The following is a 144,179-nucleotide window of genomic DNA, read 5'->3' as shown; positions in this document are numbered from 1 at the left end:
TGAACTTGTGTATGCCAAATTACAAATGAGCTAAAACTTATTGTAAGAAAACTCTAATATTGGTAGACAATACTTATGATTAGATTATAATTTGCATATATATGCTTATAACATATCTTCTTGAACTTCACTTGCCCCTTGAATTTTCCATTTGTTTTACGATAGTTTGTAGTACTTAAATTGACTATTGTATCCAACCCCTTACATATACCTCTAGAAAAATATTATTAGATTTTCAATTTCAATCACTTATGTATTGGGTACTAGCATGCCATATGGTTAGTAAACGTTCTCTACAAATAGATGTCTCAAGAGTCCTAATCATTGTCTTTTTTTGTATAAATCTTTAAATCTTACTGAGCCTATCTACTAATGGTGTTATGACAATGATTCGAAATATGGAGTCCAATAATAAAATCTATATACATACTTTTCCACTTGCCATTAGAAATCTCTAAGGGATGCAAAAGTATATCTGCCTTTAGTCACTCAACTTTATTAACTTGAAACTTTTGGAATAAGGAAAACAATATATTACTAAACATTATGTTACCATAATGCTCTCCTTATGCATTATGTCTAGTAAGCATGTCAACTTACATATACATAGGTCTTTTCTTATACTTGAATGACTTGTGCTAGGATTATTATAAAAGCATAGAGATTTGGCACCATGTGTCTGAGTTCTTTACTACACATGCCAATCCTTTTAAAGCAAGTACCCATCATAGATCCTAAAATTCTTCCATCAATTGACCTCATTAGTTATAAGAGAGGATCCATATGCAAAATATATAGCTTCTACATAGCTTGGTGAGGGTTTTTTCTTTAAAAAAATTCCAGACCATTTCATAAGACTATTCATACTCATATTTACCTATATCACTTATTTACTCTTTCATTGGGCTATGTAGACATTCTAATATATCACTTATTTACTCTTTCATTCGGTTATGTATGCCACAATTCAAGTAGGACATTAGATGGACACCTAATTATTGAAGAGTATTGATGAAATTAGCTAGTTGCCTCTGATCTACTTACCTCATGTTCCTCCCATATCAATCATACACTCACTGTTCCAACCTTGAAAGCAACAAATGCAAGATCAAGTATCAGATATAGTGAACCTACCAACTCGACTCCTTTTTTGAAGTAAAAAAAATTATTTATTTATAGCCACACAAACCATGCAATGATCCATGAGTTGTAGCTCTACATCCTTGCAATGGCCTTTTACTCACCTAGAGAGAGAGGAGGGAATGGAGAAGGTGAGAAGAAGAATATTAAAAAGGAAACTTCACACAAATGTTGCTCGCTATCTATCAACTCACTCCTTACACACTCTCTCTATTGTCCTTCTCACCATAAGTGGATAAGGAAAGAGAAATAAGAATGGGTGAGAGCTTCACTACTCCACTCCCTTGCCCTTATACTCTCACCCTCTTTCTATCTTTCAAAACATAAATAAGAAAAATGAATAAGTAGAAGTGTAGAGACTCAATTTTCCACACATATGAATAGATTGATCCATTTAGCTACATCCTTTTAATACAAAAATTATGGTTTCTACCCCTTTTGGGCATCCTATCCACCCCATGGGTTTATGTTCGGTCTTTGATGTATCACATACTTCTACTCACGTTTTTTAACTAGGCTAAGGTGAAAAGTTGAATATGCAACTTATTCCAACCCTCACATGCTTTGCATATTGATGATTCTATATGAAATAATAAAATTTGGATGGAAGTGGGACAAACTCTCAGAATTGGTACAATGATATCCTAGAATTGTAAGGGCCCAAGGAGAAATTTAACAAACATAAAAAATGAATATGTGTCCAATTATCATTCTCTGTACTTTATATTTGAGCTTTCTTCCATTGTATTTAGATATTTTTTTTAACTTTTTAGCATTGACATTATCCCTGTCCTAGAGAAGTGTCAACACCATGGCACTGACATTTGAGGTAGAAAGTTTTGGGTTGCGCTAAAGACATGAGATACTAGGAGAGTTTGATGATGAGGTTTTCCTCTTGGAGGAGTGGGAATTGTCATTGAAACTGAGACAAGCATTGCAATCAAGTGGGCTTGATGTTGTGGTATTATGGAGAGAAATTGTTTTTATCACATTTGGTAATGAAGGGGTACCTTACTAGTTGCCATGGAGATTTGTTGAAAGAGTAAAGGTGCTAGTAAATTTTGTAGATGAATTCTCCTTGACGAGTCTTTAGCGTGATCTAAAACATATTACTTTCTTCATGATAAGGCTATTTCGAACAACAAGTTGAACATGATCTTCTCTTAGAGTTATCACTTTGGCAATGATACCATATGAGAGTGTACAATGGAATAGGATCATGAATAGTGAGAGAGAAGGGAAGAGAAACATTGCAATGAAAGAAGATAATGAAAGACTTATGCTAGAAGGCATCATTGGAGATAGAGAACATTTCTTGAAAGTTTATATGTATTGAAGTTTGTACCAAAAAAGACTCATGCTAAAACGAAATATTGAAGATACAAGAGAATTCTTGAAAGTTGAAGTATGTTGAAACCTATAAAAGATAATTCTTGAATGTTGAGTGTGTTGAAACTTGAAAATAATGGCAGTCAACTATAGAAGCAATATAAATAGCCAAAAAGGAGAATGAAACTAGTTCATGAGTGCTACCAATAATGCCCAAAAATATTGGCAGATTATATATTTTTAATGAAATAATGCAATGACCATAAAAAATTTACATTGCTATAAAGTGATGTTGATCACCCTTGTGTAGTATGAACTAACACTGTAGCCATTGAAAAAGAAATGTAGAGGGTTGGAAACTCTCAACTACCAATTTGAACACACCTTAAACTAACTGAGAAATAAATGCATACTGTAGAAAGAGTTGCCTTATCCTTCAAACAACATCATAGACTCAATGGTGGCAATGAAATCATTCTTTTGCTTATCCTCCAAGAGTTGAAAGAGCTTCTTAGTGGGAGGTTCTACATACATTACACCCTATCCTTTAGGTTAAACTTGAGCTCTTATAATTGCATCAACGTCTCGATCTTTGATTTAACTCTTGCAACTTGCAAAGTAGAATGCTATCCCCAATGATCAATATATTCTTGGGATAGCATTCTAGAGTTTTATCTCTTCTATCTATTGGGATAGCATTCTATATATTCTCTTGGGATTTTAATTTTCTTTCTTATCTGAGAGCAATATCTCTTATCTGAGAAAATTAAAATCCCCATATGATCAATATCTCTTATCTGAGACCCACCTTTAGTAGCCTTGCCCCCTTCAAGTTGACTCCATATATTCTTGGGATTTTAATTTTCTTTCTTATCTGAGAGGAAAGAGGTAGTCAACTTGAAGGGGGCAAGGCTACTAAAGGTGGGTCTAAGTATATTTGTTGGAATGTCATCAAAAGTGCGACATGGTCAGAATCAATTATAGCAGATAGTACATCCAATGAGAGTTTAGAAAAAAATAGTTGCCCTTGATTGAAGCATCTAATGAGAGTTTTGAAGAAAATTAGTTGCCCTTGCTAGAAGCATCCAATGAGAGCTTGGAACAAAACTAGGTGCCCTTGCTAGAAGCATAGATGAAAACTATGTCTTATAAGTATGAGCCTTGGATATGTAGGAAGCTATAGAAGAATCTTCTCAAAATGAACGTAAATGAAAGCAAGATTGGACTAAAGCACTTATAGAAAGGAAGTATAAGACAATTCATTAAAACGTTAAGCCAATTGTTGTACTGTTACCCCATGGTAGTGATAAGATGTCTGAGATAGTGTGAAAGTAGTTGAGTTTAAGATATTTGAGGGGTGTTGGGCATAATTTTACTATTCAATCAGTAAGATTTGAAGTTTGGATGTGATGGGATTCTCTTGCAAGTGAAAGATACTTTTTTTAATACATATCATCAAAGCATGGAAATGATTTTGCATTTCTAAGACTGATTACTATGCCTTATGCATACTTGCCTAAGTTGATGGAGTTATTAAATGAAAAGATCAAGATGAGATTTTGAGAGCCATCATTACCTCTATATTCAAATCATTATTATTTTTTATCTAATAAAAATGGTGCATTGGTACGTTCACGACATGCAACCAACTAGAAAAGTAACAATCAAAAATGTTGGAGCTGGTCCTATAGTAGAAGAATTTGCAAAAGCATTTTCTATAAGGGCTACTCATGGGATTTGCATTCAGGTTATGATCAATCTCAATTTGGCAATGGAAACTAGAGATATCACCACTATGAAGATGCCCTTCGGATTGGTGTGCATGTAAACCCTTCCAATGGGGGCCAAATTTTGTGTTGGCCACATGATGAATGCAATGAATAAGGCTTTGCAAGACTATATCCTACAACTTTCCATGCCACTTCTTCATGATGGGGACAAAAATGAGGAGTTGGATACAAATGGTTTCAAGTTGTTTGTTGCCAATCATATTGCTTATTGTGAACATATTTTGATGGGACTAGAGGAAGTACACTTAACTCTGTCAGGTCAAATATTTATATTTGGTGTTGAAGAGGTTTTGATTGTAGATCACATGTGTGGACCCTATGGTAGAAAGCCTTCACTAATAAATATTGATGGTATTGATAGGCTGCATGAGACATGCTCTAACGTGCTAAAATTTAGGAGGTTTTTAGGTGCATGTGTTTTTTATCTCATATGGATTCCTCACTAAACTGGCTATGAAGAAGTTGAAAAGATTTTTAAATTCTAACCAACATTAAAGAATACAAATTGGTTGCATGGAAGTATGAGTATCCTTGCAACTTACACAAAGCCTCATTAAAATTGGGTGGGTAGTTGGACAAGATGATGATGAGGGTAATAGGTATGCTCTGAGTTTAATGACGACCCTCCCACGGCCATAAAAATCAAACAACCAGGGTTGCAAGGCACCAAATTATATGGCTGAGGCTTGGCCTCTAACCATGAAATCTGCAAAATATGCCCTCTTGCCATGAGAACTTACACGTGATCACAATAAGAATCACCATCATCCTCACCCTCTTTATCATTCTCAACCTTCATGAGATAAGAAAAGACAGGAAAGCACCTGAGAGGGAAAAGAATTCTCCAAGAAAGCGTGATGAGAAGAGAGAATGAAAGAAGGTGGAAGAAACACCTAAATGTGTCGTGCCCGCTCCCAACCAACTCCTCCAAAAACTTTTTTTTCCCTCTATTATTTAATATTTCATACTACAATTTTGAACTAAGGTCTAAGAGACCTTATTCATTTGCAAAAGAAAAATCTCCTAGCTTCTTCCAAACTTTAAAAACACATCCACAAGGTCATGACTTTATAGATTCAAGCCATGCCTTTCCAACGATTTTAAAATGGATTTTGAACAGAAATTACATTATTGAATTTTTATAATCTTGAGATTTTGCCAATGAAGCTCCCAAAATGTGTCTATTTGTTGCACAAATTGTGGGTTAACAATTTGGCACAAAGGTATTGAATGACAAGCAGAGAATATACCCACAAGTGAAGAGAGAGCTTATGGGTGTTGTAATAGCCTTGAAATGTGATAAAGAATACTTTGTGGGCACTCATGTGGTTATTGAGATAGATCACTTACCCTTATCGGGAAATAATTACCGATTGTGCTACACTAGATATTTCTATGTTGCAATTGATAGCATATATTAAGTCATTAAACGTGGAATTATATGATATTGCAAAAAGGGATAATCTTTGCAAACATGTTATCAAGTTCATGGTTTGAGGATGAAGAGGGAGATGAGTTTTTTGTAAAAAATGTTTGTCTTATAGTACGGGATAAATTGACAACTATGGTAATTGCAAATATAGATATCATAAATGCTAGTAGAGCTATCATAAAAGTAGGGCTAGTAGTAAATATAACAAGTAAAATAGGTAGACTCATAAGGAGTGTTGCAATAGTAGTGAATTCAACAACAAAAAAAGTGTGTATGTTATGTCTTAGTCATGGAAATGTTTTTGAAGGATTGATATGCAAATGACTAACTAAAAATAGTATAGTATCTCAACAAGTTGTCGAAGAAAGATGAATGGATTCAAAAGGAAAGGCATGTCAGTTCTTCTTAAAAGATGGATATGTCTCAAAGCATGTGAATTAAGAAAAGGGGGCTACATTGAGAGTCATCAGTGATAGAGCTACTCAATTGTACTAGTAATGCAATAGTTTCACGAGAGTCCGTGAGATGGCCATAGAGGTGTGTCGAGGACATTTGAGAAAATCAAGGAAAGGTATTGGTGTTAGAGTATGTACAAGGAAATGTCACACTTTGTGGAAACTTTTAGCACTTGTTAGGTATATTCTGTCACAAACCATAGAGATGGATGACTTTCAACTTATCCTTTTTCCATGCACTATAAGAAGGTAGTTAACTTAGTGCGTATTCCTACAGCTCTATTGCAAATGAGATATGTTGTACTTGCACAATAAGACTTGAAAAATCAAGTGGAGGAAAGAGCTCTAAGAACTTAGAATACATAGGTTATTCGCAATTTTTTCTTGATGAGTAGGTATTTGGCTAATATGGATGTGTTGGCAACATTATAGTTGATAGAAGAGAATCAGATACAAATGCTTGTGAGTTCTTCTCGTGGTTGGAGATAAAATTGGAATTTCCTTTAGCATACAACCTAGAGGGAAATAGAAAGAGCAAGAGGTGACACTCACCTATCATTAAGGCACTAGCAAAATCATGTGGCCACAATATTACCATATGCATTATGGTCTAACAGGGTGACATGTAGTGCAATGATACGTTTTATGCATGTTGAGTTGATGCATGTTCAAAGTCCAATTATGTTGATTGAGAAGGTGGCCTATATCAATACCTATCAATATATCTAGAGCATCTTAAATGCTATCCATTTTGGCTTAGCTATATTAGCATCAAAAAACAACTAAAACAAGAGTCCCTAGCACCTTATCTTAAAACTAATAATCCCTCTAGAAGAGGCCCTTATGACCTTCTTTGGCTCACTACAGCCGCAATAAGTTTCTCATATGGCCATTCCCCAAGGAGAAGAGTATGATCGTGTGAATCAGAACTAGGAACTGGTGGTATGGGAGTACTGGGAGAATCAAAGCCGACCATTTGAATTCATCTTCACCTTCCTTCGAACACTAGACAGAGTATTATCTCCAAAGATGGTGAAGAACTTGATAAAGCTCTCTGTGAGGTGGCTAGGGAAGAGATGGTTAGAGGAGAGAATTAAACATCCCATAAGGTCACAACATGAGCCTGTAGATTATTTAAAAAGACAAGGTGGTGGAGGTACCCAAGAAAGTGGAGGGGTGTAAAGCACAACTTCAGTGGCACAAAAACATATTGGACTCTAACTTAGATACCTAGATGGCAACTCATATCACAACCACTGTACCTCACGTAGGTCATGTAGGTCACGTACACTATACCTAGAGACCATCCTAGCCCCTCCCCTGCTTAAAAACTTAGGGCACATCAAGGACATTACATTTTGGTAGACCTGTCTCCCTAAGTTACACGTAGCACCTCCCCTTATACAAATGGGATTCTCAAGATTTAGGCTTGGTGCGTGCGTATGATTGGACCCATCTCCCAGTTCCACCATCATTTGCACAGTGCAATACTACACGATAAGATAGATACACCCTTCTAGGAAGTGCACTTGTTCTTCCTTTTAAGAACATTGTGTAGTAGATCGACAAGCCAATAATTGTGAAGGCCTTCTTCAATCACACCAATCTATCTCTGACATCAACAACCTTAAAACCTACTTCATAGAGCATCTCTTACATGAGCAATCTTCCCAAAGGCTCCATGAGCTATTCCACACCAACCCTCAATATTTTCAGCTGTACCATCAAGTGCCATGGGATTGGCACTCAGCTAGGAGAGGGATAATATTAACCCTCGGAAGACCAAGATGGAAAATCCAAAAAAAAAAACGAACGCGAAAGATAGTCCTAAGGCAAGAGAAAGATGAAGGACAATGGTGTGCTAAGGAAAACCTAAAGACACAAGCGCAATAAAGATTCTAAATGGCACATAAAAATAAGCACACCTTAATATTTTTGCAAAAGTAGCACCAAGTGCATTGTATTTTATTTTATAAAAGAACACCTGGCTCTCTCTTCTGCAAGTTGTAAAGAATGAGAGGCGTGGCCGGTTAAGGCCATGCTAATAGAAAAGATTAGGACCAAAAGTGCAGAAATGGACAAAGGCCGAGAACCAAAAAAGGGATGGTTGCCCAAGAAAGAGATAAGGCATGTATAAAAGTCAAAAAGTGAATGAAGAAGCTTGTTCTTGATTTGTGGCCAAACTTGTTATCTTCTTATTTCTTGCTGCATGCTTCATTCTTGTATATGAGAGAGTGTGTGTGAGAGGTAGACAGAGAGAGAGAGAGAGTGTGTGTGTGTGTGTGCGAGTGATGGAGCGTGGAGAAGCTATTCTTATCCTCTCTTCATCTTCTCCTTCTTCTCTTCTTCTTTCTTGAGCATATGGCTATGGAGCTTGAAGCTTGGAGCTTGGAGATGGAGCTTGCTTAAAAGAGCATCTTGGATCATGGAGCTACTAGTATATTTGTAAGAGGAGGCAACTCAATCGGCTAAGCTCACTACATTTGTGTATGGTGGAGTGCACATGGCTATGTGAGAGGTAGACATAGCTCTTGGCTTGAAATGCTTGAAGCAATAACTTGTCCATGGGTCTTGGCAATGTGCTCAGGAGAGAGCAATGACAACAAGGAAAGCTACAAGTGATCAAAGTCAAGTCACCATTTAAGATGGTCAAATGGGACCTTATAGTGCCATTTCTGGAAGCAAAAGCAAGAAACAAATACATCATTATCTTAACATATTACTTAACTAGGTGGTGTGAGACATAAGCAATACCCGACGGCTCCATGGATACCATAGAAAATTTATTATTGTAGAAGATCATCTTACAACATTGATGTCCCAAAGTCATCCTATCAAATCAAGGGCAACAATTAAAAAGTAAAGTGATGCAAATATGATTAAAAAGTACAAGCATAAAACAAGCCTTCTCCTCCCCCTACCACCCACAAACTAATGGATTAATACAACGGTTGAAGAAAACCGTTACATGGATACTAGCAATGTTCATAGATACATTACACTAAGCTTCAGATGAAGCACTTCAATTTTTCACACATTCCTATAGAATGTCTCTTCAACCTTCCACCATAGTTAGCTCTTTTTTGGCAGAGACCCGATTCTCCTCGAGATATGGCAACAATGAATCTACACCCTAAGTACTCAGATGCAATACAATGGCATGTAAAGTTATTAGAGACACAACCCATGCTGAGAGCTACAATATATAAATAGCTTCAATAAACACAGAACATGCAGAAGAAAAGATATGATCAACATCATCAAAATAAAGAGTATAAGAAATAAGTGAGCATATAATATCCTATGAGAAGAATAAGGCTATCTGAATGATTTCAGTAAGGTGTATTGGACCTTATTATATTGAAGAAAGGAGATCACTATATATATACATACAAGGAAAAAACTATAAAAAAAGAAACAACTAATATGCCAAAATTGGGATGAATCTCTTCAATTTTTCACACATGCACATCAAAAGTATCTTCATCCTTCCACTAGATTTAGCCCTTTTTAAGATCTTTTTTGGTAGAGACCCAATTCTCCTTGAAATATGGCCACAATGAATCTACACCCTCAACACTCGAACACAATAGAATGGTATATAAAGCTATTGGAGACACAATCAATGCTGAGAGAATATATAAAAATCTTCAACAAGCACAAAACATGCAAAAAAAAGCTATGATCAACATCATCAATATAAAGAGTGTACAAAAGAAGTGAGCATATACTACCCTTTGAGAAAACCAACACTACAAGGATATAGGGACATAGTGACGGGCAGTTGCAATGCATATTAGCGGTATCAGTATTTGTGTCACTATTTGCATAACAAATGCAATGTAAATAGCAATGGTACTCAAAGAAAAAAAAAGGTGAAACCCGAGCATAGCATTTTGCTACAAAGAGTGACAGAGAGAGAAAATGAGATCATGCCTTTGGGAGGGAGAGGGAGAGAAAGAGAGAGAAGGAGAGCTTCCCACCACTGCTGCCATCACCATTTGCAAAGAGAAGGAGGAAGTGCATGAAGGAAGAAGAGGGGCCGTCACAAAGAGGAGACGAAGAATCCATCCTCGGGCCTTTACAGTGAGTACATTGACCCCTCTTGGTTTATTCTTGTTCTTTCTCCTTTTCTTTTGTTTGTTTTTGTTGAGAATGAGGTGTATTGATAGTAAAAGAGAGGAAATGAGAGAGAGAGAGAGAAGAAGAAAGGAAAATGAAGAGAGAGAGAGAGAGAGAGAGAGAGAGAGAGAGAGAGAGAGAGAGAGAGAGAGAGAGAGAGGGGAGGGAGGGAGGGAGAGAGGAGAATGAGTGAGAAAACACAAGGGGTGGAGAGACACAAAAAGAGTGTTTGTCGTGAAGAGGAGACGAAAAATCCATCCTTGTCTTGGTTTGTTCTTGTTCTTTCTTCTTTTTTTTGTTTGTTTTGTTTTTAGAATGAGGTGCATTGAGGGAGAATGAGAGAAAATGACAGACGGAGAAGAAGAAAGAAAGAGAGAGAGAGAGAGAGAGAGAGAGAGAGAGAGAGAGAGAGAGGTTTGTATAATTTAGGGATATAGATTTATAGATTTATCTATTAGTTAGTTAGTTTACTTTAAATTGTTTAGATTACTGATCATGATTAAGAGAAAGAGAGAGACTGAGAGGCTTGTGTTGTTTAAATTGCTATCTATTTGAATAATTGATTAGTAAGTTAGTAGATTTGTTTATAATTAGTAAGTTTAGATTTATAGATTTCTAACCATGATTTCTAGTTGATTTAAAGAGGTAGTGTGTGTGAGGGAGAGAGGAGAATGAGTGAGAAAACATGAGGGGTGATAGATTTATCTATTAGTTAGTTAGTTAGTTTAGTTAGATACTTTGCTTTAAATTGTTTAGATTATTGATCAATGATTGAGAGAGAGAGAGAGAGAGAGAGGTTTGTATTTTTTAAATTGTCATCTATTTAAATAATTGATTAGTAACTTAGTAGATTTGTTTACAATTAGTAAGTTTAGATTTATATATTTCTAGCAATTATTTCTGGTTGATTTAAAGAGAGAGAGAGAGAGAGAGGTCATGATGTTCTAGCCATAATTTAATGAGGGAGTGGAGAGAAACAAAGAGAAGGGCAACAAAGAGAGAGAGAGAGAGAGAGAGAGAGAGAGAGAGAGAAAGAAAGAGAATGGGGAGAGAATATAAAAGGAAGAGTGCAAAGAAAGGGGGAGAAAACCAAGACTTTAGTTGACGTTACTTTTATTGAGTTACAAGAGAAGAAATCCCTTCTCAAACAAATTAATAAAGAAAAAGAGAATAGGAACAAAAACCAATTGTTTGTCGTAACGTAGACTAAATGGAAAGCGATGATGGTCGTGATGTTCAAGATCACAAGCCGTATCTTAATCAGTGTGTCGTGTGTCCTTGCTCTCAATGCAAGCTAGCAATTAGACGAAAGTGTCACTTGTCTAAGGAACATGTACAACGCTTTGGCGAGTTTAAATCAGAGATAATTGATCAAGCGATCTTATAATTTGAGCAAATGGTAAGAAAAATAAGTATCAATCATGCCTTATATTATTTTCAATATCATATACAAAAACATTACACGTAGTAATAATATTGATACATGGAGGTGACATCTCATCCCAAGGAAGAATGCACCTATTGCGACCAGTTAGAAGAGTTTGTGGGCATGTGATGGATGGAATGCCTAAACCAATCCACCACTTGGAAGGAACGACCTAATCTATACCATCAATACCACAAGAGACAGATAACCTTTCAGACTCTTCTACAATCTTGGAGCTTGAGATGGAGGCAATGATCAATGCATTGATACCCATGGATACCAAGACATTTGATTCGCTAAGAGAGGAAGCATCCATACTAATATATGATGGGTACTGAGTATCTCACCTGAAGATGCTGCTTACACTCCTAAGTGTGCAAGTAAATACGAGTGGAGCGATGCAAGTGTGACCAAGTTGTTTAGGTACCTTCTACATACGATTCGTTGATTTCTTTTTGGCACCATTATAAAAACAAATTGTGATTTTTTAGAGTGTTTTATGATTTCCTTTTAGGTTTCTAAAGTATCATATATTACCACTTAAAAATACCATGCATGAGTCTCCTGATGATGTGCGACATGTTTTACGAAAGCTTGGCATGGACTACAATAGCATCCATGCATGTGTCAACAATTGCGTGTTGTTTCAAGAAGAGTACGAGACACTGGAGACATGTCCAAAGTGTGGCGCTCATAGTTGCAAGGAAAAACCATCCCTTAGAAAGTTCTTAGACACTTTCTACTTATCCCCTGTATATGTCACATGTTTTATACATTGAGGATGGTTTGCTTGACAACATGGCATTCACAGAATAAATCCACAGATGGATTCCAATGAATATCAGTGGATTCACATGCATGGAGCCACATTGACTCTGCCTTTCTAGGCTTTGTTGAGAGCCAACGAATCTTCAGGTTTGTCTTAGTATGGATGGCGTGAACCCATTCGCTAACTTCTTATAGTGTGTGGCATGTAGTCCTTGTTAGTTACAACATCCAATCATGGCTTTCTACAAAGAAAGGACACCTGATCCTTAGCTTGCTCATTCTTGGTTGCTACAAAGTCAAGTATATAGACATCTATCTCTATCTTAAGATTTTGTGGCAAGAGGGGGTCACCATGGAAGACATGAGCAAGTACGATAGTGCCAATATACGAGCCATTCTCATGTGGACTATGTATGACTTTTTGGGATTTGGAAAATGCTCAAGTAAGTAGGCTTCTGTTCTTCTTGGTCATATCTATCATAGCTTGTTCAAGTTCGTGTTCACTAAATAGAGCTGTTGAGATAGGTCCAGTTACCTCAGGTTATCATGCATGTCCATTGTGTGGGCCACAGTTATAGAGTGCCAAAGCTCATGAATCATGAAGAAGATAGTATATCAAGGACACGCCTCTTTCTTGTCGGAGGATCATGAACCGAGGAAAGTTTTTCTTTGATGATCTCCAACACGAATGAATGCCCAAAGCTGGTATGAGTTGAAAATGGTCCACATGGAGTTGCATAAAAAAGAAATGCAATAGTTCTTATTTTTCTACGAGTTGTCGTATTGGACCCACTTACAGATCAACCGCTTGTTGGATCCCATGCATATTTTTAAGAATCTGGGCAGTTTACTATGGGACCACATCACAAAAAAGAGAGATACTATAGAGGCACCAATGGATTTGAAGGAGGTAGGCAAGATGGAGGCGCTTTGGCCACAATCGAGGCCATAATTGAGTGTTGATGGTATCTTGAAACCACCTCTTGCTCCTTGAGTTTTATCCACTAAAGAAGACTGCATTGTGAAGCAAATTATCAGTCTATCCGAACTTGCAGGGGTTTGATGCGTTCTCTCAGATCCGCTTTTTCTAAAGAAGACCAACTATCAAGGCTAAAATCCCATGATTGGCAAAAGATATGTCAAGTTTGTACTATGAATGGATTGTAAGTGGCCTACATATTTTGCTCTTTGGAGTCTAGTTGATGTTCATAATGCTTCTTCATTTCTGGTAGTTTATACTACCGATCACAATCACAAGATGCCTCACTCCAGAAATATGTGTGGTGATTTACAGGTTGTCAAATTTAGTCTTGGATCCCTACATGAAAACCCTAAAAGGCTTTGTGCGATAACGAGCTCACTTAGAAGCTTGGTTGGTGTTTGAGGCATTAGTGCATATTTCACAGTGGCTACCAATGGTGGATTCAGACAATAGTATGCTATGGTCGCCGCTGAAGGACGATGATAGACTAACCAAAGATGTGGTACAAAAAAGGATGGATGTTGCAATGGAGGAGAAAGTGACTAATTTTTGTATATTACACCATGCATCCATAGAGACATGGCTCACTAGGTAGAGCAAGCTAGGAAAGATCAAGAAGAAGTGCAATCAAAATTTTGATGTAGTACACACCATCGACCACATGTTTTATAAGCTATCATATCTAGATTTTATATGTGACAACTAATCTAACTATTTCAATGTACAGTACAAAATATTTAGTGCAGTGGTTCAAAGTGGTACTAGAAGGAGCTAGGGCAACGATTCAGTGAGGTCCATCTGGATTTCTCAAAATAGATTCCAAAAAAATATGGACAGATCCGCGCAACAGGTTTATCTTGGTGACCCATTGTGAACAGATGCATGAACTATTTTTTTAAATTTTGTTATGACATGGTATATGTCAAGAATGTTGAATCTCTCTTGTATGTAATTTTGAATAAGTAATTTTCTATCCAAACTCCTGACAACCTCGATCAGAAGTGAATCATTTTTGTATGTTACATTATGCATCCATGGAGAAGTGGCTCACTAGGTACAAGCACGGCAGAAGAGAGTGGGAGAAGGGAGTGTGATTAGAATTCCAATGTAGTACAGACCATTGACTAGTTTGATATCGTGAGGGCATGGAGGAGATGATGTGGTTTATGTCTATTCAATGGTTGTAGGAAGCTTTGATCATGACTTCTCGTGAAGGGGTAGAGACCTCTACCGAGGAGTGGAAATTCTCAAGGGGATGTAGTCCAAATGTGACCGCATGCTTTATTTGCAATTGTATCTAGATTTTATGTGCAACAACTAATCAAATTATTTTAGTATACAATACGAAATCTACATCATGGCGTGGTCACACAGGTGACATTTTTTAGTTAAGCACATCGACAAAATGTGCTCCACAACAGATCGTTGTGTCATGGCAAAGTTGGAGCAAGAGAGTCAACAATGGACCATAGATCTACATATAGTAGTAGATGAGATGGAGTATTTTGGCAACTTGCAAAGTGATTTATATTCATGATTTAAAGTAATATTGGAAGGATCTGGGGCAACTGTTCAATGAGGTTCATCAGGATTTCTAGAGGTAGATTCCAATAAAAGATGGAAGGATCTACATGACATGTTTGTCTTATCAAGGCATTGTAAATAGGTGCATGAACTATTTTATTAATTTTCATGACACAAAATAGTTACAAATGTTGATTCTTTCTTATACCTGGTGATATTGAATACGTAATCTTCTATCGAAATCTGTGATAACCTCGATGGTGGTGTATTGTGATGTCAACATCTCAAAGTGCATGAGTATATGATGAAAACAATGCCCCCACTGTGAATGAGGAGAGTATGTAGGTAGACGGGTCGATGTTGAGGAGGGTGGAGAGCAAAGAGGGCTCGAAGCGTGCAAAAGAGACAAGCACCGGTAACATAGACAAAAAGACAAGAGGCTATGAATTTTTTGAGAATGAAGTGCACTCCCCTTTCTATGGTGCCCTATCTATAGACCTTTTAGTGTATGCAGAGGTATACCAAGAGCTTAACATGAAGCCATAGATAGGGTCATATTTGCATCCGTTCACTCAGTTAGTTGATAATTTGCTTTGAAGGATACTTTAGTATATGTGTTTCTCACTTTAGAGATATAGGAGACTAGGAATTGTCACGAACATCATCAAGTCATTCTATAAGGTCTAATTTAGCACATTGCAATGCTTCGATCTCGAGTAGGTGAGGTCCATGCTCTAGACTGACCCCATATGGAGGAAGTGACTTTGGGAGGTGTTAAAGAGATGCAGATGTTGTAAGCTCATAGTCGGTTCTAGAGAGGGTCGCTACTTCTCACTCTCATATCAATTCTAGAGAGGGTAGCTCAAGTTGGTATTATAGAGGCACTGATGTAGTGTCTCTGTGTCATCAGTCTAGTGGACACTTGTCACCTCTAGGATTTGTCATACTTATAGGGATATCTACTTCCATGACCCCAAGTTTTGCTCAGTCGTCCATATGATGCATCCCTATGGTTTCTACTCGAAGAGATACTATCCCCATAAGTACACTGAATATATAGGAATCTCCTAATTCTACCCAAGAGCATGGTCACAGTGGGAGAGGCCACACTTTGGATATACCCTAGCAAGATACGAATACCCTGTAGATGATAAGACATGCATTGTAATCATGATTGATAAGGGGAGAAGAATGATATTTCACATGAGAGAGTTGTGTCAACAAGTATTTAGGCACAATATTTTGGTACCTACAACAACAAAGAGGTTTTGACTAGTTGGATGATAGAGTGTATATGTGCATATATGTTACGTAGACAATTAGATGCACATAAGGCAATGAAGAGTGGTACCGCAAATCCCGAGTGGCTAGATGTAGAGGATTGGCGGAGACTTAGGGAGGATGCCATAGAATCTCTAGGACTATGGCGGCAGTAGTAGCAGGAGAAGTAGTGATTGAGGGCACAATTTGTGGTAGGGGTCGTACATTATCTAAGGAGAGTGGCAGCCACATGACTTATTTGGAGGACTTTGTAAGTTTTCTTTTGGTTCTTCTCACTTTCTTATTTGGAATATCATTTGTACTAATAACCTTATTTTTAACAATGCTATTCTATTTTCTTTGCATCACTCTATCGCAATCCACTATCCCACAAGTTTGGAGACTCGATATGGAGAGAGACACGATGTCACTACACTTATTGATAGATTGTATACACACAGCTGAGTAAGTCAATTGTCTTTCTTGTCTATAGTCATTAGTTTTTGGTGATGCATTATGTATCGTGGCCTGATGTCAGTTTGTTTATTTTGCAAAGTCCACTTAATGCTCCTTTGCATCGAGATGAGGTTTTGAGGTGAGGATTTGTAGCACGCGCTTGGATTCACAGAGCACAAATCATCTTCTTTTTTGGTCATGTGATCCATGGAGGCATCTTCCATGTAGCATTCCTTAAATATATTTATCATCCTTTGTATAAAATTGCACTTTGCGATATTTACAAATAAATTTTCATGTTTGTTTTGAACTCTCATCTCCACGGTTTCATGTAATTTTTTGAGTTGTCATCACCAATCTTGTACTTATTTTATGAGTTATTAGTGTTGTGATTTTAAGTAGTTTTTACATCTGTCTTTATGAAGATTCAATATTCAACATGTAATTGCTTTGCAAAATATTGTTCAGCACATGGTACTGTGGGTAGCAGGCACCACCAAATTTTTTTCCCTTTGTAACCATCGCTAATTTATTGCACATGTCACTATCTTAGTTGGTATGTGTGTTGCAAGCGTAAATATCTGTGACACAGATATCGATGCAAATGGTGGCACTATTAGCAACTATTAGTGAATTTGTAGAGATGCCTATACCGACACTTTTATCGATGACATGAGTAATTTTTTGAATGAATATTTGCATCGCTTTGAATATCGATATATGTCTTGTATCTTGTAGTGAATTTAGCTTTACAATAGATAGTAGTATTTATAGTAGGGACTGAAATATCCAAAGTAAACATGCTGACAACTCTTCTTTCTTTTGCAAACAACTTACACTTATTATTAAAGTCCTCAATAAAATAGCCCTTTGCATTACATATGGCACATGTAAAATATTTGTCAAATATTTTTTCTTTACCATCATGTAAGGATAATGAAATTTTTTCTAATACGTGAAACGAGATTATGTGGACCATTACCTATGTCTACATAGTTTATACTTTCATAAATCCTACATCTTTCCAAACCATTCAACATTGCACCCAAATCAATATAAAATATATCATCACATACTTAGAGGGTACAACCTATAGAACATTAAGAAACCATATGACTTCAAAAGAAAGGGTCTCTTATTTAGTAAATTTTATAGTATTATATTTATAAAATATAATTAAAAATTAAAGAAAATTCGTAAGTTTAGTAATGTAAAAATAATCATATTATGGCCTTATAGCACTACAAGGATATAGGGACATATCGATAGGGGCAGTTGTGATGCATATTTGCGGCATCATGATTTGCATCGCAAACGCAAATAGCGATGATACTCAGAGAAAAAAAAAGTGGGCGAAACCCGAGCATGGCATTTTGCTACAAACAGTGAAAGAGAGAGCGAAAGAGATCATGCCTTTGGGAGGGAGAGGGAGAGAAAGAGAAAGAGAGGGAAGGAGAGGTTCTTGCCGCCGCCGCCGTCACCGTCGCCGTTGTTGTCATTTGGAAAGAAGAGGAGGAAGCACACGAAGGAAGAAGAGGGGCCGTTGTGAAGAGGAGATAAAGAATCCATCCGCTAGTATGCTACTACTTTCAATCAGGAAATCACAATAGTCAGAGCTTATGGCCATGACAACGCCCCTTGTAGAACATGTCCTTAGCAATTCACATGCAGAAAAGGTGTCACAACTAACATCCTTGATACCTCCAACACTTTTGAAGCACCTAAAGCCTAGGCCCGAGAAGAAATCTCTCAAAGATTTTGTGAAGGAGATGGCGCATTTGACCAATGAACATAGAAATGAAGTGCATGATGAAACTTGACCGCAAGCTAACAGCCATCACACGTGCGTATGTCCATGTAGACATTGGAAGGCCAATACTAGAGCACACAAAGCTCATAGCCAAATGCTGGGTAGGTTGCCACAATTACTGGATACGTGTGTCACACTCCAATACAATCCTAAGTTCTACAATTGATTTTTATCCTCATGAACTGACATGGATTCATAAACATGTACATAAATAAATAATGAGTTTCGTGACTATGTATAGATAATACCAAAAAAGAAAAGCTAGCACACACAAAAGAAATGATAATCAAGCTCATGTGATATGCATCGAATTCAACACTATAACGTGTTCGTTTGTCCGATTGCGGGACACATCTTAGCAGCCCATCGAGAGGAGGGTCTAGAAGGCTCCGCCGAGCACTCGCAGGGAATGACACAGCGTTTGTGATCTAGGTCTTCCCGAGTCTACCCCGAGCGGAAGAGTCTAGCCGTTCCCACTTGGGATCGACCTGAGGTCAGGGTTCCTTTTCTACCGGCAAGTCTCTAGGTCCTAATTGTCTTATCATCTCATCATTTGAGAAAAGTTCTCGGCTAACCGAGACCACCCTTCCGTAGGAGGGACCCGAGTCACATCCGCCACACTTTCCTCAGTTTGCTTTAGTTATCCAATTACCTAACACATTACGTTTTGATATGCAAAATTAGCTCCCTTAATTAAAACCAATTAATCACAGTTTCCTTCACATAACTTAGGCACTGACACAAAAACAATGTCAAGCAAGTTTCTTTTTTTTTTCAAGCATCTGTTATTTATTTATCATAATTTTGGATTACATCCGACCTCATGCCCAAAGGCCATTCCAGCAATCTATAAGATCGCTGTTCTAAGTTTTGCCTGTAGACTACTACACGAGCCTTGAGATTCCATCTCAAGTCACGTCAGTCTCTTGTATAGGATTTGGAGGCAAGGGATTTACAGCCAGAGCCTCCCCTGGCACCCGAGCATCCTCCCACTCCAAGCAGTACCCACGGAGAGACCTTTTGCAGTGGGTTAGGTCCATATACCCAGCGCAGCTAACAACCCCCTTGAAAAGGGCCAGACAGAAAGTCGGAGGTAACTGTTCATGCCTCTCCCTCCAGGCTTTCAACTTGAAGCATTAAAGTGTTTTCGTTGGATTAGTTTCTTGAGTAGAGAAATCAAATACTGTATCTAAGTACAAGCACGAACATTTCAGAGGTCGTTTGTGCGACCCACTGCTAAGATGTGACTCCTTTTTCCCAAATGCCCAGCACCCGAACTTGGGTCTTTCCGCGACTTGGCAAAATCCCAATAATTTCAACAAGAGCAAATGATCTTGGTAAGTTGACTTATACTTTCTTAGGGTATCCTAGTCCTTAACTGAAGCACTAGTAGGTCAGTCAAGGCAATTGGGCATGCCTTATTCGCAACCCAACCAAGGATCTTATAATTTCTAATTCCAGCCACTCAGTTAACACACATGGAAACACTTGATTTTTAAATTTTCAAGATGTGGTTTAGATGCTTGCGATCCTTCCGATTCTGTTAGTGCAGTTCTATGCAGGAGTTCCCAACCATCATGCCCATTGTGCGTTTGGTATAGTTGTCCCTAAACAACTTTTATCTCCCTTTATTCTTGGCAATGAGTACTTATTTCCAATGCACCGGATCACATGTGACTTGCATCTATGGAAGTCTAGGGTTTAATTTTCCAATGATATGAGTGTAACTTATGAACATAAGTTAGCATTTCATGTGTTTCTTTTAACCATGATCGCGAAACGAGAATTCCAAAGGACTAGTCATGCACTGAACTGGTTAAAAAGCTATCATTTTATGTGAAAAAAAATGATAACCCTGCCATTTTATGTGTGTAGAAGTTATCATTTCATGTGAGGTAAGGTGATGACCTATTTTAGACGAGTAAAACTTATGCGAGTTCAACCCTACCGTTGCATGCAACTTAGTATAAATGAAACCTTATGCACGACATTATCCCATCCACAAGAACTAAGTGCTAAATGAAAATTTTTAATGCTTGGAACCTGGGCTTGATTCGTGGTGTTGCATTGGTTGTTCCGCTCGTTCCTCCAGCATTTCCGGTGGCTTGAGCACCTATGCTTCCCACGACTTTCTTTTTGGGAGCCATTCCCTCACGGAGATTGGGTAGTCCGGACCTTAACGGCTTCCGTTAGACACGATCGGTTTGGAAGATCACTGGCTATGGTTCATTTCCAAGAGAATGGTTTGGGTATCTCCCTCCTCTTATCCTTCCCCTACCACTTCTCACTTCTCACCTCTCTTTTTATACCTCTTCTTCCTCTTCCTCTACCTCACTCCTTTCCCAGCAAAAAGGAGGACTACGCTGCCCATCTGCTGCACAACCCCCCGTCATCTGCACGCCATTTCCCCCCCACCAAAACTCCAAGTGTCACCACCCTCCTACAGTCTCCCAAATGTGGGCTTCCTCCCCCCCCGGTGTGACAATCTGTGTCAGAGGCAGAAAGCTGCCGACGACCCACTCTGCCACCTAATCATCCCTCCCCACGTGGTTTTGGCGCAGGCCATTCAGAGGCCTTTGGTCCTGGTCAAACCCCTTGGCCGACTGGCATCGCGGGTCCTTTTCTCAGGCCCTTTAAAAGAGAAAAATTTAATTAAAATGGCCACCTTGTTGGACCATTAAGGTAAATAGTGGAGGGAGGGGATCAGAAAGAGAAAGAGAAGAAGGAGGAGGTAAAAAGAAGAGTAAGAGAAGGGAGAAGGGAAGAGAGAAGAGAAAGAAGGGAAGAGGGAGTGAAGAAGAAAAGGAGTAAGAGGAGAGAAGGGAGGAGAAAAAAAAAAGATAAAGAAGGTGAGATAGAGAAGGGAAGAGGGAGAGAAGAAGGAGGAGGTAAAAAGAAGAGTAAGAGAAGGGAGGAGAGAGAGAGAAGAGAAAGAAGGGAAGAGGGAGTGAAGAAGAAAAGGAGTAAGAAGAGAGAAGGGAAGAGGAAGAAAAGGAGTAAGAGATAAAAAGGGAGGAGAGAGAGAGAAGAGAAAGAAGGGAAGAGGGAGAGAAGAAGGAGGTAGAGGAGTAAGAAGGAGGGAGAGAGAGAAGAGAGGGAGGAGTGAAGGAGAAGAGTGAAGAAGAAGGAGGGAGGAAAAGAAGGTAGAGGAAGAGGGAAGTAGAGGGAGAGTAGTAGAAGGGAAGGAGTAGGAGAGAGATTGAGGAAGAGCAAGGAAAAAGGAGAGAAGAAGGAGGGAGAAGTAAATCACATTGATGTCAAGTTAAATCCATGTTCTCTTCAGAATGATGTGAAGTGGTAGAAGGTCATGGTTTTGGAAGCCAAATAGACATAGCTATGCAAATCTTACACCCTTATGCTTCTTACCTTTCAAAAAATCCTATTGAATTGGCCCAAGTTTAGTTTTTTAACTAGTAGATCTTATTACTATGTTAATTGGTGAGTAGATTTTATCTATAGAATGTTACGATAGTAAGCTCAACATGTAGAGACGTTGATAATAGATTGCTTTGTTAGACAAGTATGTACGTCTACAATTAGAATGTTGGTGATGATTATGATCATCACATAGCCAATGACTTATTGCTTATTATATTTGGTTTGTTACACCTATCTATAGCTAACATAGGTAAAGTGTCTATTGATTAGTATAGTCAATTATCAATTCTTTAACTTAGTAGGCCACTTTTCTTTATATTGTATCTTAACATTTTTGCTTTCATCTCTCTTATTGTATTCTTGAGTTAGCTTTCCCTTGTGTGTATTGTATGTGTTCAATGCAATAGCTCAAGAAAGTGCCTCACCACATGATTCTGATATGGTATCAAAGTAGCACCATTGAGAGAGATTAGTTTTGAAGGTTAAAGTGAATAAGAAGAAGAAGGGATTCATGCAAGCAAGCAATCTCAGATAGCTATAAGATTTTGTGTGCAAGCAAAATGGCATATATTCTATAAGATGAACCCTTTAGGGTGTTTCCACTGTGCTTTTAGCTAGAGGAGACAAATTTGGGTCTCCACAAGATTACAAATAGTAGTTTTAGGACATATAGTAAATTTGGCTATATTGGCCATTTCCAAGTGTACAAGTTACATATTTCAAATTTATGAGTTCTAAGGTGTTTATAAAGAAAAAGACACAAGGATCATTTACAAAGAGGTTGTAGATTATCTTACTAATATATTATTTTGGTTGTAGGTTCAAAAAACCCTGAAGCTATAGAGGGCTTCCTGAACCTACAACCTTTTCCAAATCTCCCTTTTTAAATGAAACCACCTTCCCTCCCCTTTCTCTCACGTGTAATCTCTCCTTTTCTGTTCCCCCTCCCCTTTTTAATTAAAAGCCCCTCCTTCTCTCTCAAATTAAAACCCCCTCCCCTCTCTCATGTATAATCTCTCTCTTTCTTTTCCCCCTTCCCTTTTTAATTAAATTCCTCTTCTCTCCCCCCTCTCTCTCATGTGTAGGGCCTAGGTTCTCTCTCTCTCTCTTTCTCTCTCTCTCTCAACTAGGTTGAATTTTTAAATTTAAACTTTATTTTTAATTTTTTTTAATTTAAAGAAGGAGAGAGAGAGAGAGAGAGAGAGAAGATGAAGAAGAAGGATAAAAGAAGAAAAAGAAGAAAGAGAAAAAGATGGAGAGGGGGGAAAGAGGAAGAGAATAGTCTTTTTTAAATTAAACATTTTTCTTCCTCCCCCTCCCCCCTCCCCCTCTCTCTCATGTGTAGGGCCTAGTTTCTCTCTCTCTCTCTCTCTCTCTCTCTCTCTCTTTTAATTAAATCAAACTTCTTTTTAAATCAAAAGTTTCTTTCTCTCTCTCTCTCTCTCTGTGTTTGATTAAAGTTTTTAATGTAAACTTTTCTTTTCATTAAACTTTTTTGGACAGTTTTTCACACACTTTGAGAGGGAGATAGAAGAAGAAGAAGGAATAGGATAAAAAGAAGAAGAAGAAGAAAGAGAAAAAAATGGAGAGAGGGAGGGAAAGAGAAAATAGAATAGTTTTCTTTAAATTAAACCTGTTTTGATATAGTTTCTGACTTAGAGAGAGAGACATAGAGGAAATATATAATTTGAAAGAGAGAAAATAGGGGGAGAGAAAGGAAAAGAGAGGAAATAGAAAAAGAGAGAGAGAGAGAGAGAAACTTGAAAGAGAAAGAGAGAGGAAAATAAAGTAAGGAGAGAGAGAGTGTGTGATACAAAGAGAGCAAAACAAAAAGAAGGGGAGTGAGAGGGAGTGAGAGGGGGAACATAGAGAAAGAGAATTCTAGAGAGAGAAAATATAAAATTTAATAGAGAGAGAGAAAAAGAAAAAAGAAAAAGAGGAGGGAGAAGAAAAGGGGGAGAGAGACAAAGAGAAGAAAAGTAAGGAGAGAAGAAAAGGAGAGAGAAAAGAAGAAGAGGAAGAGATAATTTAAATAGAGGGAGAGAGAGAGTTATAGAGAGCAAAGATCAAATTTAAAAGAAAGAGAAACGAAATTTTTTTAAAGAGAGAATGAAGACAAAGAATAAGAGAAAAAAATAAAAAAAGAGGAGAGAGAGAGAGAGAGAAGGAAAAGAGAGGAGAGAGAGGAAAGAGAGAGAAGAAAAGCAGGGAGAGAGAGAGAAAGAGAAGAAGAAGAAAGAGAAAACGAGGAAGAGAGATGGAGAAAAAGAGGAAAGAAAAATTTGTTTCTTAAATTTAAATATTTTTTGAGAGAGGAGAAGGGAGAGAGGAGAGAGGGGGAAAGAGAGAGAGAGAGAGAGAGAATATAAAATTTAAAAGAGAGAGAGAGAATTTAAAAAAAATTAGGAGAAAGGGAGGAGAAGAAAAAGGGGTAGAGAGAGAGACAGAGAGAGAATAAAAGATGAGAGAGAGAGGAGAAGAAGAGAGAGAATATGAACATAAAAATAGATAATTATATATAGAAAAAAGATAAAATTTACATACTTCAAGAGAGAGTGAGGGGGAAAAGATAGTGAAAGAAGAAGAAGAAGAAGAGAGAGAGAGAGAGAGAGGGAACATTGAGAGATGAAATATAAAATTTAAAGAGAGAGAGAGAGAAGGAAAAATAGAGGAGAGAGAGAGAAGAAGAAGAACATTGAATATAAACAAAGAGAGAGAGAGAGAATAATAGAGAGAAAAAATAAAATTTAAAAGAGAGAGAGAATAAAAATTTTAAAAAGAGAACGAAGAGAGAGAAGAAAAAAGGAAAAAAGAGAAGAGGGAGAGAGAAGGAAAAGGGGAGAGAGGGGGGAGAATAAAAGGAGGGAGAGAAAGAAAGAGAGATAGAGAAAGAGAGAGAGGAAACGCAAGGAGAGGAAAAAAGGAGAGATAAAGAGAGAAAGAACCAAGAGAGGAGAAAAAAAAACTAAAATAGAAGGTAGAGAGAGAGAGAGAGAGAGAGAAAGAGAGAATTAGACACAGGGAATTGGGGGGGAGAAGAGAGAGAGAAAGAGATGGTGAAGAAAAAAATTAGAAACAAAGAGGGAAAAGAGGATAAATGGATTGTTGAGCAAAGTTACCATGTAATAGCAGGGAAACTTCCATAAGCAGATAAATGAACTCACAAATAGGCCATTAAAAATAGCATAGTTTAGGATGTGGACCTGTTGGATTGTCCCATAGGAAGGCTAGATCTTGACATCCATGCAGGGTGAATCTTCTCTCTCCAAATCTTGGGTTTTTTATGAAAAATAAGGATAGTGGGGGATTTAAAAAAAGGGAGAATGAATAGTACACAAAATTTGAGTTTCTCTCACCTCGTATTTCCCCTATTTGTTTGGAGAATTTTAAATTTTGGTTTTCTCCCTCTCATGAAATCAGTTTGACCCAAAAGTTTGAGCAACACACCACTTTCCCTCTCTTCTCTATAATGGTGAATTTTCGTCTCCATTAAAGCTCCTTGGTGAGAGTATTTAGGGTTTTGAGCATTCTACTTACCTTTGCACTTTCTTCTCCATGCAACTCTAGATTTTGGGCAAAACACAGATGCCCATCTCTCTTTGCATTTTCTCTTGTTTGCTATTTTTTCAATAGGGTTTGATATCGTTTCTTACTGTTATTGTTGTTTTATTGTAGAGGTTTTTATTGGCAAGAGGCACGTGTGCTCATCCCTCCTCTCTCTCTCTCTCTCTCTCTCTCTCTCTCCTTTCTTTCCCTCCCTCTCTATGTATTGTTTCTCTTTTTGATGTTGGTTCTAATTGTTGTTTTCTTGCAGAGTTTATTTGGAGCAAGAGGCAAAGGTGTTAATCTCTGTCTCGATTTGGTTTTTTTTTTGCTGTTATCTTTTCAATACAACATGATGTTAGTTCTAACCCTTGTTGTTGTTTTATTGCATAGATCATTTTGGGTAACATTGCATAAGTACTCATCTCACTCTCCCTCTCTCTTTATCTCTCTATGTTTCCTCTTTTCTATTGTCTTTTCAGTATACCTTCATATAAATACTAACTTTTGCTATTGTCTTTTGTAGAGATCAATTTGGGCAAGATTTGATAGATGCTCATTTCTTTCTCTCTCCTGCGTACTCACACACTTTCTCTTTCTTCCTCTCTACATTTTTCCTCTTCTACTATCTTTACAGTAGGGTGTGATGCTAGTTCTAACTTAAGGATCAATTTTTGTTGCAGCACCTAACACAAGGTAGAGCAGAGATTTTGTAGCTCAATTTACGGATAAATCTGCCATATTTTGTGGTTCCAAAATTTATTCATTTAATTAGTGATTTTTATGTTTGATGGGGTTTATATTTTCTTTTTTCCATCATTTGCAAGAGGTTTTGATCAGCAACGATTCAATCTTATCTTCAATAGATCAGCTTTTGGGTAAATTGGCTTTATTTTGTGTGGCTTCTATTCATGCAATGATCTAGATATTTATTGTTAAAAGGGATTCATGCATGTATTTTTTTGTACATGTAGGTATTGTACAAGGTTTAGGTGAGGCACATAATTATCAATCGACTATTTTGATGTGGTAAGTGATTCATTTGTGTTGCATGATATGGATCTATTGGAAGTCGATGGTTCAAAAATCCTATGCTTCATTGGTCCTCTGTGTCCATTCGGATCTCCATGCCAATTGGCAATGATCCATGAAACTCTTGTATCATATCATCCATATAACCCACAATGTGTTGAGTCATAGAATATCTCAGGTGTCAATCCAATGTGCCTATTTAGATTTGCATGCCATGTGGCTGCTATCCTTATAATAACTACTCTATGATGCCCATGATTCATACAATGGGTTGAGTCAAATCACACTCCTATTCATTATAATGAAATTTATTTTGGCAAAATTCTCTAAGTATTCTTGCATTATTCTTTCCATTATATCTCATGTAAATGGTACGATTAAAGTGATGCCTTGAAATTGAATTTATACTTTGTGTCGATGTATATATCCAAAAGCATTTTGATATCAAAGTTTGTGTCTGTTTACAAAAGTTTAAACATCTCATAATGCCATGTTGATTTGTATGGCATATTGGTGATTACAAGACAGACTTAAAATGCTTATTATTTAGGGTTTAATACACACTTCTTTATATCTAATGCCTAGGTTATAATGCCTAAGAGAAGAATAAGAATTCTCTCGGTAGAAGTACATAACAGAAAATATTAAGAAGGGAATTGGATCACTAATACATATCATTGCTTATCTTGAGTACATATGCGTCCAAGTATGAAGAGAGCTTTGAGGGTGAAATAATTTGGAATTGCAGATGTATCAAAGCAGTGGAAGGGTAAAATTTTAGCTCTCAAACAAAGGAATATCGATTCTCACCTTGTAAGAGAGGTGTTTGTACAACATGTATTCATGCAAAAACAAATACATATTGTGTCCACTGTGCCCTTTCAATGAAACATTGCAAACAATATGTATTTGCAACTCATTGAGAATGAAAAATTTCATGATATCTATGTAACTACTTGTCTCATATTTACAGAAGTATACCCTTTGGATTGCTGTGAGTGGAAAAATGTTGAGAGTTTCATAGGTTCTTTTAAGTCTTACCACCTCAAAATTGGTAGATTGCTCTTTGAGGGGCATATAGCTAAGCAGCTCATAGAGGATCTTGCTTTTCTCTATGACTCCAAGCACATTTTTCCTAAGGCGGGTCAAAACTATGGAACCCTTGAGTCTATGCTCATATCGAATCTCAATAGCATAGAATGGCCATTGTGTGGTAGTGACATTTTGCACATGTGTAGCACCAAAATTTCAGCAGACATATTGAACTCTATAAAGTCAAGCACCGGCTCAAAGAATGTACATCTAAGTTAGTTTATAACAATTACAATTTTTGGCATATACATTTAAGGAATGTAAAGGTTTGAGATGTACCAAAAGTAGGTACGTCATAAAAAGTGTATTGAAGGATTATGCAACAAGGATTCTCAGCAAAACTTGGACATAAAACATGACTCACAGTCCTGACATAGTGGAGTATCGAGTCACAACAAGGAACATGGCTTCTAGGTAAAAAATTTCTCTCTTAGTTGACTATTATCTTACTTTGGGATGGATCGCAGCTAACTTTCCTTTCCAATTACAAGTACTTTGTCACACGATAGACTTTATGCCTAGTGTTCAAGTATCATAGATGGAGGATGCTCAAGGGTAAATGGTTGTGCCTTGATCAAGACATGCGTGAAAGTGCAGCTATGGATGTTACTGACATTGAGATAGCCATAGATCTTAAGAAGGTTCTTGAAGAACAGATCTTAAACAGTAGGGTGGAATTCACCTTGGGAGAGGTGCTTGGCATCGCCAAGGGATAATTTCATGATGAGATCATTGACATAATTAAGAGGAAGTGTCAGTTTCTTTGTGATATCACTAGTGCATTTCTACAATTTGAAGAGGAAACTGGTTTGTTGGGTATTGGGGCTCAATATGAGCATGAAGTAAGTACTAGATTATCTATGCACGATGCTACTAATCAGTGAATAGCATGTGGAAAAGAGAAGAAAGTAGCTGAAAATGCATTGTCTTGTAGCAATATGCATGGTGGAGTAAGACAGATGCAACAATATGGGAAAGAGACTCTAGGATTTATTCTTTGAAGTCACTACACAAGAAATCATTGGGCCAAGGCTACCACTAAAATGGTAGTGAAAATAGGGGAACGTGAAACTCATTGTGTTGCTTTACTTGACCTTGAGTCTGAGATAAATGTCATTGAGCATAGATTGTATGAAAATGGTGCATGACCTGTGGACAGGGATCATGGTTGGCATACGAGGGCTGCAAATAATTTTTCGAGGGAGCTCTATGCTACATGTCCTAATGTAAAAGTGACACTTGGTGATGTACAAGATGAGCAACACTTCTTTGTGCAAGATAATTCCTCATATGGAGTGATTTTGGGACAGCCCTATATTACAGGAGTGCATATGATATTCACAAAATGTACTCGCCTCTTGATGGAATGAAGCATGTATTTACTATTGGTTATTCTCATTTTACAGCAAATAGTTCATGTTGGTTTAAGCCCTATGGAAGCTATGTTAAAGGCTGATTGCATATCTATGAAATGGGCTACTAAAGAACTAAAAGCATTGGAACTATTAGCTGAAAATGAAGGCATTTCAGACATCTTTTATGGGCTGAATATTAATGACACTATGGCTGAAATTTCAGCAACTATACATGCAAAAAATAAGGCTGAAAACAGAGAGTTGTCAGTATGTTCTTTGAACATGTATAATGTTATAGCATTGTTTACTCAACAGGAAGGAATAAAATGGGTTGAAGCACTTGTGGAGACAAAGTATAAGATAGTTGACAAAAAGGTGAAACCAATTGCTTTGCCACGTCCACTAGAAAGTGAGGGTCTCTATGAAAAAGTGTTAAGGTAGCAAAGCTTACAAGGTCCTAAAGATATAGGTCATCAGTTTATATCTGAAATATTACATGAATTGAAAGTTGATTTAGAAGGGTTTCTTTTGCCTCTTCTGAAAGAGACTGTTTTATGCGGATGTTGGCTAGGCATGGAAAGGCATTTGCATTTCAAACAACTAAAATAGGTTGTGTGGATCTTAATGTTGTCTCTCCTATGGTAATATTTTTACTGTGCCACATGTACCATGGAACTTGAGGCCTATTCCAGTGCCTAAAGCTTACTTGCGAAAGCTGATGGATTTGCTAAATGAAAAGATTTTTATGAAGATCTTGGAGCCCTCTTCAGTCTCATACTCAAATCGTTGGTTTAATATGCCAAAAAAGAATGGGGCTTTGAGATTTATTCAAGACATGCAACAAGTCAACAAAGTGACCATAAGAAATGTGGGTGCAAGTCTTGTGGTTGATGAATTTGCAAAGGCTTTTGCAGGCATAGTGATCTATTCTTTGGGTGATCTTTACTCGGGATATGCTTAGTTTCAGCTTGAAGAGCAGGGATATCACAACCATGAGGAGTCCTTTGGGGTTAGTTCAGATGTGTACTCTCCCGTAGGGTGCAACAAACTCAGTGGCACACATGACAAATGCTATGAATAGGGTACTCACAGATTTCATACCACAATTGATAATCCCCTTCTTGGATAATGTTCCAATCAAAGGGTGTGGATGAAAAGAATGAAGTGATGGATGCTCATGGATGCAGACAGTTTGTTGCAGACCATATTGTGGATTGTGAGAGGATTTTGACGAATCTAGAAGAGGTGCATTTAACTCTTTTTGGACAAAAGTTTGTATTTGGAGCTGAAGAGGTTTTGATTGTTAGGCATATGTGTGGGCCCTATGAGTGAAGACCATCACCAAAAAAAAAAGATGGGATTGATAGAATGCAAGATGTATGCACGAATGTATCAGAGGTGCATAGATTCTTGGGTGTATGTGTGTTCTATTTGATATGGATTCCTCACTTTGCACATATAGCTGATGCTCTATATTAGCTCTTGAGGAAAGGACAAAGGTTTGACTATGAAAGGAAGAATCAAAAAGCAATGAAGAAATTAAAAGAGCTCTTAAAATCTGCTTCTACAATGAGAAAGGCTGACTATTCACATGGAAAGCCTATCATTATTATTGTTGATACAATCGAGATTGGATAGGAAATTGGGCAAGACGATGATGAATGGCAAAGATATGCAATTCGCTTCGGTGCTAAAGTATTGATTCAACGACACAGAAGGTATCCATAGGTAAAAAGAGAATTATGAGAAATTGTGACAACCCTTAAATGTGATAAGGAGTATTTTATGGATACTTGTGTAGTCATTGAGAGTGATTTTTTGCTAGTATTGGGTATGATTACTATTTGTGCTACCCCGGACATTGCTATGCTTCGGTGGATTACATACATCAAATCTTTGAACCCTGACTTTCAGCATATTGCAAGAAGAGATAACCCAATGCAGACATGTTATCTCGAGCATGCTATGAGAATGAAGATGGGATGATGGATGAGGAGGAAGAATATGACTTTCTTGTAATTGAAAATGATGTTGTAAGAGTGAATTTAGCAAAGCAAGGTGTTGCTACAGCATCAATAGAAGCTTGGACAACAAAGAGAAGATACTTTACATGTTTTCCATCTTGTGTAGAAGTGTTTCTAGGAGACGAATATGCAAGAGAGTGGCTGAGAATCAGTCAATACCTCAATACATTAACAAAGAGAGATGAATGGTCAGATGAGGAGTTTAAGAAGATCAAGAGGAAAGACTATGGGTTTTTCTTAAAAGTTAGATACTTTTGGAAACATGCTAAAAAGAAATAGGGTATGCCATTGTGAGTTTTGGGTGATAGAGCTTCACAAGTGAATGTTATGCAAGAATTTCATGAAAGCTTTTGGGCTAGTCATAGAGGTGTTTGGGGTACTTTTGCAAAGATTAACGAAAGATATTGGTGGTAGGGTGTGTATAAGGATGTTGCTCACATTGTGGAAACATGTATGACATATCAAATGTATTCATCTGTAAGACATTGGGATGGATTGTAGCCAACATATCCATTGTCTCTTCATTTTAAGTGCGTAGTGGATTTAGTCACGATACCTACAGGTCTTTGGAAAATGAGATATCTTGTGCTTTCCTGTGAAGACTTGACTAATCAAGTGGAAGGGAGATCTCTACGTACTATGACAACAAATGCTGTGTGTAATTTTCTCTTAGAAGAGATCTTTTGTCAGTATGGCTATGTGGGAAAAATTACTGCAGATAGGGGTGAGCTAGATGCAGATGAAGCTCATGATTTATTTGCACGGTTGGAGATAAACCTTGCTTAACTTCAGCCTATAACCCTGAAGGAAACGGAAAAAGTAAAAGGGGTCATCCACCTATTGTGAAGGCATTGGCAAAAGCATGTGGAGAGAAGGTAAAAGAGTGGCCAGGATTGCTCCCTTATGCCTTGTGGCCTGACAGAACAACTCATGGTGATGTTACAGGATATATGCCTGCAGAATTGATGTATGGTCAAAAACCTATCATGTTGATAGAAGAGATGTCAGTCACATGGAGTGTGCTACCTTAGGAGGAGGAGTTCAATCGAGAGAAGTTGTTGGCCTTACGCATTAAACAGTTGGAAATAAAGTCAGAAGACATAAAGGTAGCAGTTGCAAAATTAAGGGCAACAATGATATAGAGCAAGAAACGGTTTGACAAAAAACATAGACTAAGACCAAGAACCATACAAGATGGGGACTCAGTATTGGTTTATGATAGTAGTTTAGACAACCAGCATAGTGCCATGCGTAAATTTTACAAAATATGTTTTGGACCCTCTGTGGTAAGATAGATATTTGATAATGCTACTTATGCAATAAATGAGCTGGATGGGACACCCATAAAACTTCGGGTAGCAAAAAAAGAATCAAATTATTCAAGAGGAGGGAATCTAATGCCTATGAGTTACCAGAATTGGAAGAAAATAGTGACCATGATAAAGGGGCTAGCCAAGAAGATATGAAAGATGAAGAAGCAAAGAATATGGTTGCAGAGGATGGGGAGGACTCAGAATCAGGTGACAACTAGGATTTTGGTACATATCGGAGGATATACAGATTTAGAGGAGGTGGATGTCATGCCACTACGCAGACACGGTATGAAAAACTCTGGAGTGCATCATCATTTGACTTTCTTATTAATGTAGAGAGTCAATGTGATCTGAGTCATTAGTGCTAGTGCCCGTGGTATGGATTATCCAAAAATACTAGATTTTTGGATAATTCTATCCTATTTTTGATATTATTTATTGTAAAAATAAGAAAAAGTTAGAAAAGCTTCTAGATTAGTTTGGCATGCAAAAAGCAAGTTACTTTTTCAGCTAGTTATTAGATTTTTCATAGAAAACATAGATGGGCAAAATCATGTGCATCGCGATCGCTATTGACAGGCTGAAACTCCACTTTGAACTAGAAGAAGAAGAAGAAGTGATCTGGGAGATCATTGACCAGATGTCAAGTGTCCCGAGATTTTACCCCCCTTTCAAAGCCAATGGAGCCATCAGATTTGGGTTCCAAGAAACAGAGAGGAAGTTGTTATTTTGATCCACATTTTTTGTCTATGAGGGAGCTCGAGGAGATCTAATACCTAGAGATTGCTTCTAAGTAGTACCAAACAAAGGATTTCTGGTTCTCTCAATACATATTGATCTGATTCATTGTGCTTTATCTTTATTATGTTTACCTCTTGTGTATTTTTTTCCTTCTCTTTCATCTCATATCTCTACTTCCTTCTATCTCTGATCCCCGGTGGATACGACCTATCGACAAAAACCCCTCTGACAACACGCACTCGTTCGATGGTTAAGAGTCCTTTTCATTTGGAAAAAAATGACTGTAGAACCCTGGTCTGGACTCTAGCATCTAGAGACACTTTCCTAGCTCTTGCCCACCTAATGAGTGCACATGTGAAGTTTTCTCACATTCCAATTCAACTTAGTATTTTAAAAACTATCCCATACCAAAATTATGGATGGATTGATAATCAAGCAATCAATATCATAACGACTACTGGCCCTTAGAAACTTTGCATCAGATAGACTATACAAAGGCATCAGGAGTAAAGTCTGCAACAACAAATGGCAAATTTTTGCATGTTTTTCTTGTTAGAATTGACAGTGCTAGCAAAAACTGTAAGAGTTGAAAATACAGTGAACATGCACAGTCAAATTTGAGAGCGAAGGACAAGAGTAAAAATTTAATTCATATTTTAAGGGTACGTACAATAGTTTTGCATTGGCACACTATCATATGTCCAATATATGAGGAGAGCACTATGCTAAAAAAGATAACATTACAAACTGTGTTCATTCCATTGGAACAAATGCATCCTTCACTGCTTGAAGATTTCTTACAATTTGGAAGTCCTTGGGAGTTATAGTGATGCGCTTCACATGTATTATACAATGCTAAGCATCAGTCATCAAGTCAACTATAAAGGCCTCTACAGCATAATGTAAAGCATGAAGACATTCTTTTGTGAAGCGATCAGCTCTATCCTAACCTGATCGCGATAAGGTCTACCCTAACCTTGTGCCAAAAACCACCTCTTGATTTTTTTGCGGTAGAGGTCTTGTACAATCTCGCGAACAAATCTTGAGAAGCTCGCCTTTGGAATGATGAGATCAAAAGAGCGTTGATACCTCCTGATTTCTCTCAAGGCCGTTGTATCTGACTTCCCCTTGTATTTCGTGTGGGGATGTTGAGGAGGATATGGGGCTTTGAGTGGAAGTTTATTTGCAACTACCTTAGGCCTAGTGATCTTTATTACACAAGAGATGTGAGAACTCAATAAATAAGATAGAAAGTGAAACCCTCTTTTATATAACCCTAAATTGTAAGACTCCTTCACATAGTTGCACACTCTCTCTTTCTCTCTTAAACTATGAATTGCATTTACATTGAACACATTGTTCATCTTACTATCTTAGCTCTCTTCAGATCCATTTGCTGCCTTGTTGAAACCTTGTTTCTAACCACTTGTCATGGTTTTCTTTGGCACTTGAGGCTTCATAACACACTCTTTTAGTGACATGATGTGATTCCATCATATTTGCACGTGATTCATCAGCACTTTCATTTGCTCTCTTTTGTGAGCATTTATCTTTATCCACTACTATAATCCTATACCACCAAGATAACAATTGGATCATTGGATTGCTACCATTCACCCCTCCACCATGATCGATTTTTCTTTGGTATACACCACACACACTATCCAATGTGAGTTTTCCATCCCTTGTGTGGACCAAACTTCGATACTTTTCTTTTCTCTAGAGTATGGCCCATGTGCCTGAAGGATATGCTACAAAGACACATATCACATATGAGTAAAACTATGCTCAATAGTTTATACAATTCATACAATTTTAAAATATTAACTTAGTACACACCATGTAATGTGTGATAGAGCTTTTGCCCCACGCTTCAACCATGTTTTTGTAGAAGCTATGCATATCATCGATAAATTCTTGCTTATCTTCATCGTTAAACACCATCTTGCAAAGTAAGGGAGCCAATCTGTTAAGACTTGTCCAAACCTTAGCTTTGGCCAACCTTGTTTTTCCTCCATTACTTTGATCAGGAACTGCAAAAATGTAACTTTTTCCACCCATCGTAGTCCTACGGCCTGCAAACCATGACATTCCCTTTCTCATTGATGGGTATTGACATAAACTTCCTAACCTTTGCTCCTCCAAAGCAAGACTTTTTTGACAAGTCACAAGATTTTCCTGATCTCTTCTCATCTTTTTCAATTGTCACTTGATGCTGGTGTAGCCCAATTTCTGATAGCACTCGCTCCACATTGCTACACATTGCAATGGCTTCTTTTTATTATTATAACCAAAGAATATGCATTCATATACAAGTTTCTCCATGATTCTGAAAAAAGTATGCAATGAACAAATGTGAATACGATCCAATGGAACATTGAAGATGGGCTTCCAAGTGGGATCTTGTTTATTGCATGTCGATTCTTCTTTCCGTCCTTTCCTTCCACCCTCTCTGTCAAGCAATATAGACATGGATTCTTTGTATTTACACCATTGGAGATTACACACATGCCATTTAAAGTTTTCAAGTCTCCTGCAAGATGCCATTCAACTAAGTATTGACCATAACCTTCAATCGAGAGCATCTGACCATGTTCATGATGATCAATGATGCTTGGAATGCTTGTGTGCATTAAAAAAAACTACAGCACCTCAAATGTTTCCTTAGGAATCTCAAATGTAGTGAGCCACCACACATGGTGCTCTGATTGAACACTATAGTTCCCTAGGTTGTTCTTGTAGAATTGCAAAGCTCTACTCATCAAAGTTACACTAACTCTTTCAAGATTTACTCCTTTGATGACCTTACTTTCATCCAATTTTAGAACAAACTGCAATTTACCATTACATTCCTCAATAGACATATTGTAGTACATTACCATTGCGGACTGCACCTTGTACAAATCTAAATAGTAATTGTTGAGTTCGGTGAATTTCACCTCATATGCATTTTTTTTCCCAACTGTTAGTGTTTCCACGCATTGAACATGTATGGAATCTCCTATCACTTCCAAAACCTTTGTATTAAGTTGCCATAAGGCCTCTATTAACATTGAAGGTTGAGGAAGAGGCATGATTCTATTTCTCTTCAACACACGACCAAACTCAGCCTTCACACCTTTGAATATCTTTGAGTAAGTTGATGTGCTAATACCTTCCTTGTCACAAATGGATTGTGCATCCATAGTTGAGAACTCATCTAACACATCTTTTAATGTGCACTCAATCACCTTTTCCTTCAGAGCCTTAGACTTAGGATTGCTCAAAGCATTTTCCAATGTACTTTCCTTTAGCTATATACTTATACATGATCCAACCTCACCCTCCCCTAAGTTCTCATTCTGAGCTACCTTACGTGCTTTGATACATCGTTTCCACTGGCCGCTATTTACAATTAACTCATTGATTGGCTTCCTCTTTCGTTTGTGCTCCTGTGTTAGCTTGATGTTGATCTTTCTCAGGTCATCCAATTGTGCCTTTGCTTTCTCATATGAGGATGGATAGCTTCCTACATTGAAATAATTTGATTGTTTTGTTGAATTATAGTGTCATTCAATTGTACCACTTGTCCTCTAAGCTGTTGTATATGAAGCATTACAGATGTCTTAGTTGCTATTGATACAATGCCTAATGATAATGATTTGGTTTCAGCTACTTTGGGTGGCTTTAATAATTAGAAGGCTCAAGAATCTTTTTGTTACTTCTGCATATATATGGAAGCTATTTCTAGATTTTGGCGAGTTACTCTTTCTCATGACTATTAAAGAGATCAGAATGAAAGGTGAATCATTTGAAAGAAGTGGTGACTAGGTCCAAGATTTTATTCAAGTTCATCAAGGGGACATGGTAGATCCTCTTCAAGAGATCTTGATATGAGTCATGCGGGTGATAATTAACGAAACTGGTTAAAATCAACATTTTGATTATATGAAAATTTTGGGACATTGTATTAACTCTCGAGGTAGATACACAAGGAGCTTTTAATCATTTCCTACATAGGAAAAAAAAGGAAACTCCCTATCAATTCCCTAGTTAAAATTACATGTGTACTTTTAACTAGGAAATTGATAGATTTTTTTTTCTTTCCTATGTAGTAAGATTTTCCAATGTGGAAAATTTTTCCTATGTTTCCCTACATATGAAAATTTCCCTACATATGGTAATTTTCCTATATAATAAATTTCTTATGTAATTGTAAATTTCCTCTAACTTGAAAATATTACATTTTTCTTAGTTTGCACATTCCTACTTATATGAATTTCTAAGTAGGAAATTAGATAGAAATTTTTTAATTAGAAAATTATATAGAGATTATTTAGTTAACTTTAAATAGGATATAATACATATCAAATATATTAGATCAAATTTTTTCACTATATAGGCTTTTTTTTCATATAGCAAGAAAAAGTTTCTAAATAGATAATATTTCTCTTATAGAATTTCTCTCTTATGTCGTGAAAATGCTTGTATATAATTAATTTTATTAACCTGCTACACAGTCACGAAGCGAGAGCAAAAGCAAGAGCACAACAATCAGAGAGAGTTTAGACAGGTAGAAGTGAGTGTGAGCAAGCACAAATTGGGTGAGCAATCAACTTGGATAAGTTGGTGCAAACAAGAGGGTGGATTTTCATGGCACCTTTGCACCTATAGCTTGAATGGCTACCATTAGAGATATTATTGTCTTAGCCAGCCATAGGAGTTCGCCAGTTTATTAGTTTTATGTGAAGTTTGCTTTCCTTAATGAAGATTTGTAGGAGGAGATCTATGTTGAGCAACCTCCTAGATTTTCCTCATCCAATGGCAAGGTGTACAAATTGAATTACAGCCTCAAATAGGCTCCATGTGGTTGGAGTGAGACGATAGACTTGTTTCCCTAAGGGAAGTTAGGATATTGGCATTCCTCTTCTAATTCCTAATTGTATGTCCACACCTCAGCTAGAGGACACGCATTGTATGTGCTTTATATAATTGATCTCATCTTGATAAGTGAACATGCCCAAAAGGTCAAGCAAACAAAGGAGGCATTATTCACTGGGCAAATCTGATAGTCATTGGGCAAGTGGCAGTGCGACGTCACAAATCACAAATTTTCTACTTTATGTGTAGTCAACTATTTTCAATAGCTACTTGCTAGACCTGGTAATTTTATTAGGCTATTTTAAGCTATTTAACGGTAGCCTTTGCCAATTCAAACCGATATATCTATCTTCTTCAGTTCAGCATTCATCAAGGCTCTACAACATAGTAGAATATTGTCATCAAGTTCAAATGACTTTCCATAGTAAGAAGAACTATTGCATTCTGGAACATACTCAAGGACTATAACAAATCACTCACATCAAGGCTCTACAACATAGTAGAATGCTGCCATCAAGATTTATGGCCTCCCTTCCAACATACTCAATGACCCTCCAATCCCTCAGCCGTTATAGCCTTCCCACACTTCAAAACATCCCATAAGGAAAAACTAGTGTTAAGACCCAAACTCGTTTAATGCATTTTACACACAACTTACAAGCAAACCCTTAAGAGTACTTTTAATTTATCCTAGCATTACTTAAGAGTTATAAAATATGTGTCAAAGAGGCACCTGAAATAGTTCTGAGACAAGAATTCCATCTTTGTAAGAGAAGCTTCCTTGGTTTTGAAATGTCTCAATAAAGTTCTCAACTAACTGCTCTATTTTGCACAAAGGTTAAATTACTCAAGCCCCGAAAGTCATTCTTCTTTATTCTCAGAGTTCTATCTATTGCATCAAAATTCTATAAAAATAGCTTGCTACTACCGAAACTCTCTCCTCCCACCCCAATCCAAATTTTTTAAAAAGCTATTTAAGTACTCACTTTTGAATGAAATTTACCCCGCCTTTCAAAGCAGTTCCAAAGGCCTACCATGCTCCTATTTCCAAGTTCTCCACTGATGAGTCAATCACTTTCAACCCTTGCAGCAAAAGCAAACTAACCATCAAGTCAACTTCAAACTAATTAGAAGTGAATGGAACTTACATAGCACAAAATGAAAAGTATACATTTCCAAAAGAAAAATCTTGATCACCTCCTTCGAGATTTTCCAATGCAGCTTTTCGCAGCTCATCTTGGGGAGATTTTGATCTTGTGATTTCTACAGGTTCCTCAACAACCTTATCTTCTACGATGCTATCTTTTGTATCAAGCTTGAGTATCTTTTGTATTTTCCAATGCTATCTTCTACAAATCTCTTGGCAGCATACATGGATTGTTTTGAAAACATAGAAAAAGGAATTCCGCTTCGTAAGTAGGGCTTCTCTCCAAAGGCAAGCTTTAAGAAGCTCCCAATTATTGAGTCCATACTTCTGATAGGTAAGAGATGCAGGGTGGCTTCTTAATTTGTCAAATGGCACAGATAACTCTTGTTAAACAAGGGGACCCACATGATAAGAGTTGAAAGCATCTAAGAACTTTTTCGCAGTGATAAACCTATAAGGTTTAGCTTTGTCAGCCCAATATTATTCATGATCCTTCATGGATGTAACCTATAAGGCACGGAATCTATGGTGAGTTCTTTGGTTTTGTCATCCCACACTAACATGTACATATAAAGAGCAAAAACACAAAGAAAATGTAATCTATAAGTGAGCTATGAAGGAAAGTAACAAAGACGTTACATCTTGTACAAAATCAGGAGTGCTTTTTCTTTCAAGAAACTTGAAACCCATATCCTCAAAGAAGTTCAAAACTAAGTCTCGAGGTCCTTGGTAGACAATGTAACCTTCCGAAAGTAGAACCACATCATCAAAAAGCTCATAAGTCTCTAGGGCAGGCTGCAAAAGCGATACCATCATTGTGCCATCAAGCAAGTGCACTGACTGGCACAAGCATTTCACAATTTGGTAATTGGTGGAGCTATCAAGTCCCATAAATATTTCATCCATGAACAAGGCTCCGGTAGGACCTACCATCATTTCACCTACAACATTGCTTACTGTCAAGATCATAAAGTATGAGCCACAACCTCTTTTTTCAAGCTTCAACTACCAACATGGCCAAGCACAAGATTGAACAGGCAAGGGCCCTGGAACATTTTGCTATAAGCCAGTGTGTACGTTGCCCCACGCAAGAAATGAAGCTCTGTTCAAAGTAACATAGCGGTTGTTGCCCTCTGCTTCTGTCCTCTAGATATTCTTGCAATATCTCATTCCCGACGAAGGTATCAGCACAAATATCGAGTCCCAGAATCTATTGGCATGAATCCAAACACAACACATGCATTCATAGTCAGAACCATAAGCATTCACACTATCATCCTTTAGAGCATTGAAAAGGGAAAGATACCATACCTTTAAGACATAATCTATGACAATACTAGTTTCTTGACCTTCCATGGCAACTGCCTGCAGATTTTTCAATATACCTCAGCAGGTAAATTATGAATGTTATACAATTATACCATGCCACACTCTCCAACGTCACAATACATAAATGTGTCAACATAGTAGAACAATCTTGGGCAAGTAATAATCACCTTCATAAAAATATCTAGGTGAGGATCTGGTTTGATTCGTGCTTCTTTTTCTCTTTTGAGAAGCTCTACCAGCATATCTATTCATAAGTAGTTTATAAACTCTCTCTTGTGTGCTTTGATGGTCACTCCTTATTCTAGAGAAGTTCACCATGCAAAGCTGTAATAATGAGTGAAATAAAAGGTCCTAGGCATGCTTACCATGTTGTGTACCTACACCCTTATAATGACCACTAAAATCAAGTGTCTCATAAATAGTCATTTCATTGAAATGGTTATCTGTCTGACTAATGTATGTTGTTGTTCTTTGAGGAACAAATTCAAAAAAAGTATGACCATTGTAGGTTACTTTTCTAAAAGCCTATACTCATATAAACACTTTGGTGTAAGGATGCAATATTTATGCAAAAAATTAGTATTTGAACTTGCTACTAGTTATCAAGGTGAATGCAAATATATTTAAGCTTTGTGTTAGTCCCTTCCATTCTTCTATCTTTCATGATCAGAGGTTTGATCATTAAACTAAGCTTTGAGTCCATAGTTGAGCTTTCCAGCAAGAATGTGGAGCAAAGTAGTCTTCCCTAATCTTGGGGGTCCAAGTAGCAATGTCATCCTGCTCAATGAATTCGAACATAAGTTACTAGGCCTTGGATTTAATAACAATCTTGATAAGGTATAAGATGATGTTCAAGCATTGGAGACACCAATCTCCTCTTTCTATATGTATAACATGGAGGTCTTTGGAAAGTAATATCTATAAACTTGATAAGCAATAACATCAAGATATGAGATCCAATTTACATTATGTGTGGCAAGATAGGAGCATGTGTTTGTATCTATTAGGTCATGGAATCCAAATGGTGCTGGTTGAGGAAAAGTTGCAGCAAATGCAAGATACTCAAGCATGAAAATCCACACATACCATCACTGCATGCAAAAGAAACATGCAAATTAGAAATGGCTAAACCATGGCCTTGTCAAACCTACAACAAGTAGCTGAAACTATTGTGGGCTTCTATAGATAGACAACCACAAAGAGGTCCTCACTTGCATCAGAGGATACCTTAAGATTAACCCATTTTTCAATGCAAGTCCACAATGTAGAAGGCATAGTATTCTTGTTGCACATCATATGTATCAACCACAATCCTCAATTCACTAATCATACAAAATTAGCAGCAGAATTGAGAATAGTGCCATACATAAAAAGTTGGTTAAAGCTTTCTTGGGCATGCATGTGCAAGTCAAGGCATAAACCAGTTTGACATCTCCATCTTGTGAATCTTCTGAAGATGTTACTGCCACAAAAGAATTTTCACGTAGACTACCAAGAAGAACATTTCTCCCATCTAGGACCAGGCCTGAGCCTATTTCAGATTGTTGCTATCCTACATTTGACCCAATAGTCCAATGTTTGAAGTGATTAGCACCTGTTGTAACAAAAAAACTTCCATCTAAATCCCACTTATTGGCATGGATGTAGTTGTTGCTCTCACTTTGGCTATCAATGCTGCAGACTTGAGATCCCAGAGGTAAACTAAACCATCATGCAAAGATCCAACTGAAACAATATGTTTTCATGGGCACAAAAGGCAACATAAAATTCAGCTGGAGTTTCCATATTCATTCCTATTCATGCATATGCTGATGCTAATATTCCAAAAACATAATGCACTACAAACTTTGGACTCCCAAAAATATAAAAGCCTACTACTACTATTGATATGGAGGTTTTCCAACCAAGCCAAAGCTCTACCTCACTGTTAGGAGAGAATTGCACACATGAAACTTCATATTTTTGCGATTTCAGCTCAGCTAGGCAAGACCCATCGGTCACATCCCAAATAAGAACAGTTGGTTGATGCCGAGACGACTGACTGAAACAACAAAAAAACACCCAGCTTAGTGCCAAGAAAACTCGAGCCCTATAGCTCTCTTCATAAGGACTTTTCAACTGATTGTTGGAGGACTGGAATTGAAATCATTTTGCAGATGATATATACCTCTCTAGCAGCAATAAGTTTGCTTCCGTGAGGTGAATAAGCAACACATGCAAATTCTTTTGGAGTCCTTGCAACCATCAAAAACTTTGTCTGACAATTTGTGTTCACATTGTAAATGACTACAACACACCGTGGAACATATGCAACATCACCCATTGCAAAGTCGCAAGCCAACCCAGTTACATTGCTAGTTGTGAGCTGAATAACATTTTCCAGTTGAAGCTGCAAATCAAAAAGGCATCATTGATATAAAAGACTTAGTAAAATCATTTTAGCAAGAAAAACACAAGCATATGCCAGTTCTTTGTGTATGCTAGCTAATTTATGATAAATATAACATCACCATTGAAATATGCAAGCTTATCTGCACACTAATGCATATCAAGTGCTTCATGTTTGTTTAGCTTCTTTCATGCGATGTATACATGCATGCTTATGTGCCAAGCATTCTTGCATTCCTTAATTTTCCAAATTTTGTCTGTACATGAATTCAAATGTGTACATATGCCTAATTAGAATAACAATAATGGTGATTGATGCTACCTTTTCAAAGGATTCGGGGGGGCGGGGAGCTTTGCACTTGAGAAGCCTCATGCTGTGGGATGAGGAGTCTGTGTGGAAACTGTTGTGATTGGAAAGGAGATTATGTCATAGCAATTCAAAAAAGAAAAAAACAAGCCTTTCTTCTGGCAGTTGCAAAACTGATTTCAAGGAAAGATGGAGGAGGCCTGCTCACCGTCGGTGCAAGAGGTCATCAATTGCAGTGATAGTACTCAGAGTCTACGCAGCAGGACAAAAAAAGTGTAGTAACTGGCAGCAGCAGTGGCATTGCCCTACCTTATCAAAGGAAAAATGGCACAATTCAAGACAAAAACGGTGCAATAAGAGTACTCGGGTCCTCTTCTTTAGACTTCAGACATAGTAATCCATAGGTAAACCTTATATTAATAATAATCCAATAAATTTACATTGGTTGAACTCTTACCTTCCCATCTTAATCCTAAGAATATTGATTTAAACCTAAAATTTACTTATATTTTTTATAACTTCCAATAGACTATTAAATTTATATGTTTATATCATATAGGTTTTGTTTTTTCATGTTCTTAATGTTTAGCTGAGTATATCACCATAAACTAAAGTTCTTGAATATTCTTATTATGAACTATGTGATAATACATTTTCTTGGCCTATCAAGCTAGTATGAGCAAAATAATTCATCCTAGATTAACTCATCATGCATAATCATTCGTGTATTATAGCTCAAATTCAAGTCATGATTGCTAAAGCTCGATGATCTTGTACTACTCCAAGTTAGGATTTTAGAAATGTAGACTATAAAAATCCAAATGCTAAGCTTGTTTTTAGATGTTATGGACACTTCAAACTCATTAAGAAAATCAATGACAATGACTTTAAACTTTACCTACATTCACATTGGAATATTCACAATACTTTTCACATTAGTCTTCTTCGACCATTTGGAAGCACTTTACTTGTTCTCCCTATTTAATGATCAACCACCTTTGTTAAAAAAAGAACATAAAATTTTAGAATCAAAGCTATCATAAATACTGACCAAATGACCATTAGGGTTGGTAGTGCACTTATCCTATTTTATTATCTACACCTCAAATCGTTGGGTAACTAAGAGAAAACTACCCCTTGATCATTGTAGCAAATTCTCTAAGGTGCAATGAAAAAAAGATGAGAAGCTACTACAAAGGATTTTGTGGAGCTTTGGACCAAGTAGTAGGTGGAATTCAATTTCTAGAAGGTGATAACCACAATAAGGAATTGTGGAGGATTAGGGCTATAGAAATCCAAGGAGAAATTAAGTGAAAGGCCAAAAGGTTGATCTTCAAATTGCTTTACAAGCTCAGTGAGGAAAACCATGGGCTATCATGATTAAACACATGTAAGAGAAGGCAGAGATATATGTGAAAAATGGACATCACTTACCCATAAGGCAAAGTCACATGGGGAAAAGTGGACAAAACTTACATGGGTGAAAATGGACAACACTTAGGAGGATAGTGCTTGCGAATGGGAACATGTAGCTCCCAATATCTATCGTGAGAAGTGCTCATTGACCAATGGAAATAAGTTGTGTCCAAGGTTCAATGAAATTTTGGAAAGCAGAGTCATACGAGAGGCAAAATGTTTCTACAAAGTGTCTGGATGTTTCCCCAACCTGATGCTATGAACATACCCCCCCCCCCACACCTAGGACCTCAAAATGGCAACAAGGGAATAGTGAGATGGTAGGACCTCAATTGTGATACATAAAATGCAAGATACTCACATGAATTCTCAAGGTTTTATCATGTAAGAAATCTATGTGGTGATACCCTATTGAAAGGTTACCAAAGATTTTTGCAATGCTACTTTCTTTAGCTACAAAAGGGTTGAAATAAAGGACTATTGCATTATATCATATCAATAATCATTGAATGCAAGCCACAACTAGACAGAAAGTGTACATCAAATAGGAGAGCATCCTTAGAGGAGAATTTGAAGAAATAGATATGATAAAATCCATTTCTTTAATGTGTAAACTACAAGGTGCAGTTGCGAAAAGACTCCATATCATATCTCTATATGATGAGCATGCCAAAAATGTCAAATAAATTGGTCAAACATGTATCAAGAAGATATGCCATTTTCATTTGAGTGATTCTGCCTATGCTTGATGATCCATTAGGGCTTTTCTTCATAGATCATTTTCATCCTCTAACTTTGCCCCTTCTATGCCATGAAGCAAGTTAGGAGATCGATATAGGATTTTTTAAAATGCAACATATGGGGCTTTTTACATCTCTTAGATCATCATCATCCTTAAGTTTTCCTCTTCTATGTCATGAACCAAACAAGTATATACATGCAAGGAGGTCAAAGCATGACATACATACACACATGGAATATTTAACTATGTTATCATCAAGTGTGATACTTATAATAGAAGATACTCATGTGATTTCTCATGTTAAAATAGAGGATAGTGCTTGCAAATGGGAATATTTGCTAGCACCCCTAGAATAACCTCAAAATGGCCATAATGTGCCCTTGCCACCAAAGTCACCAAAGAAGATTCATCATCACCATACAACCAACATCTCAAAAGAGCCTCCAAAAAGCTTGTTGGAATAGTTACTCCCACACTAAACACCATCTTCTAACAAGCATCAATGTCAATATAGCGCCTCCATTAGGGGCTCCTTCCAAAGGTCTGTATGTATCTCCTATGCTATCCTAGCAACTTGCAAGGAATCAAAGGCCTTCCCCTTATGTGTTGATTGCTTGACCCACAGAGAGAGAGAGAGAGAGAGAGAGAGAGAGAGAGAGAGAGAGAGAGAGAGAGAGAGAGAGAGAGAGAGAGAGAGAGAGAGAGAGAGAGAGAGAGAGAGAGAGAGAGAGAGAGAGAGAGAGAATCTTTCTAGATTGCCTTCATTACATTGAAATATTGTCCTATGTTAACATCAAGTGTGATACATAAAATGCAAGATACTCACATGAATTCTCAAGGTTTTATCATGTAAGAAACCTATGTGGTGATACCCTATTGAATTGGACACACAAAATCACAGAGAATATGAGATTTGACATGGAAACTAGTAATTGAGGGGGGTGATTAGTACCTTCCCATGAAATATTTCACATTCATCTTGAGGAATGCTTTTTGATTAGTGATTCTCAAGTGTAAATTTTTTTCATTCAATTTCATATAGTCAACTTAATTTCCCACTTAATGTTCTTGGTTGATTGGTGCTTCTCAAGTATATATTTGTTGTAGTTTATTTCATGAAGTCAAGTGAATATTCTTAGGGATTATTGTGAGTCTAGTCATTGCTACGATCAATAGCTCAAGGCTTGAATCTTCTTTGACATTATGTGGCCTTCCAAATGCTACTATGGAATGGTCTTCTTAGAGATTTGAGAAACTATTGGACATTGATGAGCTACCACATGTGGGAAGTTGTTTTCTTATCCCACACTTCATAATTGTTGAATCTTCTTTGTGTTATCTTCAAGGAAAATGTAGTATATGTGTGAGGCTTGAGTATTCATGGTTGTAGAATCAATCTCTTGTTACTATAGAATTTATTAAGTATCAAGAGGGGGTGCTAGAAATGTCCATACCACTCTATAAAGTGCACTGTGGTTTTGCTCATTAGGGTCCTCAATATTGTTTATACTTTACCTTGTGTTAGTACCAATTAAGTGCATGATCTTGTGACATTCTAAGCACACACTATCTTTCTCAAGAGAAGAGCTTATTAACTAAGGAAGATAGTGGTGTAGCTCTCTCTAAACCCAAGTAAGCATGAACATTGCCCTTTCCAATAAATTTGTTCTTAGGGATGATTTGTGACTCTAGTCATTGCTATGATCAATATTAGCTTGAGGCTTGAATCTTCTTTGACATTATGTGGCCTTCCAAATGCAACGACTATTGATTTCATGAAGTCAAGTGCATGTTCTTAGGAATGATTTATAAGCCTCATCATTACTATGATCAATAGCTCAAGTTTTCTTTAACATTATGTATTGGCCTTCGAAATGCTACAACTATTGATTTCATGAAGTCTACTTCATGTTCTTAGGAATGATTTGTGAGTATAGTCATTGCTATGATCAATAGCTTGAGGCTTGAGCCTTCTTTGACATTATGTGGCCCTCCAAATACTACAACTATTGAATGGTCTTCATGTTCTCAGGGATGATTTGTGAGTCTAGCCATTGCTATGATCAATAGGTCGAGGGGCTTAAATCTTCTTTGACATTATGTAGCCTTCTAAATGCTACAACTATTGAATGGTCTTCTTGAAGCTTTGAGAACTATTGGACATTAATGATCTACCACATGTGGGAATTTTTTTTCTTATCCCATGCTTCATAATTGTTGAATGTTCTTTGTGTTGTCTTCGAGGCACATCTAGTCTATGTGTAAGACTTGAGTATTCATGGTTGTAGCTAGCATTTATTAAGTATCAAGAGGTGGTGTTAGAAAATTCCATGCCACTCTAAAAAGTGTATTGTGTTTTTGCTCATTAGGGTCCTAATCTATATTATTTATACTTTACCTTGTGTTGATACCGACTAAGTGCATGATCTTGTGATATTGTAAGAACACACTATCTTCTTCAAGAGCAAAGCTTATTAATGAAGGAAGATAGTGGAGTATGTCTTAAACCAACTAAGCATAAACAATGCCTTTCCAATAGATTTTTATTTGACCCATTGTGGAATCTCCTTCTTAGAGGGTATTTGACCATGAGAAACATGAAAAAAAATAGCCATAGCTTGAAATACTCAAGATTTGCTAGGTGTCGTTGTGAGAATTGATTCATCACCTAAATTCTCTATTTGATTGAATGATTTGGGCTTCAAAGTAGATATATTTTTTTATTAATGAAAATCTTAAATTGGCCTATTAATTATTAGAAGGATATCAAACTTTCGAAAACTTGTACAATTTCTAGAAATTAGCAATGTATCTTTGTATCTAACTTTTTTGTGGTACCCCTTAACACATATGCATTAAGTTTTGATATCTATCACATTTTCTATTATAAAACTTTTAACCTGAACTATCCTTTATCATAGGTAAGATGGGCAATGTGTCCTTAAACTCTAATGTGATTTGGGATAATCAAAGTAAGTGCAACAAACTTATGTATGCGAGAAAATGAAAAAACCCTAACCTAACTAAGATGGAATACTACTTAATTTTGAAATTCTTCGGTAGCCATTTCTCTTTATTCTAGAATGGTAGAGAGCTTGAGGTAGCATATGATTTTTTTTCAATAAAATCGGCTCCTTAGTGTTGGCTTTTTTCTTGCATTCCCTTAATTTTGTAGCCCTTTCTTGCATAAAATTCGGCTTAAAGATCAAATAAATCTACTTTTAGTAATCATTCTCAATCTTCTGAGTTGTAAGAAATTTGTCATCCCCTTTGTAAGGCTAAAAATCTCATTGTATAGAATAGATGTATTATTAAAAAAAGAAAACAAAATTAAATTAAATAAAGAACATAGGATCACCACATTGCACCTAAGGGTTCTTAAAATAGGTACACCTTTGCTTGTGGTCTTGGTCCGTCGGCTCTATCCCTAATCCCCTAGTCCTTTTATTCATGTTGCCCATGCACACTCACTGCACATAAAGAGAAGAACATATCTAAGAAGTATGCATTGTCTATGAACTTGTCACCTTTGGTCACTTGCACATTTTCTTCCTTATATCACATCAATGCCCGCGACAAAGCAAGGTAGAAAAAGCACTATAAGAAAAGGTCATTCAACTAATGAAGACTTATTCTCAAGCCATTCAACTATGATGCATCTTATGCAGCTTATAATGACATCTTCAAAATCTCCTTCAAGTATAATTTCAGCCAATCACAATACTTTTTCAATCTCTTCATCAATAACACAGCTACAAGGAACCAGAACGACTATCTTCCAACTAGGTAATACTGAAGTATTCATGTGCACTCGTGTAATATTAGTACCATAATTTATGCATGGTTTGGGTCCTCAAGTGTAGGATAGCACTTCAAGTTTTCTTGGAGTTTCACCCATCTTCCAAACTAACAAATATTTCATGTACACAATAATAAGTCTAGCATTTCCCTTTAGGGAGAGAGTGTACAAGAGGTTTTCACTTGGAGGTACTAAAGATTCTAAGGATCAGCACACAATTAGTTATTCTTCAAGATCTTCCATTCTAAGGATCACCATCTAAGCTTCATAGTGGAAGTGCATGGGTAGAGAGAGCTATCTTTGTCTTAATTCATTTGAAATTAAAGAGGCTTATGTTCTTCTCATATTTGCTATATATTCTCTACTCCTTGCTTAGATTTTGTACACTGCACTATGTAATTTCTACATACTATCAAAGCCCAAGGAGCTTTGAGGAGTGAAGAGTACATGAGAGGCAAGGGCGTCAAGATAAAATAGGAGAAATATTGTTTGCTACATCAGGTAGCAATACTCATGTATTAGGTGGTGGTGCTACTGTACTAACAATTCAAACACCGAGGAATCATGCACTAACCTTTAGTGAGGGCAAGCTAGATGGTACAAACTACACTTTGTGAAAGTTTAAAGTTACAACTATCTTTGATTCTTATGAGCTTTTAGAGATGGTGTTGGGGACTAATTTAGAACCATAACCCACCCTAGACCCATCAAAATTTGAGTGCTATGATTTCTCCAAATCTAGATCTTTTATGAGCATGGAAATGAATGAATACAACTGCATTATGCACCTTAGTTACAAGCTATTGTGATAGTGTTTTGACCTTGATTCAAGCCTTCAAAGGCCTGGAACTTAGTGAGAAATCAATATAAAATGCAAAATCAAACAAGGTTTGAGAGCTTTGAGAATCAACTAGCACTAGAGAAGTTTATTGAAGGAGAGACAACTCAAGAATTTATCACTCAAATCAAGAATCTATGTAATCAAATGGTTGGCATTGGGATATAAAAGATTAATGAAGAGCTAGCTTAGAGGTGTCTTAGAATTCATTTGCCAAAGTTTAATGGATTGGTAATTGCCCTAAACACTTAAGTGAGACTCAAGCTTTGACACTTGAGGAAATTTGCACACTACTAATGGAGGAGGAGTTGCAACTTAAAGCTCAAGAAGATATCGATAGTGGAGATATTGCATTCTTTGCTAATGCAAGAGGAAAAGGTGGTTCCTCTACCAATGGTAACAAAAAGAAGAAAGGTGGTAAGAAAAAGTTTCAAGGATAGTACTTATGTTGTAAGTAAGAACATGAAATTACTGAGTGTCTCATTAAGAAGGAAGATGAAAGAATGGTATGTTGAAGACTAAACGAAAGGAGTTAGCCAATATGGATGAAGTAGGGTTGGAGATATTCATTGTGACCATTGAGGAAGTATGTTCATTAGGACAAGAAATATCTACTATTGACTCATGGATATTGGATTAGCATAAGAGATTTGGTCACATTAGTTTTGTAGTGTTAAAGGAGATACATAAGCAAGGTATGGATGTTCACCTACCTATAGTGTTAAAGATTTATATGATGGGCAAGCAACAGAGCAATGCATTTCCAAAAGAAAGCAAGAATAGAATGAAGGCTTCTCTAGAGTTGGTGCATGTTGACTTGTGTAGTAAAATGCCTACACAAGACTTGGGAGGATATTCTTATTTTATGTTGATTGTGGACCACTAAAATAGGAAGATGTGGGCGTATCTCCATTGTGATAAGATCACTCAAGCTTTTGGTAAGTTTAAAGAATGGCAAAAACTTGCTGAGAATGAAATAGAGCAAAATGTGAAGAAATTTAAAATAGACGGTGATGGTGAGTTCCACTCAAAGGAGTTTGAGGAATTTTTTAAGATCAAAGGGATTAAGTATCAATTGATGACACCTTATACACCTCATTAGTCTGACATTGTTGAATGCAAAAATCACACCATTGTGGAAATGGCAAGATGCATGCTTAAGAGCAAGGGATTGCTTAATTGGTTTTGGGCAGAAGCTATTCATACTACAATCTACATTCTCAATTAGAGTTACACAAAGTCTCATAAGAGAAAAAGTTCTCATGAGGCCTATTCTAGTAAGAAACAATTTGTCTCACACTTTAGAGCTTTTGGACGTGAATGTTATGTACATGTTTCAAAGGATAAGAGAAACAAGTTAAAATAAAAAAGCACACAATATATATTTTTGGGTTATAGTGATGAGAAAATGGTATACAAATTGTATGACTAAGAGGCAAAGAATATCATAGTGAGCTATGATGTGGTAATCAGAGCACCTACACACAGTGGAGAAGGAGAATATAAGTTCTTCCACTTTATTATCCAATGAAAAAGTAGTCCATTGTGAACCTATTTCAAGAGCTATCCATATCCTCAAGGAGGAGGAAGCACCATCTTTCAATGACGAGGAAAAAGTTCACCAATCCTATGCCTCACACTATTGAGGAAAAGGGAGATGGACCAAGGAGGTCTCTGAGAATACAAGAGTCAAAAAGGGATTTTGCTCACATAGTTAATATGGTTTTGATGACTCTAATTATAAGAGAAGTAAAGGATCCAATAGACTTGGAAGAAGCATTTGTTGATCTAGCATGGAGAGTAAGTATGTAAACCAAGTATGAGAGTTTAATGTAGACGATACTTGGGAGTTAACATGCCAAAAAAGAGGAAGATTATTGGCACTAAGTGGGTCTAGAAGGTCAAGTATAAGAGTGATGGGATTTTAGAAAAGTACAAAGCCAAATTAGTTGCATAGGGATTTTCACAAGTTGAAGGATTTGATTTTCCATAATCATTTGATTCAACTACCAGAATGAACACTATTCCCATAATACTTGTAATGGCCACTCATTTGAAGTAGCCAGCTTACCAAATAGACATTAAATTAGCACTCTTGAATGAATATATCAAGGAGGAGGTGTATGTGGCTTAGCCACTAAAATTTGAGGTCCCCCATTCTCAAAAAAAAATCTATAAGCTGAAGAAGGCATTGTATGGGCTGAAACAAGTCCCTAGAGCATGATACTAGTTGGATATATTTCTTTTTAGACTTGAATTTCAAAAGATGTGCCCTAGATGCTGACTTACATGTTTACAAGGATGATGAAAAGTATATAGTGATTATCCAATATGTGAACGACCTTCTCATTAAAGGTGACTATGAAGATATGATCTATCACACTCAAAAAGCTTTGAGCTCTGAGTTAGAAATGATAGACTTGGGCTTGTTACGCTATTGTTTGGGATTGAAGTTTGTTGGCAAGAGCCTGATAAAATCTTTATCTCTCAAAAGAAGTATGCATGGGAGATCTTAAAAGCCTTTGGGATGACCGAGTGTAAGGAGATAGATACACCTATGGAGGTCAATGTGAAGTTATCCATTGAGGATACAACAATACGAGTAGATATTGGGATGTACATGAGGTTGATTGGTAACCTCATCTATTTGTGAACACTAAGCTAAATATTGGTTTTACTATTGGTGTTTTGAGAGGTTTCTCAAACAGACCATGAGAAAGTTGTTGGAAAGTTGGGATGTAGGTGCTTAGATACTTGAAGGGAACTCTTGACTATGATATTACATACAACTCTAAAAGTGGTCTTATGGGAAACTATGACTCAAATTGGGCAAGTGATAGGGATTCCAAGAAATTAGTTTATGGATATTGTTTCTCTTCAGGTTCAAGGATCTTCTCTTGGATTAGTAAGAAGAAATCAACTATGGAATTATCTTCTATTGAAGTAAAGTACAAGGCCTCTTGTTTTGTTGCATGTAAAGCAGTATGGTTAAGGGGAGGATCCTATGGCATATGGGAGTAAAGGATGAAGATTTAACAATGCTAAGAGATGTGACAATTAGAGTTGCATCAACATTGCCAAAAATCTAGTTTTCATGCATGCACCAAACACATTGGGATCTAATATCACTATGTGCACTACTTGATCAAAGATAGAATAGTAAAGCTACTCTATTGTCCAAGGGAGAATAATGGTATAGATGTCTTCACCAAAGCTCTAACAAGGGATCTTTTTTGAGTTCATCTTCAATGATTTTGCATTGGTCTCAGGATTTAGTTTGGACACATTAATGTGGGTGTTAGATATAATCAATACCCCATCTTCGTAAGGTTCCATAGGTGATTTATGGTGCTTGAAGTTGTAAGGCTCCCATTATGAGAAGAAGCCATGTGTGAGCCTATGTATATCTTAGATGAGGTCTATGTGACTGGATGGAAAAAAGGTGACCTTTGTGGATCTAGCCTTTGGATTTGATAGAGTAGTTCTGCTTGTAGCAACTTGAGTCACAAAACCTCGAGTTGTAGGGGTGTGGGAGTTATTATTAAGGATCTCTATTTTGGGGTCGGAGAGTTGTAGAAGCAGCCATTAGGCTAGCCCACTTGATGAGGTTCTGGGAGCAACGTCCTTAGCCCGAAGATAAAGGAAATATTCCCTTGAATAATTCCTGGCATACTAGGAAAGGTTAATAATATGATTGGATAGGCTGAGTAAACTACCTTCCTAGGTTATAGAAACTATACAATTATATAGCCAAAGGGAATATACTATGCCTAGAACCATTGCAAGTGTAACCTAGAAGTAATTCTAGATACTAATAGTAATTAAAGGTTAAACACGACCAAGAGTAAGTAAGTGATTAGCCAAACAAGCCTAACAACATGACACTAAAATTGTATAGGGAGAAGAAAATCAATCAGGCAAGTTAAGATAAAGGTGAGCACTCAATGGTGCTTAGGGTTACCAACAAGGATATGACAAACCAAATTAATCATTTGTAATAAAAAAGAAAGCCTAATTGTACACAAAAAATCATGATTTCACTAGGATGTGTTGCTAAGAAAAGAACTTTTTTGATCCTTAAACTAATAATTGTGAATTTTTCTCAAGGTATTAATAGTCATCTCAATGGTGTGTAGTTTAAATCATTAGATACCTTGACTTATAGCTAGTTAAGTGCTTGATATTACCTTAAATTATATAGAAAGCTTCCATATATGGAAAAGAATATTGCAAGAAGACCTCTAGATTAGCATGGAAATCACTTGAGGTTGATCACTTGGTAAGATTGACATCTTTTTATCAAGTGGATTACCTTGCTCATTAACCGAGTACCTTACTTGCCTAGCGATATTATAGCTCACGGAGAGAGAACATGTAAATCATGGAATTATAATAATCACGATATTTTACAAAAAATCACCATGAGAATATGGTGATTTTTATTTTATTTTATTCATTCTAAACTTTATCTATTTTCCACATGATTTGTGACTTCTCACATGAGTATACGCATGTGATATTGGTTACATTATGTTGGGTAGATAGATAAAAGGATACTAATATATTTTGTGTCGTGGTGAACAAATTATCAAACATAGTTATGCTTAATAAATATTTTGGAAAGCATTTTTTAATGCATGGAAATTATACACTTCATAGTGTGAAAATTAAATTTTTGTAGGCATTTAGTAGTACAAGAACTTTCCATGCACACGTGTAATTGATTTATTTTGGATGTATTTATTATGAATGTGTAAAAATGTTAAAATATTTTTTATGGATGTAAATATATTAGAATAGGTTTGATTTATTTTGTCAAAGAAATTTTGCAAGAAAAGGAAAAGCAAAAACATAAAAAGATGTCCCCAATGTATTTGGAGCATAACAGATTAATAGAATTTATAAATACATACATGGGGAAGTGGATATACAAAATCTATAATAGAAATGCGCTTTCCAAAATATTTATGCTACATAATCCATCTAATAATTTGCTCACCATAACACAAATTATTAGTATCCTTTTGTCTATCTATTAGGCATAATGTGACCAATATCACATGTGTGCAATGTGCAAGAAGTCATTGATCATGAGGGATCTATACATAATTAGGGTGATCTAGATGTGTTCAAATGCATGGATCTAGAGCATGGCTATGCTGGATGGAACATAAAGACAATGTTCATGATGTCATAGATTAGAGAAACCAAATATTACTCAAGGGAATTAGGTTCCAAAATGGAGTCTTGGACTCATAAACACAATCTTGAGTATGACACTGACTATGATTAAAAGGACAAAGTACAATAGTATTCCATTATTGAATGATACGAAAGTACATCACTTTATAGGCTCATGATAGTTCCCTTTTTATCCAATGTGCATATGGGATTCAGGACATCTCTTATTGGAGCATACATCATTTGCCATTTCTCAACACCCCCCCTCAAATGATAAGGGGTTCCTACACTTGCTAGCTTTTGCCTCCCCTATATGATGACATGGCTCGAGAGACTAGCTCAATATAGGCGGCCTAGCCAAGTTAAAGCTTGAAACCTTACATCTTTGGCAAGGGTTTTGCATTACAAAGAAAATCCACTAAGGGAAAGAAAATCCACTAAGGGAAAGAAAATCCACTATGGAAAAACATAAGATTCACTATGGGAAATATAATTTCTTCAAGCAATTTGTCAAGGTTGTTGTCGATGGCGGAAGCATATTCTTTTTCTTCTTTATTCATGAACTGATTTCTGATTATGGTTACCATTTTGCACCCGTTGTGCTCTTTTAAGGTGGAAACATTCATTGGTTATATAGCCAATCTTACCACAATAATGATATGTCATCCAATCTTTGTTGTCAGAGTTGAATCCTTGGACTCTTCCTTTAGGTCCAATAGCTCCTTGGTATATAAGAGGTTTTCCCTAGATGATGGGACACCATATTTTACTTTCTTGTTCTTCTTTTGTTCTCCTCATCAAGAAGAGAGTGCTCAATATATTTCTATGAAAAATTAGGTACATTGCTGAGAGTAGAGACAACATTTTCATAAGGATCTTGGTTTACACTAGCAAAGAGTACAACAATGGCTTCATCTTCATTTATTGTTTTCTTCAAAGTGGCAAGTTGAGTTTTTAGACTTTTGAATTTGTTAATATGCATAGTCATTGAAGTGTTGTCTTTTATGTCAAGCTTATAGAACTGCATTAACAACTTGACCTTAGAGTTTTTGGCTTGACTTCCAAAGATCCTATGAAGCTCATCCCAAGCCTTTTTAGCATCTCTGATGCCAGAGATAATATGGTGCAATACATCGTTAGACAATCCCCAGGCAATAATTCCTAGAGCTTTATTGTTCATCTTTTTTTATGCTTTTGTCTTGAGCTGGACTTCTTCAATGAACCTGTCTTCATCATCTTCCTTCTTGCTATTTTCATCTCTTGCATCATCCTCAAATAGATTCCAAAGATCCTTTCTCATGAGATGGTACATTGTCTTTTATTTCCAGGCATGAGAGCCTTCACCATTGAATTCGGCTATTTGCTCAAGTTCAAACATTTTGAAGGAGGTCTTACCGCGAGTATACTGAGGCAGTGTCTATCCTTTTACAATGAGATTGTGGCTTACAAGGGATTTAGTCAATCGGGCATTCCACATTAAAAATCTTCATGTTTGGCATGAGCATCAGATGAGTGAGATCAGACCAACAATGAGTTAATTCTTGAATGTGCCAAAAAAACACAAGTGATGGCAGTGTCAAAGCCCACTATGTAGTATCAAAAGATACTAGCTTGATTCTTGATGTTGTTGTTGCTTGATGTTTGCTTCCTCTTGTTGATTGGGAGTGATGCTTTTTTGGAAGCTGTGTAAGAACTCAAATTAGAGTGGCATAGACTTCAGTGAGTTGGAATGAAGTTAAAAACTGAAGTGGGAGAAGGACTTGAGCTTGGTGTTGGATACTTGGTCTTGAGGTCTTCAAATATTTCAATCTCCCCTCCTTGCTACACTACAAGATATAGGCCTTATACCGATGTTAAAAGTGACGAAAATATAAATAAAGAAAATTTTCCATGTCATCTCAAAAAGTGTCGTTATTGGCGAGGACATAGAACAGTCGGTATTAGCATTGTTATCAGTGTCACTATTTGTGTCGATATTACGCAAATAACGACGCTGATAACGACACTTTGCAAATTTGCTAATAATGACTCGTGCAGGTAAATTTGCGACGCTAATAGCGACAATACTAAGAAAAAAAAATTGTGGTAGGACAGCAGTGCATTATGTGCTTTATTTGGGCCATACAAAATAGTTTTTGCACTGTGTACAATGCTCGTGTAAATAAAGACAAAGTGTACTTAAATTATAACACTAATACATGAAATAAATACATGATTGCATAATAAAAGCGACTGGTACAATCATGGCAAGATATCACTACTACATAGAATATGTCTATACAGATCACGTGACTAGAAAAGAAGGGTGTGTGAGCTCCAAGGATCCAAGGGCGAGCTATAGATCATCGCCATCCGAAAGCTCGTCCCACCGCAAAGGAGCATCGAATGGACTCTGCAAAAAAAGAAACAACTACACATTAGTCCACCATACAATAATGCATTCTAATTAAACATGGTAACTACGGACAAGAAAGATGAGTAACTTAAAGGGCTGCTGCGTCCATACAATCGGTCAATCAATGCAGTGAGGCCGTGCCTCTCTACATATCGAGTCTCAAGGCCGGTCAGATCGTGATTTGTAATGGAGTGTTGCAAAGGAAATAAAATACTAATAGTTAGAAACACGATTGTCAGTACAAAGGATATTGCAAAAAAATAAGCAAGCAAAACAAAAGAAAAACTTACAAAGTCCTCTAGATATGTCTTGTGGTCCTCCCAAGATGATGGACCACTTCGGCCTCTAGTCATGCCCTCGGTGCCTCACGTTGTTGTCTCGAACGTCTTGGAGAATCTGTAGCCTCCTCCCTCAATCGGTGCCAGTCGTCCGCATCTAGCCACTCAGGCTTTGCAACCCCACTCTTGAGTGCCTTGCATGCATCCGATCGTCTGTGTGACATATATGCACACATGCACTGCATCATCCAACCCATAGAAAACCTATCTATTGCAGCTAGTACTGGAAACTCCTCATACAAGGATGCTACTATGTAGTCCTTGCTCCCCTCTGGTTTTTTTTTTTCAATGATCCAAGACGTTGTGCCGAAAAACTTGTTGATACAACTCTCTCATGCGAGCCATCACCCTCCTCCCCTTATCATTCATGATGATAGCTCCTGACCTATCATCTACAAGGTAGACATACCCCTCTGGTGTATGCCTAAGATGGGTCCTTTCCCACCTACCAGCACGCTCCTGGACATATCCAGGAGACCCTTGTACATCTCGTGTACCGACCGAGGTAGTATCTATTGGAATAGCATCCATAGGGGTGCCACTTGTGGACGGCTGAGCAAAAGCCGGAGTGATTGGAGTAGGCATCTCCATAGGTGTGACAAATTCTGGAGGTGATGCAAATCTAGCAAAACGATGAGATGGAGACACCACATCCGTGCCTCCATAGCAACCACCTGAGCCACGCTCTCTGGAACCGCCAGGAGAGCGAGGAGTAGCACCTGTATCCCGAGCCGACCTCAAGCTCACTGCATCCGTATCTCTACAGCATCCCCCTGATCCTAAAGGACTCCCCTTGTCTGGCCCAAGTCTGAGGCATTGACCTCGTCTACTCAAAACTGAAGCATTTGATTGCACCGAAGTAGATCTAATAAAGCGGCCTGACGAGGTTCAATAGACAGCTCCTGGTCCGCCATGTCTCTGAATATCGCCATCTAATCTAGAGATATGCACGTGAAGATATCTTGCAACTCCTCATTGCTCATCCCTCGACTCATCCTGATGATCTAAGTATCCACAAAGGTCACTTGCACATATAAAAAATAATGTTAGTATAATCAATTTAAATCATTCAAAGCACGATAATATAAATCTTTAAAAAATTATCTTACTTAAAATGCATATCTTATATATCCTTATAAGCGATTAGTCAACGAATTGAGTAAGTGGATGCTCCAAGTATGAAGTATCCTATGGTCCCATGTAAATCTCCTGACACAACTCGGCATAAACTAGAAGGTCGATAGACATGTCACCACAAAAGGATGAGTCCACCTTGTTCTCAAAGAATTCTTGGACTCTTGTATTTCCATCATTGTTACCCAATGTTGGCTCCTCTACATGCTCCAAGCTTTTGGTGGTCTCCACCCCTTGCAATATCGACCCCTCTATTTGTATATTGTCCTCATCTATGCTCCGAACATCGATTTGATTATATACTCTCACACTTCGGGGAGCTGAAGGTATAACATACCACCATTGAGGTTGTCGATGGTTTGGATAGAAGATTACTTGTTCACAAACACGTACAAGAGAGATTTAACTATTGTGACATGTATAACAAAAAAATGAGTTCATGCACCTATTCACAATGGGCTGGCAAAGGTGTCACGCAAATCTGTCCATTTTTTTTCAGAATCTATTTCAAAAAATCCTGATGGACCTCGTCGAACTGTTACTCTAGCTCCTTCAAGTACCACTGTGAACCATTGCACATCGAATAGTATCATGGAGAAGCTACGGTAATCCACTGTAACAATACTTTTCAAGTTCCCAAAATACTCCATCTCATCTATAACCGTGTTTGGATTCGTTGCTTGTTCGTTGGCTCTCTTGCTCGAATCTTGCCATGATACAACAGTCTGTTGTGGAGTGCATTTTATCAATACACTCCACACGAAAATACCGTCCGTGCAACCATGTTACACTATATATTTTGTATTGTACATTGAAATACTCAATTAGTTGTCACATATAAAATATAGATACAACAAACCCTAAACATGTCATCACCTTTGGACTACATCCCCTCGAGAATTCCTACTCCTTGGTTGAGACCTCCGCCCCTTCGCGAGATGCTGCGGTCAAAGCTCCATGTAACCATCGCGTTGACATAAACTACGGCATCTTTTCCATGCCCTCGGGATATTGAATTGGCCGATGGCACGTACTACGTCAAAATTCAGATCGCACTTCCTCTCGATCTTGCCTAGCTTGCTGGTACCTCGCAAGCCACGTCTCCATAGAGGCATGGTGCAACATACGAAATTCAGATCGCACTTCCTCTCGATCTTGCCTAGCTTGCTGGTACCTCGCAAGCCACGTCTCCATAGAGGCATGGTGCAACATACAAAAGTGAATTCAATAGAGGATGTCTTAATCTCCTTCTGTGAGATCCATTGCACTAATGTCGACAACCTATAAATGGCCCCGCGTATTTCTAGAGTAAGGCATCCTCCGATCGCAATCGGTAGTACAAACTGCCACAAATGAGAAATCATTATGAACAATGACTACACTCCAAATGGCAAAATACGCAGGCCACTTACAATCCATTCGTAGTACAAACCTGACATATCTTATGACAATCATGGGATTTTAGCCCTGATAATTGGTCATCTTTAGAAAACCCAAACCTGAGAGAACGCATCATACTCGTCGGAGTGCGGATAGACTTGACTATTTGCTTCATAATGTGCTATTCTTTAGTGGACAAAACCTAAGTAGGGCGAGGTAGCTATACGTGACCATCAGCAGTCAACCGCGGCCAAAGCGCCTTCATCTTTCCTACCTCCTTCAAATCCATTCGTGCCCCTATAGTGTCTCTCTTTCCTGTGATGTGGTCCCATAGCAAGCTGCCCACGTTCTTGAAAATATGCATGGGATCCAACAAGTGGTTGATCTGTAAGTGGGTCCAATATGGGAACTCATAGAAAACTAAGAACTGTTGCATTCCATTTGGATGTGACTCCAAGTGGACCATTTTCAGCTCGTACCAGCTTTGGGCATTCATACGTATTGGAGGTCATCCAAGAAAACCTTCCCTGAGTTCATGACCCTCTGGCAAGAAAGTGGTGTATCCTTGATATACTATCTTCTTCATGGTTCATGACCTCTCGGGAGTTTAATTGTGGCCTGTACAACGGACATGTATGATAACCTGAGGTAACCAGACCTATCCCAACACCTTTATCCAATGAATACAAACTTGAATGAGCTTGATAGATATGATGCCAGGAGGTATATTTCACGGTGGATTCCGTGCCACGGTGGATTCCGTGAGGTTTTACGGTGGATTCCGTAAACTTTGATGACTGGGGCTCATACACAAAGTGGATTCTTTGTGCGAGAAGTTGATGGGGACGCCTGTCCTTTTTTGGCGTTTCATTAATTTAGTGTGTACGTGGGTGATTCCATAGCGAGTGATTCTGCAAAATACATATTAAATTAATAAATGTTTATGAGTTTAGAGTGCGCACTCGTAATAAATTAAGGTTAGGATTTATTTCTAACCAGTTGATTTATTTATGTAGCTGAAGACTGCTAGGTATTCACTTTTGTCGGTTTAATTGTATTGTTTTACTAACGATTGTGAATGCTTCAATTGATGTGTAGAGATAGCAGCAGTGGCGGAGGAAAGCATTGGAGTCTAGCAATATTCAATCTATGGATTATATTTTGATAGGCACCACGTCTATATTTTGTCATGTCTATTGAGGCATCGATTATTTATTATTATTTTGTATGCGCCTATGCGCACGGATATGTTATTTCTATTTGGACATTGTGTTGGGCGTGCCAGACTCTTTGGGCATCGTCCATTAGCTTTATTTCTATTTTTGTAAAAGCAAACTCGAAAGCTAAAAGCTTGATATATTTTTGTAAATTGGGCTATTATTGAGCATGAAGAAGAAATATACGTAAAATACATGCTTTGTGAAGCGCTCACACAAGGCATGGGGGGAGATTGAACCCAATTGGTCTTTTGCTCTTGTCGTTCATGCTTTTTACCTTGTAACTTGTGCAAAAAGTAGAGTTCATTGTTCTTGGGGACCTTCCGGGATTCACTACATGAGCATACAGCAACCGATCTGTGCACCAGTGGTATCAGAGCGAAGCTGAGATCAAGAGCTTCCAATCGCTACCCATCTCGTGCGAAGGCGGAGCTCCTTGAACGATCGGGCTCTACGGTCAATCTCGTCGCGAACCGTCGATACAGGTAGACTTCTGGCGATCAAGAACCCCTGTTTCTGTCACATTAGATCGCGAAGGACCGGGATGTACAAGCGGAGGACCACTCCTTCATCTCCATCATCAAGTCGTGGGCAAACAGTGAGAAAACTCCATATCTCATATTTTCAAAAGTTTAATACTAAAGCTTATAAGCTTTAAAGAAGCTTAATAGCTTCATAATTTGTCATCGAGGTCTCAGAGGGGCCTCCGATTTTTTCGCGCAGCGAAAAAAAGGCCCCCTCCCACAAATTCACCGTTTTCTGCCATAGCCCCCTCCCCACTAAGCTTAAGCAACTAAGCTTAATCAAACTAAGCTTACTCCTGCAAGTCATCTCTGGTCAACAACTCCAGGTCCCACACCAAAGAAATCAAGTTCTGCAAGTAATCTGTGATCAAGTTCTGCAAGTTCATTAAGTCGGCTAAGTTCTGCAAGTCTGCAACTCTGCAAGTCACATAAGTGTGCAACTCTGCAAGTCAGACTAGTCAACTGGAGTCAGAACTGATTTGTGCTCAAAACTCCTAGAAGGACTGTTCCTGCGCAGAAACTTCGAACTGCAAAGTTGTTCGTTGGAAGGTATTCTACCCATATGCAGGTTTGCTGAAGCATTTTCAGCATACGAAGAAGGAAAAAATCGCAGATTTTCTAAAGATTGAGAAAGAAATACCCAAAAACACATAAGCCTTGTAACCCCAAACTTGAGCTACGCTCATCTCGCTAACCTGATTTTGAGTGAGAAAGGTCTTTTTGAGTTTTTTCAGGATGACAGAACCACATATGGATGATCTTATGGCTGAAGATGACCTACCTGAGCCTACGATGGAGCAAAAGTTGAACTTAATCATGATGCAATTGGAAGAAGAACGAAGGGCTAGGCAAGCATTGCAAGCGCAATTGGCAAAATTACAAAGAGCGTCTACCGACAAAGAAGAACCTCAAGCTAAAGATCTGATTCGACGTACCATCGACGCCATTCTTGAAGCTCAAACCATTCACAAGGAATCAAAGATAAGTAAACGAAGTTTCAAATTTCGTACTTTCAATGGAATATGAGAAGGAAAAACTATTCTAGCATTTATTAGTCAGTTTGATGACTATTTCCATGAGGAAATCTATGCAGAAAAAGATAAAATCAAGTGTGTTACTAACCATTTGGTAGACAGAGCATCACTTTGGTAGACTGTAGTACGCAAGAGCATAGAATGTCCTGCTACTTGGGAAGATTTCAAGAAGAAGTTCATGCAGAATTTCCTTCCATCGCAATTTCATGAGAAAGCTATTAAGCAATGGGATCTTCTCCAGCAACGGGATCGTGAGCCTATTCCTCAGTATACAGAGCATTTTTGGAATGCACTCCTCCAGCTACGCATGCTTGAATACCAACCCGGAAAAGAAAATGTAGTGGCTGATGCATTGAGTAGAAGACCTGCAATTCATAATATTTATGTCATATCTTTTGATTCTTTAATTGCTATGAAAGATACATATCACCAGGATATTACTTTTCATTCTGATTGGAATAAATTAGTTCAAAATAAATTCATTCCTACTGATTCATTATCATATAATGATGGATTTATGTTTTATGAAAAGAGACTGTGTGTTACCATTCCATTCCGATCTTTTGTTTTGAATGAAATTCATTGTCCCCCATATCAAGGTCATAGAGGTATCATATCTACCTTACGTATGTTAACTGAAGATTTTTATTGGCCGCATATGGATGCTGATCATGTATCTAACTTTGTTTCTGAATGTTTGATTTGTCAAAGAGTTAAGAGACATCATGGTAAACAATATGGATTACTTATGCCTTTGTCTATTCCATCTAAACCTTGGGAACAAATTTCTATGGATTTCATTACTGGTTTACCAAATACTAAATCTAACAATGATATGATTTGGACAGTTGTAGATAGATTTAGTAAACAAGTATATTTAGTTCCATGTAAGAAAACTTTAACAGCATCACAAGCAGCACAATTGTTTTTTAAAACTGTTTTTACTAACCATGGATTGCCAAAAGTTATTATTTTAGATCGTGATTCTAGATTTTATAACAACTTTTGGATTACTCTATTTGCTAACCTAGGCACAAAGATTGATTTCTCATCTGCATTTCATCCAGAAACTAATGGACAAATAGAAGCCACTAACAGCACCATTCTAGATCTTTTACGTGCATATACTATTTCTAAACCTCAGACATGGGACACTCATTTGCATTTATTACAGTTTGCATATAACAATACACCACACACATCTACAAAGAAAGCACCGTTTGAAGTCATTTATGGATATAGATTATCTACACCTGTTGCATCTTTGTCTAATAGAATTCAGAGTGCTGATGATATTGCTAGTATGCATAACAGTATATTTGATGAAGTTAAAGATATGATTGCTAAAGCCCAACAATCATATACCAAACAAGCCAACAAGAAAAGACAAGCTATGAATTTCAAAGTTGATGATTATGTTTGGCTGAGAATAGAAAAACGTAGACTGAAAAGTGTAGATAGACATCCAGTTGTCAAATTAGCTCTCAGATTCTATGGACCATTTAGAATCATTCATAAAATTAATGATAATGCATTCAAGTTAGAATTACCATTTCATTGAAAAATTCACAACAAATTTCACATTAGTTTATTGAGACCATTTAGAGGCCAATTACCGGTACGCCCTGTTTATGAAAACCCACCTTTACTAGAGGAAGAGACTGAAATACTTGAACCAGAAGCTATTATAGACACTAACTTTATGACCACTAGAACTCGCCGAAGGTATTCTAGATATCTAGTTAAATTTAAGAACCATCCTGTAGAGGAAGCACAATGGATGCACGCTAGAGACTTAAATGCTTTCCCCACTCTGTTAGCTCCACATTGAGCTAATAGCAATTGAGGTCAATTGCTATCCCACCCCATGGGTATGATGCCAGGAGGCATATTTCATGGTGGATTCCGTGCCACGGTGGATTCCGTGAGGTTTTACGGTGGATTCCGTAAACTTTGATGACCGGGGCTCATACACAAAGTGGATTCTTTGTGTGAGAAGTTGATGGGGACGCCTGTCCATTTCGGGCATTTCATTAATTTAGTGTGTACGTGGGTGATTCCATAGCGAGTGATTCCGCAAAATACATATTAAATTAATAAACGTTTATGAGTTTAGAGTGCGCACTCGTAATAAATTAAGGTTATGATTTATTTCTAAGTAGTTGATTTATTTATGTAGCTGAAGACTGCTAGGTATTCACTTTTGTCGGTTTAATTGTATTATTTTACTAACGATTGTGAATGCTTCAGTTGATGTGTAGAGATAGCAGCAGTGGCGGAGGAAAGCATTGGAGTCTAGCGAGTATTCGATCTATGGATTATATTTTGATAGGCGCCACGCCTATATTTTGTCATGTCTATTGAGGCATCAATTATTTATTATTATTTTGTATGCGCCTATATGCACGGATATGTTATTTCTATTTGGACATTGTGTTGGGCGTGCCAGACTCTTTGGGCACCGTCCATTAGCTTTATTTCTATTTTTGTAAAAGCAAACTCAAAAGCTAAAAGCTTGATATATTTTTATAAATTGGGCTATTATTGAGCATGAAGAAGAAATATACATAAAATACATGCTTTGTGAAGTGCTCACACAAGGCATGGGGGGAGATTGAACCCAATTGGTCTTTTGCTCTTGTCATTCATGCTTTTTACCTTGTAACTTGTGCAAAAAGTAGAGTTCATTGTTCTTGGAGACCTTCCGGGATTCATTATGTGAGCATACAGCGACCGATCTGCGCACCAAGATATTACCAACAAGAATGGAAGCCTATTTACCTAAGCACTCTCGAAATCCCAGAAAGTCATGCATCGTCCATATGAGAATGGCTCGAATATTGGCAGACCGTCGACCATTGTGCTTGCTCATATCTTGCAAGGTGACCCCCTCCTCCCAAAAAATCTTAAGCTCATCGACTAATGGACAAAGATACATGTCCATATTTTTTACTTTATAGCGGTCGGGGATGAGTAAGCTAAGGATGAGATATCCTTTCTTCATAGAAAGCCATGGAGGGATATTGTAGTTGACAAGGACTATAGGCCACACATTGTAAGAAGTTGAACACATACCGAATGGGTTCACGCCATCCATTGCAAGACTGAGCCGAAGATTTCTTGTCTCTCAGGCAAAGCCTAGGAAGGTAGAGTCAATGTACTTCCATGCGCATGAATTTACTGATATTCGTTGAACTTCATCTGTGGACCTATTCTGTGCATGCCACGTTTTCAAGCTCACCGTGTCGGACATACAAAATATGTGGTTTATGCGGGGGATAAGTAGAAAATGTCTGAGAATTTTTTGAGGGATGGTTTGCCCTTGCAAGTCCTGTCGATACCTATGAGAATCACACTTTGGACATGTCTCCATAGTCTCGTATTCTCCTCGAAACAATATGCAATTGTTGATACATGCATGGATGTTGTTGTACTCCATGTCAAGCTTTCATAAAACATGTCGTGCATCATCACGAGACTTAGGTATGGTATTTACAAGTGGTAATATATGATACTTCAGTAACCTTAAAAAAATCATAAAACACCTTTAAAAAGCATAAATATTTTTAATGATAGTGCCGAAAAGAAATCAATGAAATGTACGTACAAGTACCTGATCAACTCGGTCACACTCGCATCGCTCCACCCGTATTTTTCTTGCATACTTAGGAAAGCAAGCAAAATCTTCAGAAAAGATACCCGGTACCCATCATATAATGGTATGGATGCTTCCTCTCTAAGCGGATTAGAAGTCTCTATATCCATGGGAATCAATGCATCGATCATTGCCTCCATCTCAGGCTCCAAGATTGTAGATAAGTCTCAAAGACTGTCTGTCTCCTCTGGTATTGACAGTATAGATTGGGTAGTACCTTCCAAGTGGTGGATTGGCTCAGGCACTCCATCCATCGCACGCCCACAAACTCTTCTAATTGGCCACAAAGGGTGCACTCCTCCTTGGGACGAGACGTCACCTCCCTGGATAGAAAATTTGCCAGCCACACTCAATCTTTTTATATATGGTATTCAATTAGCTTGCGAGTACAATGAATGATTGATATTAACTTTTCTTACCATTTGTTGAAAATTTTAGATCGCGTGATCAATGATCTCAGATTGAAACTCGCTGAAGCGTCGTACGTGTTCTATAAATAATCAATATTTTCTTCTAATTGCCAGCTTACATTGAGAGCAAGGACATGGGACACGCTGATTAAGATAGGCCTCACGATCTTGAACATCAAGACCTTCATCGTTTTCCACTTTGTGTACGTTACAACAAACAATTTGTTTTTATTATCATTCTTTTTTTCTTTCTTAAATTGTTTGAGAAGGGATTTCTTCTCTTGTAACTCAGCAAAAATTAACGTATGTAAAGTCTCCACCCACCCACCCATAAATTAACGTATGTTGGAGTGTTTCCCGCCTCGTGGTGTTGCACCAGACCTCGCCACCACTCTCTCTTTGTTTTTTATCCATTTATTATCTTCTCTCCTTCCATTTCTCTCTCTTTTTCTCTTTCTTTATTATGTTGTATGTTTATTCCCTCTCTCTTGTTCCTTCTTCCTTTTTCTCTTCCTCCCCGTCTCTCATTTTCTTTAACAAAACATAACATATATCTCTCTCATCTACTACTACTACTACTACTACTACTACTACTACTACTACTACTACTACTACTACTACCACCACCACCACCACCACCACCACCACCACCACCACCACCACCACCACCACCACCACCACCACCATCACCACCACCACTACCACTACCACTACCACTACTACTACTACTACTACTACAACAACAACAACAACAACAACAACTACTACTACTACAAAAAAAAAAAAAAACTACTATTACTACCACTACTATAACAACAACAAAAAATATGAAAACTAGACAACAATAAACAAGAAAACAAAAAAAACTATTACTACTACAACAACAACAACAACAACAACAAACAAGAAAACCACTACTACTACTACAACCATGACTACGATGACTATGACTACAATCATGACGACTACGACTATGACTATGACCACGACCACGACTATGACCACGACCACGACCACGACTACGACCACAACCATGACTACCACTACCACTACCACTACCACTATAATAAACAAGAAAAGAATAAAAAACTACTACTACCACTACTACAACAACAACACCAAATAAAAAAACTAGACAAAAATAAATAAAAAATAAAAAAAACTATTACAAGTGCTACAACAACAATAACAACAAACAAGAAAATCACCACTACTACTACAACCACGACTACGACGACTACGACTACGACCACGACTATGACTCTACGACTATGACCACAACCATGACTATGACTACGACAACAACTATGACTACGACTACGACTACGACTACTAATAATAAACAAGAAAGGAAGAAAAAAATAAACAACAACAACAACTACTACTACTACTACTACAATAACAATAAACAAGAAAAGAAGAAAAAACTACTACTACTACTACTACTACTACAATCAAAAACAAGAAAAGTAAACAACAATAAACAAGAAAAGAAAAAAAACTACTACTATTACTACAACAATAACAAAGAAGAAAACAACAACCTCTCCCTCCTTCTCTTTCCCTCTCCCTCCCCCTCTCTTTCTCTCTTTCCCTATTATGTTTAATGTTTTCTCCCTCTCTCTCTCTCATTCTTTCTTTCCTTTTCTCTCTTCCTCTCCCTCTCTCACCCTCTCCATCTCTTTCTCTCTTTCCCTATTATATTTAATGTTTTTCTCTTATCTCCTCTCCCTCTCTCATTTCCTTTTCTCTCTTCCTATCCCTCTCTCATTTCCTCTCCCTCCCTCTCCCTCTCTCTCTCTCTCTCTTTCTCTCTTTCCCTATTATGTTTAATGTTTTTTCTCTCTTCCTCTCCCTCTCTCTTTCCCTATTATGTTTAATGTTGTCCTCTCTTTTCTCTCCTTCCCTCTCCCTCTCCTCTCTTATTTCCTCTCCCTCCCTCTCCCTCTCCCTCTGTTTCTCTCTTTCCCTATTATGTTTAATGTTTCCCTCTCTTTCTCTCTCTCATTTTCTCTCCCTCCCTCTCCCTCTTCCTCTCCCTCTCTCATTTCCTCTTCCTCCCTCTCCCTCTCCCTCTCCCTCTCCCTCTCCCTCTTCCTCTCCCTCTCTCATTTCCTCTTCCTCCCTCTCCCTCTCCCTCTCCCTCTCTTTCTCTCTCATTTTCTCTCCCTCTCTCAATACACATGAATTTTCACAAAAACAAATAAAAGGTAAATAGAAAACACAAAAACAAAGCAAGAAAGAACAATGCACTCACCATAAAGGCTTGAAGAAGGGTTTGGTGGCTCCTCTTCGCCCTTCGTACACTTCTTCCTCTTCTTCGCGAATGGTGGCAGTGGCGGTGAGAAGCTTTCCTTCTCCCTCTTTCTCTCTTTCTCTCCCTCTCCCTCTCAAATACAAGATGTTTGCTCTCTCTTTCACTCTCCCTTTCGCTCTCTCTTTCGTGTATGCATGCAAAATAACACGCTTGGGTTTCGGCCCACATTTTTTTTGTTTGAGTACCATCACTATTTGCGTTGCTATTGCGACACTAATAGCGACGCAAATAGCGACACTGCTATTTTGCGTCGCAAAGCACCGTCGCTATATCTCCATATCCTTCTAGTGCTAGTTTGATGGGCAAATGTTGCTAGAGACTGATTAAATCAATGAATCAGAGTGGTAGTAGGCTTGGTTTAAGTGGAAGGAGAGAGAAAATGAAGAAAAAATGAGTTTAAAGTGAAATGGCTATGGACGCCCTTTAGGGTTTGCACATAGGGACATGGTTTTTTCCTGATTGCAGCTCATATAAGTGATCATTTGGGAAACCCTTTGAGTTTGAGAGAGCTTAGTTGCAAAGCTTTAGTTGCCCCATGATAATCATCAACATCGTGGACTGTATGTGTGGCACAGATTGTATGAACAGGCGTTGGCGTAGATTAGGGAGTGACTCCAAATTTGCATAATGCTAGAGCTACAAATCGCCAATATCAGCATTTGAAGTGCCAAGAGAAAGCACCCTCAGCGGAGGGAGATATCTTCAAAAGAATTTGTGATGAGATATGGCTTCTGTGAAGAGATCCAAGAGCTCAAAGGAGACAAGGTGCATGCTGGCTATGGCAGACTTAAAGATAAATTGAAGATAGAAGTGGAAGATGAGATGTTGAGCAAGTATATTGATCTGACCATAGATGGAGAGGAACCAGAGGAGTAGAGAGAAGAGCTAAGTTGAACTTAGCCATGCTCACTATGGCTCTGATATCATATTGAAATGCATGGATCTAGAGCATGGCTATGGTGGATGGAACATAAAGACAATGTTCATGATGTCATAGATTAGAGAAACCAATTGTTACTCAAGTGAATTGGGTTCCAAGATGGAAGCTTAGACTCATAAACACAATCTTGAGTATGACACTAACTATGAATTAAAGGACAAAGTACAATAGTATTCCATTATTGAATGATAAGAAGGTACATCACTTTATAGGCTCGTGATGGTTCCCTTTTTCTCCACTCTACATATGGGATTCAGGACATCTCTTCCTGGAGCATACATCATTTATCATTTCTCAACAAGATAATCATGCCAATGATGTTTCAATGGAAGTTGTCAATGTGAAGAGGAATCAAATTCTAGTATTATGGCGACTAAGAGAGCACTTGTATACTAAGAGATTTGTGTTGACCATATCAAGGCTATTTTTACTTAGTTATATGATTCTTTAGTGGATGATGATATGTGGCTTTTAGCCATAGATAAGAGGGTTGATTGTATATTTAGGGCTTTAAAATGCTTCATTAGTTGATATATTTGTAGAAAGGGATCACATAGTAGTTCTAGCCAATGTCTTTAAGGAGATACATGAAAGAATGTGAGATTGGGGTGGTGATATTTTTTTAGAGATTAAGGAGAGAGAGACTTCAAATATGCATCATGTAGATGGCCCACCAATGTTTGAATGATGTCATTGTTGATAAGTGTTTGGAGTTTGCCTTCTAGCATGTGAGTTACATTGAGGAGATTGGAGATGATGTTGATATAGTTCTTAGGGTGGGGTTACATGGATATGCATGTAGTGAGAGTCCTTGTATTCAATCTCAAAAGTGTTAAATGGATTTAAGTGATACTCATGATGTACCTATAGTAGAGATGAAATAAGAAGTAGAAAACATAGTAAAAAGAGCTAAGAAGAGGCTTTTGGGTATGGCTTTGAAATTAGAAGGAGAAGATAACTTAAAATAATAAAAGAATTTATTGTTAAAATATGCTTGGGAGGAAGAAGATGAGCTAGTAGCTATACAATTGACAAAGAACTAGCTATGGAGAAGATAGACGTGCCTAGTATTCTAGGAAGACCTAGGTTTCCATCACTATTACAACAATCAGTGATACAACATGATATCCTAAGGAATGAAGAGCTAGGAGTTAGTCATAATGTCTATATTTTAATTGATGATCCTTATGAAAACAAATGTGGTGTTGAGAGGTGAGGTATTTTAAGAGAGTTATTTAGGATTAATAAAGTAATACAATTTTTTGTTATGGATAAGAAGAGAAAGGATGGAGGTAAGAGGGGTCTTTGGGGTTAGGAAGGTCTTTAGTTGTACATAGTGTAAGTAGTACAAATATTGTAAATTTTTGTTGAATATTTGCATTAGATGGGCCTTGCATTACATAGTCCCTAATAGGGATAAGTAGACCTTAAAAAGAAAATTGGTGTTTTCCACATTGAAAAGATTTTAAAAAGTATGAGGATTGTGTAGGACTCTATGGGATGTGAGAGGGATTCATGAACTTCACATTAAACGTGAGTGTATGTGAGAGTGCAATGCAATTTGTTTTCCTTTTTTGAATGAGGGGCGAGGTCATGAGAACTAAAGGACTAAAAGATAATCAATGAACCTTTTCTGTATGCACATATGCATGAAACACTAACACTAGAGCAACCTAGCCACTAAGTTATTTATGCATTTATATTTCCTTCCTATGCATTGAGTGATTGAACTGCACAATATATTCCATCAAGTTTCCCTTTCTTTAAGAGAATTTAAGAATGAGCACTAAGTACATCAAAGGAATTGGAAATTTTTTCTAGGAGCACAAAGGTCGTAAAGGAGCCTCTCGGGTGGCCAATAGTACAAGGAAATGGTCATCATCTTCACCCAATGAGACACATGAGGATATTGGGAGGAGTATAACTTCTTTCTCCAATCCGTTGAGAGGTCTCCAATCCGTTGAGAGGTGAGGATGTGAAGGGATACCTTATTTATGTTGGGGGTCCTATGTGTTTTTTCAAGGAGGAGGATAGGAGTGGCTGCTGTAGACTCCTTCATTCCGATGTTTCCTGTATAAGCATCTTCAAGGACTCGAGAAATTTGATCTGCACCTGCAACGAAGAACGATTCCTTATCTCTTCTTTTATTTTGCGTCAAGTGAAGAGTGCTATTATGGTGTTGTGCGTCGTAAGGTGAGAGAATTGCAATAAGCGTCACTAGCTGTCTGATGTTTGTCTTGAAAGTGCAACAAGTGTATTGGCCCTATCAAGAGTAAAAGAGCCGAATCGGCTTGTTGAGAGGGATAGTTAAGCCTCTGTTGCAATAGTGCCTGGGCTATTGACTGAAGAAGCCTTGCGAGCACACAAATTTCATGAGCACGACATGGCTCCGATTCTCCTTGGCTACTAACAGCTCTTCAAAGTTTCTCCTCTCCATATCGCTTCTTCTTCCTCCTACCAACTAATTCTAAGGGATATCATCTTACCACCGTTGTGAACAAAACAAAGATTACTCTTGTTAGTGTGAGCTCATGAGTTATTTTGAAGGGAACATGTTTTGAGTTATTGTCCATAAAAGATCCTTATCCTTGTAAACTGGAAACTACAATGTCCTTTTACATTCCATGACAATATGAAATGATCTAGTGCTCTCCTTTTATGTTCAGTTTACAAATTCCTCTAAAGGAGTGTCAAATCCTTCATTTTACCTTAACAATCCTAAAAGACATTGTTATCTTAATTGACTTTCAATAAATATATTTCTTTATACTCCTTGTAGTCCTTCTATCTTGCTTGATTTATTATCCTCTATGGATTTGTGGCACAATGCAATTGCCCTTTGACATCACCAGTGCACCCAACATGAAAGCCACATCTTGATTGTCATCAAGATGGGAGAACAGCCTCGATCAGTCAATTTACCAGATTCCAAAGCTAAGTTGAAGTAGCTTCTATGGACATTTAATGCATGCATGCAATAGCAACAATAACACCATCAATAATAGATGCTACAAGAGATGCAACTTCAAGCCAATGTGCAGTATGAGGTTGTAGCTACCAAGGCTATGGAAGTGATTGAAAATCAGACGAAACTCTTTGAAAGTCACAATGTCTCAAGTTATGTTAAACTTTATGAATTGAAAATGGAGTTCTTTGGTGTACCAGTGCATATGATGAGCCACTATTTCATGCGATTGGTGACTTCTTCCCTAAAGCCACGCATCAATGAGATTTATGCTCTGAGTCCACCTTGGCCTACCTTCAAAAAATCATTGAAGGAAGAGTACTTTCTAGAAGATATTGGGATGGATGTAAGATGCAATTTCCATGAGTGGATATACAAGTAAAATAAGGGCTTGGTGGTGATATATAAAAGTTTGAGTCAAGGTTTAATGAGATGCATATTGCAGGACAAGTGGCCTTAGATCCTAAGAAGGTGGAATTATTCTTACAAGTTGCAGATCCAACACTTCAAGCATAATAAGGGGAGTTCTTGAAAGACAGATTGCAACCTATGGGTCTTAAGACGACTGAATTTGGTAGGATGCAAAGGAGGCAATCACTACTTTGGTGAAGTAATAGATGTGGAATTTCAGACTATAGAATGGTATGGTTTCTCTTATGATTCCTCCTATTTCTTCAATTTCTACCATTCGCACTATGCCTCTTGCCTCTATACCTACACCTATCATGCCTATTTTTGCTCCTATACTACACCCATCTCTATACCTATGTATATGCCCATGCCTATACCTATACCTATACTAGTGCCATGGTATGGATGAGGTAATTAAAGATTTAAGAGATCTAAAGCTTGATGTTTCCAAAAGTGTAGGGCTATCTCCTATGCCTGAAAGAGTAGGTCCTTCATAGGTGCCTCCTAGAAGGGAATATGTTAGGAGATTTTTTTGGTGTGATAGTCTTGAACTTCATTGCAAGGATTATGCTTTTTTCAAAGATTTCAAGAGAAAAAACTCGGTATTTTGGGAGCCTAAAAATATAATTTGCTTAATAGATATAGGTATGCTTGTGACTCTTGGATGTAGATGAGGCTAGAGAAATTTTCTCTAGACATGGCATTAAATTGGCTTTGACTTCAGCATATTATCCAAAAGCTACTGGGAAAAGCAAGCTAGGTCATCCACCTATAGTGAAGACATTGGCCAAAGCTTATGGTAGAATGATTAAGGATTCACCAAGGATGTTGCCCTACCCTCTTTGGATGGACCACACTAATCATAGTATTACCATTGGATATATGCCTATGACTCTTGGATGTAGATGGGGCTAGATAATTTTCTCTATACATGGCATTAAATTGGCTTTGACTTCAACATACAAACTAGAAGCTATTGGGAAAAGTGAGCTAGGTCATCCACCTATAGTGAAGGCATTAGCAAAAGTTTATGGTGGAAAGATCAGGGATTGGCCAAGGATATTGCCCTATGCTCTTTGGGCACAGATCACACTAATCATAGTAATACCACTAGATATATGCCTACGGAATTTGATTACAGGCATAGGCTATGGCCTAGGGCAATGGAAGAGGGAGATTGGGTATTGGTTTATGATAGTAGTATAGAAGATTAGCATAGCATTGTTCGGAAGATAGTGAAAAGGTGGTTTGGGTCTTATGTGGTAAAACATGCATATGGAAATGCTACTTATGAATTGATTGAGCTTGATGGGAGAGTCTTGAGGGTACCTATTGTGGGCAAGAGAATTAAAATCTTTAGGAGAAGAGATGAAGATACATATGTAGTGGGAAGTCTAGGGGAGGGTGGTTGTAGGGCTAGATAAATTGAAGAAGAGATAGTGGATGACATAGATGAGGATGTTGATACTTTGGATGCAAAGCATGAAGAGCTTGAGCTAATGATATAGCTCGTATGAGATGAGAATGGATAGATGTGGCCCATTTGAGTAATAATCACATGTAGAGGTGGTAGATGTCATGATATAACATATTCACTCTCAAAAAACCTAGAAAGAAGGATATGTTGAGATGGCAAGCTCAACATGTGTAGACGTTGATGATGGATCACCTAGCTAGATAAGTTCGCACGTCTATACTTAGTATGTCAATGGTCATTATGATCCTTGTATGGCCATTGACTTATCACTTATTATATTTAGTTTGTTGTACCTATCTATAGTTGGCACAATTGTAGCATTAGTCGATTACTATAGTGTGTAAAAGAAGAAGAAGAAGAAACTAGCAAGAAAACGTTTTAGCCTCCATCTCTCTTCTTGTATTCTTGAGTGAGCTAACTCTTGTGTGTATGATGTGTGGTTTGCACATTAGCTCAAATAAGTCCCCCTACCATGTGATTCATGACATGGTATGAGAGTGGCACCACTAAGAGAGGCTAGTTTTGAAGGCTGAAGTGAAAGAGAGGAAGCAAGGATTCAAGTGAGCAACCAACAAGTAAGAAACTCTCTCCTTCTTCCACTCTCTCTTAGATAGTGCATGTGGAGGCATCGAAAGTAGCGCTAAGAAAAAATCTCATTTTGTTGGGAGATTTGGTGTGTGCAAAAATCTAAGGCCATTTCAAGCCCCCTTTTTAGAGCCACAAGGTTACAGATAGCAGTTTCAGGGTATGCTACGATTTCAATTGTATTGACCAAAATTAGATGCATAGGTTATAGATTTCAAATCTATAAGTCTAAAGGTATTTGCAAAAAATAAAATGCAAGTTTCATCTATAAACAGGTTGCAGATTACTATACTATTGAATAGTCAATGAAAAAGGTTACTTTTGGTATATTAATGTGCACTTGCTATTTCATATCAAATTTATGATAATGCAGAGAATAGTAAAAACCCCATCGTTGAGAAGCTACACCCATCATATAAGCTCTATCTGATGAACTTCCTTTTTGGAAAATGCATTTACAAGTTTTTTTCAAGCGAAGAAAATGAGCTAGAACTGAGTAATCCTACAACTATAGATGAATTAAATATGTGGAAAGAATGGAATACAAAGGAAAAGGTGATATATTGGTTATATCTAGTCATTGACAATATTATGTATGGGTATATAAAAAACGTAGAAACTTCACATGAAGCCTATACAATCTTTGAAAATATATTTTCAGTAAATACAAAGACATGGAAGATTTAACTCAAGTAAGAGTTGAGTACTTTAAAGAAAAGGAAGATCTCTATAAACGAGTATGTTTTAAAAGTGAGAAACATTGTAGATGCCTTAGCAGCTATTGATGCAATGTTTGATTATGATGATTTGATTTCATCTACTTTGGGTGGCCTTAATAATGAGAAGGCCTAGAAATCATTTTTCACTTCTGCATATGTATAAAAGCTATATCTAGTTTTTTATGAGTTGGTCTCTCTCATGATTACCAGGAGATCAATATGTAGGGTTAGTCATCTAAAAGAAGTGGTGAATAGCTCCAAGCATTTTACTCAAGTTCATATGGGAACATGGTAAATCCTCTTCAAGAGACGGTGGTATGGAACATGCTAATGATAACGAGCAAAACAGGTTAAATCAACAATTTGGTGAAATGCAGGTTTTAGGAGGCTATAAAAACTTTAAAGACAGGGGGAGCTCTAGAGGAAGAGATGGATGGGAGAACAAAGGTTTTGAAAATTCTAATATTGTTTTTCATTATTATGATAAAAATGGTCATATTGCAATCCATTGTTATGTTAAGAAGGATGATATCTACAGTGGTAAAATATAGTATGCATCGTCTTTACGACAGAATAAAGAGAAAAATTAATGAGTGTTTATTATGCAGAATATGATTAATGCTATTATAGAAAAGAGAACACATGATTATGTATGGTATGTTTTTTCAGGTGCATCTAATCGTATGATTAGTCATATTGAATGGTTTGGAGAGATGCAGAATATACAAAATCTAGGTTATATGTAAATGAGTGATGATTCATGCCACTCAACATTAGAAAGGTTTCCTTGTCCATGGATGATGGCTACATAAAGTGTCTGGCATCAAATGTATTGCATGCACTATCAATCACAAAGAATTTAGTGTCTATTGCCCAATTGGTATAGCAAGGGTTATGAGGGTTGATTTAACACTACAAGATATAGGCCTTATACTGACGTTAAAAGCAACGAAAATGTAAATAAAGAAATTTACCCCTGTTGTCGCAAAAAGCGTTGTTATTGGCAACACTATAGAACAGTCTGTATTAGTGTGGTTATCAGCGTCACTATTTGTGTCGGTATCCACACAAATAACGACACTAATAACGACGCTCTGCGATGCTAATAATAACGCATGCAAGTAATTTTGAGATGCTAATAGCAACGGTAACATGGAAAAAAAAATTGTGGCAGGGCAGCAAGCTGCCCTATCACATATAGCACTGTGTGCTTTATTTGGGCCATACAAAATAGTTTCTGCACTATATACAATGCTCCTGTAAACAAAAACAAAGTGTACTTAAATCATAACACTGATACATGAAATAAATATATGATCACATAATGAAAGCGACTGGTACAATCATGGCAAGATATCCCTACTACATAGAAAATGTCTACACAGTTTAGGCGACCAAAAAAGAAGGGTGTGTGAGCTCTAGGGATCCAAGGGTGAGCTATATATCCTCGCCATCCGAAAGCTCGTCTTGCCACAAAGGAGCATCGAATGGACTCTCCAAAAAAAGAAACAGCTACATATCAGTCCATCATACAATAATGCATTCTAATTAAACATGGTAACGACGAACAAGAAAAATGAGTGACTTACAGGGCCGTCGCATCTATACAATCGGTCGATCAATGCAGTGAGACCGTCCCTCTCTGCATGTCGAGTCTCAAGGCCGGTCGGATCACGATTTGTAATGAAGTGCTGCAAAGAAAACAAAATACTAACTACTAGAAACATGATGGTCAGTACAAAAGATATTACAAAAGAATAAGCAAGCAAAACAAAAGAAAAACTTACAAAGTTTTCCAGATATGTCCTGTGGCCGCCACTCCCAAGATGATGGACCACTCCGGCCTCTAGTCGTGCCCTCGTTGCCTCACGCTGCTGACTCCAATGTCTTGGAGAATCTAGAGCCTCCTCCCTGAGTCGACACCAGTCGTTCGGGTCTAGCCACTTGGGCTTTGCAGCCCGTCTCTTGAGTGCCTTGCATGTGTCCGATCGTCTGTGTGACATAAATGCATGCATGCAGTCCATTATCCAGCCCGTAGAAAATCTATCTGTTGTGGCTGAAATCGGAAACTCCTCATGCAAGGATGCTACTATGTAGTCCTTGCTCTCCTTCGGTATGTTTTTCCAATGATCTAAGACGTTGTGCCGAAAAACTTGTTGGAACAACTCTCTCATGCGAGCTATCACCCTCCTCCCCTCATCATTCATGATGATGGCTCCTGACCTATCATCAACAAGATAGGCATATCCCTTTGGGGTATGCCTAAGATGGGTCCTCTCCCACCTGCGACCATGCTCATGGACATATCCAAGAGACCACTGTACATCTAATGTACCGACCTGGATAGTTTCTATCAGTGTAGCACCCATAGGCATGCCACTTGTAGACGGTTGACCAAAAGCCAGAGTGACTAGAGTAGACATCCCCATAGGTGTGACAAATCCTGGAGGTGATGCAACTCGAGCAAAACGACGAGACGGAGACATCGCGTCCGTGCCTCCACAGCAATCATCTAAGTCACGCTCCCTGGAACCGCCACGAGAGCAAGGAGTAGCACCTGTATCCCATGCCAACCACAGGCTCACTGCCTTCGTATCTCTACAGCATCCCCTTGACCTTGAAGCACTCCCTCCCTCTGGCCTAAGTCTGGAGTGCCGACCTCATTTGCTCGAAGCTGAAGCATCTGATCGCGCCGAAGTAGATCTAATAGAGTGACATGACGATGTCCAAGACAGCTCTTGGTCTGCCATGTCTCTGAATCTCGCCATCTGATCAGGAGACGTGCGCATAAAGATATCTTGCAACTCCTCTTTGCTCATCCCTTGACTCATCTTGATGATCTAAGTATCTAAAAAGGTTACCTACACAGACAAAAAATGATGTTAGCATAATCAATTCAAATCATACAAAGCACAGTAATATAAATTCTAAAAAAATAATCTCACTTAAAATGAATATCTTATGTACCCTTATAAGCGATTAGTCAACGAATTGAGTAAGTGGATGCTCCAAGTATGAAGTATCCTATGGTCCCATGTCAATCTCTTGACACAACTCCGCATACACGGGAAGGTCAATAGACATGTCACCACAAAAGGATGAGTCCACCTCATTCTCAAAGAATTCTTGGACTCCTGTATTTCCATCATTGTTATCCAATGCTGGCTCCTCTACATGCTCCAATCTTTTGATGGCCTTCACCCCTTGCAATATCAACCCCTCTATTTGCATATTGTCCTCATCTATGCTCGGCACATCACTTTGACAATATACTCTCGCACTTCAGGGAGCTAAAGGTATAACATACCACCATCGAGGTTGTTGGGGTTTTGGATAGAAGATTACATGTTCACAAACACGTAAAAGAGAGATTAAACTATTGTGACATGTACCATGCCGTAATACAATTAACAAACAAATGAGTTCATGCACTTGTTCACAATGGGCCGGAAACACAAAGGTGTCATGCGAATCCATCTTTTTTTTTAAAATCTATTTCGAGTAATCTAGATGGACCTCGTCGAACTGTTGCTTCCAGCTCCTTCAAGTACCACTTTGAACCACTGCACATCAAATAGTATCATGGAGAAGCTACGGCAATCCACCATAACAATACTTTGCAAGTTTCCAAAATACTCGATCTCATCTATAACCCTGTTTGGATCCGTTGCTTGTCGTCATCTCTCTTGCTCGAACCTTTCTATGATACCATAATCCATTATGGAGCACTTTTTGTCAATATGCTCCACACGAAAATGCCATCTGTGCGACCACGCTGCACTATATATTTTGTATTGTACATTGAAACACTCAAATTAGTTGTCGCATATAAAATATAGATATGACAAATCCTAAACACGTCATCACCTTTGGACTACATCCCCTCGAGAATTCGCACTCCTCGATTGTAACCTCTGTCCCTTCGCGAGACGCTGCAGTCAAAGCTCCATGCAACCATCACGTTCACATTAACCGCGGCATCTCCTCCATGCCCTTGGGATATCGAATCGGTCGATGGCACGTACTACATCAAAATTTAGATCGCACTTCCTCTCGATCTTGCCTGGCTTGCTGGTAGCAAGCCACAACTCCATATAGGCATGGTGCAACATACAAAAGTAATTCACATTCCCCTCCGTTGTAGCATCCATTATTTTTTCTACCCCATTTCCAACCACCACATCTCCGGTCTATCTATCATCGTCCTTCAGTGTGACCGTAGCATTTTGTTGTTTGGATCCACCATTGGTAGCCATTGTGAAATATGCACTAGCGCCTTAGACACCAACCAACCTTCAACCATGCTACCTTCTGACCGAGCTCGTTGTCGCACAAAGCCTTTCAGGGTTTTCATGAAGTGCTTCAAGAAGAACATCCATCGCGTATGGACAGGTCCAACAATCTCCATGCATAAGAAGGTGGATTTGTATCGTGAGCATGTTGGTAGGTAGGTATTTCTCAAAGACACAGACCATCTCCATTACTCCCCATCTCAGAATTCAATAGAGGACGTATTAATCTCCTTATGTGAGATCCATTGCACTAAATTTGACAACCTGTAAATGGCCCTGCGTATTTCTAGAGTAAGGCATCCTACGATCGCAATCCGTGGTACAAACTGCTACAAATGAGAAAGCCTTATGAACAATGGCCACACTCCAAATAGCAAAATGCACACGCCAATTACAATCCATTCATAGTACAAACATAACATATCTTATGCCAGTCATGGGATTTTAGACCTGATAATTGGTCATCTTTAGAAAATGCAGACCTGAGAGAACGCATCATACCCATCGGAGTGCGGATAGACTTGACTATTTGCTTCACAATGCACTCTTCTTTAGTGAACAAAACCCAAGGAGCGCGAGATAGCTACACACAACCATCAGCGATACCTGTGAGCACCACACTTTTGACATGTCTCCATAGTCTCGTGTTCTCCTCGAAACAGTATGCAATCGTTGATACATGCATGGATGCTATTGTAATCCATGCCAAGCTTTCGTAAAACATGTCGTACATCATCACGAGACTCAGGCATGGTATTTGCAGACGGTAATATATGATATTTCAATAACTTGAAAAAAATCATAAAGCACCTTGAAAAAGCACAAATGTTTTTAATGATAGTGCCGAAAAGAAATCAACTGAACGTACGTACAAGGTACCTGAACAACTCGGTCACACTCACATCGCTCCACTCGTATTTCGCTTGCACACTTAGGAGTACAAGCAATGCCTTCAGGTGAGATACTCGGAACCTATCATATAATGGTATGGATGCTTCCTTTCTAAGCGGATCAGAAGTCTCGACATGCATGGGAATCAATGCATCGATCATTGCCTCCATCTCAGGCTCCAAGATTGTAGGTAGGTCTGGAAGGCTGCCTGTCTCCTCTGGTATTGATGTTATAGATTAGGTAGTACCTTCCAAGTGGTGAATTGGCTCAGGCACTCCATCCATCGCATGCCCACAAACTCTTCTAATTAGCCACAAAGGGTACACTCCTCCTTGGGATGAGACATCACCTCCCTGGATAGAAAATTTTCCAGCCACACCCAATCTTCTTGTATATGGTATTCAATTAGCTTGCGAGTACAATGCATGATTGATATTAAATTTTCTTACGGTTTGCTGAAAATCCAAGATCGCCTCATCAATGTTCTCAGATTGAAACTCGCCGAAGCGTCATATGTGTTCTATAGACAATTGATGTTTTCGTCTAATTGCCAACTTGTATTGAGAGCAAGGACATGGGACACGCTGATTAAGATACGCCTCGCGATCTTGAACAACAAGACCTTCATCATTTTTCATTTTGTCTACGTTACGACAAACAATTTTTTTTTATTATCATTCTTTTTTTCTTTATTAAATTGTTTGAGAAGGGATTTCTTCTCTTGTAACGAGGCAAAAATTAATGTATGTAAAGTCTCCACCCACCCACCCACAAAGTAATGTATATATGTTGGAGTGTTTTCCGTCTTGTGGTGTTGCACCGGACCTCACCACCACTCTCTTTGTTTTTTATCCATTCATTATCTTCTCTCCTTCCATCTCTCTCTTTTTTTCTCTTTCTTTATTATGATGTATGTTTATTCCCTCTCTCTCGTTCCTTCTTCTTTTTTATCTTCCTCCCCCTCTCTCATTTTCTTTAACGATTATGACCATGATCACGACCATGACCATAACCACGACCACGACCACGACCATGACCACGACTACGACTATGACCATGACTATGACCACGACCACGACTATGACTACGACCATGACCACGACCACGACCACGACCACGACTACAACTACGACCACGACCATGACCACGACCATGATTATAACCACGACCACGATCACGACTACGACTATGACTACGATGACGACCATGATGACCATGACCATGACCATGACCACGACCACGACCACGACCACGACCACGACCACGACCACGACTACCACTACCACTACCACTACCACTACCACTACTAGTATAATAAACAAGAAAATAAGAAAAAACAACAATCATGACCACAACCATGACTATCACTACCACTACGACTACGATTATGACTACCACTACCACTACCATGACTACGACTATGACTACGACTATGATGATGACCACGACCACGATCATGACCACGATTACGATCACGATCACGACTACGACTATAACTACGACGACGATGATGATGACCACGGCCATGACTACGACTATGGCCACAACCACGACCACGACCACGACCACCACTACCACTACCATAAATAAGAAAAGAAGAAAAAACAACGACCATGACCACAACCACCACTACCACTACCACTATAATAAACAAGAAAAGAAGAAAAAAAACGACGACAACAACAACAACTACTACTACTACTACAATAATAAACAAGAAAAGAAGAAAAAACTACTACTACTACAAAGAAAAAACTAGAAAACTAAACAACAATAAACAAGAAAAGAAAAAAAAAACTACTACTACTACAACAAACAACAACAATTAATTTCCTTTTCTCTCTTCCTCTTCCTCTCTCATTTCCTCTCCCTCCCTCACCCTCTCCCTCTCTTTCTCTCTTTCCCTATCAGGTTTACTGTTTTTTCTCTCTTTTTCTATCTCCTCTCCCTCTCTCATTTTTTCTCTCTCCTCTCTCTTTCTCATTTTCTTTTCTCTCTTTCTCTCCCTCTCTCATTTTCTCTCCCTCCCTCACCCTCTCCCTCTCTTTCTCTCTTTCCCTATCAAGTTTAATGTTTTTCTCTCTTTTTCTCTCTCCTCTCTCTCATTGTTTTTCTCTCTCCTCTCTATCTCTCATTTCATTTTCTCTCTTTCTCTCCCTCTCTTGTTTCCTCTCCCTCCCTCACCCTCTCCCTCTCTTTCTCTCTTTCCCTATCAGGTTTAATGTTTTTTCTCTCTTTTTCTCTCTCCTCTCCCTCTCTCATTTCCTTTTCTCTCGTTCTCTCCCTCTATCATTTTATCTCCCTCCCTCACCTTCTCCCTCTCTTTCTCTCTTTCCCTATTATGTTTAATTTTTCTTCTCTCTCATCTCCCTCTCTCATTTCCTTTTCTCTCTTCCTCTCCCTCCCTCACCCTCACCCTCTCTTTCTCTCTTTCCCTATCAGGTTTAATGTTTTTTCTCTCTTTTTCTCTCTCCTCTCCCTCTCTCATTTGCTTTTCTCTCTTCCTCTCCCTCTCTCATTTCCTCCCTCTCCCTCTCCCTCTCCCTCTCTTTCTCTCTTTCCCTATTATGTTTAATGTTTTTTCTCTCTTCCTGTCTCTCTCTCTCTTTTCCTATTATGTTGAATGTTTCCCTCTCTTTCCTCTCCCTCCCTCTCCCTCTCTTTCTCCCTTTCCCTATTATGTTTATTGTTTTTTCTCTCTTCCTCTCCCTCTCACTCCCCCTCTCTTTCTCTCTCCCTCCCTCTCTCTCTCCCTCTCTTTCTCTATTTCCCTATTATGTTTAATGTTTCCCTCACCCTCCCTCTCCCTCTCTCATTTCCTCTCTCTCCCCCCTCTTTCTCTCTCCCTCCCTCTCCCTCTCCCTCTCTTTTTCTCTTTCCCTATTATGTTTAATGTTTCCCTCTCTCCCTCCCTCTCCCTCTCCCTCTCTCATTTCCTATCCCTCCCCCTCTCCCTCTCCCTCCCATTTCCTCCCTCTCCCTCTCCCTCTCTCATTTCCTGTCCCTCCCTCTCCCTCTCCCTCTCTTTCTCTCTCATTTCCTCTCCCTCTCCCTCTCTCATTTCCTCTCCCTCTCTTTCTCTCTCATTTCCTCTCCCTCTCCCTCTCTCATTTCCTCTCCCTCTATTTCTCTCTCATTTCCTCTCCCTCTCTCAATACACACGAATTATACCAAAAACAAGTAAGAGAGAGAGAGAGAAAACACAAAATCAAAGCAAGAATGAACAATGCACTCACCATAAAGACTCGAAGAAGGGTTTGGTGGCTCCTCTTCGTGACGGTGGCTCCTCTTTACCCTCTATACACCTCCTCGTCTTCTTCGCAAATGGAAGCGGCGGCGGTAGTGAGAAGCCTTCTTTCTCTCTTTCTCTTTCTCTCAAATGTAAGATGTTTGCTCTCTCTCTCTCTCTCGCTCTCCCTTTCGCTCTCTCTTTCATGAATGCATGTAAAATAACGTGCTCGGGTTTCGGCCCGCATTTTTTTCGTTTGAGTACCGTCGCTATTTGTGTCACTAATAGCGATGCAAATAGCAACGCCGCTATTTCTTGTCTCAAATGGCCGTTGCTATACCCTCATATCCTTGTAGTGTAATCTAAAAGATTATTTTATAGAAGATTTTATTAATAAGTGTAGATCACAAAGGAAAGTAGAGTTGGTTGCATATTCACTTTAGATATTGGAATTCCTTCTATGAATATTACTATGTATGCTAAAGAAAAATGAGTGGTTATAAATAATAAAATATGGCACAAACGTATTGGACACATAAATGTGCAAAGGAAGGCTGAAATTAATGAAATCCAAAGTGTTGGTTAGATAGGATTGCCTGCTTTTAGAGTTGTAGAATTTTATAAAGTATGTGAAGGATGCTAGTTTGGTAAGCATGCATGACAACCTTTTTTATATGACAAAGATGTGAGTAGAAATATACTTGATGTTGTGTATATAGATGTTTGGGGACGTACACAGAACATATCCCTTGGTGGCGGCAAATACTTTGTCATGCTTATTGATGATTGTTTGAGAAAGCTAGGGTATATTTCATGAAGGTAAAGAGTGATGTATTTGAATACTTCAAAACTTTCAAGGCTATTGCTTAAACAAAAAGAGGCTTGAAAGTTAAGTGCTTGAGGTTGGATGGAGGGAGATAGTACCTCTCTAATGAGTTTAGTGACTTCTTGAGTTCTCATCGGATAAAAACACAGTTTACTTGTAGTTATATCCCACAACAAAATGGAATTGTAAAAAGGAAAAGAATACATATTGTAGAAGTTGCACAAGCATTGATGGTTGAAAAGAATATGCTAAAATATGTTTGGACTAAAACTCTTCAGAACGTTATCTATATTATGAATAGAACTTCCATAGCTGTAGTTCATGGAATGACTAGTGAGTAGTAGCTAGATTTATTTAGGTCAGTTGTCATGTCCATTAGGTAGCATCGTATTAGAACTAGAGGGCCACATTTCTCACAAAAATACAACATCCTTGTACTATTACTTGATGAACAAGCTAGTATTGTTGACTTGTAAAGAAGCGTATGGTTCATGAAGGCAATCGTTATTTTCATAAACGGTGAGATTGATTGATATAGTGGGATGTTTTGAAAGAAACAGATCCTTTTGTATCCATGTCACTTGAAAACCATCTCTATTAACTTTAGTATATGCATTAGCATATGTGTCGGTATGAGTGTCATAGTGATACTTATAAGAACACATATACCAAGATAGGTATAAAAGCTAATGGATGGTTACATAGTTTTTTTTTTGTGACATGGCATGCAACCCTGTCACTCCTCTAGCTAGATGGGTTGAATATTGTTCAAAAATTCATTTACAAATGGAATATACATCATGAATCACCAAGAAGAAATCCATTTATTGAATTTGCAAAAAAGTATAATGACAAGATTACATTCCATGGTATTAGCTACATTGAATGATACTAAGGAGGAACAAGAATAGGGAAGACTATCTATAAAATTTGCTAAATGCAAGCCGCATATAAAGGAGAAATGTATCTAGAGAAATATGGATACAATCTATGGAAAGATCATGTATCGAGTATAAGGTAAAAGAGGGAGTGGTGCTCCAAAAATCCAAGCTTTATCACCATATCTCTAATAGCTCACCTCAATGCAATGGATCATCAAAAGGAGTTTGTAATATAAACAAATATCAATCCAAAGTCCACAATGCATCACAAAAACTAAAAACTAGAAACATGGAAGAGACATGACTTAATGATTGAGTTTTGCATCAAAGAAACAAAGTATTATTATTAGAATTAGTTTATTACTAAAAGAAACATATAAAATAAGAAAGTGAACATAATTAATAGAGAGCTTAAAAAGTCCTCCAAGTAGGTCATGTGGTTGCTACTCCCAAGTAGGTCATGTGGTTGCCACTCCTAAGGGGTGAATGACTCCCACCTCTAGCCCTACCCTCACCGCCTCTCATTGCTACCACCATCACCCTAGAGAGTTTGCAACCTTCTCCCTGTGTCCTTCAATCCTCCTTGCCTAGTCACTTGAGATTTGGTACGCTATTCTTTGTTTCCCTTTGAGCATCCAAGCATTTGTGTGGGACATGTAAATGTGCATCAGCTCTGTCATTTATCTAGTGGAGAACCTATCAATCAATGTGGGTAGTGAAAACTCATGCAAGGATGCTAATATGTAGTCATTGCTAGCATCTGGGATTTTGTTCCAATGATCTAATATGTTGTTCCTAAAAACAAGTTGTCACAACTCATGTATGCATGTAAGAATTCTCTTTCCTCATCGTTTATATATACATCACCAATTTTCTTCTCCATTAATTATATGCATTGTGGTGGAATGTATCTAAGGTGTGTCCTCTCCCACTTGTAAACATGCTCCTAGGTATAACTACAAGATCCCTTTATATCTGGTGTACCTATAGGGGTGGTGTCAAGTTTGTGGGAGAGAAGGAAGGAGTCTCACTTGTAGCTTTCTTGCTTGCACAATGGGGGAATACACACAGAGGTGGGGGCTGAAAACTATTTTCCTCTTCTTAGTTGTGTATGCCAAAAGAACTCTCTTACAAAGAAATAGAAGAACCCTATATATGGGTCTCAAACCAAACTCAACTAACTAAGGTGGCATACTAACTGAGCCACGAACTAGAGTAGATAAGGATAGCTATCATGTCGCTATTATTCATGGGCGATGTACCAACCGCGTCTGCAACTGACAAGTCGGTGACATAAATGCACAACGGTCACCCTGGCGTATCACGAGTGGAGCTTGATATCTCAACACTCCCCCTCGAGCTTAATCCCAATTCCTGCACACCAAGCAGGTCTCTGAACTTGCGCAGCTTCTCTACGCCCAATGCCTTCGTGAATATGTCAGCTACATGATCCTTTGTGCTGACATAAACTAGATCAATAAGACCTAGTAAAACCCTCTCTCGCACATAGTGATAATGCACCTCAATGTGCTTTGTTCTAGCATGATAGACTGGGTTATTTGCCAAGTGTATACTACTCATGTTGTCACAATAAATGATAACTAGCCCATCTGTAGACTGATGCATATCATAAAGTAGCTTATGCAACCAAGCTACCTCACATGCAGCCATTGCTGCACCCCTGTACTCAGCCTCTGTGCTCGACAAGGCAACTGTAGGCTGTTTCTTGCTGCTCCAAGTGACTGTAGCACTTCCAAAAGAGAACACATATCCACTGGTAGATCGTCTATCAGAAATACTACCAGCCCAATCAGCATCAGTGTATCCATGCAACTGTATCTGAACCCCAGTCTCATAAAATAGTCCATACTGCAATGTGGACTTCACATACCTGAGTATGCGTCTAGCCGCATCCAAATGTGGTTTCCTTGGAGCCTGCATAAACTGACTTACCAATCCAACAGCATAGCTCAAATCTAGTCTGGTAATAGTCATATAAATCAAACTTCATACTATGCGTCTGTACATAGTAGGGTCTTCTAAAAGCTCACCTGCATCTGTGCTCAGCTTCACATTCTGCTCTAAAGGAACTGAAATAGGCTTACAGCTTGTCATCCCATATTTGGACAGCATGTCCAATCCATACTGCCTCTGCAAGAGCTGTATCCCACTTGGTGATCTAATCACCTCAATGCCCAAGAAATAACGCAGCTCTCCCAAATCCTTCATCTCAAACTTCTGCTTCAATAGCATTTTCACATGAAGGATATCTTCATCACTGTCACCTGTCATAATCAAATCATCAACATAAATGACAAGTAGCTTAATACCTTTCTCTGTTTTTCTCACATAAAGTGAGAAATCTGCCTTGGAAATCTGAAAGCCAATAGTGACAAGATATTGTCCTATCTTGTCAGACCATGCTCTAGGTGCTTGCTTCAAGCCATACAAGGCTTTCTTCAACCTGCAAATAAACTCAGGATGAACAGCATGCACATAACCTGGTGGCTGCTCCATATAGACCTCTTCTTGCAAATCACCATGCAAGAAGGCATTCTTTACATCCATCTGATGTAAAGACCATCCCTTTGATGCAGCCATAGCAATGACTACTCTTACGGTTGCCATCCTTGCAACCGGACTGAATGTTTCTTCATAGTCAATGCCATATGTTTGTGCATACCCCTTGACTACTAATCTTGCCTTGTATCTGTTCACAGAACCATCTGCATTGTGCTTCACCTTATAAACCCACTTACAGCCAATAGCATTATTATCTTCAGGCAAAGGTACCAATTCCCATGTAGCATTTGCTTCCAAGGCACCCATTTCTTCATCCATGGCTTTCTCCCATTTTTCTTTTTCCATGGCTTGCTCAAAAGAAGTGGGTTCTGGTTCCTGTATCACTTTGACCATATATGCATAGTGAATGGCTGTAAATCCATCATATTTCAGCCTATCCACAGGATATCTAGCTCTTGTAGACCTGCGCAAAGTAGGTTCACTCCCAGGTGCTCTCAAAGCATCCCTGGTCTTCCTTACTCCAGGTGTAACAATAGAAGGAATACCCAACTCATCATCAATGCTTTGTTCTGAGCCACTGGATTCACCATCCACATAAGAGTGACCTGCATTCACATCAAACATGGGCTGATCAACCTTCTCTTTTCCTTTTCGTGATACGTGCATACCACCATCTGCATTACTTTGAGAAGATTCTCCTGATCTCAATCTGCCTGTCCATGGCGAAGAATGTGAACCACTGCTAGAGGACGCTCCAGGTCCACTAATATTTTGTGACTGCTCTGTGAATTCTGTGCAGCATTACCATTTTGTGCATCTACATCATCAATCACATTTATTGGTTTATACCAGCTACTCATCTCATCAAAAACAACATCTCTGCTCACTGTAAACTTACGAGTAGAAGGGTTATAGCATCTATACCCTTTTTGCTGCAGAGAGTAACCAATAAAGATGCACTTCTCAGCTTTTGGATCCAACTTGGATCTCAACTCATCTGGCACATGTACATAGGCAATGCAACAAAAAATTTTCAAATGAGAAATATCTGGTTTCCTACCAGTATACCTCTCCTCTGGAGTCATTCCATGTATTGCTGCAGTGGGAGTCCTGTTCATTATGTAGACTGTTGTAGCAACTGCTTCAGCCCAATAAAAATCTGGCAAGTCTTTTTCATTGAGCATGGCACGAGATACCTCTCCAATATGCATGTTTTTCCTTTCTGCAATTCCATTTTGTTGTGGGGTATGACTGCATGAATATTGCTGCTTTATGCCATGCTCTTGCAGGAACCTTGCAAACTCATTTGAGAGGTACTCTCCCCCTCCATCTGACCTTAGGCATTTTATCTGCAGGCCTGTTTCTTTTTCAACCATAGCTTTAAGAGTTTTGAAATGCCCAAAAACTTCACTTTTCTTTTTCATAAAATACACCCAAACTTTTCTGCTATAGTCATCAATAAAACTGACAAAATAATGACAGCCTCCAAGAGATGCAGCTTTAGTAGTCCACACATCAGAGTGGATTAATTCCAATGGCTTCTTGCTCTCTTGAACATGTCTACGAAATGGTTTCCTTGCCTGTTTTCCAAACTGACAGGCTTCACATACCTTATGCATTTCTGCAACCTTGAATCTAGGCAATCCTACAACAATATTTTGGGCCTGCATTGATTTAAGTCGTTGTACATTAACATGACCAATGCATTTATGGCAGATATCAATATCTGCAACTACACCGGTCCCATGTGCAAACATTGTTGCACTCAATTCAGACATGTCTACATCCAACGTAAACATTCTGCCCTTCTTCTTTCCTTTTGCTATCAAGCGACCTTTATTTTTCATATCCTCAACAAAGCATCCATGAGGATTAAATCTGACCTGCAAGCCCTGTTCAACCATTTGACCAACAGAAACCAGATTCTTGGTGATATTCAGGACATGAAATACATCGGACAGGTATTTCTTTTTTCCATCCTACATAGACAAAGGAATTTTTCCAATCTGCACAATCGGATGTGCAGTATCATCGCCAGTCTCCACAAATCCTGGTTTTTCCATTTTCCTTGCATCCTCCATCCATTCTGCATGACCTGTCATGTGGTTTGATGCACCTAAGTCAACATACCATACATCGTTGCTTTCTTCTGCACTTGTCACAGAATTGTTCATGTGCTGCACCATGAACAAATGCTCATTTCTGACATCACCCTGTCTACTAGAAGATGCATAATTCCCTTGTTGCAGTTTTCCATTCATGATGTCATTCTGCTTTTTATAGCAGTCTTTAGCCATATGACCCATTTTACCACAGTAGTAGCATTCAACATTACTGTTTGCATTTTGACCTCTTTGCCATCCACCACGACCTCTTTGGCTCCCCCTGCCTCTAGAGTTACCACGTCCTCCTCCATAGGACTGGTTTTCTTGAGTTTGCTGCATATTCTGATTTCTACCACGGCCTCAATATCAGCCTCCTCTACCTCTGCCTCTACCTCTTCCAGCATTTGAGTAGAAGACAGCTTCTTTTGAAGTTCCTCCTGAAGAAGATGCACCACCATTTCTCTGCTCCTCAGAAATTAGAAGAGCAATCAACTCCTCAAAATCAGGAAATCTTTCACGGACAGAAATGGATGTTCAGAACTGTGCATAATCCTTTCCTAGACCATTCAAGGTCACAGAAACTAAATCATCATCTTCCACTGGCGACCCAATGGAAGCAAGTGCATCTTCAATCTTCTTCACCTTCATGTGGTAGTCATTGATGCTCATACTTTCTCTTTGTACATTATGCAACTCTTGCTTGAGCTGCATTTTCCTGGCTTGCATATTTGTGCTATACATTTTTGACAAAGTATCCCATGCCTCCTTTGGCATACTTGCATCCTGAATATGCACAATCATAGAGTCTGAAATACTGATAGACAGCCAGTACATAACTTTCCTGGCTCTCTCATGCCATGCTTTGAATGCCTGCATTTGCTGTTGATTGGGAACATCAGGAAGAACTGGTTCTTCTTCATTTCCTGCAACAAATTCCCAATATCCTTTTCCCATAAGGAAATTCGTCATTCTAAACTTCCATGCCTGGAAGTTGTTCTTGTTAAGCTTTTCAGTGACAATCTGTGAAAGAGAATCAGACGCCATTACAGAATACTGCAAAAAATTATGTCACTGCAAAAAACACAGCTTCACCCTCACAAGGGCAAATCTGCAAAACTGGCGAAAGTGGTATTTGACCACACAGTCACTTCCTAGTGACGATTTTGCATAAACAGGAACCAAGGATGATTCTGAAACTCCCAATGTCTCTGCGCACAAGCATACAATGCAATTTCTACAGTAACTTTTCACCGACCTGTAGAACAGTGGCTGCACAGCATAAAACTGGGCCTTTTCCTGAGTGCGTGCAGAAAACTTCCGCCTCCAAAACATGTTTAAATTCAAAGAGGCAGATTGATGAAAGGCAGAGTGAAGCAACCAGCTTCCTCTCTCACACACTATTTTCTATCACACACAATAGTGAAAGATACAACCTACGGTCATAAGACCATTCACACCAAAGGCACCGACTTATTTAATGTATCTAACTACTATGGCTAGACTAGCTGTGTCCAGCTCATGTCGGTCAACACACCCAGAGCTTGATATTCTAACACTCCCCCTCAAGCTCAAGACAGCATATGTACTCCAAGTAGCTGTCTAAAAACACAGAACTTATCTTTACCCAGAGACTTGGTAAAGATATCTGCTACCTGCTCATCAGTCCTCATATGCATAAGATCAACCTTTCCTGCAAGGACCATCTCACGAATAAAGTGGTAGTGTACCTCTATGTGTTTTGTCCTGGCATGGTAGACTGGATTCATGGCCAGGAGTACACTACTCAGATTATCACATAACAGTTTCACTGGAGCATCAACCTGAATATCCAAGTCAGCCATAAGCTTGAGCAGCCAAGCAATCTCACATGCTGCCAATGCAGCCCCCCTGTACTCTGCCTCAGTACTAGATAAAGCAACCGTAGGCTGCTTCTTGCTGCTCCAACTGATCATGCCGCTACCAAAGCCAAAGGCATAGCCACTGGTAGATCGTCTGTCAGTTGAGCATCCTGCCCAATCTGCATCTGTGTATCCAATCAGTATCAAGGGCTTATCTCTGACATAGAACAGCCCATAGTCTATAGTGGACTTAACATACCTCATGATGCGTCTAACTGCATCCAAGTGCGGCTTTCTCGGCTTTTGCATAAACTGGCTTATCAGCCCTACTGCATAGCTCAAGTCAGGCCTAGTGATGGTTAAGTAAATCAAACTGCCAACCATCTGCCTGTACATAGTCACATCTTCTACTTCAGCCCCAGTGTTCATGTCTAGCTTTACATTCTGGTCCAGAGGTGTATCCAGTGGTTTGCATTCAGCCATGCCATACTTCTTAAGCATTTCCATGGCATAGTGCTTCTGCATCAGCCATAAGCCATTTTCAGCTAGTACGACCTCAATACCCAAGAAATACTTCAGATCTCCCAAATCTTTCATGTCAAATTCAGATTTCAGCATCTTCATAGCATGCTGAATTCCCATGTCATCATTTCCAGTGATTATCAGGTCATCAACATATATGACCAGCACTACCAAGCCACTGTCAGTCTTCTTTGTAAACAGGCTGTGATCAGCCCTGCCAACAACAAATTCAAGACTCTGCAAGTAACTGCTGATCCTAGCATACCAGGCTCTCGGAGCCTTCTTCAGCCCATACAGTGCCTTTTTCAGCCTGCACACATAATGCTGAAAATCAGGGTGCTCATACCCTTCCGGCTGAACCATGTATACATCCTCTGTTAAATCACCATTGAGGAATGCATTCTTAACATCCATCTGCTGCAATTTCCAGCCTTTTTCAGCAGCCAAGGCAATAACAGTTCGTATGGTTGCCATTTTTGCAACCGGACTGAATGTTTCATCATAATCCAAGCCATACTGCTGAGCATATCCTTTAGCGACCAGCCTTGCTTTGTACCTTTCTACACTGCCATCAGACTTACATTTGATTTTATAAACCCATTTGCAGCCAACAGGCTTTTTCCCTTCAGGCAGTGGTACCAAATCCCAAGTCTGATTTTCAGCCAAGGCTTTCATCTCTTCGTCCATAGCCATACACCAGTTTTCATCCTTTGCTGCTTCAGCATAAGTACCTGGTTCTTTGATCTCCATCACTTTTGTCATGTATGCATAATGCTTTGCAGAATAACCAGAGTACGTCAACCTGTCAACATGGTATCTGACCCTCTGCGATCGTCTAGGCTGTGGTGCACTACTCGATTGACCTCTCTCATGAGGCGGAATGTACCTGTTCTGCCTCGTGCCAGGCGTATAGACAGTCGGAATACCAAGTTCGCTGTCTAAAGTATCACTAGACTCATAGCCCGAAGTCATTCTGCCAGGTGTCATCATACCATCCTCACTAACTTTCTCTTTTCCTTTGCTGTCCAAGACATCATGTCTCCCCCTCACTGACATACCCGTGTCAGTGGACGGTGAGCTCCTCAATCTCCCTGTCCATGGGGATACTGTCTGATTGATAGGTCCTGTCATAGCAGTGCTCTGCTGCATATCAACTGTAGAGACATGAGTGGAAGGCAAATCGGATGGCACTGCAACTGGTGAGACATACCAAGAGCCCATCTCATCAAAGATGACGTCCCTGCTTACCAAAGTCTCCCTGGTAGAGGGATCATAACATTTGTATGCCTTCTTCTCCTGGAAGTATCCAATGAACACACTCTTATGCGCTTTGGGATCCAACTTTTTCCTTTTCTCATCTGGAATGTGCACATAAGCAAGGCAGTCAAAGACCTTCAGGTGTCTTACATCCGGCTTATAGCCATAGAGCCTCTCAAACGGTGTCATGTCATGAATGCCTGCAGTGGGAGTCCTGTTCAGAATATATGCGGCTGTCACAACAGCCTTTGCCCAATAATAAAGCGGCATATGCTTCTCATTCATCATGGCCCTAGCAGCTTCCATCAGAACCCTGTTCTTCCTTTCAGCTACTCCGTTTTGCTGCGGAGTGTAGCTGCAGGTTAGCTGCCTACAAATGCCATTTTCAGCCAAAAAATCAGCAAATTCATTGGAGACATACTCCCCACCGCTATCAGATCTCAAGCAAGAGATGTAACACTCAAATTCCTTCTCAACCTGTGCCTTAAATTTCTGAAAAACAGCAAAGACCTCATCTTTTGTTTTCAATATGTGAAGCCAGGTATATCGACTGTAGTCATCAATGAAGGATACATAGTATCTGGAACCCCCCATAGATGCATTATGAACTGGTCCCCAAACATCAGAGTGCACTAACTGCAGTGGTCGTGTACTCTGTCTTACATGCCTGACAAACGGCAATCGTGACTGCTTACCAAACTGGCAAGCCTCGCAGACATGACCAATATCTGAATATTGGAATCTAGGTAGCCCTGTTACCAGCTGCTTCTTCTGCATGGTCTGCAGCCTCTGCAAATTGACATGCCCCATTCTCTTGTGCCAAATCTCTAAGTCCCTGATAGTGCCAGAACCCTGAGCAAACATAGCGGAATTCAGCTCTGGCAGTGTAGCATCAAGAGTGAACATTCTTCCATTTCTGTGGCCTTTCGCGATCAACTTGCATCCATTGCCAAACTCTTCAATAAAGCAGCCATGCTTATTGAAGCGAACCTGCAAGTTCTGCTCTGTCATTTGACCCACAGACAATAGGTTCTTCGTAATCGAAGGAACATGCAAAACATCGTGAAGATTCTTCTTCATACCATCATGTACAACTAGAGGCACATTGCCTTTATGCTCAATGCTATGTTGCGTGTCATCACCTGTGCATACATAGCCATGCTTTTCAGCCACCATATCCGTGAACCAATCACCATGAGGGGTCATGTGATTCGACGCCCCTGAGTCAATGTACCACACTGCATCATCAGATGATTTTTCAGCAGCCTTATCTTTGACATATTGCATGGCAAACAGTCTATCACCAGAGTCATCTGTCTGACTGGACGTAGCATAATGTCCATGCTGCTTGCCCTTCTGATTTCCCTGCTTCTTCCAGCAATCCTTTGCAATATGCCCATACTTTCCACAGTAGTGACAATCCTTATCTTTATTTGGATTGTCTGACTGACGCTGCTGCTGCCACGAGCCTCTGCCACGGGAGTTAGATCTCCCCCTTCCTCGAAAGTTGCCACCACCTCTTGCATGTGATGACTGCTGATTGCTATTACTATAGGATGCATTCTGCTGGCCTCCTCTGCCAGATCCATAGCCTCTACCACGGCCACCACGACCACGCTGATTCGAATAAAAAACTGCATCCTTATTCTTTGAGCTGCTTGACCCTGTAACTAAGCCAAGCTTCACCTCTTCATGAATCAACAACGCAACCAGCTCATTAAAATCAGGCATCTTAGCCTGCACAGATACTGAAGTGTCAAAGGACTTATACTCCGGACCCAAGCCATTTAAGGTCACTGCAACCATATCCTCATCTTCTACCTGTGAGCCAACAGATGCGAGCTGATCTGCTAAGGTTTTAATCTCCGTGACATAGTCCTGTATGGATCTGTTCTTCCTCTCTATGTTGTTGAATTTTTGCTTGAGTTGTATCTTCCTGGCACTCGTAGTTGTGCCATAGTACCTGACCAATATGTTCCATGCATCGGCTGGGGATTTACAGTTCATGATCTGCATCACCATAGCATCCAAGATACATAATGACAGCCAATGTAAAACTCTGCGAGCTCTTTCCGTCCAAGCTCGATGTGCTCGTCTTTGATCAGCTGTAGGATTCCTATCTGGAACTTCAGGTTCAGCCTCAACACCTGTCACTAAGTCCCAGTATCCTTTGCCTATCAGAAAGTTCTCCATGCGGAACTTCCATATTGCATAATTGTTGCTATCAAGCTTTTCTCCCACAATCTGGGTTACATTATCAGTTCTATCAGCATTTGCCATGTTGCAGACCTTGCCTGACTACCTGCAAACCAAGATTTTCTTAACAGTTCAACTTCAGCCCGGAACTGTTTATGACAGTTTTCTGCAATTAATTGCAGGAAAAAAAACCAGTAAATTTCAGTCAAATATCAGCCCAAACAACGTCCCAATCGGTTGATCCAACTCATAAAGACAATTACCAATACATATGTCTGATGTTCGGTTCAGATTTAACTCCTGCAGATCCACTGCCAGGTTCCAAAAGCATGCAGTCCAAACCTGTAAACTGCAATTACAGCAGCCTTTCCAAAGTCAAACTCCACCTGGATACACGTAATGCATATTCCAAAACTGCTTAGTTGACTGCTGGTACATATGCCACTTCAGACATAAGCATAGAGACACAGAACAGTGCATAACCAGCACATACAAGTGTCAACAAATTCAATTGCATGTTACAATCAACCAAAGTTCAGCATATCAAGTTCCAATCAGCCCCAAATTGTCTCCCGATCATGTCATACATTTACTTCGTAATGGTGAGGTCAATACATGAGCATCTAGGTATACATAGACAACCTGTTTTCACTGACCAAAGCATAAGACCTCATGAACCATTTGTACTTGACCAAGACAATATGTCTGCATTCACTTCAGCTCCAGACTTCAGTTTTCAATGATACTCATTGAATGTTTCAAGCCTCCATACATCCAGCATGTATGTGACAGCTCTCATAGGTGATAGAGCTCTAGAAATGACCTGTATTGCATTAGTAGTATCTAATGCTTATTACTGACAGTACATGACAGTTTTCAGCAGTGAACAGTTCTCAGATCTGAATATTTTACTGAGAAAATTTAGCTCAAGTACTTCACATCAAGTACATATAACTTCTTGACTTGTATTGTCTGCAATGCAATCTTCCCAGCCTATTAGGGAGCTTCAAGTGCTCTTCAGGATCAAAACATTGATGTAAATCACTGTATTCAGCAGTGTACTCTCAGTTTCAGACCTGTATACCTGCATAACAGTCCATGCTTCTCATCACCCAAGCTTCCACTGACATATCAGACCTTCAAGGTCACACCCAGGGTCAGCATACACTGCTTAGAGCATGTAGAAGATGCATGATGCCTCATTTAGTAGCTGTAGGACATGGATATGAACCAGGCGCAACAGCGCAGACTGGTTGGATGGACAGCACAGCTCACGTGTCTATTAACCAGGGCAATGAAGCACTCTAAGGTGCTCAATACATCCCTCTCAAGGCTACAAACAAGCCTTTGACACTGCCATTGATCATTAAGCATACCACTATACACTTCATACCTTCCATTGTCCAATGGCTTCAGCCTGTTTGAAGAAGAATAACCTTTTCTCTGACTTCAGCTCCTGCAAGTCCAATGCCACACTCCCAGGCACCCAGTCTTCATCTATTCATGGCTCTGATACCATGTTTAAATTCAAAGAGGCAGATTGATGAAAGGCAGAGTGAAGCAACCAGCTTCCTCTCTCACACACTATTTTCTATCACACACAATAGTGAAAGATACAACCTACGGTCATAAGACCATTCACACCAAAGGCACCGACTTATTTAATGTATCTAACTACTATGGCTAGACTAGCTGTGTCCAGCTCATGTCGGTCAACACACCCAGAGCTTGATATTCTAACAAAACAGGCCCCAAAATGGCCTCAAACAAAAAAAAACAGGGTCGCCGAGGGCTAAAGCCCTCGCCCGCAGCATATACTGCCCTCTTGCTTCACCGCGAAGGGCATCTCAACCTGAGACAATGCACTCCTGCAATTTCCGGCTGTGCTACCTACTGAGATCTGCTCCCAAAACAGAAAATGAAAGCAACACTGCTCCTCTTACCAGACCACCGCGAGCTTGGCTTGCTTTCTTGAGCTCCTTACCACGAACAAGGCTCTGATACCATGTCAAGTTTGTGGGAGAGAAGGAAGGAGTCTCACTTGTAGCTTTCTTGCTTGCACAATGGGGGAATACACACAGAGGTGGAGGCTGAAAACTGTTTTCCTCTTCTTAGTTGTGTATGCCAAAAGAACTCTCTTACAAAGAAATAGAAGAACCCTATATATGGGTCTCAAACCAAACTCAACTAACTAAGGTGGCATACTAACTGAGCCACGAACTAGAGTAGATAAGGATAGCTATCATGTAGCTATTATTCATGGGTGGTGTACCAACCGCGTCTGCAACTGACAAGTCGGTGACATAAATACACAACGGTCACCCTGGCGTATCGCGAGTGGAGCTCGATATCTCAACAGGTGGTACCTATCAAAGTAGCACCCATAGGACTGCCACCTATATAGATGACTTAGCAAACCCTAGCATCAAAGAGGTGGAAGTATCTATAGGTGTAGCAAATCTTAGAGGTTATATGTTTTCACTAGATCAATGAGAGGGGGACACTATATCGATGGCTCGATAGAAACCACTAGAGCCACCCTCTTTAAAACTGGGATAGAAGTGAGGAGTAGCAACTTGCCATAGGGTCATAATATCCACATCTACATGTGGAGAAAAGGAAGTCCATGTCTCCCCAAAGCATCTACCAGAGCACCACCTCCACTAGTTGAGCAAGGTGTCCTCGGCGTAGCCTCCCCCCATGGCAAATCTAGAGCATTAACTCCACTTGCTAGAGATTGATGTCTCAAAGCCTATTGAGGAAAAACACCCAAAATGCCATATTGTTAATCAAAACAATGAGACATCTATATCTCCCTGAATCACACCATCTGATCTAGAGACATCTGCATGAATATCTCCTACAACTCCTCATCTGTGAATGGTCGGCTTATCCTACTCTTTGGACCTTGTCTATAGTTACCTACACAATATATAGAATCAATGTTAGTACATTTAATACAAGCATATAGGCAAAGCACAATAACATATATCTACAAATAGGTACATAGGTTTAAAAACATACAATAAAGTACCAACATAAGCAAATAGTCCATTATTCTTGACATAAATACGAGTGGTCCTATGGCTCCATAATAAGCACTTAGTATATCTTGGCATAGAAGGTCTATATAGAGATCTCCATAAAAAGAAGAGTCTATGTTACTCTCAAAGAACTTTTGTATGCATATCTCCTCTCTAGACCATCTGCTCTTGTTTCCTCCATATGCTACAAGCCCTCCTCATCCACCACCTCCTACAACAACAACTCCCCTATCTATATACTCTCTATATCCATGCTAGGGACATTGTGTTCATCATATACTCGAGCCATTTGAGGTGTTATAGGCACATTATACCACCAACGAGGTTGTTGTGGGTTAGGGTAGAAGATCGCCTATTTGGAAATAATTTTAGAATATATCACAAAGTAAAAATGCATTTTGGGCCTTTGTTTTGTTGAGATAGATATTTGAAGAAAATGCCATGCACATGCTCACAATTACCCAACAAGATATCTATATCTAGTCAATAAAAACATACAAGTGTGATGTTAGAGAAAGCAATGAGAATGGAGACTCATTTACTTGAGTGCTTCTCGAAACCCAAAAAGTCATGCATGGTCCATATCAGAATGGCTCAAGTATTAACAATGCTGCACAGGTTTTGAGTGGGGGAGGGGGGGTTCATGAATGTTGCTCGTCATAGAGATGCTAAGTGAGATGGGAATACTTGATCAAGATTTCTCAAATCAAGATAAATATATGGAGAGAAGGAATAGTTAGGGTTTTCATTCGAATAATTTCATATGCCAACATGAAATATAGATTTCAAAATGCAATTGTAAAAGCTCAAATCATCTTTTAATATAATGCTTCTTTAAAGAAGTGAAGAATTAAGATAAGGGATACTTTCAAAAGAAGTTTCAAGAGCTTAGATGAAGATTTGGTGAATATGGGTTTACAAGGTCATCTCATATGAGGTATCATAAGGAGTTAGGTTGGAAAAAGGATGCTTTGAAGCAAGGTAGGGATTGTGATATATTTTACCTTGACTTAATGTTCAGATTTTGGTTGTTACACTTTATATGCCAAGACAAGGATGTGAGAGCCACTTGATCTCCCCCAGAAAGCATTGGTTCACATGTACAACATTGGCTTTTGCTCGTTGTTGTTTCTTCTCAATTTCTACAGCTCAACGCTTATGAAGCACTCTTTCTCTTTTTCTCTCCATGTGTTAACATCATCAAGTACTCTTACTTTATGGCTTGAGATGAAGGTATTCGTCTTCTCGTTCATACCCATAGCTTCTTAATTGTGAAAATAGACGACGAAGAAGGCGTCGAAAATCTTAGCTTAAGGTAGATAAAGCTTTATAGCAATGCGAGTGCTGACGTTTCTTTTATCACAAAAATTTCAACTCCAGTCTCCTTGCGCTGCTGATTTAGCACAAGCACCAGGATGACCACAAGATCTGATGCTGAAGAAGACTTTAACACAAGCAACTTCTAAGTGTTGTAGTTGCAACTGCGTTGTCACCTTTAGCCTCGTTTTCCTTTATAGCGATGCTTTTCTTAGTCTTCTTCTTTGTCACGTTGCCGTCTCCTTCTCTTCTGCCCACTTCAAGCTTCAATTGAACTTTGTTATCCTCATCGTTCACCTTCCTCGTTTTTTCCTGCAGCTTTGTTGCAGTCTTTATCTTCTCTTCAGTCTTTTCATCCCAACTTGCCGTCATCAACTTTGGCTTCTTTATTAGCAGTAGCATCACCAATTATTGAATCATCATCTTCTATTCTCCCTACGTAGCTTTTGTGGAGCTTCGCCAGCGGCCTCCTTGTTGCCCTCTATCAGCATGATGATGCCCCCTTCGGCCCCCACAGTAGCCTTTTTAAACTTAAAAAACTCATTAATGGCGCTTGCTTTAATGCAATAAAGCTTGTGATTTTAAAAAGCTTATATTTTTGTTAAAATGTCGCTTTTTCTGTCAACCTACATCATCTCTTTTGTCATCAATCTCATCATGATGTACGATCATCATTTTGACTTGTAACAAGTTCACACCTTATCATCTATTCTCATTTTTGGCTGTTTCATATAGATTATTTAACATTGTCCTAATTGCTTGTGATCATTGCTCATGAGTAAGCCATGATCAAGAGCCAAATAGCACCCTTTTTTTCTATCCTTAGATGACGAATTCCACAATAGTTACCAATCCGAGTACATGGGGTATGTTAAGCAATCCATTGTGTCACATAGGCAAGGAAAACTTTTAGAGTTTAATATCCCATGCATCTAGCTTATGCAAGTAGGATCCGTTCCTTGAAAGTTTTTATGTTTGATCTTAATGCCTCTCATCAAATTTAGAGGGTATACATATTCAAGAAGAATGTTGTAGAGACCCAATAGCACCATATACACTCAATATGGCTAATGTGCCCTTTGCACAAGATCAGGAGATTGATGAAATCTCACCTTGTGAAACAACTTACAACCTCCTCAAGATCACTATTACAATACATATTTACAGGCAATGACATGGTGAAAGCATGTTCTGTCCACAAGGCATTGAACTGAAAGAATCCTCATGGCCTTCATACATACTTTAATGCTATACAACCAATCAAACATTACTCCACAAAAATTATGAATGTATTGTGCCTTTCCTTTCTAGTTGTTTTTGTGTGTAATGCAAACAAAAAAGATACACACAATGGAAAATAAATCCCTAATGATGCTAACTTAAGAGTCCAAAATCTTGGTAGAAAATTCGGACCTCAAGTTTGTAGTGGTAGATGCACAGTGTCACGGCATCCACCCCCTCCAAACCTGCACATCCTCTGAATGGCCCACAGCTACCCATCCTCATCACTGCCAAACTCGATGGTCAATGTAATCTCACCATCTTCTGCAAAAGCATCTTCAATGTCCACATCTTCATCTTCATCATCTCTTGTCTCAAGTCCATCATAAATCATATCATCCATCTTCTCAAATGCATAGCCTGCATCATCTCTTCTCTTGAATAGTTTGATTCTCTTCCCTACAATCGGAATCCGCAAGGCCATACCATCAAGCTCTGCTAAAGAATATGCAGCATTTTCATGGACATGCTGCACTAAATAGGGCCCAAACTATCGTCTGGAAACCTTGCGAATAGCACTATACTGATTGTTTGATTTGCTCTCATAGACCAACACCCAATCTCCCTCTTTTATCTCTTTAGGCCTCAATCTGTGTTTGCTATCAAAGTGGTCTTTGTTGTGAGTTCTGGCCTCTTTGAGCTTTCGAATTGCTTTCTCAATATCTGCATGTCTTCTTTCCAACTAACGAATACGAAGAGCGAAAAGATCTTCCCTAGTCATCTCTTCTTGTTGCCACAATAAAGCACTCCTAGTAAGTGTGGAAGTCTCTATAGGCATGACTGGCTTCTATCCATACATTAACTCTGTAATATATCAAATAAGATAAAAGTAAAAAAAAATTTCCCCCCTCCTTCTCCCCCGCCGAGGTCACGCTGGAGGGGAAGGAGGACATGGAATGCAGCACATTGGCACCCATCTAGGTGCTGGGGCCATGCGTGCTGCCGAGTAAGAGAAAGAGGACCCCTCCCATTTAAATCGGGGCTGTCAGAAAACTCCATGGCAGAGAGGAAGAGGGCTGGAAATGGTGAGAGATTGGGAGGATAGGAGAGCCGTCATTCTGTCAACATCTGACAGAGAGGAGGAAGCAAACAAAAATTAGTGGAGGTTGCGAGGACGGCTGAGGATGCTGCAATAAAAGCCGTTGAGGTGCTGCGAAATTGGACACCGTGACCCAGGGAGAAATCGCCCTACTTGCCGCGAGATAACCACAAAGTCGCCCTCATTCTTCTTCCACGTGGGCTCTGTCCAGAAGCTCTTGGAAGCTCCTTGGAAGCTTTCAAGGGTGGGCTTCCTAAGCCCCCCTCTTGTGGCCTTACACACCCCCCCGGTTTTAAATCCTTAAGCCCCCTTCCCATGGATGGACCCCCCCCCCCCCCCCCCAAAAAAAGAACTAAGTCTTGAAAAGCCTTATTACCTTCCCCCCCTCCCCCCCCCCCCCCGTGCTTAAATTTATAAGCCCCCTTCTTGTGTTTTTTTTGAAACCTCGTGTTTCAACCCCCCCCCCCCCCTGTGTCCCCTTTTTTCTTACACACCCTTTTCCCTCCCCCGTGTTATAAACCCTTGTGTCGCCCTTCATTTTCCCCCCTGGGTTTGAAACCCCTAAGTCCTTTTCACCCCTGTGCTATAAACCCTTGTGTTACCCTTCATTTTCCCCCCTGGGTTTGAAACCCCTAAGTCCTTTTCACCCCGTGCTATAAACCCTTGTGTTACCCTTCATTTTCCTGCCCAAAGATCTCCCAAGGCCCCTTCATATATTTTTGAAACCACACTCACCCACACCCTTGCACCGTGTATATACCCTTATAGGGATTTTTCTTTAGGCTTTGTAAACCTTGCCCTCCCGAAGAAATTAAGACCTTAAAGGTCTTATTACCCCCTTCTCATGGTCAATCCCTTAACGATTCCTTGACTCGAAAAAGAGAAGAAGAGTATTGAAGCAATGGTGGAAGTCCAAAAGGAGTGTAAAGCTGCTTCCACGTTCGAAGGACTACAACTGCAATGCCACCTTAAAAAGTCCAAGGAGTAGCTATAGGAGGGTCATCTCCCGGTATCCATGTGGATATCTCACCCCTAACCCAGGTTTTTCCATCTTAATTTTATATCGGTTTTAATTCAATCGTGCAAGATGAATTGTTAGGGATAGGATATATTTTGTCCTAGTTATCTATGACGAAGGAATTTAGTTTAAATAAACATGCAAAATAAATAAAGTATAAACATAGTTTTCCTTCAAATAGCATTATGCATTGAAACGAATTATGAGCAAGAATTATTTACCCACTAAAGTAGTGTACTTCGATTAAGCCTAGAAGGTATAAAACTGCATCTTGCACTCTTTTTACAACGAATCATCATGGAAGGTGAAATTCATGAAAGGTTTCTTACGATGCTTAAACTCTAGGAAGTTATCGTTGCTAACTGCATAACTTAGCAAAGGAAAGATTGCTTATTTGTCATGCGTTTTTGTTCGCATGAAAAAAAGAAGATTAATTGAATTTACCTAACCTCAAATCGATAAAGTTTAGGATTGAAAAATCAATTGACACAGATAACAAATCATGCGGAAGTGATCTCGATATTACCTTCTAAAAGTTAACGGAACTAATATAACTTAGAAATACCTATGTTACGAAATATTCATTGGAAATTTTTAAAATTCAAGAAATGTTTATACCTTAAATACTTGCCCACCTTCCCTGATTTTAGGGTCAGTAAATCGTAAATGAAGAAGAACTAGGGTTCGCCCCTGAGGTTCTTAAAGAAAATAATAAAAGCTAAGAAACCCTAGGACTGACAAACGTCAGTTTAAAGAAACTGAAACGGATTATTTTGTAACTCCATTATCGCATAGTACGATGCAGGACTTGCGCGGCAAGTACAAAGTCATATGGTCTTGTGGTTGATTCACAAGAAGAAAGGTTGAATACCCTCAACAAGGATGGCGGATCCTTACGCAAGTTATCTTGCAAAAATGGATGTATTCTTTGATATCCTTCTAAGGAAGGAAGGTTAAAAACCGGAAACTAAAGTATCCAATGAACTTTAGGGTTGACCAAGTTGGGTTAATAGGGTACGCCCTAACCTAGAATATAAAGGATCTTGCCAAGTTGCAAGGCACCCTGGATCGAGTGCTAGATGCATTCAAAAGGAAAGATTCCTTCCTTAGCAGTTTGCCAACAACAAGATCGATTAATGGAAATGTTTGTGCTTGCTAGAGATTTTAGAGCACTGTTTGATTTATGAATTACAAATTAAATGAATATCTATACTTCAGGTTGAAGGCCTGAAGGGAGAGGCAGCTTCAATTACCCCCGACTGCCTGCCTGACCCTAACCAAGGGGGTTGTTGACCGCAACCGGAACGTGGACCGAACCCGTCACGAGAGGTCTCTTCGTTGAGCACTACTTGGAGCAGGAGGACGCTTGGGTGCCACGGGAGGCTCTAGCCGTAAATCCCTTGCCTTCCGGGTCCTACACAAGAGGCTAACATGACTCGGGATTGGATCTCGAGGCCTGCATACTAGTCTACGGGCGGAAACTTGGAATAGTGATCCGTGTGGATTGGTGGATAGCCTTCGGGCAGATTATGGACAAGCCTACGGGCGAAACTCCTTGTATTTCAAAGATAAATATGATGATATGTTAACAAAGAACTTGTTTGATATTGTTTTTCTATGTCACATGATAAGATTACGTGAAGGAACCAGTGCTTAATAGATTAATTAAAGAAGCTGATTGTTACATGTCCAATTAATGTGTTAGATAATTACATAACTGAAACAAACCTAGGAAAGTGCGGAGGATGGGCCATGGGTCCGTCCTACAGTTGGGTGGTTCCGGTTGGCCGGGAACTTTTCTCAAATCTTGAAGAACAGCGGGATGATTGTCAAAGGACACGAACAACGAAAGCGTTGACCTAGAGTTATGTCTTAACCGATTTACACTATTTTAGGGGAATGGAACGGGACTATGCCTTAGGGCAGAGAGGTTGAGCTTTGCATCCCTCTCATTTCCCATTCTCTTTGAACCAAGTGCAGCGTGAATCTGCTTCAGACCTAATGTTTCTGCGTAAAGTAGTTCGCTTGGGTCTGACGCTAGTTGCTGTTAGGAAATGACCAATCAGGAAAACCCTAATTCTGGTCGATCCTATGTGGGAACGGACAGAATACTTCCGCTACGTGGCAAACACGGAATGCCCTATATTGCAAACCTCATAGCATTCCATGGGAGTGCCGAGCGGAGATTTCTAGACATCCTTTCCGCTGGACTGCTAAGACATGTCCTGGATGATACTAGTGGACACGTTACAGTCGGTATCAGAGCTGACCAACAACATAATTGTTTTTATGAAATCTCAAAGAAATGAAGTAAAGCAACTGTTGTTGTCCAAGCATTTCCTTACCTCTAATGCTGTCTTGCAGAATTACGAAGCGTGGAACAAGTTTTTGGTATTTCGAGTCATGTTTATGACTGCAATGCATTCTCTACTTTATAGACAAAGAATTGGGATGATGAACATCCTGGAGCAGATTTATAATCCATCACCTTTGTACATGGAACAAAGATGGACGGGTGCTTCAGAAATCTATTATATAGCCGCCCATCGGTTTGCTTATGTACAGACCAACCTAAAGAGGATCAAGTGGTTGAAAGACCTAAAAGTCGTGAAGCTGTTTGTTTTTGTGGAAGCTCACGTAAATTTGACTTTACATATTCAAGGTCGGAGGGTTGAGATGAACTCATATGTATATGAGGAAGTAACTCGTATAATCCTCGCTGACAGGATTAAAGTGTTGGGCCGCCATGAGAAGTATGGATTCCAACGGAAAGGATATCTTGAACTTCCAATGACTTATCGATTCCTGAAGATCCATGACCCAAAACCTTACTATTACACAATTCCTGTAGATAAATGCAATACAAAGTTGTTCTCCCCAAACTAAATGTAAAAATAGGCTTATCATCGTATGAAACGTTGTATTCGAAAGGGCTATGCCCATATAAATACAAATAAAGACTTCTTTTATCAATGTCTAGCTGTGTATAAGAGTTGATAAAAAGTTAAGTAGCTATATTGTTTACGAGATAGCTAAATTAAAGATGTAATATAAGCTAACATTGAATATCGTATAATAACATTAAGAAAACCTTTATTCAGGCAAAACCCTAGGTACAGGTTTCTAATTCGCCTCCTACATCAAGTACTGATGTGATCCAGGAGAAGAAGTTCTTTCTTAAGCAGATTAAGCCACCTGAGTTTGACAGGGAGAGGCAGATTCGTCCAAGCTGATGCTGAAATTTGGATTGAATCCATGGAGGATTACTCCGAAGCAGTCGGTACTGCACTCGCCAATCAAGCTATGCTCGCCAAGTTAAAACTCACCAGCGAAGCCAAACTTTGGTGGAAGCAATGGTGCAGGGATCAAGGGATCGCAAGAGGGATCCGTTACCTGGGAGAAGCTGAAGAAAGCCGTGCAGGGTAGATACTTACCACATGCATATCGCACGCAGAAGATGAACGAGTTCTACGAGTTAAAACAGCTAGGACTCACTCTTGACGCATACTACTCCAAATTCGTTTCACTTTTAAAGTATGTGCCACAGATGGACATGACACAGCACGTGTCCAAATTTTGTGCCGGTTTAAATCCACCAGTAAATACCCATCTCGAATCTATGCGTCCATCAGATCTTCAAGATGCACTCATTCGAGCGGCGCCTATAACTCAAGAGGTGCAAGCTAGACCAAGGGGTAACAAAACTTGGTCTTATAATGACCCAAATAGAGGAGCATTCAGACCTCAAATGAAGAGAATTCAAGGTCATAATCAGGGACAAAGAAAGAAAGCAAGGATGAATAATGTCAAAAACTTTGTTCCTACTCAAAGTAATGGCCAAAACCTCTGTTGTTTCCACTGCAACGAATCCGGTCACTTCAAGAGGCAATGTCCCAAGCTTGGTGAAGGACAACGCCAAGTGCCTTTCCAAGGAACAGGCCGTGGTCAAGGAGCCGCTACCCGAGGAAGACGAAGAACCGTCTGCATTGCCAATAGGCAAAGAGGTGAAAAAGAAGAAGAGGAAGATCCAACCATGGAAGCAGAATTTGAAAGAGCGACAGTCCATGCCGCTTTACACAAGAAAGGGCCGAATCGCCAGTTCTCGGTGATTCAGACACCGTCGGACTATCAAGGTAAAGGTTTCAAGACCTTGATTGATTGTGGCAGCACACATTCCTTTATCTCTCCAGCATGTGCAAAAAGATTAGGAATAGCCACAGTAGAAGCACCTATCCTGCTCGTGGAATTAGCAAATGGTCGTGAGGTTACTTGTATCAGGAAAATTGCTAAGGTGGAATTCTTTTTGGGAGGAAAGAAGACTTCGGTTAAATTCTGAGTCATGAATTTAGGGATCCATGAGTGTCTACTCGGAATGGATTGTCTTAAACCTAACGACGCCCACATTCACTGTGGAAAGAGTCAAGTTTCCTTTCGAAAATCTGGAAGGGAATTAGTCACAACTCAAGGTGAGGCAGGAGTGCCAAGAATCCAATTGGCCAAAGTATCTCGAATCATAAAAGGAGTCAGAAAAGGATTACCTGTTTACTTGATCAAACTCAACAAATTAGATCAAAAGCAAGAGACTCATGAAGGACCTTCTTGGCTAAAGGAATACACGAACATATTCCCTGAAGAGTTGACCGAACTTTTGCCTCAAAGAGAAGTAGATCATGAGATTAGGTTAGTACCTGGAGCTGCGCCAATTGCAAAGAGACCTTATAGAATGTCCATACCAGAAGCAATTGAGTTGAAGGAACAACTCAAGCAACTACTAGATCAGGGCTACATTTGGCCTAGCAATTCACCGTGGGGAGCTCTAGTACTATTCCAGAAAAAGAAAAATGGGACACTTCGACTATGTATTGATTACCAAGGGTTGAATCAATCAACAGTCAAGAACAAGTATCATATTCCTAGAATAGATGAGCTTCTTGATCGTGTTCAGGGTGCGAAGATCTTCTCCAAGATTGATCTCAAGTCAGGTTACTATCAGATAAGGATCAAGGAAGAAGATATCCCAAAGACGGCCTTCAATACAAGATATGGGCACTTTCAGTTCCTAGTTATGTCATTCGGGCTTACGAATGCACCTGCCACCTTCAATAGGTTAATGCAGGATATCTTTAGGCCATATCTTGATGATTTCGTGCTTGTTTTCTTTGATGACACTTTAGTCTATTCTAAATAGGAAGAAGATCATGAACCTCAACTTCGGATTGTCCTTGAGACAATGAGGTCACATAAGCTGTATGCAAAAATGAAGAAGTGTGCATTCTTCAAGCGTCAGATTGAATATCTGAGATTCATAGTATCATCAAAAGGAATATCAGTGGACCCAGCCAAGGTCAGAGATGTGCTTGAGTGGCCAACACCAGTATCCGTCACAGAGATACGTAGCTTTCTTGGGTTGACAGGATGGTATAGGGTCTTCATAAAAACTATGTTTTGATTGCAGCACCTCTGACGGATTTACTGAAGAAGCAGACTTCCATTACATGGTCAACTCCCGAACAAAATAGCTTCGACAGATTGAAGCAAAGTTTGGTATCAGCACCTATTCTAAAACTTCTAGACCTCAATAAGGAATTCGAGGTAGTAACTGATGCTAGCATTCTTGCCTTGGGGTGTGTACTTATGCACGAAAGTCATCCAGTAGCGTACTCATCAAGGAAATTGAAGAGTCATGAAAGGAATTATGCTACGCATGATCTGGAATTGCTAGCTCTCATCCATGCTCTAAAGCTTTGGAGACACTACATGTTGGGTAATAAGTTTACTCTAGTAACCGACCATAAGAGTCTCAAATGGATCTTTACCCAGAACGAGCTCAACATGAGGCAACGTCGATGGATTGAAGTGTTGGAGGAATATGACTTTGAAATCAAGTACCGACTAGGGAAAGAGAATGTAGTTGCCAATGCACTTAGTCGCAAGGCATTTTGAAATTCCCTAATCTTGCAGAATCCGTCAATGGCCAGATCTCTAGCTACAAAAGTATATATGCCGAACAACCCTATACTTGAGTTAGCTAGAGAGGAAGCATACCATGATTTGGTCTACCAATCAATGCTAAAGGAGATCTCTATCAAGGATTAGAATCAAAAGTTGCAAGCTAAGTATCAGGAATTTTCCATTGATAATGGACTTGTCTACTACAGAACAAGGCTGTGTATACCAACAAGCCAGTCACTTAAGTAGAAGATAATGTGGGAAGCTCATGATTCCCCTTTCGCAGGACATACTAGCTATGCTAAGACTCTTAATGCAGTTAGGAAGAGCTATCATTGGGAGAGTCTCAAAGGTGACGTTCTCAAATATGTCACTAAGTGTTTGTCTTGCCAATGTATCAAAGCCGAACATGTCATGATGCCAGGGAAACTGCAACCGCTTGACATTTCCCAAATGAAATGGGAATTCATCAGTATGGATTTTGTTGTAGGCCCATCGCAAGTCCAGGGAGGATACAACTCATGGTTGTGGTTGACATGCTTACCAAGTTGCACACCTTATTCCAGTAAAGACAAACTATAAAGCCTCCGACATTGCAAGATTGTTTATCAAAGAGATATTCAAGCTACATGGTTTACCCAAAAGAATCATTAGTGATCGAGATTCTCTCTTCACATCACACTTCTGGAGAGCTATCTTTGAAGCTAATGGGACTCAGCTCTATTTTAGCACCGCCTACCATCCTGAAACGGATGGCCAAACAGAGCGAGTAAATCAAGTCATCAAGGATTTACTTAGGGCATACTGCTGTCGAGAGCCGAAGAGGTGGATTCAATACTTTCCTTTGGTAGAATTTGCATACAATGCTTCTTGTCAGCAGAGCATTCAAATGACTCCTTTCCAAGCATTGTATGGTCATGACTGTCGAAGTCCCCTAAACTTTTCTAATCCAACCTTAAGGGTTGAAGCTTTAAGACAGATGTTGGAAGAGATGGATGACCAAATAAAGTCAATAAGATAGGACATACAAGCGGCCAAGGATAGACAGAAGGCATACATGGATTTGAAGTGTCAAGAAAGAGTCTTCGAAGAAGGAGACATGGTCTTCATTCGCGCACGCCCTAAAAAGAGTTCTCTATCCTTAGGAGATTGCAAGAAGCTAAGTCCAAGGTATTGTGGGCCGTAAAAAATCCTCAAATGCCTAGGACCAATGCTTATAGATTGCAACTCCCTGAGAACCTAAAGGTTCACAATGTATTCCATATCAGCCTATTGAAAAAATATGTACCCAACCCTAACCATATACTTGATGACCAACAAATTCTAATGCCTAGTCAAGGAGTCCTTGAACTAAGGCCTGATAGGATCTTAAATGTTAGGGAGAGACAGTTAAGATCCAGAACCTTGAGAGAATGCCTCGTCCAATGGAAAGATTATCCGGAAGAGGATGCCACTTGGATAGATGAAGGTACTCTCAACCATCAATATCCCCAGTTTATCTTGAGATGAGGACATCTCGATTCCTCTAAGAGGGAAAGAATGTAATATATCAAATAAGATAAAAGTAAAAAAAAATTTCCCCCCTCCTTTTCCCCCAGTCGACGTTGCGCTAGAGGGGAAGGAGGACACGGAATGCAGCATGCTGGCACCCATGTATGTGCTGGGGCCATGCGTGCTGCCGAGTAAGAGAAAGAGGGCCCCCCCTTTTTAAATCGGGGCTGTCAGAAAACTCCACGACAGAGAGGAAGAGGGCTGGAAATGGTGAGAGATTGGGAGGATAGGAGGGCCATCATTCTATCAACATCTGACAGGGAGGAGGAAGCAAAGAAAATTAGTGGAGGTTGCGAGGACGATTGAGGATGCTACCTTAAAAGCCGTTGAGGCACTGCCAATTGGACACCGTGACCCAGGGAGAAATCGCCCTGCCTGTCGCAAGATAACCACGAAGTCGCCCTCATTCTTCTTCCATGTGGGCTCTGTCCAAAAGCTCTTGGAAGCTCCTTGGAAGCTTCCAAGGGTGGGCTTTCTAAGCCCCCCTCCTGTAGCCTTACACCCCCCACGCACCCCCCCCGGTTTTAAACCCTTAAGCCCCTTTCCCATGGATGGACCCCCCCCCCAAAAAAAGAACTAAGTCTTGAAAAGCCTTATTACCTCCCCCCCCCCCCCCCTCCCCCCCGTGCTTAAATTTATAAGCCCCCTTCTTGTGTTTTTTTTGAAACCCCGTGTTTCACCCCCCCCCCCCCCCCCGTGTCCCCTTTTTTCTTACACATCCTTTTCCCTCCTCTGTGCTATAAAACCTTGTGTCGCCCTTCATTTTCCCCCTTGGGTTTGAAACCCCTAAGTCCTTTTCACCCCCGTGCTATAAACCCTTGTGTTACCCTTCATTTTCCCCCCTGGGTTTGAAACCCCTAAGTCCTTTTTACCCCTGTGCTATAAACCCTTGTGTTACCCTTCATTTCCTCCCCCCCGCCCCCCCCCCCACCCCGGGTTTGAAACCCCTAAGTCCTTTCACTCCCATGCCCAAAGATCTCCCAAGGCCCCTTCATATGTTTTTGAAACCACATTCACCCACACCCTTGCACCGTGTATATACCCCTATAGGGATTTTTCTTTAGGCTTTGTAAACCTTGCCCTCCCGAAGAAATTAAGACCTTAAAGGTCTTATTACCCCCTTCTCGTGGTCAATCCCTTAACGATTCCTTGACTCGAAAAAGAGAAGAAGAGTATTGAAGCGACGGTGGAAGTCCGAAAAGGAGTGTAAAGCTGCTTCCACGTTCAAAGGACTACAACCGTGATGCCGCCTAAAAAAGTCCAAGGAGTAGCTGCAGGAGGGTCATCTCGCGGTATCCATGTGGATATCTCACCCCAAACCCAGGTTTTTCCATCTTAATTTTTATATCGGTTTTAATTCAATCGTGCAAGATGAATTGTTAGGGATAGGATATATTTTGTCCTAGTTATCTACGACGAAGGAATTTAGTTTAGATAAACATGCAAAATAAATAAAGTATAAACATAGCTTTCCTTTAAATAGCATTATGCATTGAAACGAATTATGAGCAAGAATTATTTACCCACTGAAGTAGTGTACTTCGATTAAGCTAGAAGGTATAAAACTGCATCTTGCACTCTTTTTACAACGAATCATCATGGAAGGTGAAATTCATGAAAGGTTTCTTACGATGCTTAAACTCTAGGAAGTTATCATTGCCAACTGCATAACTTAGCAAGGGAAAGATTGCTTATTTGGCATGAGTTTTTGTTCGCAAGAAAAAAAGAAGATTAATTGAATTTACCTAGCCTCAAATCAATAATGTTTAGGATTGAAAAATCAATTGACACATAGATAACAAATCGTGCGAAAGTGATCTCGATATTACCTTCTAAAAGTTAACGGAATTAATATAACTTAGAAATACCTATGTTGCAAAATATTCATTCGGAATGATTTAAAATCCAAGAAACGTTTATACCTTAAATACTTGCCCACCTTCCCTGATTGTAGGGTCAGTAAATCGTAAATGAAAAAGAACTAGGGTTCGTCCCTGAGGTTCTTAAAGAAAATAATAAAAGCTAAGAAACCCTAGGACCGACAAACGTCTGTTTAAAGAAACTGAAACGGATTGTTTTGTAACTTTATCGCATAGTACGATGCAGGACTTGCGCGGCAAGTACAAAGTCATATGGTCTTGTGGTGATTCACAAGAAGAAAGGTTGAATACCCTCAACAAGGATGGCGGATCCTTACGCAAGTTATCTTACAAAAATGGATGTATTCTTTGATATCCTTCTAAGGAAGGAAGGTTAAAAACCGGAAACTAAAGTATCTAACGAACTTTAGGGTCGACCAAGTTGGGTTAATAGGGTACGCCCAAACCCAGAATATAAAGGATCTTGCCAAGTTGCAAGGCACCCTGGATCGAGTGCTAGATGCATTCAAAAGGAAAGATTCCTTCCTTAGCAGTTTGCCAACAACAAGATCGATTAATGGAAATGTTTGTGCTTGCTAGAGATTTTAGAGCACTGTTTGATTTATGAATTACAAATTAAATGAATATCTATATTTCAGGTTGAAGGCCTGAAGGGAGAGGCAGCTTCAATTACCCTCAACTGCTTGCCTGACCCTAACCAAGGGGGTGGTTAACTGCGCCGGGAACGTGGACCGAACCCGCCACGAGAGTCTCTCCGTTGAGCACTACTTAGAGCAAGAGGACACTTGGGTGCCAGGGGGGCTCTAGCCGTAAATCCCTTGCCTTCCGGGTCCTGCACAAGAGGCTAACATGACTCAGGATTAGATCTCGAGGCATGCATACTAGTCTACGGGTGGAAACTTGGAATAGTGATCCCTATGGATTGTTGGATAGCCTTCGGACGGATTATGGATAAGCCTACGGGTAGAACTCCTTGTATTTCAAAGATAAATATGATGATATGTTAACAAAGAACTTGTTTGATATTGTTTTTCTATGTCACGTGATAAGATTACGTGAAGGAACCAGTGCTTAACAGATTAATTTAAGAAGCTGATTGTTACATGTCCAATTAATGTGTTAGATAATTACATAACTGAAACAAACCGAGGAAAGTGCGGAGGATGGGCCATGGGTCCGTCCTACAGTTGGGTGGTCCCGGTTTTCCGGGAACTTTCTCAAATCTTGAAGAACAGCGGGATGATTATCAAAGGACACGAACAATGAAAGTGTTGACCTAGAGTTATGTCTTAACCGATTTACGCTGTTTTAGGGAAACAGAATGGGACTATGCCTTAGGGCAGAGAGGTTGAGCTTTGCATCCCTCTCGTTTCCCATTCTTTTTGAACCAATTGCAGCGTGAATCCGCTTCGGACCTGAGGTTTCTTCGTATAGTTCACTTAGGTCCGAGGCTAGTTGCTGTTAGGAAATGACCAATCAGGAAAACCCTAATTCCGGTCGATCCTAAGTGGGAACGGCCAGAATACTTCCGCTACGTGGCAGACGCGGAAAGCCCTAGATCGCAAACCCCATAGTATTCCATGGGAGTGCCAGCCAGAGCTTTCTAGACATCCTTTCAGATGGACTGCTAAGACGTGTCCTAGATGATACTAGTGGACACGTTACAAACTTAGCTGGCATATAACCTATAGTTACACTGTGAGAAGTGCGATCAACGCGTAAGTCATAAGAAAACAACTTAGGCCACTCTCAAACCCATCCACAGCATGCTTTGGCCAAGGCTTTCACAATTGGTGGATGGGCTCTTTCATTCTTCCCGTTGCCTTCTGGATTATATGCCGAAGTCAAAGCAAGTTTAATGCCAAGGTGAGAGAAAAACTCCCTAGCCTCACCAGCATCCAACTCACCTCTATCTGTAATAACTTTTCCAATACATCCATACATGCAAATAACATCCTCCAAAAGAAACTTACAAACCAGTGATGTAGATTTTGTTCTTAGTGCTCTTCCTTCGACTTGATTTGTGAGATCTTCTCATGCCAAAACAATGTACTACATCTCCCATAAACCAATAGACATAGTAATCAATTAATCAAGAACCCACTTGTAATGAATACATAGCGGTTAGGTATGATAAAGCTCATCTCTATGCCTCACTAAAGAGAACAACGGACAATCAGGGCATGTCTCAACAAACTGTGAGATATCTTGATACATTCCTTTCCACCAATAATGCTCTTTGATCTTCTCATAGGTCACCCAAACAGCTCCATGTCCATCCAAAAGACTTTCATGGAATTCTTTCATGATACGCACCTATGAAGCTCTATCACAAACAACTCTTAATGGTTGTTCTTGTCAATTTCGTGGATGCTTCCAAAGTAGCCCACTTCGCAAGAAGAAACCATAAGCTTTTCTTCTAGTTTTCTTGAAGTTCACATCAGTCCATCCATCGTGTTTAGACATTGTGCTTAAATAACAACCAATATGCAAATACTCTCCTATATACAAAGACTAATCAAAGCTTTCCAAAGCAAACACAAGACAAATATGATCAGCATGTATGGCTAAAAGATCAACCCCATCATCAGCATCATCAATGCAAGAAAAATCCATATCTTCATACCTTGCTAGTAAAAGCATATTAGCTCTACTGGGTTATCTTTACCTGCTTTGTGTCTAAACTCAGGGTTCATGGATTTTATGTACCCAATCCACCTAAGCATGGCAATATCTTGAGTATGACAACTCATGATCATACCTAAAAGAGGCAAACAATCAGTTTCGACCACCATAACAGCTCCAATGAAGTACTCTCTACCATTCTTGAGAGCCATTCTTGAGAGCCATGACAACTCCCAATAGCACTTTTTTAATTTGTGGATACCTTTCGTTGTCGCTCGTTTAGGACTTTTGCTCCAAACCGAATAGAATACCTATTCCCATCTGCATCATCTTGGCTAGCAGCCCATCCAATGCCAATAGGACTAGTATCAACAGTAAGCACAATAGGTCTTCCACACTCATAATCTGCATTTCGAAGAGTGGTAGCGGCTCTCAATAAAATTTTCAATTTTTGCATGGCTTTAGTATGTTTCCTCTCCCAAGAAAAACGTTGCCCTTTTCTCAAGACCTGATAAAGATCATCTATAGTATGAGCAAAGTGAGGAATCCAAATATGATAAAACACACAAGCTCCAAGAAACCTGTGAACCTTTGAAGTAGAGGAACAAGTTTCCACAATCTTTTCTATGGCATCAACCTTCGCAAGAGAAGGCTTCCTACCATAATATCCACACATATGACCAACAATCAAAACTTCTCTGGCACCAAAAATAGATTTCAACCCTGACAAGGTCAAATTCACTTCTTCCTGTCTACAAAGAATCTTCTCAACATCTCTAATATGTAAAATTACAAAGAATCTGCATCCATGGTCATCTAAATAATCATATTTACCTTCTTCCAAATGACCCTTGATAGGTAGGTCATCAATGAAAGGCATAGTAAGCTTAGGCATAAAATCTCGTAGAACCTTGTTCATCCCATTCATCATATGAGAAACTGAATTAGTAGCTCCTTGTGGAAGCGTACACATTCAGACAAGACCTGGAGGTGTCTTCATCGTAGTCAAATCTTTGCTTTCAAGGGCAAGCTGGAATTGATCATATTCGGAATAAAGATCACCAAGAGAATAGATAGCACGCTAGCAAAAGCCTCAGAAAACTCATCCACAATAGGTCCTGCACCAATATTTTAAATAGTGACCTTGTTTACTGGTTGTAGGTCCTATATGAATCAGAGTGTCCCATTCTTTTTAGTAACTATGAACCACCTATTCGAACATGGAGTTGAAGATGCCTCTATAATTCCCATCCTGATCTGCTCATTCAAGAGCTCTACCAGTTTGGTCAAGTGAGCCCTCGACACAGGAGTAGGCTGTAGATTCCAAGGGACATGCGGAATGGTAGAAATAACCATATGTGTCACAACCCTAGGATCAACACATCCAATCTCATGTGGAAAGAAAGAAAAAGCTTTTTCATGTCTGCGTAACATCTCTTCAAAATATCTTACCTCTTCAGGAAGTAAAAAATCCTTAGTCCCAATCTTCATCTCTTTCAATGTCTCAACTAAAAACTGATGTCCAATACCTCCAGGATCTCTCAAAGGAGGTTGCATAGCAGCTCTTCGAATCATCTCATCACTGTCCAAAGGTAGCGGTCCTACAACTGGTCGAACCTTCTTGTCAACTGTCTTATATTTTGTCTGAACTCTAGCTTCATTGCTACAACCTCCAGATTTCACCTCATGATGAGAAAGCCTTCGTAAGCACAAATTTTGATGTGTATAAATAGCAACACCCAAATCTTTTTGCTAAAATATGTCAGCAAGGAATTCTTTTTGCTGAGAATCCTCAGCACCCAATTTCTTTTGAAGCATGAAATCAACAATCTCACAATACATTGCAAGAGAATGAACCTGTAAGACATATGACATCTCTTGATTGTTAGCATTTAGCAAAACCAAATGTTCTTCCATGGTATCTGAGCATGAAAGGCCATCATAGAGACCATCTATCCAGTCTTCTTCCTACAAAGCACCTACAATCATTAATTCTTTTTCTTTTCTTTTAATATACTTCCTAGCAGCTCTAGGCATATCAGAAATATGCTTAAAACACAAAGTACTTTCAGTGGATACACCATAAACACATGAGGAAAAACTGCCACTACCAGGAGGCGAGAGCTTTCCTCCCTAACTTGTACCAAGACAGTGGCACCTAGAAAGAATCCGGCTCTCTTACTAGAAGAGGGGAATCCCTCAAGGAATGTTTATTCCACTGATGATTAATACAAACAGTCATGAACTGAACAACAGCTCTCTTCCCATCCTTGCTTCAGATTTGTGCATAGGCAAATCCATCATCCAGAACCTTAGTCTCCATCCGAGATTCAGTAATAAATGGCTGCCCCAAAATAATAGGATAAGAACAAGAGTTTTGTACAAACAAATGATAGGACTCGCCCACATCACCAATAGAAATCTTCAAATTTGGGCAAGCAACATATAAATCCCCTATAGTGTTGTTGGCTGCACGCATGCGCTAACCATGATCAACATCAACTGGCCATCTACAAGGATCATATAAACCTCGCACAATTATAGTAATCTTGGAACCATGATCCAAAAGTGCAATGTTGTCGAAGGATTTTCGAAAGCAAAGTCACGACCACAGAGGTTCTTGAGAAATTCCAAGATAGAAGATCAATCAAGCGAGATCATGCTATGTAGCTGTAAACTTCATACTCTTCATATTGAATGCAAAGATTTTTGATTTAACATGCATTTGAGAGATTTCCCAAAAGAAGAAGATCAATTCTAGTCTGTGTAGTGCAACTTAGTCTCAATTAAAGCTTCGAACAATGAGTCCTGCTAAGAAGATGCTTAGGTGTGTCCAAAACCATGCATATACATAATGTCAAAGTGATGTAATGAACAAACAAAAGCATATTCAATAAGCCTGCTTTTTTCTGTTGTACAAGCACTTTTCCAGAATCTTTACTTTGGTAGGTTGACTTAGAGCAGAATGGCCAATTAAATTCTAGCTTTGAGCTCATGTAAACAAAGTCATTTGCAATAAAATGGAATAGTTTATAGCCACTTTCAAGAGAGCACCTCCTCTTTGAACCTACAACCAAGTTACTCGTCAGTCAGTGCCCATGTTAATTGTTCTTAAACTAAGGAGATCTCTTTTCAACAAAAGCAGCCATGCCTTCCTTCTGATCATTCAATCCAAATGTTGCTCCAAATAAAGTCATTCACTGTAGCAATAAGTGGCTTTCGTATATTAGCTACATCATTCCACCTTGAACTAAGGGGGACATATAGATGTCAACAGGATTATTTATCCTTCATCTCCTTGATATCTGCACCAGCTGCAAAGGCTTTACCCTTCCCTGTAATTACAATGGCACCGACTTCAAGTAGTGCATCCAAATTTTGAAGAGCGTCAACGACTTCATGCATCAGGTCTTCAGAGAGTGCATTGATCAACACTTCAGGCCTGTTCAGTATAACCAAACCAACTCTTCCTTCTTCAACAAGAGTCGTTTTAATGCATTTGTAATCTTTGAGTCCCCCTTATATGTTATGTTTCTCCAAGCCGAGTTTTTTCGGTGTGCCCAGATGCCTTATTGCAAGCACAAAAGAAGATCTAAGTGACAGCCTATATAGAAGATAGGAATTCCAAAGCGCAATTGTGACTGAAGCCCAAGAGCACAGCAGTGCCCAAATGTTCATAAGGGTGCTCGGATGACCATAAAAAATCTGCGCAGATCTCCTCCGAAATGAAGTAAAATGCCTATTCTGTAAGAGAGTAAAGGTGCCCTATTTCCTTCTTTCCAATCGAAATATGCAGTTCTCTTTAATGCGACCTCGTCTTGATGTTCCTATTCGCATCTTTTTGAAGGTATCAGTCGGCCTTGATTATGAAGAGGAGTAGAGGTTGAAGAAGATGGCATGATGTCATCCCTCAGCAGGTTTCAAGCTCACGCCACAAGAAACAGTTATCTCGATTAGCGTTGACATTTGGCAGTCTACCACCATATGTATTGAAGGTTTGACAGATAGGGTGATGGCGAATCATACTAAGAAGCTTGATGAAGAAGATAATGGCATCTTCCAGATCATTCTCGACTCTGATATATAGACATATGCATGTGTATGGGAGACAAAGCATGAAATCCTCATTGCGATTGTTGGTTCAAATCAATGCTCGGTAGCCGATTTAGCTATGCCGAATGGAGTTGGTGGAGGAGGGCGATCGCGAAATTTGAAACTGCATCGATTGGGCGATCAAAGTAAACCTGCGCCCTTTTCCCCCATTCAAGCTCCCAAAAACCATCTCTTGATTGATCCCTCGCCTTGTGTCAGATATACTGTGCTTTTCCTCCCTTTTGTTGATGATGATCTCGTGTCTTTTCTAAAGACAAGATTGGCATGCATGTGTATTTTGGGAGTTCGCCAAGCTTTCTTCCTAAAAGAGCTTGGGCCTATTTTTGATGTCATAATTTTAGTCGCCATCTGCTACCTAGCCTGCCATGCCTTATGTGTGCTGCATCAACCATCATCAAGCCTTTCATAACACCACATCCGTCCTTCGATGCATTTTGAAATACACTGTTTATCTTCTACAAAACCGTTGTATTTTGTGTTTATTGTAGAGCTTTGAAGGTCGTTGATCTCCAGGCTACCGTAACCCATATCCAGTTGAAATTTATAATAGATAATAGGATGCCTCTCTTTTCATTGAACTGATATCGTCTCATTTCTGTTAATCAGCACTGTATCTCCAAGCAATGCTTGATGATTGTCAAGGCTACACATTTGCACTGAATATCATAATTACGGCCATCTATAAGCAGAATTTCATAAACAATCACATGTGTTGAGACTTTCCCTAAGCCTCCTGGTCACCATTTGGTAGCTCTTAAAGTTGGAATATGTATGACAAAATCATTCATTGAAGGGTTGAATGTTGTAGTAGTTTCAAACCCTTGCACAAATTTTGATCCATGCCCAAGTTATATATGTGCATAGCATCCTATAATAGATTGTCTATATGCAAGAAGCATGTAATTATTTTCTCTTCATTAGACTGCACATAAGATGAAGCCATCTCAAAGCATGAAAGGTAGAAGTTCTCCCATTGTTGATACCATTTGTATCTTCAGCATAAGCAAACAACTTGAAAAGCTCGGGAAAACCATACTCATTACAGATCTAGAGCCCATTCTCCTTCTAAATTGTTTGTAACAAATACTAGATTCACTCCCAAAGAGCACTTGTCTCTTCTCTGAAATTGAACATGAACCAACTGAAGGCAAAACGTTCAGGCAGAGCAAAGCACAACATCTAAGTATGTACAAAGTAACAAATGTCACACACACAAACTTTTTGGTGGATTCCACACCTCGGATGCGCAGCAGTACGACATCCACCCCCTCTGATCCTGCACATCCTCTGGATGGGCCAACTACCCATGATCATTGTCGTCAAGATCGACGTACAGATCAATCTCTTCATTGTGTAATTCTGGTATATCAGCAAGGTTATCTGTCATATCATCTATCTCTTCTACTGGAGTTTCTTCTCATTGCTCTTCTCTTACAAATTCTTTCAATGCATAATCCTCATCATCTCTTTTCTTGAAAATCTTGATTCTTTTTCCTGCAGGAAGCACTGTCCCATCCAATTCTGTCAACTCATATGTTGCATTGTCAAAGACATGTCTGGCCCAAACCGAATAGCGTACATGTTTCCATCTGCATCATCTTGACCCATAGCCCAACCTATGGCAATTGGACTAGTGTCAACTGTCAATACAATAGTCCTTCCACAATTATAATCTACTTTTCTGAGAGTAGGAGCAATCTTCAATAACTTTTTCAATTTATGCATGGCTCTAGTGTGGTTCTCATCCCAATAAAATTTTTGCCCCTTTCGAAGTAGTTGATATAAACAATCTGCTATGTGTGCAAAATGGGGTATCCAAATCATGTAAAACACACAGGCTCCAATGAATCTCCGTACCTCTGAAGTGGTAGAACAATACTCCGTAATCTTTCCTATAGCATCCACCTTCTCAAGTGAAGGTTTCTTGCCATAATACCCACACATATGTCCATTAATGACGACCTCATTTACTCCAAAAACATATTTCTGCCCTGATAGTGTCAAGTTCACTTCTTCTAACCTGGCTAAAATCTTTTCACAAGCTGAAATATGATCAGCCACAAAGTATCTGCATCCCTACTCATTTAGACTCTCATTCTTCTCTTCTTCTACACACCCCTTAATGGGCACATCATCCAAGAAAGGCATGGTAAGCTGAGGTATGTACTCACGAAGGACCTTATGCATGGCATTCATCATATGCGCAATAGAATTAATGGCACCTTGAGGCAAGGTACACATCTTGACAAGCCCAATAGGAGTTCTCATAGTGGTTATGTCCCTGCTTTCCAAGGCCAGCTGAAGATCATATCCCGAATACAAGTCACCTAAAGAATAGCTGGTACGTCCAGCAAATGCTTCTGCAAACTCATCCACAATTGGACCTATACCAACATTCCTGATAGTAACTCTGTTTACTCGCTGCATGTCCCGTATAAATCGAAGAGTACCATTCTTCTTTGGAACCGTAAACCACCTATTTGAGTATGGTACAGATAACGGCTCTAGGATTCCCATCCTAATTTTCTCATTCAACAAGTCAACTAGCTTTGGCAGGTGTACCCTAGGCACTGGAATAGGTCGGAGGTTCCATGGAATATGAGGAATAGTAAAGATCACCATAGGGGCAACAATATCAGGATTCACACATCCAATCTCATGCGAGAAGAAAGCAAACCCCCTTCCATGTCGCTCAAGCATATCCTGAAAGCATTGCTTCTCTGAGTGTAGCAAGAAATCACCATTTCCAAGTTTTAATTCAGCAAGAGTCTCTGCTGAAAATTCATGGCCTATGTGCTCTGGATTTCTCAAAATTGGCTGCTTATTGGCAGCCCTCTCTATTTGCTGATCACTGTTAGATGGAAGCGGTCGAGCTACCGGCTTCACCTTCTTATCCACAGTCTTTTATTTTGTGACAACCCTGGCTTCAATATGATCCTCTGCATTACTCAATTCATACTGTAAATCAGCAATTCTGCCCTGTGGTGGTGGCTGAATATCCTCAACCCTCTGCTCTATGGACTGCATAGGAATAGCCCTAAACTTTGGATACTGAAATGTTTCAGCAGTAAACTCTATTGGCTGAAAGTTTTCAGCCCTATGTGTCTCTATAGGCTGATCATAATCAGCCGAAAACTCTGTTTGCTAAATTTCTTCAGCACTCAACACTTTTTGCTGAGTCTCCTCAGCCTCTGACTGTATCTGTGACACAAAATATGCTGTCATCGTATCTACACAAACCATACTATCATACATCCCACCTATATGCTCATCATCCTCTAAAATACCTGCATTTTTCAAATCTTTCCTATTCCTGCATATGTACTGCCTGGCAACTCTAGGCAACTTAGAAATCTTCTGATAACTCATTGAATTGTTTGCTGGAATTCCAACAAAATTGGAGGAGAAAACACTGCTGCCAGGAGGCGAGAACTCCAATATCCTCTGCTCTATACCACCATCGTCTCGCGAGACAGTGGTACCTAATGAAAACCTGAATCCCTCACAGTGGACAAAGGTGCATCTCAAAGAGTATCCCTATTTCTAGCATGATTTACACACACAGTCATAAACTGGACTACTCTCATACCATCTTTACTGCGAATCCGTGCATAAGCAGATCCATCATCCATTACTTCCGTCTCCATGTGCATGTCTGTGATGAATGGCTGTCTTAGGATTATGGGGTAAGAGCATGAATCCTGCATAAAGAAATGGAAATCCTCCTCTACATCTCCAATATAAATCCTGACACTGGGACAGGCAGCATACAAATCACCTGCAGTGTTGTTGGCGGCTCTTATACTCCACCCATGCTCTGCATCCATAGGCCATCTATTACTTTCATAAACTTTACGAACTATGAGATTAATCTCTGAACCATGATCCACCAAAGCAACATAAGGCACCTGATTCTCTCCAATTTTTACCATTGTTTCTGTAGTTTCCCTAGCCCAATGACTCCGTGAAAAGTGACTACGCAGTACGAAGATAGGCTCATCAGTTTCAGCATAATGCATAGGCTGAACTCTCTTCTCTGTCTGCGGAAAAACATAAGCATTCTCAACCATAACCTCATCCTCATCCTCATCCAACTCCCCAATCAAAACTCCATGTGTATCATTAGTAGGCAATGTATGTCTTTTCCTCTTCAGGACTTCTTGGAACTGATCTTGAAACTCTCTTTTCGAGATGCCCAAAACCTCAAAAATAGTAAAAGTCACCTCACTACCAAGTATCTTGTCAGTAAAGATTTTCTTCATGTCCATAGATGTCTCAATATCGGACATTAATCTAACTCCTGGCTGCTTTCTCTGACTAGGTTCCTGACTCTTTTCTTTCTTTTGAGCATCTTCCATTTTTCATTCTGGCCCTGGTCTCAAAAAGAGCCCTGCAGTAGGTAGAGTAACAAACTCACCCCCTCTAGTATTTTAATTGCATTTGGATTCTCTTCATCTCTCATACGCTTCTCCTCAACAATTACATCTGCTCCCTGAGACTTAGCCAAGTAGGCATAAATAGTGTACCTGTCAACAAGTGAATCCCAACCTGTCTTAGATCTGATGCTAGAACCTGCACTAGTCAAAACAGTTTGTTGAATTTTCCCCTTGTTTTTCGTCTCTAAAGCTTAGGTCCATAATGCTAACTGACTCTCTGAACCTTTCTCAATCTGGACTCCATATGCAGAAGCATCTCCTCTAGCTGCCACATAAGAAGTACGTGCAGCCATGTCATCTACTAATTTCTTCATTCCGCCTTTCCCAAAATTGGTAGCAAGCGGAGTCCATATGCAGAAGCATCTCCTCTAGCTGCCACATAAGAAGTACGTGCAACCATGTCATCTACTAATTTCTTCATTTCGCCTTTCCCAAAATTGGCAGCAAGCGGAGCTCCTGTTTCGGTCAACGAGATCTTGCCATCTTGTCCCCGAAAAACCAAATTCTTTCTCCTTGAATCTTGAAAAGATTCGCAATCCCTGCAATGCTGATGGTCCGTACTATCACACCAAATACATCTTTGATCTCTCCTAGTGCACTAGGAGTACTTCTAGGTGCACTAGGAGCACTAGAAGAAATAGTAGGCGTGGTCGAAGAAAACTGCTCTTTCAATTTTCCCACCAATTCTGCTTTAATGGACTCGAGTGTCAAATCCGTTATGCCTTTGATTATGTCATCAAGAGAGGAAGGAACCGACGGAGCGGATGATTTTGGAGCAGAAGGAGTCGGCATCGGTCTTGGAACAGGAGGAACAGGAGGATTAGAAACAGTAGGCACTAGTAACTGGCTGAGGAAGAGAAGAAATGACAGGGGTAGAAGCAGACATAGGAGCAAAAGACGGCGTCGGTGTCATAGATCCGTTCTGTAGGCGGGTCTTCCATATCCGCCTCTTGGTCAAGGCTGAGACCGCATCCTGAGCATCTTGCCAATCTATTTTAAGACCCATAGGCTTCGTGCGATCCTCAAGAATCTCTCCTACTTCTTCCTAAAGAGTAGGATCTGCAGCTTGCAAGAAAAGCTAAACTTTCTCAATATCAAATTCCAAGATAGAAGATCAATCAAGTGAGATCAGGCTATGCAGCAGTAAACTTCAGACTCTTCATATTGAATGCAAAGATTGTTGATTTAACATGCATCTGAGAGATTTCCCAAAAGAAAAAGATCAATTCTAGTCCGCGCAGTGCAGCTTAGTCTCAATTAAAGCTTCGAACAATGAGTCCTGCTAAGAAGATGCTTAGGTGTGTCCAAAACCACGCATATACATAATGTCAAAGTGATGTAATGAACAAAAAGAAGTCTGTTTAATAAGCCTACTTTTTTCTGTTGTTCAAGCACTTTTCCTGAATCTATACTTTGGTAGGCTGACTTAGAACAGAATGGCCAATTAAATTCTAGCTTTGAGCTCATGTAAACACAGTCATTTGCAGTAAAACCGAATAGTTTATAGCCACTTTCAAGAGAGCAGCTCCTCTTTGAACCTACAATCAAGTTACTCGTCAGTCAGTGCCCATGTCAATTGTTCTTAAACTGAGGAGATCTCTTTTCAACAAAAGCAGTCATGCCTTCCTTCTGATCATTCAATCCAAATGTTGCTCCAAATAAAGTCATTCACTGTAGCAATAAGTGGCTTTCGTATATTAGCTACATCATTCCACCTTGAACTAAGGGGGACATATAGATGTCAACAGGGTTCTTATCCTTCATCTCCTTGATATCTGCACCAGCTGCAAAGGCTTTACCCTTCCCTGTAATTACAATGGCACCAACTTCAAGTAGTGCATCCAAATTTTGAAGAGCGTCAACAACTTCATGCATCAGGTCTTCAGAGAGTGCATTCAACACTTCAGGCCTATTCAGTATAACCAAACCAACTCTTCCTTCTTCAACAAGAGTCCTTTCAATGCATTTGTAATCTTTGAGTCCCCCTATGTTATGTTTCTCCAAGCCGAGTTTTTCCGGTGTGCCTAGATGCCTTATTGCAAGCACAAAAGAAGATCTAAGTGACAACCTATATAGAAGATAGGAATTCCAAAGCTCAATTATGACTGAAGCCTAAGAGCACAGTAGTGCCCAAATGTTCATAAGGATGCTCGGATGACCATAAAAAATCTGCGCACATCTCCTCCGAAATGAAGTAAAATGCCTATTCTGTAAGGTGCCCTATTTCCTTCTTTTCCAATCGGAATATGCAGTTCTCTTTAATGCGACCTCGTCTTGATGTTCCTATTCACATCTTTTTGAAGGTATCAATCGGCCTTGATTATGAAGAGGAGTAGAGGTTGAAGAAGATGGCATGATGTCATCCCTCAGCAGGTTTCAAGCTCACGCCACATGAAACAGTTATCTCGATTAGCGTTGACATTTGGCAGTCTACCACCATATGTATTGAAGGTTTGACAGATAGGGTGATGGCGAATCATATTAAGAAGCTTGATGAAGAAGGTAATGGTGTCTTCCAGAGCAGTCTCGACTCTGATATATAGACATATGCATGTGTACGAGAGACAAATCATGAAATCCTCATTGCAATTGTTGGTTCGAATCAATATTGGGTAGCCGATTTAGCTATGCCGATTGGAGTTGGTGGAGGAGGGCGATCGCAAAATTCGAAACTGCAACGATTGGGCGATCAAAGCAAACATGCACCCTTTCCCTCCCATTCGAGCTCCCAAAAACCATCTCCTAATTGATCGCTCCCCTTGTGTCAGATACACTGCGCTTTTCTTCCCTTTCGTTGATGACCATCTCGTGTCTTTTCTAAATACAATATTGGCATGTCTGTATATTTTGGGAGTTCACCAAGCTTTCTTCCTAAAAAAGCTTAGGCATATTTTTGCTATCATAATTTCAATCGCCATCTGCTACCTAGCCTGCCATGCCTTACGTGCTACATCAACCATCATCAAGCCTTTTAGAACACCACATCCATCCTTCGATGCATTTTGAAATACACTGTTTATCTTCTGTAAAACCGTCATATTTTGTGTTTATTGTAGAGCTTTGAAGGCCGTTGATCTCCAGGCTGCTGTAAACCATATCTAGTTGAAATTTATAATAGATAATAGGATGCCTCTCTTTTCATTGAACTGATATCATCTCATTTCTATTAATCAGCCAACTGTAACTCCAGGAAATTCTTGATGATTGTCAAGGCTACAAATTTGCACTGAACATCATAATTACCTATGCCAGGAGGCATACTTCACGGTGGATTCCATGCGACGGTAGATTCCATGAGGTTTTACGGTGGATTCCGTAAACTTTGTTGACCGGGGCTCATACACAAAGTGGATTCTTTGTGCGAGAAGTTGATGGGGACGCCTATCCTTTTCGGGCATTTCATTAATTTAGTGTGTACATGGGTGATTCCATAGCGGGTGATTCCACAAAATACATATTAAATTAATAAACTTTTATGAGTTTAGAATGCGCACTCGTAATAAATTAAGGTTAAGATTGATTTCTAACCAGTTGATTTATTTATGTAGCTGAAGACTGCTAGGTATTCACTTTTGTCGGTTTAATTGTATTATTTTACTAACGATTGTGAATGCTTCAGTTGATGTGTAGAGATAGTAGCAGTGTGGCGGAGGAAAGCATTGGAGGATAGCGTGTATTCGAGTTATCACTTATATTTTGATGGGCATATACCTTAGGCATGGCGCCTATATTTTGTCGCGCCTATTTATTGAGGCATTGGATATTTATTTATTTCTTTGTATGCGCATGGGCGCACGATTATGATATTTGTATTTGGACATTGTATTGGGTATCCTTGACTCTTTGGGCGCCCGCCCATTAGCTTTATTTCTATTTTTGTGCTAAAGCAAACTCAAAAGCCAAAAGCGTGCTATTTTGTAATTTGGGCTATTATTTGAGCTTGAAGATGATTAATACATAAAATACATGCTTTGTGGAGCGCTCACACAAGGCATGGGGGGAGATTGCACCCAATTGGTCTCTTGTTCATGTTTTGCATGCTTTCTACCTTGATTTTTCTGCAAAAAGTAGAGTTCTTTTGTTCTTGGGGACCTTCCGGCATTCACTACGCGAGCACACAGCGTCCGATGTGCACACCAATTGTATCAGAGCGAAGCTGAGATCGAGAGCTTCCAATCGTTACCCATTTTGTGCGAAGGTGGAGCTCCTGGAACGATCGAGCTCTACGGTAAGTCTCATTGTGAACGGTCCATACGGGTGGATTCCTGGTGGTCAAGAACCTTTGTTTACACCCTTTGATCGCAAAGGACCGGCCTATAACGGCGGAGGACCACTCCTACATCCTCTTCTCCAAGTCGTCTTCTTATAGTAAACAGAGATAAGTTTCATAACTTCATAAGCTTAAAAGCTTAATATAAAGCTTATAAAGCTTAAGAAGCTTAAAAGCTTCCATTTTTTAAATTTGACAGCAGCAAGGCGACTCTTTTCTGTGATTCGCGGCGATAGAAAATGCCCCCCCTACAATTCGACCATTTTTATCACTAAGCTTAAAGCTTAGTTACACAAGTCCTAAATCACATAAAGCTCCAAAAACTCTACAAGTTTCGTAAGTCTGCAACTCTGCAAGTCCGGCAAGTAACATGAAGTCAGAACTGACTTGTGCTCAAAACTCCTATAAGGGATGTTCCTGCAAAAGCACCGAACTGCAAAGTTGTTTCCCCTAGAAGGCTCTGTTCGCATACGCAGACTTGCTGAACCAGTTTGAGTACATGCAGAAGGTCAAAACACAGATTTTTCAAAGATTTCAAATCTTGCAATTGCCAAAGACAAAGACCGTGAAAGCCAAATAAAAATATATAAGCCTTGTACACCCGATCTTGAGCTACGCTCATCCCACTAATTGGATTTTGAGAGTGTGAGGTCTTTTGAAGTTTTGCAGGATGACGGAACAAAATATGGATGATTTAATGGTTGAAGGCGATCTTCCTGAACCCACAGTGGAACAAAAGTTGGATTTAATTATGATGTAGTTGGACGAAGAACCAAGAGCCCGGCAAGCATTGCAAGTTCAATTGGCCAATTTACAAAGATCGACAACCGATAAAGAGGAACCACAATCTGAAGATCTTATCCGATGTACCATCGATGCGACTCTCGAAGCTCAATCCATCCGCAAAGAAACAAAGATAAGTAAAAGAAATTTCAAATTCTGTACTTTCAATGGCACTCGAGATGAAAAAACTGTTCTTGCATTCATCAGTTAATTTGATGATTACTTTCATGAGGAAACATACGCTGAAAAAGATAAAATCAAGTGTGTCACTAATCATTTAGTGGATAGAGCATCTCTTTGGTGGACCGTGGTTCATAAGAGCATAGATTGTCCCACTACCTGGGAGAGTTTCAAGAAGAAGTTTATGCAGAATTTCCTTCCTCCACAATTCCATGAAAAAGCCATAAATCAATGGGACCTTCTTCAGCAAAGAGATTGTGAGCCTATTTCTTAGTACACGGAATGCTTTTGGATTGCATTACTCTAGTTACGCATGCTTGAAGATATACCTGAAGCGACTCACAAGCACAAGTATATGTCTGGATTACTTGGACATTACTACGCTAAAGTCAATATGTTCAAGCCTGCAACTCTTGAAGATGCAATTTCTTTAGCTCATGACACTGAAGACAAGCTTCGAGGAAGAGACAAGCGTCCACAACAATTTCAAGCAAATGGTAACTATGGTTCTAAGCAATTCAATTCAAATTTTAGAAGATTCAATCAAGGTCGTTTTCCTTCATCATCTTTTCGTAAGTCTTGGGCAAAACCACCTGCTTTGTCATCAAATACCAATCAAAACCCTAAGCTATCTTCACAGCCAAATCCTAATATTCCTAGACTTCTTGGCATTGTAAACAATGTATCTAAAGCCAAACCTATAGTGTGTTACAAATTCCATCAACCTGGACATCTAGCAACCAATTGCCAATCCAAGAAGCCACCTGTCCATATCAACTATCTTGGAGCAATGGAAGATGAAGAACATGAAGAAATGCCTGACTTTACAGAAGATGAAGACGACATTACTACTCCTTCAGATACTTTACCATGTATGCCAACTCCACATTCTTTGTTGACAATGAAATGTTTAGTGCATGGAAAAGAAAAGATCATTTTGCATGATGATGGTAGTACACATGATTTTATTTCTGCAAAGTTAGTGAAAGAATTGAAATTACAAACTGTTCCTACGCATTATCGCATTAAAGCAGCATTCTTAGTCACAAGGTATAATGGAACACAAGAGGTGCATGATCTAGAAATTCAAATTGGTGAATACACTGAAAGAAGGAAATTTCTAGTTGTACCATTACGGTCCAGTGATATTATTTTAGGTATGCCTTGGCGTCATCAGCATAATCCTGATATAGATTATTCCACGCATTTAATTAATATTCATTTTCAAGGAAAACATATTACATTGTATGGTATGCATGCATCTAATGCTTTTCCACTGCTTACTCATACTCAAGCTAAATGTGCATTATGCAAGAGTAGTAAATCTTATCTAATTTGGGTGAATGAACTGCAAGCTAAAGAAAAACATATGCGCCCTAGGCATAAAGAATTTCTTACACAATTTAAAGACTGTTTTGGTGAAGATCTACCACCTAGCTTACCTCCTTCACGTCCTGAAGACCACAAAATAGATTTGATTCCTGGTACACAACCACCTTGTAAAGCACCATATAGGCATAACCAGATAGAGCAGAAAGAAATCCAAAATCAAGTTGAGGAATTACTAAATAGAGGATTCATTAGACCTAGTAGTTCTCCATTTGGTGCACCTGTTTTGTTGGTAAAGAAGAATAATAATACTTATCGTATGTGCATTGATTATCGTGCCCTAAATAAGATTACTGTAAAGAATCGATATCCAATTCCTAGGGTCGATGATCTTATGGATAAACTACAAGGTTCTGCCATATTTAGTAAAATAGATCTTAAATCAAGTTATCATCAGGTGAGATTAGATAAATCTGACATATTCAAGACTGCATTTAGAACACAATTTGGTCATTATGAATTTTTAGTGATGCCTTTTGGATTGACTAATGCACCTACTACATTTAGTAGAATGATGATTCGTATATTTTTGAAATATCAGCATTGTGTTATTGTATTCTTTGATGATATCTTGGTATTTAGTAAAAATGATAAAGAACATTATGAACATCTGTCTTTGGTTTTCAAGTTGTTGAAAGATAATCAATTGTATGCTAATCCAGAAAAGAGTGAGTTCTTTTAAACAGAAATTGAATATTTAGGTCATATTGTGTCATCAGATGGTATTAAAGTTGACCCTAAGAAGATAGAAGCAATATTGAACTGGCCAATACCTAAAAATGTGCATGAGTTACGTTCTTTTCTAGGTCTTGCTAGTTTTTACAGGAAATTTGTGCGAAATTTTTCATTACTTGCTTTGCCTTTGACTAAACTTTTAAAGAAAGGTATTGTTTATCATTGGTCTGATAATCAACAGAAACCTTTTGATTTATTGAAACATGCATTAACCCATGCTCCTGTATTACAACTACCTGATTTTAATAGACCATTCTTTTTAGTAGTTACTGATGCTAGCGGATCTGGAATAGGAGCCGTACTTATGCAAGATAATCATCCCATAGCCTATTCTATTTGTAAACTGAAACCCTCCGAACTTAAATATTCCACATATGATAAAGAATTATTAGCTGTGGTACAAGCTTTAAACACAATATTAGTGAGTTTGGGAATCTCCCAATTCCTATTTTTTGAATACTAAAAAGATAGCACCCGAATAACATGCCCATAAATTTCTTAAAACCATATGATGTGACATATCATTGGAAAGCGCTTGAAAAATGGAATCAAATGAGCTATAGAGCACTCGATTTGGAGTTATAGTGTTCAAGTTATGACAAATCTAAAGATTTGACCACGTGTCTCAAACTTATGGAAAATTCCCATATTCCCCAATATGGTGTTTTTAAGACAATGGAAACATTACTTAATGGGTTCTGAGTTTATGATTAAGACTGATCATCAACAAAGTATTAGACATTTACTTAGTCAACCTCAAATATCTGACCGACATATCAAATGGATAGCTTTTATTCAAAGTTTTCATCCCATTATCCAATATCAACCAGGTAAAGAAAATGTAGTGGCTGATGCATTAAGTAGAAGATTGACCATTCATAATATCTCTATTATATCATTTGATTATCTAATTCCTATGAAAAATACTTATCATCAGGACATTACTTTTCATGCTGATTGGAATAAATTAGTTGGAAATAACTGGATTCCTATTGATTCACTGTCTTACAATGATGGATTCATGTTTTATGAAAAGAGATTATGTGTTACAGTTCCATTCAGATCTTTTTTTTTGAATGAGATTCATTGTCCTCCATATCAAGGTCATAGATATATCATATCTACTTTGCATACATTGACTGAAGATTTTTATTGACCACATATGGACACTGATGTATCTAACTTTTTTTCTGAATGTTTGATTTGTCAAAGAGTTAAGAGACATCATGGTAAATAGTATGGATTACTTATGCCTTTATCTATTCCATCAAGACCGTGGAAACAGATTTCTATGGATTTTATTACTGGTTTACCTAATACTAAAGCTAACCATGATATGATTTGGACTGTAGCAGACAGGTTTAGTAAACAAGCATATTTTATTCCATGTAAGAAAACTTTAACAGCATCTCAAGCAGCACAATTGTTTTTGAAAACTGTTTTCACTAATCATGGATTACCAAAAGTTATTATTTCTGATTGTGATTCTAGATTTTGTAACAACTTTTGGATTACTTTGTTTGCTAACCTAGGAACAAAGATTGATTTCTCATCTACATTTCATCCTGAAACTAATGGACAAACAGAAGCCACTAATAGTACTATTTTAGATCTTTTACGTGCTTACACTATTTCTAAACCACAGACATGGGACACACATTTCCATTTACTGTAGTTTGCATATAACAATACACCACACACATCTACAAAGAAAGCAACGTTTGAAGTGATTTATGGTTATAGATTGTCTACACCTGTTGCATCTTTATCAAATAGAATTCAGAGTGCTGATGATATTGCTAATATGCACACTACTATTTTTGATGAGGTTAAAGACATGATTGCCAAAGCCCAGCAATCGTATACAAAACAAGCCAATAAGAAAAGACAGGCCATGAATTTCAAAGTGGATGATTATGTTTGGTTGAGAATAGAAAAACGTAGATTACAAAGTGTAGATAAACACCCACTTGTGAAATTAGCACCTAGATTCTATGGACCATTTAAGATCATTCACAAAATCAATGATAATGCATTCAAGTTCGAACTACCACCTCACTAGAAAATTCACAACACATTTCACATTAGTTTATTACGACCCTTTAGAGGCCAATTACCTATACACCCTGTTTATGAAAACCCACCTTTGTTAGATGAAGAGACTGAAATACTTGAACCTGAAGCTATCATAGATACTGATTTCATGAACACTAGAACTAGACGTAGATATTCTAGATATTTGGTCAAGTTTAAAAACCATCCTGTTGAAGAAGCCCAATGGATGCACGCTAGAGACTTAAATGCTTTCCCCACTCTGTTAGCTCCACATTAAGCTAATAGCAATTGAGGACAATTGCTATCCCACCCCGGGGGTATGATGCCAGGAGGCATACTTCATGGTGGATTCCGTGCCACAGTGGATTCCGTGAGGTTTTACGGTGGATTCCATAAACTTTGTTGACCGAGGCTCATACACAAAGTGGATTCTTTGTGCGAGAAGTTGATGGGGACGCCTATCCTTTTCGGGCATTTCATTAATTTAGTGTGTACAGGGGTGATTCCATAGCGGGTGATTCCGCAAAATACATATTAAATTAATAAACATTTTGAGTTTAGAGTGCGCACTCGTAATAAATTAAGGTTAGGATTGATTTCTAACCAATCGATTTATTTATGTAGCTGAAGACTACTAGGTATTCACTTTTGTCGGTTCAATTGTATTATTTTACTAACGATTGTGAATGCTTCAATTGATGTGTAGAGATAGCAGCAGTGGCGGAGGAAAGCATTGGAGGATAGCGTGTATTCAAGTTATTACTTATATTTTGATGGGCACATACCTTAGGCATGGCGCCTATATTTTGTCGCCCCTATTTATTGAGGCATTGGATATTTACTTATTATTTTGTATGCGCATGGATGCACGATTATGATATTTGTATTTGGGCATTGTATTGTGTATGCCTGACTCTTTGGGCGCCCGTCCATTAGCTTTATTTCTATTTTTGTGCTAAAGCAAACTCAAAAGCCAAAAGCGTGCTATTTTGTAATTTGGGCTATTATTTGAGCTTGAAGATGATTAATACATAAAATACATGCTTTGTGGAGCGCTCACACAAGGCATGGGGAGAGATTGTACCCAATTGGTCTCTTGTTCATGTCATGCATGCTTTCTACCTTGATTTTTCTGCAAAAAGTAGAGTTCTTTTGTTCTTGGGGACCTTTCGGCATTCACTACGCGAGCATACAACGTCCGATCTGCATACCAATTACAACCATCTCTAAGCAGAATTTCATAAACAATCACATGTGTTGAGACTTTCCCTAAGCCTCCTGGTCACCATTTGGTAGCTCTTAAAGTTGGAATATGTATGACAAAATCATTCATTGAAGGGATGAATGTTGTAGTAGTTTCAAACCCTTGCACATTTCATACATGCCCAAGTTATATATGTGCATAGCATCCTATAATAGATTGTCTATATGCAAGAAGCATGTAATTATTTTCTCTTCAGTAGACTACACATAAGATCAAGCCATCTCAAAGCATGAAAGGTAGAAGTTCTCCTATTGTCGATGTTGAGATATCGAGCTCCACTCATGATATGCCAGGGTGACCGTTGTGCATTTATGTCACCAACTTGTCAGTTTGCAAATGCGGTTGGTACACCACCCATGAATAATAGATAGATGACAGCTATCCTTATCTACTCTAGTTCGTGGCTCAGTTAGTATGCCACCTTAGTTAGTTGAGTTTGGTTTGAGACCCATATATAGGGTTCTTCTATTTCTTTTGTACTAGAGTTCTTTTGGCTTACACAACTAAGAAGAGGAAAAATGTTTTCAGCCTCCACCCTTATGTGTATTCCCCCATTGTGCAAGCAAGAAAGCTACAAGTGAGACTCCTTCCTTCTCTCCCACAATATTGACATGGTATCAAAGCCTTGTTCGTGGTAAGGAGCTCAAGAAAGCAAGCCAAGTGCGTGGTGTTCTGGTAAGAGGACCAGTGTTGCTTTCATTCTTCTGTTTTGGGAGCAAGTCTTTGCAGGTAGCACAGTCGGAAAGTGCAAGAGTGCATTGTCTCAAGTTGAGACGCCCTTCGCAGTGAAGCAAGAGGGCAGTATATGCTACAGGTAAGGGCTTTAACCCTTGGTGACCCTGTTTTTTTAATTTGAGGCCATTTCGGGGCCTGTTTTGGAGGCGGAAGTTTTCAGCATGCACTCAGGAAAAGGCCCAGTTTTATGCTATGCGACCACTGTTCTACAGGTCGGTGAAAAGTTACTATAGAAATTACATCGTATGCCTATGCATAGAGACATTGGGAGTTACAGAATCATCCCTGTTGCCTGTTGATACAAAATCGTCACTAGGAAGTGACTGTGTGGTCAAATACCACTTTCGTCAGTTTTGTAGATTTGCCCTTGTGAGGCTGAAGCTGTGTTCTTTGCAGTGACAGAATTTTTTGCAGTGTTCTGTAATGGCGTTTGATTCTCTCTCACAGATTGTCACTGAAAAGCTTGACAAGAACAACTTCCAAGCATGGAAGTTTAGAATGATGAATTTCCTTATGGGAAAAGGATATTGGGAATTTGTTGCAGGAAATGAAGAAGAACCACTTCTTCCTGATGTTCCCAATCAACAGCAAATGCAGGCATTTAAAGCATGGCATGAGAGAGCCAAGAAAGTTATGTATTGGTTGTCTATCAACATTTCAGACTCTATGATTGTGCATATTCAGGATGCAAGTATGCCAAAGGAGGCATGGGATACTTTGTCAAAAATGTATAGCACAAATACGCAAGCCAGGAAAATGCAACTCAAGCAAGAGTTGCACGATGTGCAAAGAGAAAGTATGAGCATCAATGACTACCACATGAAGGGGAAGAAGATTGCAGATGCACTTGCTTCCATTGGGTCACTAGTGGAAGATGATGATTTAGTTTCTGTGACCTTGAATGGTCTAGGAAAGGATTATGCATAGTTTCAAACATCCATTTCCGTCTGTGAAAGATTTCCTGATTTTGAGGAGTTGATTGCTCTTCTAATTTCTGAGGAGCAGAGAAATGGTGGTGCATCTTCTTCAGGAGGAACTTCAAAAGAAGCTGTCTTCTACTCAAATACTGGAAGAGGTAGAGGCAGAGGTAGAGGAGGCCAATCTGGAGGCCATGGTAGAAATCAGAATATGCAGTAAACTCAAGAAAACTAGTCCTATGGAGGAGGATGTGGTAACTCTAGAGGCAGGGGGAGCCAAAGAGGTCGTGGTGGATGGCAAAGAGGGCAAAATGCTAATAGCAATGTTGAATGCTACTACTGTGGTAAAATGGGTCATATGGCTAAAGACTGCTATAAAAAGCAGAATGACATCATGAATGGAAAACTGCAACAAGGGAATTATGCATCTTCTAGTAGACAGGGTGATGACAGAAATGAGCATTTGTTTATGGTGCAGCACATAACCAATTCTGTGACAAGTGCATAAGAAAGTAACAATGTGTGGTATGTTGACTCAGGTGCATCAAACCACATGACAGGTCACGCAGAATGGATGTAGGATGCAAGGAAAATGGAAAAACCAGGATTTATGGAGACTGGTGATGATACTACACATCCTATTGTGCAGATTGGAAATATTCCTTTGTCTATACAGGATGGGAAAAAGAAATACTTGTCGGATGTATTTCATGTTCCGAATATCACCAAGAACCTGGTTTGTGTTGGTCAAATGGTTGAGCAGGGCTTGCAGGTCAGATTTAATTCCCATGGATGCTTTGTTGAGGATATGAAAAATAAAGGTCGCTTGATAGCAAAAGGAAATAAGAAGGGCAGAATGTTTACATTGGATGCAGACATGCCTGAATTAAGTGCAGCAATGTTTGCACATGGGACTGGTGTAGTTGCAGATATTGATATCTGGCATAAACGCATTGGTCATGTTAATGTACAGCGACTTAAATCAATGCAGGCCCAAAATATTGTTGCAGGATTGCCAAAATTCAAGGTTGTAGAAATGCATAAGGTATGTGAAGCCTGTTAGTTTGGAAAAAAGGCAAGGAAACCATTTCCTAGACATGTTCAAGAGAGTAAGAAGCCATTGGAATTAATCCACTCTGATGTGTGGACTACTAAAGTTGCATCTCTTGAAGGCTATCATTATTTTGTCACTTTTATTGATGACTATAGCAAAAAAGTTTGGGTGTATTTTATGAAAAAGAAAAGTGAAGTTTTTGGGCATTTCAAAACTCTTAAAGCTGTGGTTGAAAAAGAAACAGGCCTGCAAATAAAATGCCTAAGGTCAGATGGAGGGGGAGAGTACCTCTCAAATGAGTTTGCAAGGTTCTTGCAGGAGCATGGCATAAAGCAGCAATATTCATGCAGTCATACCCCACAGCAAAATGGAATTGCAGAAAGAAAAAATAGGCATATTGGAGAGGTATCTCGTGCCATGCTCAATGAAAAAGACATGCCAGACTTTTACTGGCAGAATTTTACTGGGCTCAGGCAGTTGCTACAGCAATCTACATAATAAACAGGGCTCCCACTGCAGCAATACATGGCATGACTCCAGAGGAGAGATATACTGGTAGGAAACCAGATATTTCTCATTTGAAAATTTTTGGTTGCATTGCCTATGTTCATGTGCTAGATGAGTTGAGACCCAAGTTGGATCCAAAAGCTGAGAAGTGCATCTTTATCGATTACTCTTTGCCAGCAAAAAGGGTATAGATGCTATAACCCTTCTACTCGTAAGTTTATAGTGAGCAGAGATGTTGTTTTTTATGAGATGAGTAGCTGGTATAAACCAGTAAATGTGATTGATAATGTAGATGCACAAAATGGTAATGCTGCACAGAATTCACAACAGCAGTCACAAGATATTAGTGGACCTGGAGCGTCCTCTAGCAGTGATTCACATTCTTCGCCATGGACAGGCAGATTGAGATCAGGAGAATCTTCTCAAAGCAATGCAGATAGTGGTATGCAGGTATCACAAAAAGGAAAAGAGAAGGTAGATCAGCCCATGTTTGATGTGAATGCAGGTCACTCTTATGTGGATGGTGAATCCAGTGGCTCAGAACAGAGCATTGATGATGAGTTGGGTATTCCTTCTATTGTTACACCTGGAGTAAGGAAGACCAGGGATGTTTTGAGAGCACCTAGGAGTGAATCTACTTTGCGCAAGTCTACTAGAGCTAGGTATCCTATGGATAGGCTAAAATACGATGGATTTACAGCCATTCACTATGCATATATGGTCAAAGTGATACAAGAACCAGAACCCACTTCTTTTGAGCAAGCCATGGAAAAAGAAAAATGGGAGAAAGCCATGGATGAAAAAATGGATGCCTTGGAAGCAAATGCTACATGGGAATTGGTACCTTTGCCTAAAGGTAAGAATGCAATTGGCTGTAAGTGGGTTTATAAGGTGAAGCACAATGCAGATGGTTCTGTGAACTGATACAAGAAAAGATTAGTAGTCAAGGGATATACATAAACATATGGCATTGATTATGAAGAAACATTCAGTCCGGTTGCAAGGATGGCAACCATAAGAGCAATCATTGCTATGGCTGCATCGAAGGAATGGTATTTACATTAGATGGATGTAAAGAATTCCTTCTTCCATGGTGATTTGCAAGAAGAGGTATATATGGAGCAGCCACGAGGTTATGTGCATGCTGTTCATCCTGAGTTTGTTTGCAGGTTGAAGAAAGCATTGTATGGCTTGAAGCAAGCACCTAGAGCATGGTCTGACAAGATAGGACAGTATCTTGTCACTATTGGCTTTCAGATTTCCAAGGCAGATTTCTCACTTTATGTGAGAAAAACAGAGAAAGGTATTATGCTGCTTGTCATTTATGTTGATGATTTGATTATCACAGGTGATAGTGATGAAGATATCCTTCATTTGAAAATGCTATTGAAGCAGAAGTTTGAGATGAAGGATTTTGGAGAGCTGTGTTATTTCTTGGGCATTGAGGTGATTAGATTACCAAGTGGGATACGGCTCTTGTAGAGGCAGTATGCATTGGACATGCTGTCCAAATATGGGATGACAGGCTGTAAGCCTATTTCAGTTCCTTTGGAGCAGAATGTGAAGCTAAGCGTAGATGCAGGTGAGCTTCTCAAAGACCCTACTATGTACAGACACATAGTACGAAGTTTGATTTATATGACTATTACCAGGCCAGATTTGAGCTATGTTGTTGGATTGGTAAGTCAGTTTATGCAGGCTCCAAGGAAACTGCATTTGGATGCGGCTAGACGCATACTCAGGTATGTGAAGTCCACATTGCAGTATGGACTATTTTATGAGACTAGGGTTCAGATACAGTTGCATGGATACACTGATGCTGATTGGGCTCGTAGTATTTCTGATAGACAATCTACCAGTGGATATGTGTTCTCTTTTGGGAGTGCTGCAGTCACTTGGAGCAGCAAGAAACAGCCTACAGTTGCCTTGTCAAGCATAGAGGCTGAGTACAGGGGTACAGCAATGGCTGCATGTGAGGTAGCTTGGTTGCATAAGCTACTTTATGATATGTATCAGCCTACAGATGGGCCAGTTGTCATTTATTATGACGACATGAGCAGTATACACTTGGCAAATAACCCAGTCTATCATGCTAGAATAAAGCACATTGAGGTGCATTATCACTATGTGCAGGAGAGGGTTTTACTAGGTCTTATTGATCTAGTTTATGTTAGCACAGAGGATCAGGTAGCTAACATATTTACGAAGGCATTGGGCGCAGAGAAGCTGCGCAAGTTCAGAGACCTACTTGGTGTGCAGGAATTGGGATTGAGCTCAAGGGGGAGTGTTGAGATATTGAGCTCCACTCATGATATACCAGGGTGACCGTTGTGCATTTATGTCACTGACTTATCAGTTGCAGATGCGGTTGATACACCGCCCATGAATAATAGCTAGATGATAGCTATCCTTATCTACTCTAGTTTGTGGCTCAGTTAGTATGCCACCTTAATTAGTTGAGTTTGGTTTGAGACCCATATATAGGGTTCTTCTATTACTTTTGTACTAGAGTTCTTTTGGCTTACATAACTAAGAAGAGGAAAATTGTTTTCAGCCTCCACCCTTGTGTGTATTCCCCCATTGTGCAAGCAAGAAAGCTACAAGTGAGACTCCTTCCTTCTCTCCCACAATATTGACAGTCGATACCATTTGTATCTTCAGCATAAGCAAACAACTTGAAAAGTTCGGGAAAACCATACTCATTACAGATCTAGAGCCCATTCTCTTTCTAAATTGTTTGTAACAAATACTAGATTCACTCCCAAACAGCACTTGTCTCTTCTTTGAAATTGAACATGAACCAATTGAAGGAAAAACGTTCAGGCAGAGCAAAGCACAACGTCTAAGCATGTACAAAGTAACAAATGTCACACACACAAACTTTTTGGTGGATTCCACACCTCGGATGCACAGCAGTACGACAATGCAAGGTGTTTCAGTCTCACCAAGCTTGATGACAGTTTTTGTAGTCACACGAGCCCAGTGACTTCGAGAAAAATGGCTTCGAGGCACCAATCTAGGCGCATCTTCGCTCTCATCATACTGCACGGGCTGAAGTGACGGATGAAGAGACTTCTTGGATTGCATACATAGATATCCATCTTAAATTCCTCGTTGATCTCTTCTTTAGAATCAACCTCCTCAATCTGTAATCCATAGAGAATAGCCTTGGCAACAGCTAAAGCCTCTCAATGGATCATATCTTGCGATGGTTCTTCAATAATTTGGCGCTTTCTTTTTATGATGTCTATAATAATATCATGGAACTCTCTCTTGGCAATCCCCAAAACTTCTCCCAAGTGTAAATTCAATCTTGAAATTAAGAATTCGGTCTTCAAGTACCTTTTTCAAGTGTGTGGAAGACTCGATGTCGAATAGTAGCTTGAATCGAGGTTGCTTCTTCGGCTTTGAATCCTTTAACTTTGGGGCCTTTTGGTCTTCTTACATCTTTGGCTTTTGCACATCAGCCATGCTCTGCTCTGGTCCTGAAGAAGAAGGTTGAAGAACTGGCTCGCTCTTCCTAGTTGCTTTCTTTGATCCTTCAAGTTGATCACTATCTCTTTTGAACTTTTCTTCAACAAGTGCTTTAAATCCTTGAGATTTTGCAATATAAGCGTAGATAGAGAAGACATCTACACGATCATTCCATCCAGTTCCTTTTCTAATTACATCTCCTATGAATGAAAGTTTAGATAAAGAAGCTGTACCTTTCTTTTCTGCATGTAGTGCATAGGACCTTAAAGGAGACTTATCTTTTCGTAACTACTCCAATTGAAGACCATAGGTAGCACCTTCTCTTGCCACCTCTTTCTTTACATAGAAGAACGTAAAAGAGTTTCCTCCAATAATTTCTTCATACCTCCTTTGTCGAAATTCATTTTGAGTGGTTGCTCTAAGTCTCCGAAACATATCATCCTATCCTTCCATACCACAAACTTCAATATTTTCGCCTCTTCAAAGTCTTGACAGTCCTTGTGCTCATTATTTGACCATCACACCATATGCAACGGTGAACACGATCATTTTTGGAAGAATTCATAGGAGTACAAGAAGAGGGAATAGAAATTGGAGCTGGGCTAAGTGGATGTAGATCTCTTCTGGCCATCTTTATCTAAAGATCCTTCAAGTTCTTTGAAATTTCTTCCACCATGTCTTTGACAGTTGGTTTGGCAGATGGCCTAACAACTTTCGTAGGAATAGGCATAGTCAGTGTAACGTGTCCAACTGTTCCCGTCAGGACATGTCTTAGCAGTCCATCGGAAAGGAGGTCTAGAAAGCTCCGCTCGGCACTCCCTTGAAATATTACGAGGCTTGCGATCTAGGACTTTCTGCGCCTGCCACGTAGCGGAAGTATTCTGGCCGTTCCCACTTAGGACCGACCTAAATCAGGGCTTCTTCTAATGGTCATTTCCTAAATGGCGACTAGCGTCGAACCCCAAGCAAAGTACTTTATGCAGAAACGCCAGGGCCAAAGCAGATTCACGCTGCACTTGGTTCAAGGAGAATGGGAAACGAGAGGGATGTAATGCTCGACCTCTCTGCCATAAGGCATAGTCCCATTTCGTTCCCCTAAAACAGCATAAACCGGGATTATTATAGCCTAGACTCTAGGTCAATGCCCTTGCTATTCATTTCCTTTGAGAATATCTCCTTGCTGTCCATTATGATTGAAAAAAGTTCCCGACCAACCAGGACAACCCATCTGTAGGACGGACCCATGGCCACATCCACTGCACTTTCCTCAGGTTGTTTTAGTTGTCTAATTACCTACCACATTTAGTTGGACATGCATCAAGCAGCTTCCGAATCTTAGCACTTGACATAGAAAAGCAGTGTCAAACAAGTTCCTTTTCAACAGGTTATCATATTTATCTTTGGAATACATTCATAAAGTCCAACCCACAAGCTTATCCATAATCCGCACGAAGGCTATCCAGCAATCCACAGGGATTACTAATCCAAGATTCCACCCGTAGACTAGTATGCAGGCCTCAAGA

General features: G+C 39.2%; 1 pseudogene; it reads right to left on the bottom strand.

Moving 5' to 3' along the window:
* Positions 1-39,579: 39,579 nt before the first annotated feature.
* LOC148036259 (pleiotropic drug resistance protein TUR2-like) lies at positions 39,580-101,773 on the bottom strand (annotated as a pseudogene).
* Positions 101,774-144,179: the final 42,406 nt, after the last annotated feature.

This window comes from Lygodium microphyllum, chromosome 5 (genome assembly GCF_053477565.2).
Source record: "Lygodium microphyllum isolate KBCC chromosome 5, Lygodium_microphyllum_v1.1.10, whole genome shotgun sequence".
Taxonomy (NCBI): domain Eukaryota; kingdom Viridiplantae; phylum Streptophyta; class Polypodiopsida; order Schizaeales; family Lygodiaceae; genus Lygodium; species Lygodium microphyllum.
This window is presented reverse-complemented; position numbering and strand designations above follow the sequence as displayed.